This window comes from Xiphophorus hellerii, chromosome 10, assembly GCF_003331165.1.
Source record: "Xiphophorus hellerii strain 12219 chromosome 10, Xiphophorus_hellerii-4.1, whole genome shotgun sequence".
In the NCBI taxonomy this organism is placed as follows: Eukaryota; Metazoa; Chordata; class Actinopteri; order Cyprinodontiformes; family Poeciliidae; genus Xiphophorus; species Xiphophorus hellerii.
The window spans coordinates 1,345,870-1,485,544 of NC_045681.1; the positions used below are offsets into that span (position 1 = coordinate 1,345,870).

At 38.7% G+C, this 139,675-nt stretch overlaps 15 protein-coding genes across 22 annotated transcripts in view; 8 read left to right on the forward strand and 7 right to left on the reverse strand.

Moving 5' to 3' along the window:
• Positions 1–1,892: 1,892 nt before the first annotated feature.
• pdpk1b (3-phosphoinositide dependent protein kinase 1b) lies at positions 1,893–21,362 on the reverse strand. The gene is made up of 14 exons (XM_032574181.1): positions 21,225–21,362; positions 18,115–18,405; positions 17,145–17,187; positions 16,916–17,053; positions 15,552–15,696; positions 15,378–15,475; positions 9,801–9,876; positions 9,640–9,708; positions 8,544–8,640; positions 8,263–8,436; positions 6,702–6,919; positions 6,538–6,595; positions 5,225–5,377; positions 1,893–4,974 (listed from the first exon to the last, which is right to left on the reverse strand). The coding sequence occupies exons 1-14, from the start codon at positions 21,246–21,248 to the stop codon at positions 4,861–4,863; spliced, it is 1,698 nt and encodes a 565-aa protein (XP_032430072.1). The 5' UTR covers positions 21,249–21,362; the 3' UTR covers positions 1,893–4,860.
• Positions 21,363–22,298: 936 nt separating this feature from the next.
• On the reverse strand, positions 22,299–26,843 carry tsr3 (TSR3 ribosome maturation factor). Its single transcript, XM_032573610.1, has 6 exons — positions 26,508–26,843; positions 25,597–25,807; positions 24,645–24,838; positions 23,860–24,027; positions 23,079–23,133; positions 22,299–22,540 (listed from the first exon to the last, which is right to left on the reverse strand). The coding sequence occupies exons 1-6, from the start codon at positions 26,626–26,628 to the stop codon at positions 22,423–22,425; spliced, it is 867 nt and encodes a 288-aa protein (XP_032429501.1). The 5' UTR covers positions 26,629–26,843; the 3' UTR covers positions 22,299–22,422.
• An 8-nt stretch (positions 26,844–26,851) lies between these two features.
• Positions 26,852–31,197, forward strand: gnptg (N-acetylglucosamine-1-phosphate transferase subunit gamma). Its single transcript, XM_032573607.1, has 11 exons — positions 26,852–27,024; positions 27,106–27,160; positions 27,236–27,303; positions 27,661–27,715; positions 27,822–27,905; positions 27,999–28,092; positions 28,922–29,036; positions 29,110–29,192; positions 29,300–29,428; positions 30,760–30,841; positions 30,923–31,197. Exons 1-11 carry the CDS (start codon positions 26,958–26,960, stop codon positions 31,000–31,002), a joined length of 912 nt encoding a protein of 303 aa, XP_032429498.1. The 5' UTR covers positions 26,852–26,957; the 3' UTR covers positions 31,003–31,197.
• A 985-nt stretch (positions 31,198–32,182) lies between these two features.
• Positions 32,183–47,395, reverse strand: chlsn (cholesin). 2 transcript variants are annotated; one of them, XM_032573611.1, is made up of 6 exons: positions 47,276–47,395; positions 47,035–47,157; positions 46,621–46,722; positions 35,945–36,132; positions 35,252–35,333; positions 32,183–34,079 (listed from the first exon to the last, which is right to left on the reverse strand). In XM_032573611.1, the coding sequence occupies exons 2-6, from the start codon at positions 47,152–47,154 to the stop codon at positions 33,900–33,902; spliced, it is 672 nt and encodes a 223-aa protein (XP_032429502.1). In that variant the 5' UTR covers positions 47,155–47,157; positions 47,276–47,395; the 3' UTR covers positions 32,183–33,899. The 2 variants fall into 2 exon arrangements, with proteins under 2 accessions (XP_032429502.1, XP_032429503.1); XM_032573612.1 differs by having other exon boundaries at positions 47,257–47,354.
• On the forward strand, positions 37,882–41,217 carry LOC116726750 (uncharacterized). The gene is made up of 2 exons (XM_032573606.1): positions 37,882–38,419; positions 39,582–41,217. The coding sequence occupies exons 1-2, from the start codon at positions 38,402–38,404 to the stop codon at positions 40,626–40,628; spliced, it is 1,065 nt and encodes a 354-aa protein (XP_032429497.1). The 5' UTR covers positions 37,882–38,401; the 3' UTR covers positions 40,629–41,217.
• On the forward strand, positions 41,261–46,071 carry LOC116726749 (G-protein coupled estrogen receptor 1-like). Its single transcript, XM_032573605.1, has one exon. It carries the CDS (start codon positions 44,921–44,923, stop codon positions 46,043–46,045), a length of 1,125 nt encoding a protein of 374 aa, XP_032429496.1. The 5' UTR covers positions 41,261–44,920; the 3' UTR covers positions 46,046–46,071.
• Positions 47,396–48,200: 805 nt separating the features above from the next.
• On the forward strand, positions 48,201–50,240 carry uqcc4 (ubiquinol-cytochrome c reductase complex assembly factor 4). The gene is made up of 2 exons (XM_032573614.1): positions 48,201–48,390; positions 49,623–50,240. Exons 1-2 carry the CDS (start codon positions 48,299–48,301, stop codon positions 49,936–49,938), a joined length of 408 nt encoding a protein of 135 aa, XP_032429505.1. The 5' UTR covers positions 48,201–48,298; the 3' UTR covers positions 49,939–50,240.
• Positions 50,241–50,869: 629 nt separating this feature from the next.
• On the reverse strand, positions 50,870–53,451 carry h3f3d (H3 histone, family 3D). Its single transcript, XM_032573613.1, has 4 exons — positions 53,310–53,451; positions 52,445–52,582; positions 51,294–51,447; positions 50,870–51,219 (listed from the first exon to the last, which is right to left on the reverse strand). Exons 2-4 carry the CDS (start codon positions 52,570–52,572, stop codon positions 51,091–51,093), a joined length of 411 nt encoding a protein of 136 aa, XP_032429504.1. The 5' UTR covers positions 52,573–52,582; positions 53,310–53,451; the 3' UTR covers positions 50,870–51,090.
• Positions 53,452–54,238: 787 nt separating this feature from the next.
• On the forward strand, positions 54,239–58,811 carry c10h8orf33 (chromosome 10 C8orf33 homolog). The gene is made up of 5 exons (XM_032573609.1): positions 54,239–54,489; positions 54,948–55,372; positions 56,617–56,707; positions 57,924–58,070; positions 58,146–58,811. The coding sequence occupies exons 1-5, from the start codon at positions 54,462–54,464 to the stop codon at positions 58,352–58,354; spliced, it is 900 nt and encodes a 299-aa protein (XP_032429500.1). The 5' UTR covers positions 54,239–54,461; the 3' UTR covers positions 58,355–58,811.
• Positions 58,812–59,449: 638 nt separating this feature from the next.
• On the forward strand, positions 59,450–66,455 carry anks3 (ankyrin repeat and sterile alpha motif domain containing 3). 2 transcript variants are annotated; one of them, XM_032573603.1, is made up of 16 exons: positions 59,450–59,582; positions 59,775–59,949; positions 60,548–60,746; positions 61,150–61,271; positions 61,345–61,426; positions 61,503–61,620; positions 62,143–62,292; positions 63,212–63,328; positions 63,399–63,514; positions 63,583–63,744; positions 63,814–63,938; positions 64,320–64,461; positions 65,190–65,427; positions 65,508–65,573; positions 65,642–65,737; positions 66,082–66,455. In XM_032573603.1, the coding sequence occupies exons 2-15, from the start codon at positions 59,783–59,785 to the stop codon at positions 65,722–65,724; spliced, it is 1,887 nt and encodes a 628-aa protein (XP_032429494.1). In that variant the 5' UTR covers positions 59,450–59,582; positions 59,775–59,782; the 3' UTR covers positions 65,725–65,737; positions 66,082–66,455. The 2 variants fall into 2 exon arrangements, with proteins under 2 accessions (XP_032429494.1, XP_032429495.1); XM_032573604.1 differs by lacking the exon at positions 59,450–59,582 and having other exon boundaries at positions 59,847–59,949; positions 60,535–60,746.
• Positions 66,456–67,989: 1,534 nt separating this feature from the next.
• wdr24 (WD repeat domain 24) lies at positions 67,990–75,552 on the reverse strand. 2 transcript variants are annotated; one of them, XM_032574415.1, is made up of 11 exons: positions 75,439–75,552; positions 74,643–74,707; positions 73,329–73,816; positions 72,712–72,889; positions 71,741–72,413; positions 70,148–70,248; positions 69,966–70,081; positions 69,786–69,890; positions 69,201–69,544; positions 68,938–69,122; positions 67,990–68,594 (listed from the first exon to the last, which is right to left on the reverse strand). In XM_032574415.1, the coding sequence occupies exons 3-11, from the start codon at positions 73,807–73,809 to the stop codon at positions 68,426–68,428; spliced, it is 2,352 nt and encodes a 783-aa protein (XP_032430306.1). In that variant the 5' UTR covers positions 73,810–73,816; positions 74,643–74,707; positions 75,439–75,552; the 3' UTR covers positions 67,990–68,425. The 2 variants fall into 2 exon arrangements, with proteins under 2 accessions (XP_032430306.1, XP_032430305.1); XM_032574414.1 differs by lacking the exon at positions 74,643–74,707 and having other exon boundaries at positions 68,426–68,594.
• On the forward strand, positions 75,460–80,033 carry LOC116727176 (uncharacterized). 4 transcript variants are annotated; one of them, XM_032574419.1, is made up of 6 exons: positions 75,460–75,563; positions 76,823–76,966; positions 77,837–77,954; positions 78,487–78,646; positions 79,587–79,739; positions 79,814–80,033. In XM_032574419.1, exons 2-6 carry the CDS (start codon positions 76,845–76,847, stop codon positions 79,975–79,977), a joined length of 717 nt encoding a protein of 238 aa, XP_032430310.1. In that variant the 5' UTR covers positions 75,460–75,563; positions 76,823–76,844; the 3' UTR covers positions 79,978–80,033. The 4 variants fall into 4 exon arrangements, with proteins under 4 accessions (XP_032430310.1, XP_032430307.1, XP_032430311.1 ...); XM_032574416.1 differs by having other exon boundaries at positions 75,496–75,627; XM_032574420.1 differs by having other exon boundaries at positions 75,496–75,627; positions 77,861–77,954.
• Positions 80,034–86,489: 6,456 nt separating this feature from the next.
• Positions 86,490–120,002, reverse strand: rhbdl1 (rhomboid, veinlet-like 1 (Drosophila)). Its single transcript, XM_032575299.1, has 8 exons — positions 119,566–120,002; positions 108,441–108,599; positions 101,531–101,755; positions 99,538–99,686; positions 99,331–99,443; positions 89,880–89,980; positions 88,896–88,956; positions 86,490–86,984 (listed from the first exon to the last, which is right to left on the reverse strand). Exons 1-8 carry the CDS (start codon positions 119,602–119,604, stop codon positions 86,713–86,715), a joined length of 1,119 nt encoding a protein of 372 aa, XP_032431190.1. The 5' UTR covers positions 119,605–120,002; the 3' UTR covers positions 86,490–86,712.
• Positions 120,003–133,920: 13,918 nt separating this feature from the next.
• h1-0 (H1.0 linker histone) lies at positions 133,921–135,096 on the forward strand. Its single transcript, XM_032574741.1, has one exon. It carries the CDS (start codon positions 134,162–134,164, stop codon positions 134,747–134,749), a length of 588 nt encoding a protein of 195 aa, XP_032430632.1. The 5' UTR covers positions 133,921–134,161; the 3' UTR covers positions 134,750–135,096.
• A 3,735-nt stretch (positions 135,097–138,831) lies between these two features.
• Positions 138,832–139,675, reverse strand: part of rhot2 (ras homolog family member T2) — a 14,054-nt gene continuing 13,210 nt past the window's right edge. For both annotated transcript variants that reach the window (XM_032574955.1, XM_032574954.1), the window contains exon 19: positions 138,832–139,675. This exon is cut by the window's right edge and continues 124 nt beyond it. The gene's annotated coding sequence lies outside the window, so the exon portion shown is untranslated.

The following is a 139,675-nucleotide window of genomic DNA, read 5'->3' on the forward strand; positions in this document are numbered from 1 at the left end:
ACTATTTTTCAAAACCTAAAAGACATTTCTGAGATTAAATTTCTCTTTTGTATACAAAGATTAAAACAAATTCTGACATGTGGAATGACAAAGATGCCACAAACCAACAAATAAATAAAAAATATGTACATGTAACAATTAAAAGTAACTTTTGTTATCCAAAATGTATTAAATACATTACTAAATAACTCAATATGAAATACACTAATAGTGGGGAAATTCAGGCAACAGTATGTTTTACCTTCCACAAAACTGTAAGAAAGATTAAAAACAAAAAAGAGACAACATAAGAAAACAATGCTGTACAGTTATTAAAAATAATCTGTATAAAAGAAATGTCCAACTGAGTGGGGTCATTAAAAATGTACTGCATGTGTGTGAATAAAAACAACACATTATTCACAATAAATTAAAAAAAGTGCAAATATCACTGATGGCTTCAATATTTAACTTTAATAAGTGAATCCAAGTTTTGGGAGAAACAAAACTGAGAACACTTTAAAATTATAAACCAACTTTTTTTTTCCAGTTGAGTCTTGTCTCATTCTTTTGTCTCAGCTCCAACCCTCTCCTTTGTCCGGGTTGGACCGGAATCGTGACCCAGTTTTGCATATTAACAAATATTGTTTTAAATAAAGAAATCAGAATTTGAATAAGTGAGTCACTAACTCAGATTCAGAGAATCGAAAGCAGGGATTTATTTAAGCCACGATAAATTTGAAATTTGTGTGCATCCTCCCTTGATTTGCATCGCGGGAATAATAACGATGCTAAAACACAAGAAAAACCCGACTTCCAACTCAAACTCAGCTTGAGAGTTTGAGTTGGATTTTCAGTAAATATGGTGACTGCGACACGGCTTGATGTCAATATTTAATTTGGATAAATAGAATTAGGTTGTAGGAGTAACAAAGGGACTAAATTTAAAAATTTACAAAATTTCTGAGGGTAAACTGATGTTCTGTCTAGAAGGATTTAAAAAAAACTAAACAGGTTGCACTGTACAGGATGCCAAAAGTGCCACAATCGCACAAATTAATAAAAGCATTTCAGATTAATCTCCACTTTTCTGATGTATTTTGTAGCAAATTATCAACTTTTCAAATTAGTATCCAAGCTTTTTGTCTAGAAAGTTTCTGAGATTAATCTAAAAATTTCTCCTTTTTTTTGGCGGAGGTTTCTTCTTTTTGTCCATCTACAAAGCCTCTAATTCAGTCATGGAATTCAGACTAATTTTTGAAAATCAAAGAAATTTCTCAGATCAAATTCTGTATACAAGGATTTGCAAATACCCAAACAAATTCCACTCTATGGAATGCCAGAGGTGCCACAATCCAAGAAACGAATAAAAAAAAGAAATTCAGAGTTTTGTAGAAAATTTCTGACATCAGTCTCAAAATTTAAGGTTTTTTTTCTAATAAGTTTCCAACTTATCACAGCTTTTTATGTTGAAATTCAGCCTTTAAATTTTTTTTTTCAGTTAAATTATTGTTTTAATTTTATCTTTGTGTTACACTTAAAAAAAACAAAAAAAAAAACTTTATGGAGTATCTTTGGGCAACAAGAGCCTATAAATTATCAAAAATCTACTTCAGTATGATTTTAACTGTCTAAACTTTTTAACTGTCAGTTTTTTTTATTTATTTATTTTTTTAACCCCTCCAGGGGGTCTTTTTGTGGGCTCTAGAGTCCCTTTTCATGAAGTAGGCTGACAGGAAAGGGGGAAGGAGAGGGGGGAAGACATGCGGTAAACGTCGCCGGGTCCGGGAATCGAACCCGCGACAGCCGCGTCGAGGACTTGAGGCCTCCAAATGTGGGCCGTGCCAACCCCTACGCCACCACGGCACGCCCAAACTGTCAGTTTTACAAAGATTTTCACACCAAAGCAGAGATAATGGGTCGGTACTTTATTTACATGCTGCAGAAACGTGAGATGTCGTCTCCGCCGGACGCAGTTCAGTGTCGTGGCGAAGGTTGTTAAACAGAAGACAAGACACATGGCCTTCATTTGAATGCCTAAATCCCTACATGCTTTAATCACTGGACTACCAAGCATTAAGTGGAAAATTCATCATTCAACATCTACTGACCTAGCGCACAAATAATCAGAGAGAGAATGAACAGAATCATTAAATTATCAGAATATGATTAAGTCACTGAGCAAATAGAAAATGTATGATATAGTAAGAAAAAAGCTGTAAAATATTATAGTTTACAATAATTATTCACATTCAAAGGCTTTACATCTCAATACATACACAACATGGCCCCTGAACATGACTTCAATCCAAATATGATTCATATATTAGAATTTAAATAACACAGAATGAACTATAGGCTAAAACAATAGCCATCAATAACCTTATACAAGAATAAAAATACAAAAACTGTATCCTAATATCATTGCATTACTCGCTTCAGATTTAATAATACATCATCTGTACATCACAGTTCTTATCAGTTACAAGCCAGGTAGAGCATTTCATACACGATGTAACCGACCGCCATCGACTTGATTCAGAATAGATTCGGGGTTTTTTTTAGATCAAGAAAGAAAAAAAAAACACTCTTCTGGCGTTCCCTCGATTTTACAGACAGATACAGCAATTTTATTGGTTTATTTGGATCAGATGGATTTCCTTAAACTGACATCCAACCACTCACTGCACACACTCAGCTGAAGGAAGAGCGGCCTCCGCAAACGGTCAAAAATAAAAGCCTTATGATAACACTTACTGCTAAAAAATTAAAAACAAGAACAAATTAAATCATTCGCTTTAATTTCTATTGGGCCAAAAACAAGAGTCAAATAAAAACAAATCAAAGATAATAATAATAATAATAAAAAGAAGGGCAGAAAGCCCGTTGAGGCAGCCATCTTGTCCGTTGACAACAGCTTTTTCTGATTGCTTGTGAGAGTGATAGTAGGTGAATGTGTCTCTGTTCAGCATGGGGAGGTCAGCACAAGATTTTGTTTCCAGTAAAGATGAGCCGTTCTATTTCAACTAAAATTTAAATTAAAAACTGGAATTTATGCCACGAACACCAGTAAAATGTTACAAAAAGTTCAAGTTTCAAAACATCCAATTTTTTTAAGGGTTGCTAATGCTGTCAAAAATATGGTCAGCATATCAAATGTTATGTTCAGCAAAGATGAGCCGTTCTATTCCAACAAAAAATAAAATATAAGCAGAAATTTTCACCATGAAAACCAGTAAAATGGGACACAAATTAAAGGTTGACAATGCAGTCAAAATAACCCCACTTGGTTTTTTTTATTTTTTATTAATCTAAGTGTCTGTGGTCGGCACGAGAATTTATTTTCAGTAAAGATGAGTCATTCTATTTCATCAGAAACCCCCCGAGGAATTTAGAGGAACTAACTCAACAAAATCCAGCAAAATTCAAAACATCCAATTATTGTAACGGTTGCCAATGCTGTCAAAAATATAAATATATATTTTAAATTTAATCTACATTTCTGGTGCCCAAACTGTAGGAAAAAGCTGCTTATGCACTGAATATGTATGAGGTCAGCACATAAGATTTTATTTTCAGTAAAGATGAAAAATTGTCATCGATTAAAAACAAAAAAATAAATTTAGAATTCACACCTTGAATGCAAGTTAAATGGTACAAAAACTAATCTAAAACATCCCATTTTTGTAAGGGTTGCCAATACCATTAATTTTTTTACTTAAGCTACATCTCCAGTGCGCAAACTGTGGGGAAAAACCTGTCCATGCATTGAATATCTATGTGTTCAGCAAACGAGATTTTATTTTCAGTATGACAAAACCAAGATGAGCCGTTCTATTCCATCAAAAAAACAAAAACACAGGAACTTAGGGGAACTAACAGAACGAAAGCAAGTAAAATGGTACAAAAACTAATTCAAAACATCCAATTTTGTATGGGTTGCCAATGCTGTCAAAAATACCCTTAAAAAAAAGAAACAGGACTTTACTTGAATTCATGCTATGAAAACCACTAAAAATGGTAAAAAAACAAATTATAGGTTGCCAATGCTGTCAAAAATACCCATTTTCTTTTTGACTTAAATTACATCTCCAGTGCCCAAAAGAAAGAAGTCATAGGAACAAAACTGGCCATGCAGAAAAGAGAAGCAAGTGATGAAGAAGTAGAAGCTAGTGGCATGTTTACCCGCCCCGACAGAAAAAACCCAAAAACAACCTTAGTAACAGCTATGAAGGCTCACTCAGACCCACGTCTCACTGCAGACCAGCACTCTCCGCTTTAATTGGACTGCAAGTACCAAGAGACTGAAAAACAACTCCAACACCATGGGAATAAACGGAGGAAATAAAAAATAAAGAGGACCTGTGGAATTAAGTGAGACTGAATCAGTTTACAGTATCCGTCACAGCTAGAGAGGAAATGCACTGAAAGTCGGGCTTTTACGACAACTCGCACATATAACGTATGATTAGGATATGGTTTTAATTAAAGATATCTTGACAGGCTCTGGTTCATAAAAGCTAGATTCTGTGTTATCGTTGAAGCAGGAAACCAGTCCGTGCGTTCAGGATAGTCCTAGCAGTACCCAAACTCGCTCCATCCCCCCCAACCCCAAACTCACCCCCACCTGAAGCAGAATGTACAAAATGGTGGAAGTCTCATCATCCATACATGGAAAAAATGCAACAGAAGCCTCACAGAGAGCACAAAGAACAAGCAAAGCAACCCTGAATCCAAAGTTGTATTTTCCCCCCATGGATCTACTCAGGAAAACAAACGAGGTCTAGATGCCAGCGTCTCTAAGAGTTTGTTTACGTTGCGGTGATGAAGGGCGCTAAAGAGGGCGTTATTCTGCTCAGTGATTGGCCTCAGATTGTGCTCCTATAGGCCTGGGTTTTGGTGCCTCTGGTAGATCTTTCTCCACACTTCCTGGATCTTCTTGCACCACCGGTCGGCGTTTCCGCTGGGGTCCATCAGGTAGTACGTCCGGTTCGGCTGCAGCGACAAGAAAAAAAAACGGCAACGATTTTAAAGATTCGTTAGAGAGAAAAAAAAACAGAGCGTCTTCAGTCAGAAGCTTCTCCAAATTCGCTGGAATACAGACTGCTACAGGAGATTCTTTTTCTATCAACACCATTTACAATAACTCACTGAAAATTTTTAATTAATATAAGTTGCAATAACATTAAATCTGAAGGAGCAGTGGGCCAGGATCCCAGAAGGAACAGAAATAAATGGTGGTTACCGTGTGAACGAAGAAGGTTTTGAAGTTTTTGGCCTCGGGGCGCAGCTCGGAGGACCAGGGGATCTCCCCCTTCAGGACCCGGTTGACGGGATCCACGTAGTACAGGTGTGGCCCTTCGGTCAGCAGCAGCTGCCTCCGGCGGGCGAACAGGCCCTGCAGGGAGCCCAAACATTTCAGCAACAAAACTTCCTCACTGCCACCAACCAGCAGCCACTTCCCTACCACCATGTCAACGTTTCACATCAGTCAATATCGGTAATTATTGGTCAATTTTTTGTTTACAAGCCTTAATTACAGCCAAACTGGAGGTGTAACATTTCCTGTTTATCCAGCTTTCCCTCCATGTTTTTTTATTTTTAAGCAGTTGAGAGCCAAAATGGGGAAACTTTAAACTGCTGCCAGTTACCAGCAGGTTGTTGCTAGGCAACCAATGTTTGGGGAAACTTTAAACTGCTTCTTATGGCAGGTCGTTGCTAGGCAACCAGAAAGGATGAGTTGATTCCACCAACCTGGAATATTCTATCAGATGTGTTACTATATGTATTGATATTGATTACATGTTTATTGCAATATACACAATTATCGATTTATTGTCCAGCTCTGGTTTTAATCAGAAGGTTTTGATGCTTTCAGCTTCCAATCGTCCATCTACAAAAACTCTGAACCTGAATTAATGAGATGTAACATTAACATTTCCACTGGGATCAATAAAGTGTTTTCAAATTGAATTTGAATTGGAGGAGGAAACGAGCTCCAGTGGAAAATAAAGACGCACCAATCCAAATTTACAAAATTACAGGTTTTTTTCTAGCAAGTTTTAGACTTTTTTTCTAGAAAATGTATAAGACAGTATCAAAATTTTGGCAAAAATATTTGTAGTTTGAAAAGTGGCAAAATAAAAAAAAATTGAGATTAATCTCAGAAATTTTGTAGACAAAAATAAATAAATCTTTTGTCTAGAAATTTCAGAATTTTTACTAGCAAATTTTCTCCTTTTCAAAGTTTCAGGCGTTACTATTTATTTTACAATATATGTAGAATTCCTGAATGAACTGAACCGTTGACAGAATATTTGCTGTAGTTTGTTTTTACGTAGTCAAACTGTTGTTTCAGTTTAAACATTTTAAATTAGAGGTTTTACTGCTTATTGCGCTGACTGAACAGATTAAAGTTGTTTTTAGATGTTTGACTCAACATGTGGAGCAGTTTGTGTATTTCAGTGTGCTGTACTGCTGCAGAGTTATTAAATAAATGTGCAATTCAGTTAATTTATGTCAGACATTTGCTGAATCTGCAGTGGGATTCACACACACCTTGCGTTTATCCACTGGTCCCATCTTCAGGATCAGATTATTCTCCACAAACTGATGCCTGCAGAATCCAAAAAAGATGGAAAATCTCTCAGCTCACAGAGACGGTAACTAATCAACTGAGCTGTTTCCTTTCAAAATAAAAGCCTCTAACACAGTGAACTTACCAAGGGTTCCCATTGGTCTGTTTGTCCAGCAATAATTTCTTTTCTTCCTCAGTGAACAGCAGGTCCAGCTCAAACGAGTTGTTGTCCAGGTCGTGGATGTACTGCTCGATGTTGCTGCTGGATCGCTGCGGCGGCGCCGAATCGTGCGGCGACAGGGAATGCGACGAGCTTGACGGCGCCACCTGCATGTTGCTGAACTGGCTCAGGAGGTCGTCGTACTGAAATTCACACAGTTAAAGAAAAAAAATCTAACTTCAGCAGCTGGTGAGTTATCCAAAGGCTTCAGTATGTTTTCTAACAGGGCTGCTAGAGCAGGGGTTCTCAAAGTGGGGGTCAGGACCCCAAAGGTGCCCGCAAGACACCAAATGGACAGTCGAAAGATGAGTTTCAGATTCATCATAATGTGAGGACATATTGAGGACCAAAACAGGAAAAAAAAAAATCAATAACTGTCGTAAAGAAAATGTGAATGTAATAAACGTCCCATTAAATAAACCTTTTAAAAAATCAACCTAAACAATAATTTTTTATTTTTTGAAAAAAATAAGTTCTTTTAAAAAAGCACAAGATTTTGTCACTATATTTACAAATAGAATGCAATAACATGTACTTTATACAGGGTTTCTGCTGGTTTCACCAACTCAAATTTAAGATTTCTAAAGACAATCATGAATGAAATTTCAGATCTGCATCACAACAGAAATTTTAAAAAACGTCATACTTTGCGATGCTCTCCACAATCTTAACCCCCACAGAGCCAAACGTTTTGAACAGAATGTGTCATAAAAGACGAACGTCGTCCAGGAAACAGCAGAGAAATTTAAACTTACTCCAAAAAAGCTAGCTAGCTAGTTAGCAAGGGTATATGAGCAGCTAGTTAGCGGTAGCCTCAAGCCAAAGGAAGCAGTTAAAATGTCAGTGTGACTCAAACTGAACTGAAGAAAATAAATTTAACTACATATAACATATGAGATTAAATAGTCGTGCCAGGAAGAAATTTAAGAGCTGACTTAACATATTTAAAGCCAACTTACAATTTCTTAAATGAATTTAAAACCTTTTAAAGTTGCAGTATGTAACTTAATTTTTTTTTTTAACTTAGACTTTCACCATATCCTGACAATATTAGACAAGATAATCCGTGAAAAAAAAAAGATCGCTCTCCTCCACCCCCTCCCTGGGCTTCACTGCTCTCTTAAGAAATGCACCAAAAACAACCAATCAGAGCCAGGAGGAGGGGCTTAGAGTTGACAATCAACCTAGCATGTTAAACTACTAAACATGCTAGGCGCAGAGAAACAACTTACCGTTATAGAAAAACTGTTCATCTGTCTTTATTGGTGGCTATGCTAACTAGCCTAGCACCCATGAAAGGCTTTGCTTACAGGAAGAAGTTGTAGTAGGTGCTAAGACCTGCCTCCTGGCTCTGATTGGTTGTTTCTAGTTAGCACTGGGAGGAGGTAGAGAAGCTACTTTTTTTTTTCACAGATTATCTCAAACTTTAACAACATTGTGACTGTTTGAACAAAAATGTAAACAAAACGCTTTTTGGGCAACTCACATTCCCGTAGCAGTCCTCATCGTCTTCAGACATCGCTGGCAGGTAAGGTGTGAGCTTTGGGGGCGTCTGCAAGTGTAAGTCACTCCAGGAAATGGTGTCGAAGAAGGGATGCTGCCTCAGCGGGTCGTACCCTCCCATCTCTTCACATCCGAGCCGCTTGGATGGGTCCAGTGACTGAAGGGAGGCCACAGAGAATACTAAATAAACCATCCTACAAACACGAATCCTGCAACCATGGATTTGAATTTCACTCAAAGTTGCTGCTCGGATTGACGACTCACCAGAAGTTGCTCAACTAGATCCTTGGCTTTGGGGAAGAATTTTTCTGGGAACTCGTACTCCAGCTTTATTATTTTCTGGAATATTAGGTACTCGTTTCTGTGACAGAGAAGTAAAAACAAAAACAAAAAAAAGTTTCCTTTCTTAGCTCTTGTTTTACCACTACTACACTTATATAATAAAAATACATAATCTTTCAAATCAGATAAATTTGTCTATTTTTTTAAGTGCGACACATTCGTAGCAGAGACCCTACACTGTAAAAACACAAAATCTCACCAAGTGTTTTTATTCCAGTTTCTAGTGCAAATATCTTTGTACGCATTAAATAAGACAAAACTAATTCAAAAGTAACTTTTCAGCAAGTTAGAGGAGCTAATTTTAAATCAATAATTGCAAATATTAATAAAAAATTACAAGTTCCACCGGCAGATTATTTTACTTACACATTTTTCCCATATTATAAGTTAAATAATCTGCCAGTTGAACTAATAGTTTTTATTAATATTAAAGAATTATTGACTAAAAACAAGCTCCTACTTTTAAATTCGTTTCCTTATTTCAAGTGTACGAAGATATTTTGAACTAAAAACTAGACCAAAAGTGCTTGGTATAACTGTGTTTTTGCAGTGTAAATTCCCTGTAAGTCAGGGGTCTCAAACTCCAGTCCTGGGGGCCCGCTGCCCTGAAACGTTTAGATGAGCCTCTGCTGCAGCACCTGAACAGAATAATTAGGTCATTAAGGCTCTGGAGAACTGAGCTACACAAGGAGGAGGTAATGAAGCCGTTTCATTCCAGTGTTTTGTACCTGTGGCTCATCTAAAACCCGCAGGACAGCGACTGGAGGCCTGGAGTTTGACACCTGTGCTCTAAGTCAACTGGTATGTTCACCAAACGGTTGTAGTCCAACTGGAAACCAATCTGGATCAACTGGTTTGTGTATCAAGAGTAACTGGTCATATCAATCCACTTTTCAGACAAAATAAAAAAATGTATTGGTATCGGCAAGCGATGCATCCTTTCCAACAGCAGGTTGCATTTTATAAAGTAACAAAATGAATATCTAAAATAAAAATTAAACATCCAAAGCGTTCTTACCCAGCTCTGAATGGTGGTAAACCAGCTACCAGCTGATAGATAATACACCCCAAAGCCCACAGATCAGAGCTGCACATAAAACAGAAAAACAACAAAAAAATATATTTAAGTAAGAAAGTCTTAAAATCTGAAAAGAATCAAATTATATTTTTGAAAAGCACCTCTTGCAGGCTGATTTTTCTGTTAGCAGCTCTGGAGACACGTACTGCGCTGTCCCAACAAAGGAGTTTGCTCTTGCTGCAAAAAAACAAATACATTTTTATGAACAACAGAGCGTGCATAGCCTGTCTCTAGACATCCTGAACCTTATTTTTTTCCTTTTTAAATCAGTTTTAGTTTCCTGAAAGCTTTCTCCCCAGCAACAGTCCTAGCCAATGTGTGACTAAAGCGAGGTGAACTTCTCCAAAAACGCTTCGTAATCACATTTAGAGAAAGGTTGGAAGTGGCAGCATACGTCGTGTTTAGGTGTCTTATCACATTTTTCCTCAGATGTAAAATTTCTGGTGTATTTCTTAATACATAGTTGGCACACAAACAGGATTCTCCTCACTAATAGACCCAAACTTTAAAATAACAGAGTTCCTCAGGGGTGTTGAACCTAGTGTCCAGATCAGTGATATTTCATATGAAAAACCTAATCGAAAGGATCAAACTGGATTATTTTAATACTGTCTGTAACTTGCATGGAGGCTAAGGTGGGATACTCACCGTTTCCAAACCTCCAGTCCAGACAGAAACTTAACTGGCTGCTCAATAACTCCTGGCTGGCTCGCCACATTTAGAGGTAGCCAGGCGCTATCGAGTAGCCTTCACTCTTTTAGTATTATATTATTGATCTTTTGCAACTGCTGCAACATTCTTCAAGAAGTGGCTCACTCCGCCACGATGTCTCGTCAAAACATCCTATTTGTTTCTGTGAACCTCGTCAGAAAACATCTAGTTGCTTAACGTCGTTTTTATTTAGTAGATTTCAGAGTAAAACTGGTCGGAAGTTTCTCCACAAACAGGGAGTTTGTAATTTTATGGTAAACCTGATGAGGAGAGGAGACTTAGATGAATAGCATTATGGAGAAGGTACCCAGCTAATCATTAGAAACCATGGGGGAAAAAAATATGCTCCATTATGTAGCCTAGCATGAACAAAACTCATTAGTTTTGTTCATGCTAGACTTTTGTACATCTAGACTTTTGTACGCGTTTAAGTCTGCTGCGGTGTCATGGAAAACGCAGTTTCTCACACAGTGAGATAAATCATGGTGTGTGAATTCAGGCAGATTTCACGTAAGGAGATGGTCTAAGTCAGTTCCTAAGCTACCTAATACCGCTAATTATGAACTAGGTGCTACTTCCAGACAGAATAACTCGGCTTGAACAAGAAGCTATGGCTTTATTAGCAAAAACAACTTGGGAACAACCAGAGTCGCTCCGTTCAATACTCTGTCGTGTGGTTAAGTTACGTCGATGCAAAGGGATAAGAGAGACAGAAGCTGAGTTTCCATTAACCACAGAACTGCACAAATTGAAATTACAAGAATAAATACAGCAATTCTGAAAGAACGTTTGATAGGAAGTTTCTGCGTTTGGATGAGTTGATTTTTCAGCGATATCGAAATGGATGCATGTCGCAAAAATGCAATGAAAACATTTTCACAAACGCGTCACATGATCAACATTCGGGTGTTACTACTGGCAAAAACAACGAAGACAACGACAGGAAGTGGTAGGAGGATGATGGTTTGTTTTTGGTGTTTTTGTGCACATTTGTAAATGAAACTCCCAGCACTGACGCTGTCACTAGCAGATCTGTTCACCTCTTTCACTGGAACAGGGAGGAGGAGTTAAGCTGGTATGGGGAGTTGGGGCTGCTGCTATCTGACTCATCTGGTGTTAAATGCGATGAAAGGTATCGGAACAAATTACACATTAATATCCTGCTGAACATTTTCCTTCACTTATTAAATGCTGGTCTGTAACTAAGCTTGAATTGTGACATGAAAAGTATCTCCTAAAGCCATTCAGAGGAAAGTTAGAGCAATAAATAAAATAAATGGATAAGGACATGGATGCTAGCGCTTTGTTTTGCATATTTTAGACCAGGTGTGGCCAACCAGTCGATCGCAGGAAAGTTTAAAGCTGATCTCAGCTGCAACGTCATCAGGAGAAAAACTGATGTTTCTCTTGTTTGTCGCACAAATCAAAACATTCACTGAGACCAACTCTCTGACAGGTCACTGGCTACCAGGTGTTATTGGCTAATCAGCCACCTGACTACTTAATAATCACAAAATAACAGCAAGCCTGAAAACATGATATCATAATGAACTGAATGTTTAATGTAATCTCTGCTCTGTCGGCTTGAGGGGCTCTCAGTCGGTTGCCACGGCAACGGGAGTGCTGCGATGTAGTGACCCGCTCCGCCACGATGGACGTCAAAACAACCAGCGCGCTCCTTTAAAGCCCGTCAAAAACCAGACATCTGGTAGAATAATGTCGATCTAGTTAGTTGATTTCACCTGAAAAATGGCCAGAGGATGCTTTGTACGTAAATCATGTGGTGTGACTTAGTAACGCACCACATAGTAACGCGTTACTGACATCGGGCCACTTTTTTCAGTAAAGAGTAATCTAACGCGTTGCTATTTCAAATCCAGTATTCAGACTACAGTTACTTATCGAAATCACTTTGCGTTACTATTTTCTTCTGTAATTTTATTTTATTTCCTCTACGCATCTTTGGGAGTGACCCCCGTTTCTACACGACAGTGTCAACAGCGACAGAAATGTAAACAATGGAGGAAGATACGCATTTTGTTGCTGAAAAGGAACTATTTTGAGATTCGGTCACCAATTCCATTTATTACAAGCGGCTTTGGGCTTGTTTTGTTCTTTCTAAAGTTGCTTGCAAATTTAGTGAGTCGCAGGACGCGCTTTTTGGGCTTGGAAATAAGCAGACATAAACCTCAGAATCTGTCTGACATCCAGTTAGTTTCAGTCCATCATTTCCCAGATGATCCGTCCCGCTGTGTCTTAGTTAATGTCAAGTCAATATATTACCTGTGAACGACGTCGAGCTTTACGTTGCGCTCCAGAAAACTGCAAACATCGAGACTAATATGAACAGCGCAATAGATGTGAAAACAGCCATGAATGAACGAGTCCGTAAAGTTGTGCAACTAAATGCAATTATAATCAGTAATATTTAGAAAACTGTCACAAATCTGTGCAGCGGGACATCTGAGTTGTGGAGCAGCAGGAGGAGCTCTGTGCGCTGCGCTGACAGCAGCGAGGGGGAGGGGCATAAAATCCTATTTATAGTTTTCCAGACAACACTGGAACACACAAAAACATGCACAAATTACTAAAGTTTTTTTTGTACTGTTGTAACCATTAAACAATCTCCCTTTCAGGTTAACCTTATAAGTGGATATATAATATATTGTTGATGTTACAATTAGAAAATAACTTGCAATTAAGTATTGGCAAAGATCAATGTAATTTTCACAAGTGGCGGAGCGTTGTTGGTTAGCATCTGCTGAAAGTAACTAAAAAAGTTAATTTTAATGCAACTTGGTTACTTTCCAAATCAAGTAATCTGACTAAAGTTACTTTTTTAAAGTAACTATGCCATCACTGTTGATCAACACGCATCAGAAGGCAGGAGGTACGGGTCGGTTTCTAAACAGCACTGATGCTGTCACTGGCAGATCTGCTCACCTCTTTCACTGGAGCAGGGAGGAGGAGTTACGCTGTATGGGGAGTTGGGGCTGCTGCTATCTGACTCATCTGGTGTTAAATGCGATGAAAGGTATAGGAACAAATTACATATTAATATCCTGATATTAATATTCCTTCACTGACTATATCCTAGTCTGTAATTAAGCTTGAAGGGGAAAAAAACTGTTCTGACTGAAAAACACCGATATATGGTATTGATGGGATTCCTATAATAACATCAAAAACAACTAAGTTAATAAAACCATCGACTGTTGCCAGTTAGCTTAAGCAAATAATCAGATTTTACAGTCATATATCTTTCTCTTACATGTAAATTTACAGTCCATGTTAACGTAACATTTCTGGTAACGAACTGGACTTTTATTCTGAAAATCCAAATGGGTTACTTCCGGTGCCGAATCAGTGCCAAAAATTTAACTTGAAAAACAAACGACTTGTACAGCATTACGGTGCAGCAGTAACGGTCTCTGTGCTGAACCCGAAACCAGCAGTAAACATACAAGAACGCAACAAGACGAGACGCATTTAACCCAATAGCAGGAGCATGTTAGCCAGGTGGCTAATCTGCAGGCGTGCGCCCAGAACGGCATTAAGCTCAGAAATATCATCCACAACAACACACATATATTAAACACAGTCATGATAACACATGACTAACACTAAAACCATCATACTCGTTATTTACACACATGATTTAAGCAAAGAAAAGCAGTTAGCCGCTCAAACTCACATTGCAAGCTAAGCTAGGTTGGTTTAATCAACTCACTCTGGTTGCCTGGCAACAACCTCCTGGGTAACTCAAACTGCAATTTAACGTTTTGAGATTTTAAACTGCAGTTTTACGGCTTTCTCAAAAAAACACAATGTGAAGAAAAAATTAAATAAAACAGGAAAAGTCACAATACCAGTTTGGCAGTTTTTCGGATATTTAAAACAAAAAAAAACCAACAACCGTTAAAAACTGATTTTGAAGCCTTTTCTATGACGCTAGCCAAGCCATCAGGTTGATAATCACACTCTACTCCACCCAAAACAAATCAGCATCGTTTTCATCTTTTGCTTTTTCCTTTTCTGAAAACCTGATTTTATTATCTTTCAAGGCAGCATGGTTATTATTACTGTCATTCTTCTTTTAAATGCACTAATGCAAGAAACTACTTCATGCAGATACAACATGTAGATGTTTGGTCATTGAATGGTAACATTTAATTTTTTACTGTCAAAAACAAGTCAAAACAAAGATAACATTGTTTTGATTATTGTTAAAAACAATAAAATGAATGTCCAGGAGACAAAATCCAAAACCAGTCAGGAATCAGTTTATTGTGAGAATGGATTACTGGAGCCAAGAGGGAATATTTACTGTAACACAGATTATGACCATGAAACAGCAGAGATGGAGCTGAATTGATCTGTTTGGCTTCATGTTATAAAAACTAATTTTTCTTTTTCTTTGCCTGCTAATTCAAAGATTTTCACATGAAGAGAAGTTCTACATTTACTGGATGGTAAGCTGTCCCAGTAATTATTGCAATTAACTATTATATTGTTGTTTGAGACCATTTTCCAATAATATAATGATAATAGCATAAAAATTTAGGCTTTCCCTCTAAAAGTCCAATAAATGTAGAAGTGGAAGACTTTTCAAATATCCAAAATGAAACAACAACCAAAAGAAATGAATAAAACAGAAATAAATAAATGAAAACACACAACCAAACCCAGAAATAAAATGGATTATGATGTTCCTGTAATTGCTCATTTGACAGGCGTAACTGAGAAAAGTTTGGCCTTTATTTTGAAAGGTTTGTGTTTAGCATCTAGCTATGTTTTATTTCCATTTAGCTTGTCAGAGTTTAAACTGGGTCTTGTTGATTTTTAAAATATTTAAACACACCTTTTGATGGATATGCAGTATGAATATGTTGGTTAATGTATAAAATGTGTTTTGATTCATTTTGCAGGATGTGGGAGTTGAAACAAACTCAGCAGTTTGGTTTTACCTTGTTTACTGTCAGACGATAACTGTTTCGCTGTTCCAAAATCTGTTATCTGGATGTGCATCTCCTCGTTCAAAAGAATATTTTCTGGTTTCAAATCTCTGAAATAAAAAAATATTAATTAAAAAAAATGTACAGACTCAAATACCAGCAGAGAGCACAGGAGCAGATCCTTACCTGTGAATTATCCCCTTTTTGTGTAAATATTCTAGAGCACAAACTATTTCGGCCGAGTAGAACCGTGTACAGGTCTCATCAAACGAACCAATTTTGCGAATGTATTTTAGCAGTTCCCCGTTCTTAGCGTAGCTAAGACCAAAATCTATAAAAACGTCTGTTAAGGAAAACTTTAAAACAATGTCATCTGAGCAGGTGAAGCAAAACAGCTGAAAATCCAGAGAAATCAGATGCTAATGGAATAAAAAACAACTTTCTGATCAACAAAACTAAGAGCCACCATGTCGTACCAATAACAACTCTCTTCAGTACGGATGTATTTACTGAGAAAGATGACTTGTTTAAAATGTACTAACTTTAAGTTTGTAAATTTTCTCAAAGTTTAAATGGTGGCGCTCTTATTGGTATGCTACCAAGTCGTACCAATAACAACCACCTTCAGTACGGATGTTCTTACTGAAGAAAGAGGACTTAAAGTTAGTACATTTTAAGAAATTGGTTCCGATTTCCAAATCTGCAGCTAATGATTATTTTAATATCAGATTATTATTAGTCGGATAAAAAAAAGGGCACATTTTGCAGATTTATCATTTAAACCCTTAAGCTTAATTTGTACATGTGAAATGCATAAAAAATGCAAATAAATAATTGAACTTTTAAAAAAATAATAAAATAAACATTTTATTGTCTAAAATGCTGAAATGTTTAATCATTTGTAGCAAAGGATGCATCTGCAACTAAAAAAAAAAACTAACTTATAACATCAAAATGTCAAAATCTCAGTCCTTTCTTCTCGACTCAACTGCAATACGGCTAATCTGGGGATTATTTTTTAGATTAAACTACGCTACTTTCTAGCCAGAGCATATTTACAAACTTTAATTTTGAATGCAAAGTGTACATATTCTTTGTGCAGTTTTGGCTTACTTGAAATATTGTCCAGGAAATGATTAATCAATTACTAAATTCAGGGTCAGTGAGATGTTTAAGAAGGAAGTTGGATAAAGAACAAAGAGTGCTTTAAAAATGACTTCAGCAGATAACAGGAAGGCTGAATGTTGCCGTTTTATTCTTCTAGGAACCCCAGAGTTCGGTTACCAAGGGAGCAAATACACAATAACTAAAACTAACCACACTCACTGTTACTATAAGCTCCAGAACCAGTCATTTTATAATTATAAAAAGTCAGTTTTACAGTGACTCATTTCTCAGACAGTGTGACATCACCTCTGTTCCCAACATAAATAATTATTAACTGACCGTTGCAGAAAAACAAGAGAAGAATATCCAGAATGCTTTTAAAGCAGCATCAGAATGAGCGAGGTGCGTCTCTGAAAACGATCCGGCAGCCAATGAAAGGATACACAACTTCTCATCGTCTTGAAATGTGAAGTAGAGCTTTACAAAGAACGGGTGTTCAAGATTTGACATCAAATCTCGTTCTCTTTTCACGTACTGGACTTTGTTCTCCTTCATAATGTGGCGCTTCTCTAAAATCTTAACTGATGGAAAGACAAAAAGTAGCAATATTTAAGACATTATCCATTTTTATTAGAAGATTAACATTCAGTTAATGGTTGTGTTATTACTAACTTGCATATTCTTTCGCTGTGGCCAACTCTCTTGCAAGAACAACCTGAGGAACAAAGACAGGAAAAACATTAAAAAACATCAAAGTTGCAGTTTGTAACTTTTATAAACTATATATGTATATTTTAAGTATTTGTTGAAAATGTCACAGTTTGGTACGAGACTCCTCTGCCTTCTCCCAATGCTGACTGCAAACAACCAATCAGAGCCAGGAGGCGGGTCTTAGTGATATCAATCAACCTCATGTACTCCTAAAAACAGTGAAACTGTTTATCCACTGTCATGCTAACCAGCCTTAGCATTCATGACATTCTCTGCTATACTGTGCTGCGGCACAGCAAAAAATGCTAACATTTGGTTAATAATTGGCTATAGCCGTTAGCATTCTAGCAACCAGTAGGCCTGTCAAATTTTGCTGGACGATAAATTCTACCAGAAACTATTGCGATCAATTATAATATTGCTATGCTGTCGCTGAATCATAGCAAATTATTAACCGAAGGCTAGCATTCTATGCTAGCTGAGGAACAGCAGATAATTTTGTTAATGTTAAAGACAGCTAGCATGGCAGTTGACTGCGGATAAACGGTTTTCCGCCGTTTCCATTAGCATATTTAGTACATGAGGTTGATTGATAACGCTAAGCCCCGCCTCCTGGCTCTGATTGGTTGTTTTTGATGCATTTGTTCAGACAGCAATAGTAGCTCAGACAGGAGGAGGAGATTGATCTTTTCACAGATTATTTGTTTCATAACAAACTGTAACATCATGACAGTTTTAACAAATATATAAAAACATATTTTCAACAAGTCACACTCTGCAGCTTTAACAGCTGCACCAACCAAAGTAAAGAGTTAAAAAAAACTTTTTTGCATTCACCTCATATGAACTGAGGATGACTCATTAATCAAAAGAATGCTAGCATGTAGCAACATCTACCCTAAAAACAGAAGCAGGAATTCAGCCGCCGTACCGTTGAGAAGGAGCCCTCTCCCAGAATCTTGCCAAACTTGAAGTCCTCGGGCTTCTTCTTGCGTGGTTGCAGTGTCTGGGCGGCCGGCTGCACGTGGCCGTCGGCGCTCTGGGAGCCACTGGGCGCTCCTACGGCGCAGGGCTGCGGGGATGAGCCCTCCATGTTGGGGCAGTGACTGCTGCTTGTGCTCGGGATGGCGAGTGGCGAACAGGAGTCAGGGTGGTTTCTGGCCATTGATGGATGTGAGCAGGAACAGATGGCAACGTTGGGCTGAATGGGCACAACATCATACTGGAACAACAGAAAACATCCAATCAGCTGGACGTCTGCATCTTCTACTGTAAAACTTCTTGGGTTTCATCATTTATTCACTTCAAAACAAAAGCCTGTCATCATGACAATTTTCCTGAAAGAAACTGTCTCAGAATTTATTGCGATAAGTGATAATATTGAGTTTTGAGACAATTTTCCAGTAATATAACAGTAATTAATAACGGCATAATAATGCAAGAACACATTCTCAGAGATCAATAAACTTTAAATGTTAATGAACATTTAACACTGGAAGACATTTCAATATCAAAAATAAAATAAAACAATTATGAAGTTTCTGTAAACAAAGTTGTCCTTAACAAAAAGGTTTAATTGAGACCAAAACACCAGACTTAAACCTTTTATCATTCAGTTTACGGTAGAAAAAGACAAATAATAAATCATGCAAATGTAAATTATTGAGCCAATTTTAATTTATTATGCAATTAATGTATTCTTTGCAACATAACTAGTAATCTGTTTTTCAATGTAAAAACTTAATTTAAAAAACTTTCACAGTTCTGCATACATCTTATCAAAATGTGTACCAAGTTTGGTTAAAAAAAAAAAGTTTGGATGAAACATTTCTTAACGTGTCTCAAGAAATCAAACCTTATTTTGATTATTTAAAATGTCTTCCAGTTCTGCACAAAATCAGTCTACTGGAGGGTGAATTTATCAATAAATTACTTCAAAATGACAATATTTTCATTTATCCCAATAATTACTGGAACAATTTATTGTTCAGTAAAATTTGCCAGGTTTCCTCTCAATCTAAAGTTTTCCTGATTTCTTGAAGTCAAAGTAAATATAAAGTAAATAAAAATTGAATTTCAATAAAAGCTTCTGAAGATTGATTCATTTCAATAATCTGACTTCAGATTAATAAGTTAACAAACCAGATATCAGCTCTGACCAATGATTAACAACTAAGAAAGTATTTTTTTCTTCTTTACATAAACGCATCAAAGTTAGGCATTCCAACATAAATGGTTGTATGGATAAATGCAGATATTTATGTAATGTTTTCATTTTCTATTGTACCCTAAACTACTCAATAGCTGAACCTACTGCTCATTTTTTATGTTTCAGACCTACAGAAGTGTGATCCAGACTCAATCTGGTAACATTTTAGGAACTTGATGGTTTTTACATGCAACCAAAATACATAAAATTCAACACTGAAAGGCATTAAAGTTTTAAACTAAAACTTACAAACTGGAATACCTCAATTTATGAAGTTGGGCTTCAAATACAATATAGTTATTAATCAAACAGGAGTTTAAAATCAATGACATTCAGAAACCCATGAATAGGAGAACTGAGTCAGCTCAGTATTTAAAAAAATATTGCATTGAAAAAAAAAAAAAGAACTGTTCACATTCTGGGTATAATATTACAAACTAAGACGTCACCCTGGTATATTAGGGACAAAGTCTGGTGTTGATAAACAAATGACTACCAAGGAGCTGCTTCCTGGCTTGGTGGTCCCACCCGACGTCAAGGTCTCTCTTCATAGAACAGCAGCAGCTTACAACACACCAAGATTTTATATTTTAACTAAAACAATGAAACAAAAAGTGAAACCCACCAACTGACATGAACCCAACAGTCACCTATAGCGCTTTCTATCCTCTACATTTGCTGTTTATTTCAGCGGCAGTTATTCGGAACATGCGAACCAAATGCAACTATTAGTGTTTTTTTTAGCTTTTAGCTCGGTTAGCTTCTCTTCATTTAAAAGCAAGGTGTGGCCTTTAGCTGCCCATTCCGGACTTGACTCTATTATTGCCAACTGTCCGTGAAATAACCTACAGACTCTGTTACTGAGTCAGTCAACATAATAGCTGGCATACAGCCGTGAACCAACATTTTCCTAACCATGTGTACTTTGGTAACGACTAGCCTGTGCGAACTTTCCATGATAACCAAGCCCTGTTAGCAGGCTAGCATTAGCATTTGCTTATCTTATCAAATAAAGCCGATGTTCTTTGGAAAACAGCAGTAGTTCTATAGAAAAGCGCCCCTTACGTGTCATAAAAATGACTCTGCGTGCACGTGAAGCAGTAAATAATAGTAGAGGATAGTTTTCCTAATGTATACGAACATAAACAATTCAAACTGACATGTCTAACTTTATCCAACTTGTGATTCTAGCTGCATTTAAAGGCTATTCCCATCACGGTGTTACTTTGAACGACTGGGGCGCTTTTTTTCGGCAAAGCACCGGTCATCACTGACAGCAAGTTACAAACTTGATGCTAACAGTTAACTAGCTTAGCAACCAACTTGAAACCCATCTGCTGTGTTCAGATACTGATTCTCAACGCGCTTTATGTTACTTATGTAGCTTGTTCTGTTGAACCTTTAAAACTGTAAATCAAAAACCATGAAATTGACACAAAAATAGTCCCTTTTAGAGAAAGGTTGAACGTACTTAAGCTAACTTTAGCTTGCTAGCAAGTGGAGTATCGGTCGAAAGCGCGAACCAACGCTAACACTAGCCGTCCATTCCCGAACAGGGGGGAATAGTCCCATACAGTTTCAAAACACACTATTATACATTCTTGAGTTATTATCTGCTTCAGAGGTAGTTAAAAAGCAGGTCGTCATGGACTAATCCAAAAGCCGGAAAGCCTATGATAGCTTAAACCCTGCGATGCTAACGATGCTAGTGAGTCACAGCAATGTTTTATAGGCGAAGGCCGCAGATAACTACTTCTTCTGATCCAGCTTCTACACGCCACAATCCCCGCACCGGCTTCGAAGACCCACTCTCGGGAAGTTTCAACACTTACCATCTGACTTGTAGCTCTTGCCATGTGAGTTTTCCGTGAGTATTTATTTGGAATAAAATAATTAGAGAAGCTCCAGTAATGGCTGCCTCCGTGCCTTCATTTTCGAGGTGTGACGTCGTTCCACAACAATGTTACCGCAGGACAGCAGAGGAGAGTCCTGCCGTGTCAGTGTCCGCCCCCACCGCCACGAACAACCCGCTGAACTTCACAGCGCAAGGCTCGATCATATTCACACACAACATGTGGCCTGCAAACTGCTTGGACCACACACTGGAACTGGGTTTTATTTATTCTGCTATCAGTATGCAACAACCTAGTCATGATTTGAAGACTTTAAGTGATGTAGTTCCTGAGTTGGACCAGTTCTAGTGTGATCCAAACACATATTAAAAATGCAATTTATTTAAAATTCACAAATCAAATAATTGTTTTTTAATATTTTACTATTAAAATATTAGAAAAATCAAGCCAAGTTTTTAAAGAGTGTAAGTGTTGTGGACCAGTTCTAGATGCATTAAAAGCTTTAAAAAGTATGATGTACTATACTTTATTAAACTTTTACAAATCAAATAAAGGCTAAACAAACCAAAAGGCTATTAGTGTACAACAATCTAGTCCAGATTTGAAGAGTCTAAATAATGTAGTTCCTAAGTTGGACCACTCCTAGTGTGATCCAGATGCATAAAAAACTTTAAAATTGCCCTTTATTTAACTCTTACAAATCAAATAAAACTTAAATCAAAAAATTGGTTTTAAATATTCTATTATTATGCAGATGACATTCAGCTTTTTTACCCCAAAGAATCTGGAATAGTTAGCTTTATACACACACAAGAAAGTTGATTTTAGTTGATACAACTTGCTATAAATTGTTTGTGTTTTTAATAAGTCAAGGAATTTTGGTGAATTTATGTATTCACTGCTGCTATTAACAGAACTGGGTGGATTGATTAACATGGTGGATTTGATGGTTTTTTTCTTAATAATTCACTTTTACAGTCTCATGTAGTTTACGTCTACGTGGTTTCTACATGCTACAAAAAAACCCACATTTTCCATTTTTAACACAATAGCTTCATGGTTTGAAAATCATTGTATCTTTAATTTATTTACAGTATTTCAACTTTTAATTGTGCTGTTACTGAAATGTACTATAATAATCAAAATTAGGGGATTTTCTAGTCTTTTCTGGAAAACATTATTGGTCTTCATCTTGATGCTGTGAAAGTGTCGACTCGTTGATTTCTGTGTTTTCAGGCTCTTCGTTATCTTCTGATGCGTCGCTGTCTTCACTGGAATCATCATCTTCAGCGACACTAAACAGAAATCACAATTTAATGTCAGGACTAAGACTGGATTTTTAATCTAACTAAAAATACAGTTATTTTCAACTTAAATTGACTTACACTTAAATTTCATAACAAAAACAGAAAAGAACAGTTATATTACACAAGAAAATTAAATGACCCAGCATCGTTTATATCTATATAAAATATCAGATCACTAATCGCCAAAAACACATTTACAGGAGAACTTTCTAAAGTTTTCAGTTTATGCATCTCAATTTTCAGTTACCCCAAAATGTTATAGATCAAAACAAGGAGGCAGGTCTTTATCCCCCTGTACATCATCACTATCAGGTTTTATTGCATCGTTTTGGTGTGGAGTGCTTCAGGTAGCAGCTTAATGAAACGTTATTCTGCTGTGGCACCAAATAAAAACCAATAATAGTAGCAGGTCAGGATATCAAGCTCCAAGCATCACACAACTTTCTCCACTGCTTAACACATTTTATCTGAACTTTAACATGTTTGTGGCTAAATCTGAATTTATTTAACGCTATGAAGCGTTTACCTCAGAGGTCTGTTGAGATTTCTACACTCCACTCCAGAGTTAACATCAAATGGGTCTGTAACAAAAACAAAACAATTAAACAACTTTCTGCTAAAAATTATAAACCTCTCTCTAGTAACTCACATTTCCCAGGCACACAGCGCCATTTTATAGCACAACCAAATGATATGCGTATATATCAAATATGATTTTAAAAAATTGACTTTGTAATTCAACGCCTTGAAATTGAGCCAAGAAGCTTTCTGACAAATAAGGCCAAGAAAACTTTCTGAAGCTCCACCTCCAGGAAGTCATGGCAACATGGATCCTCCATTAACCCTCTAATGTTTGCACCAGCATTGCTCTGAGCAGCAGCTCCTATAATGAGCTCAGCAGTTCCACAAGCTGTTTGCTAATTGCTGCTGGCTAGTCTGAAGGAGCTGAAAGGGGGAGGAGCTGCGCCTCAAAGGCGGGGCTAGGTCCATCCAGGCGTTTTAACAGTTAAATGGTTGCCATGAAGATTAAAGGATTTCTGAACCATCCATGAAAGAATCAAAGCAATGATCCAGGTTTGTTTTTGATGAAGGAAAAACACTGAAACATGATGGGAAGATAAAAAGCAGATTTGCCCCTTTAATACTTTTACTCCATGAATAAAGTGAAATCTTAAAATCTTATTTTAAACAGAAAACAACAATATTACTTTAGTTCTTCAGAAAACTCAGACTTTTCAAGAAATAGGAAATATTTAAAGTCATAGAAACAGTAATAAGGCTGAGATAAATAATTTCCCGTTTTTTACCAAAATCATCTTCTTCCGGTTTGGACGTGAGAAACTCCTTCTCCACAGACAGCAGCTCTTCCTCAGAGCGACACGCAGCGTAGCGGTCAAGAAGAACTCTGTTGAGTTCAAGAAACACCGTCCCCCACTTGAATTTCTTCAGCAGGAGAACCGCCAGTTCCTCAAACCCTGCAGCAAACCACAAACACCTGCAGCGTAATGATGGAGAGCTAAAACCTTTCCAGTGTTGCAACACAGTCACTTCTCTGTTGATCAAGGCTGCAGCTAATGATCAGTCTATTGATTATTCTATTGATTAATCGGCTAAAAAATGGGCACATTCTGCAGATTTCTAATTTAACTTACTAGGTACATTAAAAGATGCAAACAAACAAACAATTGAATTATTTTTTTAAATAAGAGAAAAAACATTTTATTTGCAGCATTCCTTTGGTGAAGCTAAAACTGCCACTTGGCTAAAACAGATTTAGATAAAGGTGTTTTTATCATAAGCGCAAAATGTACTTAGATTTTTTATACAGTTTTGCCTTATTTTTTGGAATATGTTGTTTTTGAGTCTGTGTACTCCAGTGATGATTAATTGATGAGTAGATTAATTAAGAATTATTTCAATAATCAATTAATTCTGATTAATCTGATTAATTGTGACTGATCATGATTAATAATGTTAGTTGCAGCCCTATTAGTTGACGATTATTTCAATAATCTGATTAATCACAACTGATCTGATTAATCTGATTAATTGTTTCAGCCCTCCTGTCGGTCACTGCAGTCTAAACTCTTACCGACGATGGCGAATGTGGCGGCGAACGCCTCGACACAGGACAGTTTGCAGGGCTTGCCGTAGTTGACCGGGTTTGCGGCGACGAGGTACGGCAGCAGCCTGGGGTGGCTGCCCACCATCTTACTGAACGGCGTCTCGTCCAGTTTGGCCCATGAACAGTCGATCACAGCCAGGCCATGCTGAGCCACAATCTCTCTGTAATAGAATAGAATATACTTTATTGATCCCCAAGGGAAAATTCCTTATTTGTTGAACGCTACTCCATCTTAGGTAATGAATACAAAGTTTGTAAAATATATATATATACCTAAGAGTGTTAATTTCAAAATGACTAAATATAAACAAATAAATAAATAACAAGTGCAGAAAAAAAATGCAATCAATTAGCACAGACTTGGGCATTGTAAAGCCTGATGGCAACAGGCAGAAATGACTTTCTGTGGCAAAAGGAGTCTCTGGCTGAAGGCGCTCCGGTATCCGGCCAGCGGAGCGGATGAGACTCGTCGTCCTACATCTTGGACAGGATTCTTCTTTCTGACACCGTCAGAGTCCAGCTCCACTCCAACAAAGTTACTGGCCTTCCGGATCAGTTTGTTCATATATTTGTATTTATTAATCAATTTGATATTTGTACCAATCAGTACTAATATCAGAGAGATGAACGTTATTAGAAACAGATCATCAACGGAGATTGAGGAAGTAGGGCTGGACATGGCTGAAAATCTTATAAGGATTTCATATCAGTTGATATTAATAATTATTGATTAGTTTTTAAATATCTGAAATACAACCAAACTGGTGGTGTGACCGTTCCTGTTTCTCTCTCTACGTCGTTCTTACTTTTTAGCAGTTATGAAGCACAGTGTCAAAACCTTAAACTAAATTTTATTTGAATTATGTATTAATATTGATCATGTGTCTATCACGGTATAGATCATTATTGATTTGCATACCTGTCTGCTGGCGTCACATACTTGGTTCCCATGGGACTCAGGATGAGTCCGCTGAACCTCTGGTTGAGGCGCAGGTTGCGTACGAAGCCTTTCCGTACCAGCTTTCTGCCGGTGCAACGTTTGGGATCGCAGTGACCCAACTCCCACATGGCGAGGGGACATGGCAGCGTCACCTGCGGAGCGTCCGCTCCCTCCTCTGGGTGGAGGCTGGCTGGAAGGACGGAACAAAACCAGGAGAGTCCGCAGGGAACGCTTCACTTCACCAGAAATAACATCTAGATTACAGTATGACTGGGAAACGTAATTCATATTCTAAATGGTGTAATCTAAAAAAAAAGAATAGTCATAACATTTACAGAGCTAATAGTATCTTGTTAAACTGTTTGCCGCTAAAAGCACAAATTTAATTTGTTTTAATGATATTTTTGACAAACCAACTTCAATTAACATATATTTGTCAAGTGGAAGGAAAATAACACATAATTATAATTTTTTTTTTCAAACAAAACCTCCAACATTGCAAAATTTTACCAAGTATTTTTGGTCTTTTTAGTGCAAATATTTTAGCACACTTGAAATAAGACAAAACTAAATTACAAGTAACTTTTAAGCAAGATATAGGAGCTTGCTTTAAGTTAATACTTCCTTAATATTTATAAATAAGTACTAGCTTCAATGGGTGATTATTTCGCTTATAATAAGAACTTTTTCACCAGTACTGTTTATTTATTTCATTTATTTTACAGTTTAAAATAAACATGTCACATGTATTAAGAAATTAACTTATAATAAGCTCATTTACTAGATACAAATTGCAACAATCTGGTAAGTGAGTTTTCAAAAACAGAAATAATCTGAAGAAAAGATGATTATGATACGAGTACGTAGACATGAAAGGCATTTTTTGTTACCTTCCAAAGCAGAGTGCATTTCTTCAGTAAACGTCTCCAATGATTTTCCCTTCATTTTATGCCGTTTATCTTTGCCCTTGCTGTCTGGTCGCACAAACTTGCCTTGTTTCTTTCGCCCCATGTTGCAGCCTGGGATCTATTTTCAGACGCTGTCCGCTAAAATATCAACACTAAGCAGCTTCTTGGCGAGCCGCGGACTCTAAATTTCCTTTCCTGAAAAGGTTTTCAGTTCCATCTGCTCATAAAACTCCCAGAAATTAAAACATCTCCTCTCAATTTTAAGTTTTTAATCCTCCTTTTCTCTTTACATGGTGGAAAACACGCCACACTGTAGCCTGGGAGCACTGCGCATGCGCTCAGGGGTTGTTTTTTTTTTGTCACGTGACCGACCACTTGACACAACAGACGAAGAAACCGGAAATGTAGCGATTATTCATCCAAAAATCCATCATGTGGAGTTTAAATAGCACAATATATGTTTTATTGAGGACATGGCTTGTTTGTGTTTCGCTTTTCTGTAAGTTTTTCATTCTTAATTTTTAGTAAACAAATAACTGGACTTTTATTTGATAATCGATTTGGGTTTTTTTCCATTTAGTCAGCCTCGGACTGGCTGGGAAAATGAAGATTGTGGAGGAGCCAAACACGTTCGGGTTGGTGAATTAATGTCTGATATGTCTCAGGTTTTCTGCTGCTGATTTGTCTTCACTGGTTCTCTGTGTTTTCAGCCTGAACAACCCGTTCATGGCGCAGGGAAATAGGCTGCAGCCCAAAGTCTCTCCAGCGCCCGTGTCTGGTAAAGTGAAATGATCTCATTTAAAGCCTGAGACATTCTGAAGGTCTTAAAGCCTGGTCACTTTGGAAACAGCTGCCATAAACTCAAAGTCAAATTTTATGTTTAACCTCTAAAAATTCACCATAAAATAATGAAATTTAATTCTGGAAAACCTTCGGCTCCCTGGACTTCCCCAATGGCGGTTACCTCGTCCTTTCTGGTGTTCCTCAGGGATGTGTGCTGAGTCCCCTGCTGTAAATCCTGTTCATAAACTGAAATGGGATATTTACTTCCAGTAACCATGTACCATTGCTTATTGATTTGAAATCTGAAATGTATCTGTGTCTCATCAGTAACTGTTGTAATATCCTCTTAAAGGCCCGGCGCATCTACATCATCTTGCAGGAAAGTGCTTCAGTCTCATAGAATCGATGTGAGTGAAACACCCTGACCTGAAGAAGCAGCATGCATGTGTTTGATCCATTCACATCTGATTGCATGTAGAACCAACAACACACCTGTAACCGGTTCTTCTGCAGGTATAAATACGAGTTCTGTCCCTTCCACAACGTGACTCAGCACGAGCAGTCATTCAGGTGGAACGCCTACAGCGGCATATTGGGGTAAGACGACACCAAAACAGATGCTTTCATTAGAGGTTTTAATTTGTGAATTATTATTTTTAAGTGTTTCTGTGGGTCTTTGTTTTCTGGTAGGATCTGGCAGGAGTGGGAAATGACCAACAATACTTTTACAGGCATGTGGATGAGAGACGGCGACACATGTGGAACCAGAAACAGAGAAACAAAGGTGCTTAAAATACAGTTGTTCTTCTGCTTCAACCAAAGAATAACCAGTTTCTTCCTCTGACCAACCAGGTGACTTGTCAGTACTAACCCTGGTTCCTTAAAGCTGCAGTATGTAACTTTTACAAAAAAGGTTTGATAAAACTGTCACCATGTTGTGACAGTGTAATATGAGACAGATAATCTGTGAAAAGGTTGATCTCCTCACTGAGCTACTATTGCCGTCTGAAGAAATGCACTAAAAACAACCAATCAGAGCCAGGAGGAGGGTCTTAACACTGTTAATCATCCTCATAAATCCGCTGCTAAGTGCTAATGGTGAAGAATCATCTTACAGTTACAGGAAAATCATTTATCCTCTATCCCAGGTGGCTATTCTAACTAGCCTTGGTGTTTGTTGCAGAATAAGCAAAGAGCAAACTGGAGAGGGCGAGCATGAGAGTAATTGACAGCGATAAGACCCTCCTCCTGGCTCTGATTGATTGTTTCTGGTTTAGTGGTGTATTTGAATTAAATTTAATTGAATATTTTATTAATCCCAGAGGTAAATTCACAATTAGCACTCTTAGTCTACTTTTACAAAATCTCATTTAAAAGAGAATATATTTCGGTTCTAATGAGGCATAAATGTCATCCTAACGTTTTTTTTTTTGTTTTTTTTTTTAATTGCTAGAAATTATAAAACATTTGGTGTTGACATGTTGGTATGGAGTTCCAAATGAACACTTGCTCGGGGCCCCAAAAAGGCTTGGGCCGGCCCTGGGGAAGTGGCATAGCTGGATTTTAGGTAAAGGAATGAACCCTTGATTAAAGATGGGGTCGTGTTTGTTTAGGTGGTTCTGGTTTGCAGCAACAGCAGCAAACTGGTCCAGGTGTCGGAGCCCAGCACCTGCGTTTACTCGCTGACCTTTGAGACACCGCTCGTCTGCCATCCACACTCGCTGCTGGGTACGTCTGGGGAAATTCGCCTTCCATACTGCTGTGCACGTCAGCACTCATGGCGACTGTGTTTGGTCTGCAGTGTACCCCACCCTGAATGAGAAGCTGCAGAAGGAATGGGACGAGGTGGAGCAGGCTCGCTACGACGGCCTTATTACTGAGCAGGTAGGAAGCAGCAGATTAAAAACATAACATTTCTGACCCGCCTGAACATTAAAACTCCAGATTAAACCCACCAGACTGAGTGCTGCTCATGTCTCTGTTTGTCGCAGGGATACAACAACCTTCTGAAAGACGTTTTTGAGGATGCTGGACTCCTGAAGAGCAACAAAGTGATGGAGACTGTTGCAGAGGCTGAAACACGTTCAGAAAAACACAACTCCTTACAGAAATGCCAAGAAGTATGCTGATTAGGAATGCAAACATTTTACGGTTAATTGTTTATTAGGTTAAAATTGTCTTCAATCAAGGTTATTATAGTTAACTAAAACAAACAAGCTAACAAAAACTGAAATTGAGAACATTTTTGTCAACTGAAATAATTAAAAATGGTAATCATTTTTAATTATTACAGTACAGTAGCTGGAACTGTACTGTGCGTTTATAAAACTAACTAAAGCATACTAAAAATAGATTAATAAACACTTTTTGTGTTTATTAATCTATTTATTAGCTTGTCAAACTGATTCCTCCAAAAGAAAACCACTTTACATCAGCTACTGGCAAATTACAGCACTCCGTAGTGGCAGCGCTACTTTCATCCGCAAAATGCCGACGGCAAAAGTAGTTTGTTGTTCAACAATAATTGGATAAATCTTTTGAAATATATATCTTCTTATTACCCAACCTTAGTATATATAATCACAATACAATAATTATAGAAATTAACCAAAGTACTGCTACAATATTTTTTTTAAGAAAACTGGCAACCCCACTCTTAAACTAATTAAAACTAACTTAATTAGACGAGCGAAAAGTCACAACGAAATAAAACTAAACTATAATGAAAAATCCAGGACTATTATAACACTGGTTCCAATCGATTAACTAATCACATCCGCTTAATTCAGGGGTCTCAAACTCCAGTCCTTGAGGGCCGCAGTCCTGCAACTTTTAGATGAGCCTCTGCTGCACCACCTGAATAGAATAATTAGGTCATTAGCAAGACTCGGAGAACTGATCTACACAAGCAGGAGGTAATTAAGCCATTTCATTCCAGTGTTTGTACCTGTGGCACATCTAAAACCTGCAGGACAGCGACTGGAGGACTGGAGTTTGACAACCCTGGCGTAATAGTTTTTATTGTTGTAGTTTCGTCGCCTTTCAGCAGAGGGCGCGTCTGGTCTAGCAGACCCAGTTGATACAAGATGGCGGAGGCCACAGAGAAGCGGTCCGAACAGGGTCGGGTGTAGGATTCAAAATGCACAGAAAACAGAATACGGTTCTGTTTTAAATTATAAACACCCGACAAGCTCCTTTAAGGTGTTAAATTACTTAATAGCGCTCATTCAGCCGAGGTGCTGCATGACGGAGCAGCGTTAGCATTTTATGAAACATTTAGCTCTTTATGCTACGGAAAGATTACAAGATAAAACTTAAAATGGCGGCATATCAGTCAAGTTTGTCGAACAATAAGATCAATTAACTTTAGATTAGTTCATTAATCGCATTGCTAATACTGGTCATCTAAATATATGGGTGATATTTATTTGTATATATTTTTGTTTGACAGGATTATCAAAAGCAGAATGAAGAGATAGCGAGGCTGCGGGCTCTCCTGACCCTGAATAATATTCCCTTTGAGTCACAGCAAAGTACGTTAGCTCAACAACTCCAGTCTGTTTATAATGTCTTAATTTCCTCGGTTTTACTGAAGCATGTTTTCTGTGTGGTAGATGAGGAGAAAGGTGCAACGACAGCGCTGGCTACAGATCAACACCTGAGAGGAGACACCGGCCTTTTTGACCAGCTGTGAAGATCTCCAATACAGACAGGATGTTCAGGGTTTTTCTGTTTGTTTTTAAGATTTTCTGCTCAGTTTCAGTCTCTGAGGTCCACAGGAAAACAGTTCCTCATGTTTGGATGTTTTATATGTAGTTTGGACTTTAACCTGTGTATTTATGTTATGTGCAACGTCGTTGGAATTAAAAAAAGACACAAAAAAATGCAATATGTCCTTTTTTTAATTACAAGAATAAAGTCATAATATTATGATAAAAATTGAGCAACAAAGTCGTAATACAACAAAACCTAACTGATAAAGTTATACTGTATGACTTTATTTTGGTATCATTACAAGTTTATTTGCTTAGTACGACTTAATTCCAGTAATGACTTTTTTCTGTTATTACACCTTTAATCTTGTAAAAACCGTAAAACTTTATTCTGATATTTCAATTTTATGCTTGCTGAGACTTTATTGCATTTTTTATGACTATTCTGATTTTCCTAACTTTAGTCGCTCATTGTGATTATTTTTACAACTCAACTTTTCTTGTGTTATTCTAACTTTATTCTTGTATTTTTATGACTTAAGTTGTTCCTTATTATGACTTTTCTCGTGTTAATCCGACTTTGTTCTTGTATTGTAAAACAATTATTTAGGTAATGATTGTATTAAAGGGATACATTCCCTTTAATACGTAGCTTAATCTGCCTCCCGCACTTGAACTATCTGAAAGCACAAATCCACATTTTTCGCATCTCTTCGGTTTCAGCACACATGATCTTTAAATCCTTAACTTGGCCTTTGACTCTTGGTGGGCTTGATGCAGAAGTTGAATTCAGTAGGAGCTCCATATCGTTTGCAGCCGTCAACCCCTCTGTACATGTTTGAAACATTTAGATTAGCGAATTCTTTTTAGATCCCGATAACCTGTTTACTTGGTGGATATGTAAAGACCAGACCGTTGGAGGGTGAAGAACATCTTCTTCCAAGACGTCTTCAAGTATCTCTTCTAAGTAGAAAAATCCCTTGATCTGAGGAGATTTCCCATTCCAGGTCAGCTCCCGATGAACACTGTCCACGTCGTCTTCCTCATGGCATCCTCGCTGTCTGAGATCATTGCATTTACAAAGAAGCGCCACTGTATATGGAAGAACTCATACTTGTCGGGTTTTTTTGGAGAACATGAATCTATCTGAATAAAGCAGACTTGCATTAAGTTTTTTTATTAGAAAAAAACTCAGCCTTATTGAAACTATAAAGATTCTGCTTAAACCCAGAAATCAGTCGTAATCAAATACATTTACTTGAGTAACAGTTTGAAAAGAAATACCCTATTAAAAGTATTTTATTGCACAAAACCTTTTACTTTTCCTTGATTTGTGAACTAATACTTGTACGTTTACTTCCCTACATTAAGAAATACTTTAGTTACTTTAATGAGGATATAAATTAAAAAAAATATTATTAGTGATGCAGCAGGTTGGCTCCAGACCGAAAGGTTCCTGGTCCAAATCCTGAGTAACACTACTGATACTTTAGTATGCTTTTAGGCCTTCTACACACATCTACGGAAAGCCATAAGTGCCACAAACAGCCATTTTTACTACACGTCTGGTTAAGAAGTCACACAAAATCACACTCTGGCTTATGACCGAAAAAACCATAAAATACGGCAAAAGTGTCATTTTTTTATGCCGTTATGTCACATAATTATGCGTCACTAAGCACTAACATGCGACATTCAATAACCTCAATAAATGCCGTAATTCTTGGAGTTCGGAAGGCAGTCTTAAAACGTCATAAATAGCATTTTGACAGGATTTTTTCTGTATTTTACACCATCTTAAGTCATAAAAAGGTGTTTTTTGTGTAGCTTTTTAACATGAAACTTGGTAAAAGTGGTGATTTGTGGCACTTCTAGCTTTCCATACACCTCTGACTAATACCACACAACACTAAAAACTACAAAAAATTAACAACTTCAAGTATCAGGAGTGGTATTAATGTACACTTAAATATATAACGTATATTTCTGATCCTGTGTGAATGAAAGAACATTTACAATAAATTTACTCTTGATTTTTCATAAAGAAACAAAGTAAAGCAGTAAAATTATTTACTCTAAAATCAGTTTATAGGGAAAAAAAATTTATTATAAGAATCATCAAATAAATATGCCATTTATAACTGCTAAGTATGTAAATCTGTGTTCAAAACAGATAAATCATATTTGGTAAATTAGAATATGTATAAAAGTAGTGATTTGAGGCACTTCTGGCTTTCCATACCCCACTGCCTAATAACATGCTACACTAAAGAGTATTATATTTCTGATCCTACATGGACGAAAAAAACATTTTCAACATTTTGATTTTTCAAAAAAGAATCAAAATAAAGCAGTGAAGTTGTTTACTCTTCTTTATGGGGAAAATAGAAATGTTTAAGAAAATTAAAAAAGATTACAATAATGTGGCATTCTTTCCTGTTGTGAGTGGGTTTTTTCTCTTTTTTTCCTGTTATCAGTGTATGTAAATTTCTGATCAGAACAGATGACATGTCGTATATAAAAAGGCTGTTGAAGCAGCTTGTTATAGTTCAGATGAGTTAAAATAACGCAGTGAGTTTTACAGCGTCGCGTCAGTCGGACTTGTTTACAGGTCCGACGTGTCCCAACGCGTCCCAACCATAAATATTCCCGATTTTCCAGCTTTTCATCGTCCGCCTCATTGTGAAAACAACGTCCAGAAGACTCAAATCATCTTTTTGGAAAATAGTTTGAGATTCAAAATGTTGCAAACATGAGGAAGAGTTTCTGTTTTTAGGTTTTAGTAGCACAGAAAATCATGTTGGATGTTATTTACAGGGAGCTGCGCGCCTTGGTCCTGCCTCTTCCTGGCTCATTTCAGTGCAGGAGTCCCTCAGGGTCAGGAGAGGAGCTGGATGACTTCTCTGGCCCGCTGCGCCCTCTGCTGGACAGACGCGTCCTGCGGCGCCTTCCCGGATTCCTCCACCAGCGCCAAGGCCTTCTGGACCGTCGTTTCCTTCGCTCGTCCAAACATTCCCTCCAGATACTGAAGCAGAACCACAAATGTATCGTCTGGAACCTGAAGGAAGGGAATTAGTTTATCTTTCAGATTTGATTAAGTCAGAAATATTTTACAGCTTTTTATTTAAAAAAATAATAAAATCTAACTGTTAAATAAGGCTGGACAAATTGGCTGAAAAGCTTATCACAGTTTAAGCTTTTCATATCAGTCGATATTGATAATTGTTCGCCACAATAAATAACTCAATTAATCACAAGCTTAATTTAAAAAAATCTCAATAATTTCCATTTACATGACTTATCGTTTCCCTCTTTCTATCAAAAGCTGGATGATAAAAGTTTCAGTCTGGTGTTTTGGTCTCAACCAAATGTTGTTTTTATTTAGGGATAATTTAGTTTTTTTTATTTTACAGTTACTAAATGTTTACATTTGAGAATGTGTTGCATTATTATGCAGTTATTATTTTAATGGAAAATGGTCTCAAAACGAAAAAATTATAATTTATTGCAAAAACATCTGGGACAATTTACTATCCAGAAAAATCTGTTATTGTGACGGGTCTAATGATTCATTTTTGGTTTTAAACAAAATTATTTTTGGACAAAAAAAAAATCCCTTTTGGCCATAAAATGACTCAGGTCGTTATTTAAGGAAGTTAACGTTATCAAATGTGACTTTAAAAGAATTACTGTCATTTAATGTCTTAAAATTGGGCCTCTGTCACTTTAAAAACTCCTGCTCTCTCTGAAGCTCCGCCTCCAGGAAGTCGTCCCAACATGGCTCCTCTATTAAACCTTTAAGGTTTTTACCAGCGTTGCTCTGAGCAGCAGCTCCTATAATGAGCTCAGCAGCTGTTTGCTAATTGCTGCTGGCTAGTCTGAAGGAGCTGAGCAGGGGAGGAGCTGCGCCCCGGGGGCGGGGCTAGGTCCACCCAGGCTCTTTGGACAGCTGAATGGTTGCCATGGAGATTAAAGGATTTCTCAAACATGCATGAAAGAATCAAAGTCCCACTCCAGGTTTGTTTGTGATGAAGGAAAAACATTAAAAAATAACAGAAAGATCAAAATAGTTGATTTTGAATGACAGCGCCCCTGTAAAAAACTAATTTAACTTATAAAATATTTAGACCTTTTCAGGGGAAGTTCTAGAAATGAGCTCATTTCCTGAAGCAAACAGGAAGTTGAGTTTAACGCCTGCGTAGGTCCGGAGTGCAGACGATTTTTAGTTACCTTCTCGGAGTCGTACATGTGCTGCAGTAACCAGGTCTGTCGGATCTTCTGAAACTTCCAGGCTGAACGGCTTTCCGCCCAGCTGCAGGTCACAAACAAAAACACCCACAAATCAACACAAATCATTCAGAAACATATCTGCTCTTTTACTTTAATTTCTATAAACTGCATTTTAATTTGGCTAACTTGTATAACTCCACTTGACAGCAAATAATTGGAATAAAATAGAAACACCTTTTTAAAAAGACGTTTACAGGACAAACAGATCTGATATCTATACAGAATGGAGTCTAACAGAACAAACATCTCCAGGTTTTTGTTTTGTTTTGACTGAAAAAAAAAGAAAAATGAATAAAAACTCAAAAGCGTAAAAGCTCCATTTCGTTCTGGTTTCCCTGTTTTAAGTGTCCCTACAGAAAGTTTTTTATATCAGTCAATATCAATAATTATTGATTCGTTTTTCATTTAAATATCTGAAATACAGCCAAAATGTTTGCCTCTGTTTAAAACAGTTTTCTCTCCATTTTGTGTTTAATTTTCTAGCAGTTGTGAGGCAAAGAGGGGAAACTTGAAACTGCTTCTTACCCAGCAGGTTGCTAGGCAACCACAGAGGGAGTGAGTTAGTTGATTCCAACCTGGAATATTTTTTATATTGAAACAATCACAACCCGGTTTACTTCAGCTCCTCGTTACCATGTGAGGTAGTCCAAGGCCTGCTTGGATGCGCTCGGTCCGGGTTCTGCGGTTTTTGGGTCGGCCGGTCCGGATTCCTTCAGCTTCTTCTTCTCCTCCTTTTTCCGGATCTTCTTCAGCTTCCTTTCCAGAACCCGTTTCTCTTCAGGGGTCAAAGGTCCTTCGGGATCCCCGTCTTCCTCAGGAAGCTGCCATGGAGGTCAGAACGGTTAATTTGATTTCACTTGTTTCATTTTTAAACCATTCAGACTCAGACTGGTGTTGATCCAATTGATCAGCCATCGATCGGTAACGGCCGATTTCCATGAAGAAGTGATCGGTGTTCTACGATTCATCCTTTGGAAAAGCACCGTTTGAAAATAACCTTTTTTTCATTTCCCTTTGGGATGAAGAAAGTATTTTTGAATTTGAAGCAGGTATTAAACATACTTTGTGTTAATCCCACATTTCTGTTTTAATTGGGTTTTTATTGATTTAATGTAATTTAATATTTTTAATTGTCATGTTTTTATTATCTGTAAGTGTAAAATCACAATCATAGCAGAAATAAAGCCGTTAAAACATCCATCTGTGTGCAATTAATATATAATGTGTATTTAACTTAGTGCTAAAGTTTCTGAAACAAACGTTCAGTAATATTATAATTCATTAAATGGGTTTGTAAAAAATGTCAAAATTAATTAAATTCATCTTAAGAAATAAAATAAATAAAAGTCATTTAAATGTAATATAAAGTGTATAAAACATTTGTATTTAATCAAATATATCCTTATTTATGCTTTTTTTTTACATTGAAAATATCCTTTAAAATGTTTTGCTTCCAAGTAAGATACTGACTACACACAAGGTTAAAGAAAAAGTATTTTAAATCACATGAGCTCTAAACAGCAGGACAGGCTCTGAAAACTGAGAAGATTGAAAATAGATGGAGCCATTTTGTGGCTCCACAGCAGAAGGACAACAAACACTTTCTAAGTCTGAATCACTTCCTGTTGCGCTGCAGCTCAGAGGGCCGTTTCCTGCCGCTGCTCCACTGCAGCGCGCCAGCTCTGCTTTCACCAACCACTTTGGGTTTGTTTCCTCAAAAAGTCGCTTGGAAATTTAATGAGTTGTTTTTTGGGCTTTTTTTTTGACATGAAGTTGCTGATTTGAATTTAACCTTCTTTCTGAACAAAACAAAAACAAATATTATCTCTCAGCTCCCCACAATAAATTTAACTACAACCATCAAACCAATCTGGGCTGCGTGATAAACGTGAAAACAGACATGAACGAACGAGTCCAGAAAGACGCACGACTACATGCCATTGTAATCTTTAAGATAAAAAATAAAACGTCAAAGATCTGAAAGCCATTGGAGCCGAATGCAGGGCCGTAACAAAACCTGGAGGTTTCTGTCTGACTTACAAATGGTGCCCATGTACAAAAAAAGTAATTAAAAACCTGAGAAAAGTTGGGGTTTTTCTACACTAATCATTAAAGGGGCAGTGTAATGTATTTTTCAACTAAATAGTGACATTTGACATTATAATCAAGTAACTATGTTAACTTCAGTTGTTATAAAAATTCTACATATGTCAAATATGACTTAAAAGAAATGCTACTTCCTGATTTAACACCTTGAAATTGGGCCTCTGTTTCTTTAAAACTCCAGCTCTATCTGAAGCTCCGCCTCCAGGAAGTCGTCCCAACATGGCTCCTCTCTTAACCCCTTTAACATTTTTACCAGCGTTGTTCTGAGCAGCAGCTCCTATAATGAGCTCAGCAGCTGTTTGCTAATTGCTGCTGGCTAGTCTGAAGGATCTGAGAGGGGGAGGAGCTGCACCCCGGGGGCGGGGCTAGGTCCACCCAGGCGTTTTAACAAGCTGAATGGTTGCCATGGAGATTAGAGAATTTCTCAAACCTGCATGAAAAAATAAAAACAATACTCCAGGTTTGTTTTCAATGAGGGAAAAACATTAAAACATGATGGAGAGATAAAAACTAGATTTTGCCGCTTCAAACCATTCTGATCTCCCGATTAGTGGATAAATGGTCGATATTTGGCTATTTAACTTCAGTTATATCCTCTCTTACATTAAATGTGTAAATGCATGCTGTCTACAAGCAGTTGAGCTTCTGTTCAGAGCTGGTTGCTTGTTTCTCAACATCTGGCAGAAACGCTTGGTCGGCTAAAAATACCCTCAACTTTTTGTCACGTGTGGACCGAGTTTCCTGAGTCTCTGCAGCAGACTCTCTGAAAGCAAAGCCTGCTCTCGTGTCTGGACAGGGCAGGCTGTGCGTTTCTGATTTCACAGACCTCAGCTGTGATGATGGGAAACCAAAGGGAGGAGAAGTTTAGATCACATGGTGCCGAAGTCATTCTGAAAGTATGCTAGCGGGGGAACTGCCCACAGACGGTGCCATGCCACCAGCATCATCTGAAGAGCTAAACACAGTTTTCTAGCAGGCGACAAGATGAGGAGCGAAAACATGGTGAGTGGAAACCGGTTCCTGATCAGAGTCCGTTTAGTTTTCAACCGATTCAGGAAGAGAAGGAAAAAGAGAGAAGGAGAGATTTCTCTCTTTCCTTCTCTGTTTGTGTTTTTCTCCTTCGCACCGGAAGAGGAAGCTCCTGTCAACTCATGCTAACACCTAAAGCCGCAGCTAGCGATTACTTCAGAAATCAGTTATTCTGATGATTAATCTATTATCTTGATGATTAATTGATCAGACTGTTCGATTATTCTATCAGTTATTCTTACATTTAATTGTCAAAATATCGATTGTTATATTGATTATTCTGATTACTAATCAATTGTCAGAATAACTGACTATTCTATTAATTATTCTGCTGATTAATCTATTATTGTGACGATTAATCAAATATAAGAAATTGGCACATTTTTCAGATTTTCAGTTAACTACTTAAACTTTTTTAAGCAATAAAAATAAAAAACATTAAAAACTTTTAACTGATTACTAAATTAGTTGATTATTTCAATCACCACAAATAATCCAATAATGGTTGAAACTAACGATTATTTTAGTAATTGATTATTCTATTAATTGGATATCAGAAATTTGTAGATTTTTTGATTAACCACCAAACCCTCCTTTATGTAATCAAACAAAAAGAAAAAGAAAGAAAATTTTCCTCTGTTTACACCAGTTAATTAATCCACAAATCTGGAACAAACTTCCATAAAACTGCAAAGCAGCTGAAACACTGAGTTCCTTTAAATCCAGACTAAAACCCAGCCTGCTTTTGAACAATAATAAATGAAACATTGACCAACATATTTGACGTGTTTTGATGATTTTGATGATGGAACTCGTCTAAATATAATATTTGTTACTGGTTTCTTAGATGTTGACTGTTTTCATGTGTTTTTACATTTTGTGTTTTTATGATGTAAAGCAGTTTGAACAGCCTTGTGCTGGTCCTATACAAATAAACCTGAGTGATCATTACTAAATTAGTTAACAATTATTTAAATAATTTATTCATCAATTAAGTTTATTTGTATAGTTTCAGTTCAAAGCTTCATCATAAAAACACGCAGTTAACAGAGAAAACCAGGAAACATTTTGCCATCATGATGAATAATCACGATTAATCGTTTCAGCGCTATCGTCTGATTTTGTTTCCTTCCAGTCTGACCCGACCACCGACTCCTACCCGACCAGCTCCACCTTCAGCTCCACCTTCAGCTCCACCGCCGCCCTCGCCTCCAGCTCAGGAACCACCAACACCTACGTCCATGACATCACGGCCGCCGACGGCCTGACCTCCAGAACCAACCAGGTCTACAGCGCCGTGGCCCTGCTGGGTTTCTGCGCCGGCTGCTTCGTCGTCTTCAGCTTCGTCCAGACCTTCCGGGCCCAGCGGCGGCTGGCCTGGCTCGACTGCCTCCTCTGGGTCTTCTGCGGCCTCCAGCTGCTGCTGCTGCTCCTGTCGCTCCACATCGTGGCGCACCGACCCAAATACATGCCGAACTCACCGCTGGGCTGCGCCGCGCTCTCCTTCGCCGTCAACGCCGCGTCTCTCTGCGGCATTTTGGTCTTGGTGCTGATGGCGTTCGTCCTCACCCTGGACCCGCCGTTCAACGCGCCGCTGCGGAAGCCGACGGTCTGCGCGGCGCTGGTGCTGCTGGCCTCGGCGGCGGTGAGCCTGCTGCTGGCAGGGCTTCGGGGCCTGCCGCCGGGGCAGGACTGCGTCATGGATCCGGCCCCGGCTGGGGTCGCATACGCAGCGGCGAAGTTTTCTCTGGCGGTTCTGGTTCCCTACTCCCTGCAGGTTGGACTTCTGGTCAGCGGCTGCGTCCGCCAGTGGCGATCCAAAGGCCGCTTCCTGTCGGGCTCGGAGGAGGGTCCGGTCTTTCTGACCGTCACGTTGCTGGTGTTCCTCTGCCAGCTGTTCCACTGCGCGGCGCTGCTGCGGGCGGCCGGGCTGGTCCAGAACGGCCAGGAGAGCCGCCTGGAGCGGGCCTTTCTGACCGTGGCGGAGTGCGTCCTGTTCTCCGGCAGCAGCGGCAGCATGGTGCTGGTGCTGCTGCTGCACCGGCCCAGCCGGGAGAGCCTGCAGGGGGCGCTGCGGCAGCTGCGGGACTGCTGCCGGAGGCCCGGCCGCGCTCAGCCCAACAGGAACATCATAGCGCCGCACATCGAGATCACAGACACGCTGCAGGACTTGGAGTCATAGGCTGCCATCTTTTAAATCTGTTAAATCTGCAAACCGCAAGCGCAGAAGAAGAACGCTGACGTCACAGCGGCGCTCTGTTTACGGAAGTAATAAAACCGCCGCCGCCGCTCTATCAATGGATTTTAAAGGGAACTATGATGCAAACTTCATGTTTTCCATGTTTTTATGCTTCCATTACAAGGCCGGTCTTGACAGATTTTACTGTAAATTTCTACCCCCAACAAACAGTCATAGTTTTTCACATTTTTAGCAAAAAGTAAGTGTATGCTTGTGAAATTAAAGGGAGTGGTGGTCTTAACGGTGGCATTTCAGTGCAAAATACCACAGAACAATTCAACTTAGGCCTGTCCGTAATACATTTTGCTGGGTGATAAATAGGCCCAGAAGTTATTGTGATAAATGATAATATTGTTGTTTTGAGACCATTTGAGTCCCAGAGCGAAATTCAGTGAAAGATTTGTACGGAGCCTGGTGCCGGAAGTCCATTAAAATGCTGTTTACATCGTTTTAAACTGTGTGATTGTGAGTGGGAATAAAAATAGCAACAGGTATTTTGTTCCATATAACACAGTAGGAGTGTAACAGGTAAACCTTCTATGGATGCAAACTCCACTAAAAACCCACCTGTTTAGGATTGTATTGAAACGTAATCAATTACAAATTTATTGATGGAACCTGATTTAATGTCGTGTTTTGAAACTAGACCAAAGATACTTTATTTGTGTTTTTGGAGTGAAGATTTAAAATCCACTTAAATATAAGCCAAAGGGATCAAAGTTAAACATGAGGAAGTAAAAGACAGATTGTGTTGGTGACCTTTGCTGCTGTGTGAACGAAGCTTTAGATGAAAACATCTTTGGTTTAGAAAAAACAGGCACCGGGTTCCTCTTTTTAAACAAGCTAACTTTAGCCGTTTGGTTAGTTTATTGCTATTTACTCCGGCAGCAACAGGAGGGGGAGGGGCTTGTTAAAGGTGTAAGCTGTAGGCAAGCTGTTACCTTGATTCTGCAAACTGACCCAAGCAGAATCAGAACCGAGATCCAAAAGATTAAACACTGTGGACGTTTCCTTTGACTTGCTATGCGTGCATTTTTATTTTAATTTCATGAAAGATTGAAAAATCTCAAATCAAAGATGTTTTCTACTGTTTAAAAGTTTATTAAAATAAATAAATGATGAACATTTGCAGAATTTGTTGCTGCGATTATTTTTTTATGTAAACAGATCTTTATTAGAGCCTAATGAAGATCCGTCTCCGGTCCACTTGGCGTTCATATATGCATTCGAACCGAACCAGAGTTCACTTCAACCAAACCCAGACCGAGGTCTGGAGGACCAGAGTTAGCTTAGCGTTCACAGCTCACCAAAATGAACCGGACCTTCTGGGCAAATGGACCGGCGCTGAGTTAAAGCAGGTGGGAATCCATGGTTGGTTAAGTTAACTGGTTTCTCTGACAGATGTGATTTCGAAACAAAGACTCCCGGCCAGGTCTCGAAGCCCGACAACAGAACCGACCTTTCAGAACCGTTTGGTTCTTGGAAACTGAACACAAAAGGCCCATTTAGAGAAACGGCAGGAAAAATCTGTGCAGCTTGGAAACATTTGGTCACGGTGAGTTCAGCTCTGTCCTGAAACCGGTTTGTTTCCAGAAGCCGGGCCGGTTCCAGGAACAGAGCTGACCCGTTACACAAGCTGGACCCAGAACCGGGTCTCATTTATGCTCCAACATCCTGGTTTATCATAGTTTAACTTTTTCATTAGAGTTCAGTTTTATTTTGTCTAATTAGCTTTAGTTTTTAAAATGTGTTTTCCAGTTTTCATTAGTTATTATTAACTAAATCTTTAGTTTAGTTTTATTTTTTTCATACTTTGGTTCATTTTAGATGCATAATTCAAAAAGTTTAAAGTATTATGATTATGTAAACATTGATTGGGTAAAGAGAAAATACCATTAAAAATGCATTTAATTATTGTTAAACCACATGGAAACACTGATCATGTGAATCTATAGAATGTTTTTATTTTTAAGGTATTGTTTGTATTGTGGTGAACGGCTTTATATTCTAATTTTAGATTAAGAAAATGCTTTTTTATTTATCATTAATCTCTTTTTTTGGGAAGAGAATAATATATTGTATTTATGCTGATTGTTTATGGATAACTGGGGAATTAATGTGATGAATTTCAGTCTTGATGTAACATGAAACTGGAAGAAGCGGCTGGAAGTTTCTAAAAGATGGGATGAAATTATCCTGAGCCGTCCTCCATCTTGTTGCCTGTAAACACGCAGCCTGTATTTACATCTCCTTCAACGTTTAAAGGAAGTTTCACCAGAGGAGAGGTTAAAAGTCCCAACTGGACCCGAACCAGCGGAAAGTTCTGCTGGATCTGGCCGGCGCCGCCCACAGTGGTGTTGCTAATAAACACCGAAACGCTTTAGTGTCATGTCGCCTATGATCACCTGCAGTCACTTCTCTGGGTTCACCGTCACGTCCAGAACCGACCCAAAGGTAGGCCTGACCCGGTTCTTTATCGGTATTTGCTTTGTGAAGCAAGTTTGAGCCAAAAAAATAAAATTTAACTGAATAACTCAGTAAATTAGCTTCCAATTAGATTGATTATTGATGTGAGAACCTGGGAGAAAATCAGGTCCGGTAATCTGGAGTTCTGATCCGATCCGTGAAGTTCTGGACCATCAGATTCAGGTTTTTCTTGTTTTTTCTTCATTTTGAAGCAGAAAGAAAAGAAGAATGGCGTCCGTTTTGATTCTTCGTTTCTCTGCAGCTGCAGATAAAAGTTCCCGTCCTTCTGACAAAATGATTAATTGTCCAACGATCTACACAGAGTTTAGGCCTGAACTTGGACTAGGCCATTCTAGAACATGAATCTGCTGTGATCTAAAGGATCTGCATCATTTACAATCCAAACAGACATTTTTTTACTCCAGTCTCACCAAATAAAACCGGCTTAGAGCTGCTAATGTTGCCCAACCTTAAGAAAAAGGAAAACTTAAACATCTAATATCAGGCTGGACGATATCGCTGTCAAAAGTATCACAATACAAGCGTTTCATATCAGTCGATATTGATAATTATTGATTAGTGTTTTGTTTAAAATATCTGAAAAACAACCAAACTGTTTTATCCAGTTTTCTATCCTTGCTGTTGTTTTTTATTTTTTTAGCAGTTTTGAGGCAAAGAGGAAAAACTTGAAACTGCTGCCGCGCAAGTTACTTAACAGACTGTTGCTAAGCAACCAGTTTGGTGGAACTTGAAACTGCTTGTTATCCAGCAGGTTGTTGCTAGGCAACCAAAGAGCGAGTGAGTCAGTTGCTTCCACCAATCCAGCTTTGCTAGCAATGAGAGGTTGGTCAGCTAAAGTCTTTCCTACATCTCCCAGAATGCTGTGCGGTTCTGGATCAGAGTTCAGTCAATATTCTAAATATGGAATATTCTATCAATCGCATCAACTATACATAGTTCTCATGTGACGTTAACTTTGTATCCGACAGCAATCTTGGTAGGTATCTGTAAGTAACTGACATGATAGTTGCTATGACGACAACAAACAAGTCACAAGATTTGAACTAGCTCTCGAGCATTACAGCTATTACTAAGTTTTGAGTACTATTCCCATCTTTGTAATACTAAGATAAATATCAGATATTTACTGTAGTACTTACTGCAGAACTAGCTAAATTAGCTTAGCTAGCATAGCTTTAGCCTACGTGTTTCTTACTGCATGCACTTACTCTGCTAGTCACCAGAACCTTGATATTCATGTGAAGAGTTCGTACGTTTTTTACAAATCCGTTTCAACATTGATTGTATGGATTTCAGTTGAAGCTCCTCCATGTTGTTCGCACTCTTCCTGTTCACTAGGTAGCTAACGTTATTGTAGCATGAGATCGGAGGCAGCTCGTTCACATCTTCTGACATGTTTTTCTTCTCCGTCTCATTTGGGTCGATCCCAACGGCAGCCATTTTGTTCATGTATCTTTCTCACATTGGTCAACATATTTCCTTTGTGTTGGTCTCAACGCCACGCTTCGTTTATGATTTGTGCTGCCGTTGCCTACCAAGATGGCGTGGGTCACTTCCAGTTCAGACTTGTGGGAACGATATATTGATTTTGATCAGGTGTCTATCATGATTTATAGTGTTATTGATTATTGTCCAGATCTAAATGCGCTGTATGAATCTTTAAAAATTTCTCCTGTTCTGTCCCACAGCCGACTCCATCTTCAGAGCTCAACAGGAAGTGAAGGTCATGCAGAGGTTGCAGGAAGGCTATGAAGCCTGATATGGACATAAACATGTTCACAGATCCCAGAGCTGGGGAGAACCTCACGGTGCCGCCGAACCTGCCCCAGCAGGCCTCGGAGAACATTGAGCATTACCTCATCAACCTCTTCCTGTCTGGGTTTTACACCCTGATTCTGTTTCCTGTCGGCCTGGTGGGGAACTTCCTGATCCTGGTGGTCAACCTGGCCCACTGGGGCCGGCTGTCGGCGCCAGACCTGTACTTCGCCAACCTGGCTGCGGCCGACCTGATCCTGGTGGCCGACTCGCTGATCGAGGTGTTCAACCTGAAGAAGGGCTACTATGACAACGCCGGCCTCTGCACCTTCATGAACCTCTTCCAGCAGGTCAACCTGTACAGCAGCGTCTTCTTCCTCACCTGGATGAGCATCGACCGCTTCCTGGCGCTGACCCGAATAGCCGCCGGCGGGTGCACCGCACACGCCTGCCGCAGCTGCTGCCTCATCTGGGCGTTCGCGGTGCTGCTCACCTTGCTGCCGTTCGCCGTCGCCCAGGTGCAGCACTACAGCGAACTCAACTTCTGCTTCGCCAACGTCAGCCAGGTGCAGTGGCTGGAGGTGACGCTGGGCTTCCTGCTGCCGCTCTGCATCCTGGCCGTGTGCTACTGGAGGATCGCGCAGGTGCTGCAGCGCAGCCAGAGGCAGCGGTGCTACCTGCAGCAGCAGCCCCACCGGCAGCGAGCGCTGCGCATGATCGCCGCCGCCGTGCTGGTCTTCTTCATCTGCTGGCTGCCAGTGAACGTCTTCATCAGCGTTCACCTCCTGAGCGGCGCCGACGCAGTGGGCGCTAACACGGCGGGCGCTAACACGCTGTGGGAGCTTTACCCGCTGACGGGCCATGCCGTCCGGCTCGCAGCCTTCTCCAACAGCTGCCTCAACCCACTAATCTACGGCTTCCTGGGTGAAACGTTTCGGAAGAAGCTGAGGCTGTTTCTCCAGGAGAAAAGCCGCAGCGCCAAGCTGCAACGGTTCGCTTCGGAAAAACACATTTATGCTCCAGTTGCACCGACATGTCACTGTCAGCATAAGACATGCGACACATCGAGTCCCTCCACTAAGTCCAGCTCTAACAGAGGCAAAAGCCTTGTGATGTAAAGGCACTTTAAGGGACGAAATGGAAGAAAGGACTTTAACTGATGTAAAAACTGAGAACTATTTCTTTATTTTTAAATAAAACTCAAAGTTTCCAGAGCAATGCTTCATAAAAAAATCCAACAGTTGATGGCATCTCAATGTGTGCTGAAAGTAAAACCTGTGCTGGGCACATTTAAGCTAATGTGCTAATCTTTCCTTTAGCGACTTTAACAAAAAGGACAAACATTGCATTTTGATGAGCACCAGAATCAAAACTATCAACACAAATCAAATGTGTTGGTCAATGTTTGATTTATTATGGTTCCAAAACAACTAAAAACTTTTAGTCTTGATTTAAAGGAACTGTATTTCAGCAGTTTTGCAGTTTTCTGGATGTCTGTTGCAGATTTGTGGTGCATAGAAGCTGCGTGTTGCTTTTCCATGTTTGGTTCTTTAGCTAACTTTGACAATGTTTAGCACACTTATGTTAATGACTAGTGGATAAGGACTAAGGTTAGCAAAGCTAACTTTTCAGTTAGCGGTAGCCACCACTGAGCTAAACACACCAGAACTGTTTGATGGGTTTAGCTCCTCACCTCAACTCGATCCAAGTCAGCTTCTCTTGTTGCCTTCTTCTTCTTCTTGTGATTTTTGTCCTTTTTGCTCGTTTTCTCATCTGGAATCTGAACTGGAGAGTCCTGAACAAAAATCAACAAATAGAAGAGTTTATATAGAGTTTATATTGTTTGCCAAAGTGTTCACATCCCTTTTCACATTTCATCATGTTGAAACCGTCCAGAACATGTAATTTGTGTCATGCTTCCTGTGCTGAGCTGAGATTGTCACACAGTTTGTCAGAGGCTTTGGCTGAATCATTGCAACATTGACTGCTACTGGAGACATGCGGTATGAGTTATGACAACATTTAATTTTCCTTTGGGATAAATAAAGTACTTATAAAACTCCAATAAAACACATAAAAGTCAGAGAGTGTAAAGGCTTCTACCCACCTCTACTTCCACGTGTTTTCTCTTCTTCTTGGTTTGAGTTTCCATGGCTTCTTCTCCCTCATTAAAGCTGGATTTCTTTCCCTTGGGGGGATTTTTTTTCAAAGACTTGTCCTTTGCCATCAGCTGATTCATGCAAACCAAAATGTTACAAAACCGATAATGGATTAAAATCTCAGCGAAAGGAAATTTACGAAACAGTAAAAGTAAAAACGACATTTTAACCTGTTAATGTTGAATTTACCTCGTTGTTTCTGGAGGAGAATCAAAAAGTGGCGAGTAGAAAACGTGCACTTCGAATCCAGGAAGCGAAGCTAGAGCAGCTTGAACGTGATTGGACAGACGTCTCTACGTGCATTCTGATTGGTTGAGGATTGCAACGCGTCAACCGAAAACGTGTGGAGGATTTTTAATAAACCATTTTACATTTAAATGTGAAATTCTTTACAACTAAAAGATTATTCATTTATTTATTTTAGTTTGAAAAGTACTATCCTGAAATAAAAGACCCGGATTTGTCTTGGTACTTTTATATCGCTTGATAATTAACTAATTATTAATGAGTGGTCAAGTCATAAAAAGTTAAAGTAAAAAAAGAAAGAAAGAAAAAGAAAAAAGAATCACACACATTGTTTCAGGTAACTAGTTGTTGCATTTAGGTGCTGTCGTAAAATTCTTAAACAAGTTTACCAGTTTTGGCAAGTTTCTCTCGAACCACAGTTTGCAAAACTATATACTACAAAAACAAAAATTTAGTGGTATAGTGAAAGAAGAAAAATAAAAAGGAGTGAGATTCTCTCTTTGAATCAGAGTGACACAAATCTTCAAATATTTCGATTGGTTCCAGATAAGTTTGCTTATTTAAAGTTCTTCAGCATTGGATTATATTGTTGTTATTTAGATAACAAAATCACATTACTATGATTATTACTATTATTGTTGTTGTTGTTGTTACTATTGTACATGTCTTTCACCTAAAGGTTGTCACGTAAATCATAAAAATGTCATGATTTTGTTGCATAATAAATAAATTTTAAAAAAACGCAGTTAAGTCAATACACCTCAGAAAATCTTCAAAGAAATCACGACAAATTATCCAAAGCTAAAACAGAAAGAAAGAAAATAGAAGAGATGGAGTGTCTCGGAACGATTCGAAGCAGGAGTCACGGTGCTGACCCGGAAGCGTTTCAGCGTTGCACAATGCAGTATTACATGACCTAACGTGGGTTGCCGGAGAAGCGGGTTGTGTGATGTCCATTAGTCCGACATGTCTCCATCAGCAGGACGAGCTCTCAGTGGTTTCACCTCTAGGATCCTTGGCAGAGGAATGCGGATTAAAAACGCGTCGGCTTCCGTAGGGTGAGTGAAAATCTGTGACCGGGGCTCAGCGCCTCCTCAATGACCCTCACACTACTGAGGTTTAACCTGAAGGAAAAATATCAAGTATATTGAATAAAATAAGGGTTTTGTTACCAAAGTTCGAGCAAATTCTTGTTTTAATCGACTTTAATATTCGGATCAGTCTCTCTGCTTTGAATGAATCAAAGCGTTATGAATGATTCACGTTTCATTTGCGACAAAATGTAGAGAAATACGTTTCCTCTGCTTTATTTCTTATTGCTCTAAGTTTCTTGGCAGTCAAGCCTGTTTATTATCCCTTAAATTGTATCTCTGATGCTTAACCACTGCAACAAGAGCAGCTGGTTAGCATCTCAAAAGTTCAAATAATACCTGAACTTTGACCCCAAATCCCAGTGGAGTTGAAACTGGAGGAAGTTGAAGCCATCTCTTCCCCAACTCCAACCTCACTTTGCCCATCTTTATAACCATACAGCCAGGCAGATGTCTAAAGCTTATCGGCAAAAGCAGAGGAGGTGGATCAGCAGAGCTAGCTAACAAGTGATCCAGGACGTGTTTCTATGGAATATTGTCTCCTGCTCAGAAAATTAGCTGCTAGCATGTCATAATAACCATGAAACCCTCATAAATCTACAGTCATGGTTTGAAAAAGTCAGAGGCTTTTTCAAACCATTGCGAGACTGACTGCTTCTGAAGATCCTTCCTGCCCAGAACATTATAAACCAGATACTTGGATGACATAACTTTTCTGCCACAATTCTTCCTTCCACTCAACTTTCCATCATTATGTCTGGAAACAGTAGTCTGTTAACATTCCTCTGAGGTATTACTGAGATTTTGCAGCTTACACTCCGTCAGTAACTGTCAGGCATGGACCAGAACATGGCATCCTTTAAATAAAAACAGGAAATAAACACTAATGGAATCTTGGTTTTGTTTCCAGTTATAGTTGCTTTGATTCTTTAATGCATGTTTGAGAAATCCTTTAATCTCCATGGCAACCATTCAGCGCCTGAGTGGACCTCCCCCCCCCCCCCCCCCCCCCCCCCTCCAGCGGTGCAGCTCCTCCCCCACTCAGCTCCTTCAGACTAGCCAGCAGCAATTAGCAAACACCTGTTGGAGTTTCAGAAAGAGCAGGAGTTTTTAAAGGGACAGAGACCCAATTTTAACCAACTGGTGCTAACGAGCAGCATTAGCATGTTGCTAACGAGATGCCTTCTCCCCCTGAACAGTTTGAGGTCGCTATCGCTGACCTCCCCGGCGCCGGCCCGGTCCAAACCGTCGTCAGACGACGAAGCGGTTAGCAGCGAACCCATCAAGTTCTCCACCAGCAAGGCCAGCCACCGGACCTGGAGGGTGGACCAGTCCCTGGGCAGCCAGCACGAGCGGCCCTGGTGGAAGGTGGTGCCCGTCAGCCTGGCCATCACTGCCTTCCTGCTGTGGTGCGTCATGAGGCCGGAGACGGACGTCGACACTCAGCTGGAGAAGCAGCTGTACGAACGTTTACCCGGCCTGACGTCGGACCAGGAGGAGGGCGGGAAGGAGTGATGTTTAGCTCTGGGTGGATATTTATTTGTTAAAATTATGTGGACTGATTTAAAGTTTAATGAACCCGTCCCTTTACTTTATGATGAATGTTGGGTCATGGATCGTTTTATTAACTTGAATTAAAATAATTGTTTCTGTTAGAAATGCAGCCTCTTTGCTTCAGCATTCAGATTAACGTTGGACAATATGACTGAAAAACGAATAACGTTTCATATCAGTCAGTCTAGCCAATTATTGATTAGTTTAGATTTTAGATAAATGAAATATTTCCAAAGTGTTGTGTGACCTAAACTGTTTAACCCGATTCTCACTTCAAGTTTTTATATTTTAGCAGTTTTGAGGCAAAGCGGAAAAACTTGAAACTGCTGCCAGTTACCCAGCAGATCGTTGCTAGTAAATAACTTTATTATCTACCAATATTCACTTTGTTTATTTGGGCCGACCCTGTTTAACACCTTCATGCTTAGGAGTAAAATTAGTTTTCAGTGGAGTCTGGGAAGGAAATCTGATTATGCCAAACTCAAAAAGCACCAAGGAAAATGTTAAAGTATAATTTTATATCTAAAATTTGTACTAAAACTCAACTTTGTGGCAAAAAAAATTAGCCTTTAATAAACTTGGTTAAATATAGCAAACATTTTGAAAGAAATCCAGTTCTTATGACTGAATAAAATTTGTACGAGTTCAAAAGAATTTGCAAAATCTTTCTAAAGTTTTTCATCTATGATGAATAAAATCCTTTCCTACAAAAACAACTAAATTTGACATGATTTTATTTTCTTGTCCCTCCAGATCCATTAGACTAATTCATGAAATGTCAGTCAACTGTTATCAGAACCGTCTCTGTTGTGAAATTTACACATTTCATGATTTAATATAAATATGATAAACTTCAGCTAAAAATGGACTGGAAATAAAAATGCGGTCAAAGTGAGGTAGCAGAAAGTTTATTTACAGCACAAGAAAATCCCATCGCATGCAGACAGGATAGCAAAGGTTCAGACTAACACGTTAGCAAACATTGAGTGTTGAACAGACGTCGGTGGAGTACAAAAACACGCCTCAAACTACAAATAAAAACCACACATGCTGTTAAATTTAAATTTACAAAACGTCGCCCCCCCGCCCAGTAAAAAGGTTCGACCGGCTCGTCTACGCGCGCTCGCCTCTGATTCGCCGGGCCAGCTGGATGTCTTTGGGCATGATGGTGACTCTCTTGGCGTGGATGGCGCACAGGTTGGTGTCTTCAAACAGGCCGACCAGGTAAGCCTCGCTGGCCTCCTGCGGAGGGAAACGGGCCGTTCAGCAACAAACAAACCCCGATTTATTAACGAGACAAGAATAAAATATCCGACCTGCAGTGCTCCGATAGCGGCGCTCTGGAAACGCAGGTCAGTCTTGAAGTCCTGAGCGATTTCCCTGACGAGGCGTTGGAACGGCAGCTTCCTGATGAGAAGCTCAGTGGACTTCTGGTACCGACGGATCTCACGCAGAGCAACGGTACCGGGCCTGGAAACACACACTTCCTGAATGAAAACCTTCAAATCAAACGCAATATTTAAAGTTTGGATATGATAAACCCGGCTACACATAGTGAACAGTATGCCATTATGTAAATAATGATAAATTTTACCCTAAAAGTATTACTTCTGTGAAACAGGAAGTAAAATCTTCTATGTCAATACAATAAAGTGATCTATCAGTACTCCTGTATTTGAAACACTGCAGGATGAACGATTGTTAAAAAAATAAATAATTTGGTAAACTGATTATATATTGAAAAAAATGGATTAGGAGCTCATGAAGCTGTTCAGCAAAAATAATTTTATAGTTGTTAGGCATATCTTTAATCCAAAAACATTTTGATTTAATATGAAAAACAGCATCAATAAAATAAACATACAGAAATTAAAAAGTTTGTTTCATTCTTTAAGCTTAGTGAATTTAATAACCAAACCTAAACTTACAGTAAAGGTGGATGCAAATTAATCATTTCAAATTTATCAAACATCTGATCGACGGCAAAAACACAAGTTTTTTATACAATTTGAGATAAATCCAGACACTGACAGGTTACTTTCATGTGTGGGTTTTATCTTGAAGACTTTATTTAAAAAAGGGAATCAAATAAACTGATCGGTGCATCGCAGCAGCAGTTATATGCATAATTACAAAGGTGTAATTCAGAAAGTCAAAAAATTTTCAGAGAAGTTTTGATTGTATTTTCTAGAAAATTTCCTATATGAACTTAAACATATAAATGTCAACTTCCCATAAAAAACTTAAGATTAATCTCAAAATAAAAATCCTCTCTAGAAAAATTTGACTTTACAATTCAGAAGTTTTTTCCCCCCAGCAAATATTCAACTTTTCAAACTCATGAATTTCCTAGAGTTTGAGGCAAAAATAGACTCCTTCCGTCCATCTCCAATGACCCTAACGCGCCGCCGTACGTTACAGCCAATAGCATTTATCTGTATTCCAGTGCGGGACAAAGCGAGTGTACCTGTATCTGTGCGGTTTCTTGACACCGCCGGTAGAGGGCGCACTCTTCCTGGCTGCTTTGGTCGCCAGCTGCTTTCTGGGAGCTTTTCCTCCGGTGGATTTACGAGCGGTCTGCTTGGTACGAGCCATTTCTTACAAACTACACGTCAGAAATGTGGGAGAGAAGAAGACAAATGTTGATAAAACTTTACTTTAATTATCCTTATGTACAAATCGTCCGAATAAAACTCAAGATAGGCGACATTAATGACACATTACGGTTGACCTCAGAGGGGAGGTGATAACATCTGGTCGCATACATTGGGGGGAAGGAGCTCTAGAATATAAACAATAAACGCTACTGAAGTAGTAATGTCTACAAGAAGCGGGAAAAATGGCGCCTAGTGTTTAAAAGACCACATTATGTGTATTCAGAGTTAAAGCCTCCTCAGTGGAGCCACCATTAAGCTACAGAGGACACACACGTTTCTTTGCTCGCCTACAGTCCAGTTTAGAAGCTGGCAAAGACGGTTATAAAATGGCGCCAGCTTGCTACCAAAGAAGCTAGTAAGATATATGTAATATATAAACACCGATATAGATATATATAAACACCGCCAACACCAAAAACACTTAAGTATGGTATATCATTGAAAATTACAAATTCATATTTATAGAGTATTACACCACGTAGCGTGATTTAACAGGATTTTACTGGCACCACAATAGAGTTAACTGAGCATGGCGCGCGTTGGTTTATTGTTAACGGTTTCAACGTTTATCAACTGGCCGGAAGCCGCATTAAAGGTAACTTACATCACACAATCGATTAATGTTGATATTAAAAAGTGAAAAAACTAAAAAGAAAGGTAATTTAAAGGACTTACCGTTCTGGTTTGTTCTCACGTCGCTGTTGAAGTTCTTGCTCTCACGTCGTCCGTCTTCAATGCTGGTGGGGGCGGCGAGACGCGGATTTTATAAGCTAACAGGAGCCAACGTCTAAGCCCCGCCCTTTGTTCAACGCGATTGGTCGAAACTGCCCTGATGACGAAACGTGACCAATAAAGGAGCCAATGAGGATCCTCGTCTACTCCCATGAAACACAGAAGGTATGAATGGAGTCTTTCAAGCATCCGAAGAGGGATTTTTGATCAATTCAGGCAAATAAAACTATTTCCACTGCTATCTGTTGTTCGTACTTCATTCACAGGATTACGTTTTCTTTCGAGGGCTATATTGTTTTATTGCATAAAACTGGTTTATTGCATAAAACAATAAAGATTTCTTACAAACAATATTCCATTTTTATAACTGAAACATTAAATGTTTCTTAACAGGAAAAGTTAAAAAGCAGTATTTGTGTTCAGTCAGACTCTGTTTTTTGTGAAAGTGGTTGTAAAGATCAACAGGAGACGGAATGTTAACTCTAAACTCCGGACAGATCTTCCTCTGAATCCTTTGTGGTTGTTGAAACAGGAGGGAAATGGATGGAGAGTAGCCCGCCACTTTTTCAAATCCCCTCACTGTCACTGTCTTATCCGCACGGAGACGACTCCTTCCGCGTGTTTTTATCTTAAAAAACCCCAACATAATGTTGAACATTTGCATAGATTAATCTAATGAAGCTATATCTTTGATCGGAACAGGACGATCATGTGAAATGTCACACAAAAACAGTTACTGAGGGACTTTTTTACTTTTCTAAATATGATTTTACTCCGTTGGTACAAAAATAACAGTTAAAGAGCATTGTGTGTTATTTTAACACAGATTAAAATAAGTAGATGGCGTGAAAACTGGAAACGGAACTACTTGACTTTCGGGAAAGCGTGAAAGACGGGCATAATACAGAGTGACACTCGCAGTAAGTTTGTATGCAACATTTTTTAACATTTTGATGGGTTAATCAGTATAAATATCTGTATTAGAGTTTTAGTAAACACGTATTTCGCCGCTGGTGTTTGACACTCGTCGGTTTTGAGTGAAATAAAACAGAAAGATAATTTTAAGCTGAAAACCAGCGAGGTTTGGAGGAGAGCATGACCGAGGAAACGCTGCTGTTCTTAGGTACGCATCATTCTGCTTGATTTATTTATATCCACACGTGTTCATTTATTTCACTTTCTGTCACTTTATAAGCTCAAACTTGCATTTATTAATTTGGGATTTTACTTGACGAACTTAAATCACCGCATAATTGTGTAATAAAAGTGAAAAGATAACGATGCTTTTGTTGATTTTTATTTTACAAATAAAAATCTGAAAAGTTTAGAAGCATTTAGTTGCTGCATTTCTGTCAAACGTGATGAGGAGCATCAATAAATATCAGTTTTTAACTCTTTAATTCAGGTCTGGGCTTTGACTAGGCCACTCTAACCCATGATTCTGCTCTGATCTAAACCATCCCAGTTTTAAGCTTGTTTAGTAGTGAGGATTGTGTATTCAGTGTTATGTTAAGTACTTGTTCTTTTCCACATGAAGCCAAAATCGTTTCAGCCATATCGTCCAACATTTTCCTTCGACAGATATTCGAGACTCGAAGATCTCCCCGGCATCTGAAGCTGAGACCAGTGGGTCGCTCTGGACCTCCAGCGATAATTCCTTCAGATTTAACTTCGCCACGGACAACGGCACAGCCGCGCCGCTGCCGCCGCAGGAGGAAGCGCCTGCAGCCGCATCACTGTCCTTCTCAGGGCAGAGCTCAGCTTTTGCTTTCAACTTTCAAATCCCTCCTGCAGAAGACATGGACACGACAGAGGCTGCAAAACCCGCCTCATTGCTAGGCAACCAACAGAAAGGGCCTTCTCGTCCACAGGGGGGCGCCACTGCATGTGACGTGTCAGATCAGACCCAAACAAAGAAGAAGAAGAAGAAATCTGGGAAGAAGAAGTCATCTGACTCTGAGACTCAGCAGAAACCGACAGAAGAGAATCAGAAAGAGGAAGAGCTGGTCAGAAGTTTACATACACCCCCACGAGATTATATCCACTATGAGTTCAGAAGTATCAAAGATTTGCCGTCGCTTCCACTGATATGAAAAAAATGCTGATAGCAACACAAAGAGCTGGACAATAAATCAATAGCAATACGTATCGCGATACATATTGCAGATTAATATCAATAGATAAAACAACTGATGGAATTCTGAATGTTCAATATACAGAATATTCCAGGTTGGTGGAATCAACTAACTCACTCTATGGTTGCCTAGCAACAAGCTGCTGAGCAACTGGAGCAGTTTCCCCACTTTGCCTCATATCTGCTAAAAAATAAAAAACAAAATGGAGGGAAAACCGGATAAAACGGGAAAATTTGGAAGTATTTCAGATATTTAAAGCAAAAATAATAATCAGTAATTTTTGCCATCCACTGATGTAAAACGCTGATATCATGAGTTTTTCATCCACATCGTTCAGCACTAATCTCGCCGTTAGTGGAGGTTTAACCAAGGCTGAAATAATTAATTGTGATGAATCAATTATTAAAATTATTGTAAACTACTTTAGTAATCAGTCGTTAACTGGAGTTTACAAACTAAAAAAAAAACAACATTTGCCTAAAAAACACATTCAGAGCAGCAATGAAGAATCCAAAACTGTACAATCAGGAAATGGGCAAATAAATATTGTCTGTAAATATACAGTATTTACACTGAACTCTTAAAGTGTCAGTTTTAGCCTCACCTGGTTCCGATAAAGTAAAAAAATCCCTTTAGATCTTCAGTTATTAATTTAAATAATAACCACCAGATCAGTCCAGCAGAACGAGACAAACGTTTTAGCTGCAGATGCATCATCAAGTGTTCACTAAAGGAATGCTCTTATTGTGTTTTAGGCAATAAAACGTTGATTTTATTATTTATATTTATTTGCATATTTTAATGCAAATTTTAATTATATAAAATGTTTGAATGAAAAATCTGCAGAATGTGGCCATTTTTAAAGTCTTCTTCATTATAATAACCGTCTAGTAAAATAATTCTTAGTTGCAGCTCTACTTTTAATAAAATTCTGTAAAATAATTCTAAACATCAGTAAAACAAACCCTCAGCAAACCGCTACCTCCACCATGCTCATTTATTGTGCATTGTTCTGAAAAACCTGAGATTTCTGTAGCATTTCTGACCAAAACGTGCAACAGGAACTGTGAGGAATGATCCTCATTTCTTCATGTCTAACTGTGTCTTTGTTTCAGAGCCCAGAAGAGCAGCTGAACAGGGAGCTGAACTGGTGCATCGAGCAGCTGGAGCTGGGAATAAAGTCCCAGAAGGGAACGCCAAAACAGAGTTAGTGTTATTATTTCACCTACACATCATGCAGAGTCACAGGGCGTCACGTTTTCACCCCAGAAAGGTTTTCACCTGTTCTAGATGCAAATTAATTTACTCCATTTACTCCTTTAGTGGCAAAGTCAGGTGGAACAGCAAAGAGATGTTATATTTTAAACAAGAAGACAAACAAAATGACTGCAGCTGTGATGTAGGCATGAGCTTAAAGAGAGATGAGAAGTGACAAAAACAGGAAACATGTTGCCCCAAATAAAAAGCTGCAAAACAACCGAAATGAGACAAAAAATGTCCCTGGAGAAACAGAATGACTGCAAAATAATAATAAACCTCCAACTGACACCAGAGGAAGCAGCAAAAATATTCAAAAAGAAACCAGTTTAAAACTGTGGGGAAGACGGATTAAACACCCGTTTTCTCAGTTTGCCTCATAGGGGGCGATAGAGTGCAGAGTTCTAAACCGTCCACAGAAGAAGAAAAGAATATATGTTGCAGCGCTTAATACCATGTTTGTGTAGCGCTTTAGCATCAGCTTCTGCTAAATACAATGTTAGTATATTGATTTAGCTCCTACTAAACACGATCTTGGTTTAGGGGTTTACCATTAGTTTACGCTAACTATCATGTTGGTGTAATACAGGAAATCCTTCCTGCCACAGGCCATCTCACTGTACAATAAAAGCTAAATCATTGTTCTGCACTAATCAGTCCGATTTTGCACAACTGCACTGTGGCACACTTGCTGTACATATATTTACATATACATATCTGCATTTTTTGAATCCTTGCAAGGACTGCTCTAAGTTGCTTTTCATATTAACAACATTTCATATTTTTACAATTTATAGCATTTTATATTTTATTTTATTTTTTTAATTATATCTACAACTACTACTCAGTGGTAGTTGTTATTGTGTCTTGTCTCTATGCTGTAACTGCGAAGTAATTTCCCTGCTGGGATGAATAAAGTACTTCTATTCTATTCTATATAATGTTTTAGCATTAGGTTCTATTAAATACCATGTTGGTATAGCATTTAGCATTAGTTTACGCTAAATACCATGTTAGCATTAGCACCTTAGAATTAGTTTCTGCTAAATATCATGTTGTTGTAGGACTTTAGCATTAGCAGAACTAATGTTCATGATTAGTGCTTTAGGTTTGCATCATCACATCATTAGTCATATTGAGTTTCTAGATGTTTTCTTCCCCGTAGAGGAGGAGGCCTCCCGCGCCCTGAAGACGCTGCGCAGCTCCAAAGCTCCTCTGGTCAAGAAGCGGCAGCTGATGAGAGCCTTGACTGGGGATTACAGGAAGAAGATGGAGGAGGAGAAGAACAAGCAGTTCCAGCTCATTCAGAGCGGTGAGTGAACCGTTTCAGTGAATGCTGTTTGTTTCTGAAGCCATTTTGATCAACGCGTTCCTCTGGTCTCGATAGAAACTGCATCGGCTCAGGTCAAAGTGGTGTCGGATTCCCCGAAGAAGTTCGTTTTCCACCGCAGAGCTGAGGCAAGTACCGGTCCAGGAGCCTCACAGGCCCAGCAGCAGCAGACCGAAACCGAACCGCGCGGCGCTGCGACTCAGGAAGAGACGCCGGCCTTCAGCTTCGTTCCATCCCAGGAGGAATTTCACTTCAATTTCTTCTGATGTTTCTGGGCTGAAAGAAAGATGGAGTTCCTCCATGAACTGAAATGAGCAACGCTTACTCAAAATACTCAAAAGAGAAGATTTGGTGTGGAAATTGTCCAAATCCAAAAGGCTTTCATTGGTCTGTTTGTTTACATCAATTTTAATTAAAATCAGATTTTCTTCACAATTTCAACATCGTGTCTTTAATTTTGTTGTATTTTTCGTACATTATTCTTTTATTTCGAGTACTGTATTATTACCACTTAGTTCTCGTATTATCCTGATTGTTTATGTATTATCGCAACTCTGTTCACTTGTAATCGCGACTTTCTTTTTGTATAATAGCTGCTCTGTTTATACAAATTGTGACTGTTTATATATAATTGCGACTGCTTTCCTGTTATTGCAACTATATTCTCTTGTAATTGGTAACGTCAAAAATATCATTTTTGGGGAATTAAATTTTGTTGTTTGATGGAAGCTTTTTTTAATATCAATTAAATAAAAATGCACAAAAAAGGATGAGACATGCAGAGGGGTGAAAAAGTATTCCAGGTTATATTATTTTTACTTCAGGGTTCAATATTTAGGCTGATATACAGAAATAAGATGCAAGAGATAACATTTAGTAGATTTTTATTTGTTTGACAAAATGTTGAAAAGTTGAATTACTAGTATATATAATAATAATAATAATACATCCAATTTTTATAGTTCTTTTTCGGACACTCAAAGACACTTCACAAGAGAAGAATAAAATATACTATACACACACACATATAATTTATTTGTATAACTTTCGTTTTATTTGTATTTTTTACCTCCCTAAAATGTGTTACTGTCCTGTCTACCCATCCATATGAGCATTTTCCCATGTGAACATTTTCCGGAGAGGCGCCACTGGCAGAATATATAAGATATCAGAGAGAAAAACAAGAAGTAATTTTCATTAGAAAAGTGGCTTAATTAAGTTTAATTACTTCATTTAAATTTCGACCACATTTTAAATGGGGCGTCTTTTTCAATTTATTCTAAGATCTTACCTTTTTAACCGCGTTCACACTCTAATTCAGAAGGTGGCGGTAATGCACACTCAAAGCTCTGAGTGCAATCCACGAAGAAGAAAAGAACCGGAAGGGGCGGTTTGTGTTTCTACACGAGCACAATTGAGTGTGGCAAAGAAAGGGAAAAGTTTTTTAAATTTGGAAAAGTTTGCTGTGTTGCTTAAAGAATTTTCTAGTTTGCTGTAAGTTTTAACCTTTGACCTTTAGACGCCGTTAAAGGCCTGACTCCGGTGTCTCCAGGTTACGAAGCTTTATCGGGCGGAGATAACGGTTTTCTCCGCTAAGCTAGCCTCGCTAATAATATTCGATTTCTGGCACCGGACCGGTTCTGAGTCCAGGGTTCTGTCGTTTCAAGCCGGTTTGTTTGGTTTCAGGAGGGGAAATGTCCGAGTTAAGTGACGAGGCCAGCGAGTCGGAGCAGCTGGGGGCCAGCCTCTCCCTCTGGCTGGGAGACTCCCTGCTGCGCCCGGAGGAGCTGGACGTCCCGCTGGACCTGCACACCGCCTGCTCCATCGGCCAGTACGACGTGGTGGCGGAGTGCATCAAAAAGTGAGCATCTGCACCAACTATCCCTTAAAACTATCTATCTACATTACACGAATTACTGAAATTATCACAAGAGGCAACAAGAGCTGGGTAGTAATTTACTTGTGTAACTTTTTTGAAAAAAATTTACTTTTAAGAGTATTTTTCCTACGCTGTACTTTTTACTTTTACTTGAGTAATTTTATTATGACCTATCGCTACTAGTAAAATTTCTAGATTCTCTACCTACTGAATGAAAAAAAGTGTTTTAATCAAAAATTCACCAGACACAGCGATATGAGAACAAAATCCAGAACAAAGTTGTGATAATATGATAAGTAATAACGATACGAGAACGAAGTCGCGATGATACGACAATAAAGTTGTAATGATAAAAGAACTGTTGAAATAATAAGAAAACAAAGTAGTATGACACAAAAGTTGTAATACTACCACAATAGTCGTAGTAATACAATATAATCGCAGTAGTGTAATATTACAAGAATAACTGAAAATACGACAAAAATCGAATCACGACCCTAAAAATCGAATAAACACCGAGATATTTTCATCTCTGTGACTCGTCGGCTTCCTCCTAGCTGAGTTCAGTGTCTGTGTTCAGGCGGGAGGTGGACCTGGACAGGAAGAACCTGGGCGGATGGACGCCGCTCATGTACGCCGCCTACATCGGCCATGACAACATCGCCAACCTGCTGCTGGAGGCCGGAGTGAACGTGAACGCCGCCACGCCGAAAGGCCTCACGCCTCTGATGCTAGCAGCTAGCTGCGGAAACGAAAGCATAGCCTACTTCCTGCTGCAGGTACAGCATCCGCCTGCTACAAATAATAATAATTAATCCAGATTATATTCAGTTTAATTTAATTTATTTGTTAGGGACAACGCACATTAATTAACTTTTTTAATGTTAATTTCCTTTTCACCCTATTTTCTTTCTTTTTTCTATTTCTTCCTTTTTTCCTTCCTCTACCTGTTTCTTTTCTTTTCTCTTTCCTTTTTCTGTATCTTAAAGCAGCTGGAGTCTTTAGTAAAGCGTCTTTACGATGGTTCTGATTAACTGTAAAGAATCGGTCCAGTGTCTGACGGTGGTTCTGATTGTACCGGTCCAGTGTCTGACGGTGGTTCTGATTGTACCGGTCCAGTGTCTGACGGTGGTTCTGATTGTACCGGTCCAGTGTGTGATGGTTTGTCGTCTCTTCCTGTAGCAGGGGGCGGAGCTGGAGCTGAGGGACGCCAGAGGCTGGACGGCTCTGCTTCACTGCACCAGCACCGGCCACCAGCAGATGGTCAAGTTCCTGCTGGACAACAACGCCGACGCCAACGTCAGGTCGGTGTTCAGAACCAGAACCGGAGCGGATCTGACCCAGATGTTTCTAAACCGTTTTCCCCTCGTCTGGCAGGGAACCAGGGTCAGAGTTCACTCCTCTGATGGAGGCCACTGCGTCTGGACACGAAATCATCGTTCAATACCTGCTGGATCACGTGAGTGGCCATGATAACGCCCCCTGCTGGTGGCTGAAGGGATTTAACTCTATAAACTTTTCTCCTTTTGCTTCAGAAAGTAAAAGTGGGCGATCGAAACGCCAAAGGAGAGACGGCGCGTGCCCTCGCCATGATGTACGGCTACACCAAGATCGTCGGCCTCATCGACTCTCGATCTCCAAGAATTAAACCAGGTTTCTGTTTATTTTTTAAAAACTAAAATCAGGGCTGGACAATACATCAATAACGACCTATTTCGCAATAGACACCTGATCAATATCAACAAATAATACGTTTGATAGAATATTCAGTTGAATCAACTAACTCTCTCATTCTCTGGTTGCCTAGCAACAACCTGCTGAGTTACTGGCAGGAACAGTTTCAAGTTTCCTCATAACTACTAAAATATAAAAAACGACGTAGAGAGAAAACTGATAGAACATGAAAAGTCACACCATCAGTTTGGTTGTATTTCAGATATTTAAAACAAAAAACTAATCAATAATTATCTGTATCAACTGATACAAAACACAAGTTTTTCAGCCATATCGTCCTGCTCTAATCATATAGTTATTGGAGGTTTTAACCAGGGTTGAAACGGTTAATCGATTATTAAGATAATCGTCAACTAACTGTTAACTGGAGCGTACAGACTGTTCAAAATTGGAAAAATAAAAACATAAAAGTCATTTTTCTGCTGTTTTTAAACTCGTCAGGACACTTTGGAGACCTGAGCTCCTCGGAGGACTCGGACGGCTCGCCGCCCAGGACTCGGTCCGGCCGCAGCCGGGTCAAAGGCGTCAGCATCCACGACGGGCCGCAGGCCATCGCCAAGTTCAGAGTGGGAGGGAAGAGCAAACCAAGCGGTGGGTCACGTTAAATATGGCCGAAGTATTCACACCCCTAACCTGAACTGATCACAGAAATTATACTGAAGTATTTGGTATAAAAAGCAACTCGCGTATTGAGTAACTGATCAAAACCTCAATTATTGAATATTTAAAAGCTACGTTATAAGATGAACCAAAATTAAAACAATGCATGTAAAAAATAACAGTTACAAAATAAACTCGGGCAAAAGAAACATTTTTTTTTCCAATTCAGTTTCTTTCAAAATAAAATTTATGAAACAAGAACTGCAGGCGTGTTTCTGTCTGGTTGATTTCTAGTTAAAACATGTTTGTTCTCCGATCAGTGAAGATAAAACAGAACAGACATGCAGAAACATTTGTTCTGTTCATATTAAATGCAAAATGTTTATTTTTTTCAGTTTTCATCTTAATTACTGTTCAGTCTGTTGTTCTTTCAGCAAATGGTCTTTACTACTAAAGTTAACAATTAATCGATTACTATATTAGCTCATAGTTATTGATCACAATTAATTGTTTTCAATTATTGGTTAATCAGATTAATCCTTTATTTCAATATCATTAATCATGATTGATCATTTCAAGAATCAATAAATCAGAATTAATCTTGTTTACCAAGATTCTTAATTAATCTGATTAATCTCAATTGGGTTTTTTTCAAAATCAATGAATCATGATTAATTGTTCAGTAATCGATAATTCAGATTAATTAGCTATTTGAATAATTATTGACCACCATCGTTTTCAATAATTGATTAATTGTGGTTAATTATTTATTTCAATATTTGATTGTTCTGATTAATCAAAATTAATTGTTTATTTAAAGATCGATTAATCGTGATTAATCGTTTCAGCCCTAATCTCTGAAGATGTGATTTCTGTTTGTTTTTTTACCGGATGTCCTCCCGTCCTCCAGAACCGCCCGCTGCGCTGCCCGGCTTCACGCCGTACGGCGAGCAGAGCGAGAGCATCTGCTACCGGGACGTGACGTCACCGATCAACGAGCTGGACGGTCAGAGCCACAGCAGCAGAGGTCAGAGGTCAGACCCAGGAGGTAAGCCGGTGTTTGATCGGTGTTGGTGAAGAGCTGGATGTCTCTGCAGACGACAGCCCGTTCTTTGAGAGCGACATGCCCACCATGAGGAGCAGCAGCAGCAGCAGCGACGGCCTGCCTCACGCGGTCGGACTCAGCTGGGAAGGATCCGTGGAGAGCAACGAGGTGAGTTCGCCTCGCCACCGCTTACTCTGACTTCCTGTTAGCTGCTGAAGCTCATGTTCCTCCACCAGGACTCGGATCAGAGCCGGAGGAGCAGCTCCCGCCGGACAAATAAGAGTCACTCCAAAGGAAAGACGCGGCACGCCAACAGTGACGTGGCTCTGTCCGGCGGGACGGGAAACGGCAGCAAACACGCACAGGGCGGGCCGCGGCCATCTTACTCCGGTCCGAAGGTCAGGCTGCTTCCGGGTTACGCTTCGATTTAGCGTTAGTTTGGTTTTTCACTTCCTGTTTCCCTGCAGGATCTGGCAGAGTTCCTGGAGCAAATCGGCTTCTCCAAATATCTCCCACTACTGGAAGAACAGGACATCGACCTGCGGATATTTCTCACGCTGACGGAGAACGATCTGAAGGAAATCGGGATTACGTGAGAATTTCTTTTGCATTTCTACTACGGAGAACTAGGGCCAGGCTAAGAGATTTTTAGTTTCTAGAATAAAGTCATAATACGAGAATAAAGTCGCGATACTATAAAAATAAATGTGTGATCATCTTTAGCTTTTTCAGCCAAAGCAATACAACAAAGTTGTAATACAAGAATAACATAGTAACTGACAGTCAAGATCACACGAGAATAAAGTTGTAATAATACAACAAACGACTTTATTCTGGTTATGCTGCATTTTATTCTGCTAATATTTTGACTTTATCTTGTAATAATAATTTTAGAAGTTCTTGGTGTGTCTGTCGTCCATTTAAACTCCAGTCTCTGCTTTGTGGCGGTTCTGAACGGCTCTGTGTTTTTCAGGCTGTTCGGTCCCAAACGGAAGATGACGTCGGCCATCGCGCGGTGGCACAGCAGCGCGCCGCCGCCCAGCGACGCCCTGGAGCAAGCATACGCCGACCAGCTGGAAGCAGAGATGCAGGAAATGGCCATCCAGCTCCACAAGGTGACCGAAGCGGATCAGAGCTTTACACACATTAAATCACTTCTGGGCCTCTAGAGACGCTTTTTAACCATTTGGGTTTATAACGCTGCACCAAGCAGAAGCTTCTATATTTGAATGTGTGAAAAGAAAATCCAGAATCAGTGTTGGCCACGGCTAACGAATCCTAAAACATTCAACAAACATCAGGTTTTGTCCCTGTATGTTTCTTGTTTTAATTAAGTCATTGGGAGGAAAGAGAGGAAATGGAACTGCTACGCAGTCTTCCTGCACTTCAAAATAAAAGCAGTAGTATAAAAGTAAATACTTGAATTCTTAAGTCAATAACAAAAAGTTAAATTCAGATGTTGAACTTCATTGAACTAAAAGTTTACAAAATAGGAAAGTAAATTAGTGCTTTAGGAACTATCCAGAAAAAAATATTTAGGGAAAGCTAATATCACTAAACATTTTCAAAATTAGCAAAAATGTTTATGTGCTGAATGAAAAATTAGCTTTGCTATTAGCAGAAGTTAGCCCACCACTACAGCCAAGTAAATTAGAGCTTTAGACTTGATCTGGAAATAGCACTAAACATTTTCAAAATTAGCAAAAATACCAAAGCACTAAATAAAACAAGCTCTGCTATTAGTGGAAGTTTGCTCACCCAGTCCAGAATAAATCCAGATTGAAGTTGTGTAGTTATAGTTCCCATAAAACGAGCTTCTTCTTGTCCACCTGAACGCCGGCAGCGATGTGAGGAAATCGAGAGCCTGGAGAGCCAGGTGTCTCAGGAGAAGGAGCTGCGGACGGTGATGGAGGGCTGCCTGATGGAGGACAAAAAGGCCTGGAAGAAGGTCCAGTCTGAGCTGGTGGAGAACCACCAGCTGGCTCAGGACATGAGCTCCACGCTGACCAAGGCCAGGGCCTGCCGGGCCGAGCTGCTGGCCTGCTTCACGCCCGACCGGAGCAGCGGTTCCGACCCGGCAGGTACAGCAGTTCTGATGTTAAATCTCACATTTATTTTTAGCAAAACTTAGTGACTCTTTATTTTTTTCTTGTACTTGTAGAGAGGCTGAGATGTTCCAATATGGCGGAGCTCATGAAGAAGCTGGAGTCCTTTCAGGACAAAATGGGTACACTGAGTTCAGTGCTTCAGATTAAAATGGTGAAGATTTAACTCTGACGTTTGATGTGATTACAGCAGGGACTGTGGAAACCCTGCAGCAGAGCCTGAGGCGGCTGAGCGCCCCGGAGAAGGTCTCAGACAGCTGGGATCGCCCCTAACCTGCTTCATAAGGTCAGAACCGCAGTCAGTCCACGCAGTCAGTCCACGCAGCTTTACAAAGACTCAAAGGGAAGTTATTATGCCAAATTCACACTTTGCACATTTTAGTACTTTCCTTTGGGTTTCCAAAAACAACCCAAGCGCTTAAAAAAACTGTTTTTTAAGTTTCAAGACATCGTCATTGCGTTCTGTGATTTGAGGCTACCGCTAATTAGCTGCTAGCTGTTGCTAGTCAGCTCCTAGCATTCCTGCGTCTCTTCTGGCTGGATGACGTATTATCTTCTTTTTTTTTTTGACGGATTATCGTTTTCATCTCAAATTAACTGAAACCAGCTTCTGTCCGCTGCTTTGTAAAGGTTTACTGTGAATATTTGACGGAGGGTGAGCCAACCACCCAGAACCGCCTGGAGGACAGTCACAGTCACAGCGCCGCAGCGAGTCGAGCAGCACCAGCTGCCTCTGATTGGCTACCTGTTGCCCGCCTCTGATTGGCTGAAGGACCTGCGCTTGCCCAGTTGAGGGCGGGAGCAACTCAGCTGCTGCAGGGAAAAGACAAGCAGGCAGGAAGAGGTCATGACCCTCACCGCCTGTGCTGGTGTGTTGCACTCAGCGTGCAAAGGCACAGAGAGGAAGAAAAGGAGGAAGAAATGATGGAAAATTAAATGTAATCTGTTTGTTCTAGTTTTAGTGAAAGTCCTGCTGATTTTGAATGAAATTATTTGTTTTCTTATACAGTGATCCCTCGTTTTTCTTGGCGTTGCGTTCCAAAAAGAACCCGTGATAAGCGAAACCCGCGAAGTAGGAACCTTTATTTTTTAACAATTATTATGCAATGAAATACTCCATAATACATTTAAAACAAAGAACAAAACCTTTTTTACAGGGCTAAGCATTTTTTAACAAATAAAAGTACTGTATAAACGTTTTTCTTTTTTTTACAAATAACTACTATACTGAAAAATAATAATTTTAATCACCAATACGAAGTGAAGGCTTCAAATTGCGGAGATCAGCACCGCCCCACCGCGACCCAGTCATTGGATTAGAACGGGGAAAAATGATTATGAAAAACAAAACAAAGTACAGTAGCACAAATAGTGACTGGTGTATTTCACTGCTCTTCTGACTGAGCCGCTGCATCCTGACTCCGCTCTGTAGGGTTTTTCTTCTAAAGCCCGCGGTGCAGGTGTGTTTTTTCGAGAGAAGAACATAGTTATCGGTAGCTGCTGTTGCTCTTTTTTCTTCTGGGCAAAAAGATTCTTATAAACCGACATGCCACCATCGATTATGTTAAATCTGGCAAGATGTTTTACATACGTGTACATATTATACCGCAACGTTGTTGACACACAGGTAGAGAAGAAGCAGAGACTGTTTAGCGAGACCGCAAAATAGCGAGGGTTCACTGTATCTGAAATCTGTTCCCAGTGGCGCCCTCTTGTGGTTAACATGAACTGTTTTCATGGCAAAAAGTAAATTTCACAAATTTTGAGATTAATCTCAGAAATAGTTTTTTTACTTGGAAATGTACTTTTTTTGTTGCATGACGGCCCATAGACTAAATTGTATTAAGGCCAGAATAAGATTTTTTTTTTAGCAGAATAGACGCAATATTACTTAGTATTACACTGCAAAAACACAAAATTTTACCAAGCATTTTGCCTGTTTTTTAGTGCAAATGTCTTATTACACTTGAAATAAGACAAAACAAGTACAATTTTAGTAAGATATGAGCTTGTTTTATGTCAATTCCTTAATATTGATTTTAGAAAAGTACTAATTCCACTGGCAGATTATTTCAATTGTAACAAGACATTTAATAAGTCTTAAGATTAGTGAAATCTGCCAATTGTTTCACTTTTTAAAACAAGCCGTTATACATGTTGTTAAAAATGTACTTATAAGATAGTTTTCTTATTTCATTTGTAAAAATATATTTGCACAAGAAACTAAACCAAAAATACTTGGTAAAATTTTGTGTTTTTGCAGTGTATGACAGTAGAGTCAAAATAATACCAGAATAAAGTAAAAAACTGTATTTGCTCACATTAAATCTTTAACTCTAGAAGCTTTTTTTCTGGTAGAATTGCATCTTTATTTTGCTAATATTTTATTCTCATAATTAAACAAAAATTCTCATAACTTGGCCTCAATACTCCAAACTTACAGGATAAAAATGTTTTCTGTAATTTGTTTTTGTTTTTTTTTTTTTTTTAGAAAAAAGGAGAATTAAGGTTCAGAAATGATTAAAATTGCATCTGATATGAAAAAAAAAATCCAAATTAAAGTTTATTTTTGTTGTGACAGAATATAAATAAATTAAAGGGAAATTAACTTTTTAAAATTCTGTCTTTCTGATCTATTTGATGTAAATAATGTGAAGACAAACGGGCTTCTGGAGCAGAACTTAACATCTCAAGTGTTTTAATGTTTCGCTCAAAGCCATTTTCCTTGTTATAAATTAATGTTACATTATTTACAGTTGCTCAAAATAAGTGTTAATATGTAAAACAGTAACTCAGATCTGAAAACTGTAAAATGTTGAACATTTCAATCGCTGGTTTTACATTCTGCTGATGAGAAATCACCGGAGCCACGCGGGGGTCCGATTCACCTGTTGGTGTGATTTCACATGAAGGCCACAGGGGGCAGCAGAGCGCTCCGAGGCGTGAAAACGTTCCTCAGGTGTGCGATCGGGTCTCAGGTGTATTCACACAGGTGGCCGCATCCTGCAGGGCAGTGAGAGTTGTTCTTCAGCCAGTTCATGATGTGCTCCAGGTGTCCGCCGTGGCTGCAGCCCTGGCACCAGACGAACAGTCCCTTCACCACATGGTGGCACACCGCGCACGCACTGGCACACTGGCGACACCTGCAGGACAGACGCACACACGCTTACTTATACTTTGGTTTTTAAATAAGGTGCACAAAATAAACATTTTCAGTTAGCAAAAATACTAAAGAGGTAAACAAATAATTAGCTCTGCAATTAGCGCATTAGCAGAAAATCAATCTTTATAGGAAGTAACTAAAAAGTTAGATGTACAGTACAGACCAAAAGTTTGGACCAAACTTGAATTCAATGAGAAGGTGTGTCCAAACTTCTGGTCTGTACTCTACGCAATGTAAAATTTATCTGAAATATCTAGAAAGTGAAGAGTTTAGAAAAAGCAAACACCTGAAGAGGGCAGAAATTTAATCTTTGATGTTTGTACCTGTCACAGATCCATCCCTTGTTGCTCATTGGCCGCTTGCAGTTGCTGCAGTTGATGTGCAGAGTGGTGGAGGTCTGGTTGAGGCAGGTGATGGCGCTGCAGGTACTCAGCTTGATGACCTCGTTGGAAACGTTCCACAGTTCGAACCGCTGCAGCAGGTCTATGTAGGACATGTACCAGTGCTCCTATGGGGGCAAAGAGGTCCAAAATCTGTCCAATCACTTAACAAAACGCCAATCATCGCTGCTGCTGCGTCTCCTGACCTGAGTGAGGTCGTCGATCTCCTTGCGAATCTTCTCCCCCAAGACGATGAGCACGGACACGGCCATCTGCACGTCGCCGCGCTCGGCGTAGTGGCTCAGCATCTCGCGCACGATGGGGCAGAAGAAGCTGGCGTGTAAGTGCGGGCTGTACAGCGGCTGGGAAATGGAGATGAGCGAGAACGACTCGATGGGCGTCAGGCAGGCGACTTCCGCCTCGTTGCCGCTGACGTGCGGCGAGTCGGCCTTGTCCTGCTGCAGGTGCTCCGGCACCGACGGGTTGTCGATGATCTCGTGGCGCAGCTGGAAGGCCTCTGGAGGCAGCGTGTACACCGGCTCCTCCGCCACTGCAGAGGAAGCAGGATTAAAAACTAACTTCAGGCTAATACGCTACCAGAGGAGCTAATTTTCGGTTAGTGCTTCAGCATTAGCTTCCGCTTAATATGATGTTGGAACAAAGCCATTGGGTTAGCAGAACTAATGTTTAGGATTATTGCTTTAGGGTTAGCGCAGCTAGCCGTTTAGCTATCGGTGCCCAGTGCAAACTGCTGGGATGAGTTGCTGGTTACTGATGGGATCTGGGCTGACCCGTTTGGTTGTCGTGCTCCAGGGGGTAAAGGTCGTCGTCATCCAGCTCTGCGTCTCCAAACATGTACTCTGTGGGGCCGTCGCTGCCCTCCGTCTCCTCGTTCTCTGGAAATGAAGTCAGATTGATTCACAGGACGACGGTTTGAATCCCCGGCTTTGGGAGCGAAGCGGCAACTTTACCTTCGTTGTTGTTGCTGATGTGCGAGTTGCCCAGCTCCAGGTGGATGTTATCCTGCCGGCTTTCGCCTTTGCAGCGCTCCAGTCTGCTCTCCGGACCCATTTCTTTCATGCTGAAACTGGAAGCAGAAACATTCAGGTTTGCTGTTCCAGAAATCCGGATTATAATCTGTGAATCAGATTACCTGTTCATTAGTGGTAAACCGCCCAGTTTACTGAGGCTGTGGTTTGGACCGGGTGCCGGGTCAGAAAACATGATTCTCAGCATCGTCCATGTTGTTGAAACCTTTGGATTAAATAAAGGTTTGTTATTTTGGTCAACAAACAGCTGAACTTTTCCACATTTTAAACAGGAACTTCACATATTTTAATAGGATTTTATGTAAAATACCAACAGACATCTGATGTCAAAACTTTCTTTCTCTTTTAAAGATATTATTTCCGTTGTTTTCTAATATTTTGACTTTTATTTTCTAAAATTTTTATTTTGTTCCCATCATTTCAACATTATTCTTGAAATTTAAATTTTATATTTTATTCACAATATTGCAACCTTATCTTTCAATGGAAAAAACAAAATAATCATTTTTTTCCTCAAAATGACAAACATTTTATTTAAGGCACTAAAGGAAAATGGAAACTAGTGGTGAGCTGATCCATTGGCCGACTTTGCATTTTTTTTACATTTTTTGGCAACTTTTTAAATTTCGCTCAAAGAACAAAGACAAGTGGATGGAAACAGTAACTGTGCTCAAATAGACATTTTTAAATGGGCATTTTAAATTAAAGAAAATTTTATATTTTTGCAAAAATTTGGTTCACAATTTTTTTTTCTAAAAAATTTCCCCACAATTTTTTTCTTTTTTTCACAAAAAAAAAAAAAATCAGCAAAGAAAAGTTTTTGTCCGGTTGAGATGGGTTTTTATGTTTCTTAATTAATGTGCTAACAGGAAATGAGAAGCAGTGGTTTTCCAATTGATTCACAGTTTTTTCTATTTTTGCCACATTTTAACATTTGTTCATAATTTGCATGACAGTTGACTGGAAACGTGGCCATTTACTGTGTTTCTGTCAGCATTTCTTTTTCAGTGGGCATTTTGAAATATTGCATTAGAAAATCTTTATGGACCTTTTAAATAACTTAATAAAAAAAAAACACCTGCTGACTTCAGGTGGTTTTGTTTTTAGTTGATCCACCAACGAGGAGATGAAAACCTGTGGTGACCCAATTAGATGTTTTTTTGTGACAGTTAGTCAATACCAATAATTATTGATTAGGTTTTTTGTTTTAAATATCTGAAATACTGTCAAGCTGATTCTGTGAGTGTTTCTGTTTTATTCAGTTTTCTCTCCGTTTTGTTTTTAATTTTTTAAGTAAGTGGGGAAACTTGAAACTGCTGCCATTTATGCAGCAGGCTGTTGCTAGGCAACCAAGGTTTGGGGGAACTTGAAACTGCTTCTTACCCAGCAGGTTGTTGCTAGGCAACCTGAGAGCAGTGAGTTAGTTTGTGCCACTAACTTTGCTCCGTCTATTGTGATATATATTGCTATGAATTTATTGGCTTTAGTTGCTGGTTGCAGCAAAAGAAAACGAGGAAATTTAAAGAACATAAATTAAATGAATATAAAGTAATATTCACCTGCGTGAATATTAACATTAAATTAACTTTAACTGGATAAAACTAGAGTCCCTCTCCGTATTGAAGCGGTTCAAATTCAAATAAAAAGAATACTTTAGTGGTTCCAAAAAGACCTGCTTTTGTTCTGACCTGTCTTACCTGCGGTCGTTTGAGCTCCCGGGCCACCGTAGCGTTATGGTCACACAGCTCCGTAAACGGCTTCCCACTGAGGAGGTAAAGTTGTGCCGTCTTTACGAACCAGTCCATGCGGCTGCTGTCCAAGTCCGTCTCAAAGACGCTCAGAGCGCTGGACACGTGGGCGAACTGTTCCATCGGGTTGGGCTTCTTGAAGGAAAAGAACGGGTAGCGGCGGTCGCCTCCAGGGTAAGGCTTCCTGCCGCCGTCGCTGCTGACCAGACTCTCGTTGACGGCGAAGGCCAGGTCGCCCATGAGGCCGAAGCACAGGCCCTCGGGGTTGGCCTTGTCCACGGGCCGCGTGGCGTCCTTGAACATGTGCTGGTAGAGCGTGCTGTCCTTGGAGCCGGACAGCAGGTAGTGGGGGTCGTGCTGGTGGCGCCACACGATCCCAGTGGTCACGTCTTTATGCTCCTCGAAGGTGGCGAAGGGGATGAAAGGTCTGCGGATGTCCCACACGTAGATGTTGTGGTCCACCATCATGGAGCAGGTGGCCAGGTGGAACTTCTTTTCCGGGCGCCATTTGACGCGAGCCACCGACGCGATGGTCTGGACGCAGTAGATCTCCTTGGCGCGGTTGGTGGTCATGTCCCAAACCTTCACCATCTTGTCTCTGCCGCCGGTGGCCAGCCAACCCCTGAGACACAAACAAGGAGAGCGGAAAGCAGATGGTTTCTAAAACAAAACTCTGACTTGAACCGTTAGAGTCACATAAAGACGGTTACAAAATCAGTCTTCTATCAGCTGTAGAACATTTCCGGGATTAAAGAAGTAATGTAACAGAAAGGTCGAGAGAAAATCCTTAGTCACATTGATTGCAAAAGTGTCTTCAGAGGTCTGTATAAATGAATCAGACACTAAAACCAGGAAGTTAGTTTATAAATCACCGAACGGCTGAAAGATCTGCTGCTGTTGCATCAACCTCGTAGTTGTACCTGTCATCGGGATGCCAGTCGCAGCAGAACACGGGGCCGGTGTGAGCCGTGAACATCCGCTCGTAGCGATCCGGCCGCCTGATGTCCCACAGCTGGACGTTCCCGTTTTCAAAGGAAGCAGCGAAGGTGAAATAGTCCTTCATGCTGAACTGGACGTCCCTCACGCTCTCCGACTGACCTGCACCGAAACGCCAGCCAGAAAAAACACCAACAGGTTTTCTTACCACTAAAATTTTACTTTTCAAAGTTTAGTAAGTTGCAGTGGAGCATCCGTTCATCAGACGCTCAAACAACAGAAATTCTTCAGTCAGAGGCTTTTGAACACTGACTGCTACAGGAGATCCTTCCTTCCATTTTTTCAACATTTTTATATTCTTTTATACAAATTTTATTTACTGTCACATTTTTACTTCATCTTTAGTTAATATTGTTTATGGTTATTTGTAAAATCTTTATTAGTATTAAAGCAATTCAGTTTAAAGCTGCTGAGAAACTTTTTGCTCTTCTGCTATTTTGATGTTTTATGATCGGAACGTCTCTAATATCACTGTTAAATGTCTTTTAATCATGTTTCCCGTTGATCTAGATTCTGTATTCTATAGTTGAGCTGGGATTACCTGAGAAGGTGCTGACTGACTCCTTCTTGCGCAGATCGAAGCATTTCATGAAGCCGTCCTGCGAGCCGCTCAGCAGCATGTAGGCCTCCGTCGGGTGGAAGCACACCTTGTTGACGGTGCGTTTGTGCTCCGTGAACAGCTGGTCCTGCTTGTTGCGTGACGGCTTGCCCAGGTTCCAGGTGACCACGGCGCCGTTGGTGGCGGCCGTGGCTAGCAGGTTCTCCTCCATCTGGTGCCACATGACGTCGGCGCAGCTGAAGTTCAGCGACGGTTTGCGGCCGACGCGCAGGTTCAGCTTCTCCACAAACTGCTCCTCCTCCAGGGCGTAGATCTTGAAGATGTTGCGTCCGGCGACGACCACCTGGGCGGCGTCCCGGCACACGCTGATGGCGTTGGCCGGAGCGTCCAGGTGGCAGAACATGGTTCGGCCGGTGATGCTGCTGCTGCCGAGGGCCGTCGTGACCCGAGACATTTTCTCCATCTTCCTGCTGCAGAAAAAACGGTAAAGAAGAGTTAAAAAGAAATTATTTAAAGAAAAAACTATCTGTGAAATACATTAAATTTATAAAAAATTTAATTAAACCAACAAATAAGAATTTAAATATAAATGAAGAAATTAATAAAATACGTAAAAAAAAATCTAATATAAATTTCAAAAATTCTATAAATTGAAACATTTAAATAAACCAACAAATAAAAAATAAATTAAATATGTAAAAAAACAACAACAATAATATAAATTTTAAAAATTAAAGCAACACATCCATAAATAAAGAAAATACATAAAATAATAAATAAAAAAGAGTAGAAGTGCAAAAAATACATTTAAAATAATAATAATTTCTAGTTCTGGGAATTCTTAATCTGTTCAAAATTCTCAAAAATGGATTTAAAAATTAAGTTGTACGTCTTCCCTTCTCCTGTTACTGAGTTTTACACATCCACTTGCTCACTGTATGTATTTTGAATAATAATAATAATTTTTTTTGTTTAAGAAAAAGCAAGGCAGCTCAGCTAACCTCATACTGGTCATTTAACTTGATTTTATCACCAGTATTGTTTATATAAACTGATGGAATTTGATTCAGTATAAAACCTTACAGAATAGTTTTAAATAATATCTAAGAAAAATAAGTAAAATGATAGAAATGTTAAAAAATTAACTTAATATTTTTTTAAATAAAAAAAGTGACATATTCTACCAACATTTGGCATTCACAATAAGTACACAACATTAGAGCCTTAGTTTGTAGCAGAAACAATAAATAAATAAACTCTAGACATATTAATAATTATATCAGCTGCAGTACTGACTTTGTGAAGAACTGATGGCTTCATCAATCTCTGCAGCTGGACAGTTTCCTCCCATGAGAGGCAGCCTGTGAGTGAGAAACATCTGGGTCAGCGTTTCACAGGATGACTCCCAAAAAAAATTTATTTAAATCTTCTCTAACTACAAAGCATCATGAGAAACTGTACAATTAAAAGGTTATGTTCTCTTATTAAATAAAAACTGCCAAACAATGCTAATGAGTGAAAAAATATTCAAGACTACAATTATACTACAATCTATTCGGACATAATTGTCCGAATAGATTAAGTTTGATTAGGATATTTAATTATGAAAATTTCTGCTTAATGTTAATATGTTGTAAAAGATTCACGATTAGACTGGTGAGTAAAAATGATCCATTGCATTGAAAATATGACCTTTGGCTTTCTGGGGGCTTTGATACCATAGAAACGTAACCAATCATTGATTGATTGCTCAACTTTGTATATTAAGAATAATCAGTGTTTTGACACTGAACCACCAGATACTCAAACGTCTTTTAAATGATCTTTAGAAAAGTTTGGGAAACTATTGCAACTTTTTCCGGAGCACAGTAGTTAACAGTAATGTTTATTAACCATGTAGAGTGGAATTAAATGTTATATTCATCAATTTCAGAGAAATAATTTTACTGTAATTTATGTTAAAAATATTAAAAACGTTTTGCTTTTGCATTTATTGTGATGCCCGTTTGTATAGCTGTATGTTTGTTGCTGTTTTTAGTGTTAACATAGTTGGAAATTAAATAAAGATTTAAAAACAGCATATTCTTATCACCTGATTGATAAGGAGCCTCTCGGTGCTCACGTGAAGATCATCCCCGGAGCAACATGTGCTAGCAGAGCCACAGCCAGGCTGCCCGCTTCCTAACGAGCTTCTACCGACTCGCCGCTCCGCTGCAGGTTCATTTCTGTTAAATCTGTTTATCCAAAACAGCCCGCTTTCTTCGTGCTCCTCGCTCTGCTGGTGAGTTAGACAGAAAACAGCTAAGCTCGCAGGAGGCTCCGCTTACTTCCACCATAAACAAGACCGCAGTATGATGCTAACATTAGCCGGTCCACCAGAACCTACAGTCAGAAAGCGCGACAGGCGGGAAAACGTTTTAGATATAAAATTGTGAACAACTGCGATACAAAAAGTTTATAAAGTTTAGCAATATAGTAAAATAAAGCGGTGTTAAGCTACAAACCTTATGTTCTGAAGCTGTTGCTAACTGCTTGCAACATCGGAAATACTATTTCACTATAATCTCGCGAGAATTACGCAAAGCGGCCCCGTTCACCTTCCGAAGGAGGAGATGACAGTTTTTCTCAACTGGAACTGGAAGAAAATCTGGTATCTAAATATTTTGGTTATTAATAATATTAAAGAAGTTTTATCAATTGTTTTAATCCCTGCAAATTGTAACTGAGTAAAACAGAGGTTAAAGTAATTATTAAAGATGACATCAATACAATTTGGCAGGAAAAATGATGTACACAGAATAAAGAAGGCATCTATATATAAAAAAAGGATAATTAATAGGAGAGGAGGGGTGGATAACATGATGGAGGTTCTAAGTAGTGATTTACATATCACGGGCAAACATTCATCAGAGTGAAATGTAGAAAATTCACAAGAGAATATCTATCAATCAATGAAGTTTATTTATTTGAATAGCATGTTTCAGCATCAAGGCAGTTAAAGTGCTTTACATCATGAAAGCATAAAAATATTATAAACACATCTTACAGTCAACAACTATGAAAACCAGTAACAGACAATGTATTTTATCAAATTAAAATGATCAATACACATAAAATATGTTGGTAAATGTTCAATTTATATAGAATAAGACTTTCAATAACTGTAATCAATATATTAAGTACATCTAAATAATTTTCAACAGGACTAATAAAGTGCTGAAAGGACACAAAATTAATTGAGATAATATATTATGTTTTATTTTTGTAAGTATTAAAATGAAAATTTTCTATTTAGTGGATTACGCCCTCTGTCCAGCAGATGGCGGTAAAACACTGCGATTGTAAACTGCCAACAAAACATACAGAAGAACAAGAATCTAATCGAGATGATTTCAATTGAAATACTTTTATTAATATGTCTTTATTGTGTTTTATGTTGAAAGTTTAAGCAAACATCCTTCTGCTGTGATTTTTAGTTGAAGCCGTGACCTCTCCAATATGGCCGCCCTGTTCGGCTGCGGGGAAGCGGAAGTATGGAGGAGAGTTTACGAGAAGTACTGGGACGTGGTAGAGGCGACGGCCAAAGCCAAGAAGCCGAAACTACTGCAGCTTGACAAATGGTAGTTTCTGTTTTCTGTTTTTGAGCCCTGAACGTAACACAAAACCATATCAGCGCCATTAAAGAAGGGAAAAAAGGAGTAAATTTCATTTTTAGATTAATCTCAGAAATGTTGTAGAAAAAACATGACATTGCTGAATTTAAAAAGTGGAAATTTTTCTAGAAATTTTTTTAAGATAAATCTTAGAAATTTTCAAGAGAAAAAAAGAATTTCTGAGTTTCAAAAGTCAAATATTTGGTAGAAAAAATATGAATACATTTAGAATTAATCTTAGAAAATTTCTATAAAAAACAAGAATCTTGAGTTTGAAAAGTCAAAATTTTGCTACAAAAGAAAATTGAAATTTTGAGATTAATCTCAGAAATTCGCTAGAAAAATCAGGGAATTTTTGAATTTAAAAAGTCTAATATTTAGTCGACTAATTTTGAGATTACTCTTAGAATAAAAAAAAATAATTTTGTGACTTTGAAAAGTAAAATATTTTCTAGAAAAATTAAAAAAGGTTTTGAGATTATTTATTATTATTTTGAGATCTTAGAGACAAAATAGGAAATTTACAAAGTTGAAAGGCTGAAAATTTGCAAGATTAAACTCAGAAGTTTGGGATTAGGCTAAAAATATTTTCTAGAAAAAGCTCAGGAAATTTTGAGTTTTAAAAGTCTAAATTTTTCCACTTGAAACTCAGATATTTCCATGTTTTTCTAGAAAATTTCTGAAATTAATCTCAAAGTGTCTCGGGTTTTTTCTATCCAACTTTTGACTTTTCAAGCTGCTAAATTATCTGTCTCATATCAAACTGTCACCACATGGTGACAGTTTCAACAGATATGATAAAGAAAAAGCATTTTTTTTAAAAGTTACATTCTGCAGCTTTAAGGCTAGCTGTCTGATCAGGTACCAGGAGGAATTGCCGGCGCTGATTTTGAGTCGACCCGACAAACACATCACTCTGTCAGAGCTGAAGATGCTAATGGAGTGGAAGCTAACGGTAAGTGCTAACCCCGCTAGCTGTTTCCATTACAAATGTCCACAGAACTTTTTCTGCTGATGTTGGAAAATACAATTTCACCACTGCTGTGTTTCCACTAAATAAGAAATGAAATTAAAATCATGCGAATTTGTTTTTTCACGTGATAAGTCACTAGAAAACATCTTCATCCTTACACTTCCCGTCATCTTCTTTGTAGTTTCCTGCAGTAGTAACATCCTGTTGTTTCCATTGTAGTTCTGTGAAATAAACCAATTTCAATGTGGCCCAAAAACCAACGTCATCCTCATGCAGAAAACTTTCCATCAAAAATGTGAGTTTTTGCGAAATTTGTGCCTTAATTTCCATAATCTCAATTAGAAATGCAGCAACTCTCTTCTGCAACAAACTCCTGCAATAATCACAGCAGCTGCGTTTCCATTGACCATAGAATTGCCCAACTTTACATTTTGGCATTTGCTAGTGTAATACAGACGACGTTTTGCTGACATTCGTAATGTAAAGGCAGCGTGTGTCTCGTGTGTCTGTCCAGAGGGGGAAGTTCAGGCCGAGGCTGCAGCAGCTGGCAGCCTCCAACGGCGAGGACGCCGTCCAGAAACGCTCCAGAACGGCGCTGGGCCTCCTGCCCGATGTTCCGGCGGCCGTCGCTGAGCTCAGCAGCCTGAAAGGCGTCGGCCCCGCCACAGCCTCAGGTTGCCGTCTTCTCACTCCCCTCTGCATGAATACAGCAGTGGTAAATCACAGCAGACAGCTCAATATTTCACAGCGATGGCTGGTAGTCTGGGTGATTGATTTCCCAATAAGTTCAGAGTCTTACTCAACCGTCAGACGGAGGATCTGATCTTAATGCCTCCACACGGCTCAGTCTGCAAGCAAGGAAGTAAAACTGTTCAACATCTTTCAAAGATGAAATCATAAAACACAAACATCAAACTAAATCCTTCCACACACAGAGATGCTTAACAGCGTATGAGGGCTGATGTAGATATTAAAACAGCAATAAAAGGAGTTAATTTCCACGGGAAAATTCTAAATATTTTGTAGAAAAAAACAAGGAAATTTCTGAATTTGAAAAGTTCAATGTTTGCTTGAAAAATCTCAAATTTTCTATAAAAAACAAAATTTCTGAGTTTTAAAAGTTGAACGTTTCTTAGAAAAATCTCAGAAATTTGATAAGAAACATCTTTAAAAAAACATTTTCTAGAAAAAATCAGAAATAATTAAGTTTAAAAAGTAAAAGAAATACTAGAAAAATCTCAAATGTTCTGTAAAAATAAGAAAATTCCTGAATCTTAAATTAAAAATTTATTTTAAAAAAAATCTCTTAAACTTTCTATAAAAGATAAGAACATTTGAATTTGAAAAGTCTAAAAATTTGCCAGAAAAATCTCAGAAATCTGTTTTTGAATCTTGAAAATTTGTGAGAAAAAAACAAACTAAAATTTTCCATAAAAAACGGAAATTCCTGAATTTGAAGCCACAGATTTTCTAGAGAAAAAAACAAGAAAATTTCAGTTTGAAAGTCCAAAATTTGCTAGAAAAAAACTCTGAAATTTTGAAATTAATTTCAGAATGTTGCAGAAAAGCCCGTATTTTTCTGCGTATAGAGTGACGTTGAGTGTTTTGCTGCAGCGGTGTTGGCAGCAGCGGCTCCGGCTCTGACTGCGTTCATGTCTGATGAAGCAGCAGAGAGCGTTCCTGGGCTGCAGCCCGTCCAGTACACCGCCAAGCACTACGCCCTCTACCTGGACAAAATGGCCGCCCAGGCTGCCAAACTAAACCGAGGTGAGGCGACGCCCAGCTGCTGAGGGTTTGTTGAAGAGCAGATGGAGATTTGCGGCTTTGCTTTCTGCTCTCAGTGGATCCGCAGCAGGACTGGACGCCTCACAGGCTGGAGTTGTGTTTGTGGGCGACGGCGACGGCGACCAAGCTGCAGCTTCCTGTGCTGGAGGACCTGAAGGGCGGCGACACGCAGACCTCAGACTGCGACCAGAGGCCAACCAAGAAGCTTAAAACTGCTTAAAAACACGGCGACGTTTGTGAAGTTAGTCAGTAAATTACAATTTGGGTTATTTAGCCTGATACAAGAGGATTCATTTTACAAAATACATATTTTCACAATGTTATTCACTTATAAAAGTCACAGTTTCTAACTGAATACTTCATTTACACTCTAAATATTTAGGTGACAAACTAAATATTTAGTTAGCAAACTAAATATTTATTGTGGAGCCAAATCTTTCTTACTAAATATTTTGCTCCAAACAAAATATTTTATCAAACTGAAGTTAGTTAGCTAAATATTTATCTTGCTGACTGTATGTTTAGTTTGTAAACTAGTTAGTTAGCTAAATAAATGTTTCATTAAATATTTACCTTGCTCAAGTTAGCTAAGTATTTAGCTTGCTCACTATTTAGTTAAATTGTTAGCTAGCTAAGTATTTATACAATTTAGTTTGCGAAGAAAATATTTAGTTTGAAGCTAAATATTTAGCTAATTACTTTGCTTTAAGCTAAACTAAAAATATAATTATTTAGTTTGAAGCTAAATATTTAGCTTGCTAACTAAATGTTTTATTTGCAGCTATGTATTTAGTTTGAAACTGACATTTATAAATGAATTAATTACATGGTGAAAATATGAGTGGAAAATGAACTCTGATTTTTTCTTTTTTAAAAAGCTAAATAACCCAAATTATTTAATTTCTGACTAACTTTACAAACCACACTTACAAATCTCCAAACTGTAAAGGATGTCTAAAGGTTTTTAATTTGTATCCTTTATATTTGCAGAAAGAATAAAGTTTTCTTTATGGAAGAAAGTATGCATCCGCAAACAATTTTGATTTCAGTTTTAACTTTCTTATTGTAATATTTAAAATTAGATACAGAAAAATACAATTTGTTTTAAGATGTTACATTGTCATTTTGTGTTGCAGTTAAAAAATCATTTTTACTTTTAGTGATCAACAAGTGGTAGAAAAAATGGAGGTTATTGATATCAGTATCACAATCTTCATCAATAGTATTGTTGTTAAATAGTTTCCTGACATCAAGCAGCAATAATTCAAATTTATTCTACCAGCTTTGCAAGTAAAACTGGTTTAATATCCAAACCAAAGCTTCTTTATACCTAAAAGGTTTGTAAACATCCAACCAGACATTAGTGAGTATATTTATATAGAGAGCCTGAGAATTTTGATTAAATATAATAATAATGCATTCAGTTCTTATTTTTATAAATCATTTTGTTCTTTGTTATATTATCAATTCACACGGAGAAAAGAACAGTTAAAACTAGAAAATGTCAGCTTATCAAGCCAGGAGATCTGCTGCAGAAAATTAGCAACAATGCTAAAGTTAGCTAAAATGTATTCAATATTATGTGCGGCACAGACATAAATATACATATGTATATGATGTGCATGTTGACCAAAATAAATCTACCGTATTCGGCAAACTAAACGTCGCCAAAATGAGCTAAAATGCTTACTTTAGCCGTATTGCTATGTTAGCGTTAGCACGAGAGCTAGCAATAAACAATAGTAGCAGGATCGGGATATATATTGTACTTATACGCACATGTAAAATATGTTTTTCATTTGTTATATTGTGGACGCTGCGGTTCGAGACGCAGTGACGAAAGGAAAGTAAATAATTAAATTAACGTTAATTAGGCTCGACGCTCCCTTCGCATTTATACGGCAGATGCCAATAAATTATTAAAACCCCAAATTTAATTAAAGTTAATGTCAATGAGGAGAGTTTATGTTACCGACAGGAAGTAAAGTGTTTAAGATTCACTTAGTAAAAATGAGAAAATGAAAAATCAGCATCACCATGTGGCCACAGTATTATTCTTTATTTATATTGTTTCTAAATTAAAGCAAAGTACAATGAACAGTACAAAGTAAAACAAAATATATTCATATATATACAATATAAAATGGTTCCATTCAGAACATTTAAAAAGTACAATAGTTTGTGAAGTAATTCATGAGGATTTGGATATAAATTATCCACTCGTAAATTTAGTTTTCTTTTAGTTTTGACCCAGAGAAAAATAGCTTTTTTTTTGTAAACGCTGTTTTGGCACGACCTCTTCTCTGGTGTGAGAGATTGAGCCTCGTAAGCTTGGCACCATTTTATCGATACAAGAAAGCAGCTCATGAAAAACTACCACAGCAGCGCAGGCATGACGTTTGTCTGGCTAATCTCAATCTCAGAATCACCTGTAAAGTTTCTTTTTTTATTTTGCATGGCCAATAGTTGCTCAGTTGTTGTGAACGTGTGAATAATCCGCAGCAAAACCAAGAAACTGGAAAAGAAAGATGAAAAAAGCAGAAAACGAGTTGCTTTGTTTACATTGATGCCAATTTTGTGATTCAAAATGCATCTAAATGAGACCTGATGGTGGATATTTTGGTGGGAAATGAAGCACTTAGTTGAAAACCTTAAAGAAGCTGTTTGGCAGATTTTAAATGTTTCCTGTCTATGAATACATTTGATTTCAGGAGCTGCAGAAGCCTGAATAATTGTCCTGCACTGAGAGCTACCTAAGTCTAAGAACTAACCGCTAAGAAAAGGCAACCTGGCGCGGCTTGTTGGCACAGAGCAGCTACAGATGTTAGTGCTACGGCTAACAACTGCTACGGCTAACTTCTCTGACAGATTCAGAACAGGATTATGGAGGACCACGGCATAGTAGGGACATTGTACATAAAACAAGTACATTTCCGGGAAAATAACCCTCCAAAATTCCGAGATTAATCTCAAAATTTCTGAGTTTTTCTTGCAAATGTTCAACTTCTCAAACTGAGAAATTTCCACATTTTTTTTCCTAGAAATTTCTGAGATAGATTTTGAAATTTCTGAATTTTTTCTTGCAAATTTTTTACTTTTCAAACTGAGAAAGTTAAAAAAAATTCTAGAACATTTTTGATATTAATTTCAGACCTTCTGAGTTTTTGTCAGAAATTTTTGACTTTTTAAAATGAGAACATTTTGAGCTTTTTCATGAAAATTTCAGAGATTAATCTCAAAATGTCAGTTTTTTTTCAATATTTTTATTTTTACATTTTTTTTATTTGAAATGGCCCTAATTCGCTGTCACATACGGAGAACGAATCAGTCGCAAAATCACAAATCAAACTTTGCCTCTGTCTCTTTCTGGGTTTTCTATAAGATGGCATGAGACGCACTGGGACAGTGGTTTGGCGTCTGGATATTAAATACAGATTCTAGAACAGCTTTTTTGGAAATAGCAACAGAAAATTCAGATTAATCTGAAGATATTTTGATTTTAGGCTCGGTTTTTGTGAGTGTTAACCGTGAGATTTTATCTGCTAACAAAAAGCTACAGGCGGCGTTGAGTTCACAGTTAGTGTGCAGATCCACTGATTAGCCCTTTTTTCCTTCTGATTTCCTTTGAATCTTAGACTAAAGAGGCACATTAACCTCATTACAGGCTAACAGGCCTTCAGTGAAACACTTCCTGATAAGTTTCAGTCAAAGATCGATCACAGCCAAACATTGGCAGCTCTCTTCCTGTTGAAGTTGATCTGAAAATGGCTTATTGAAGCTGCTTCGAACTCGTCCGCCTCTTTAATGAGATGCTTCCTGTACCTGCTGACAGTTTCATGACTTTCAAACTCAAAAACATAAATTAAATCCCTTTAGAGAACTTTTGGACTAAATTATCCAGAAGCATTCAGTAAATGTTACCACCATCAGAAACTTGAATATTTCCAGTTTGTTGTTGGCGAAGCTGCATTCAGGCGGAGCGTAGGGGCAACTTGGAGGTGTGGGCGCTTGCTAAGTAATGCTGCTACTCTATGAACAGGAAGTAAACAAAACAACATGAGTTCAGCTACATGAAAGCATCTCAGAGGTTTGAACAAATCAGAACAATTTCACATAATTTCAAACATCCACGCAGTCACACATTTCTACAAAGTTTCAAACCAACAAGCGTTTCGTCCTCATCGGCCGTATGACGGGTAAAAAAGCCCCACAATCACTTAAATATGTAAGATAATTTAGATTATTATTCATCTGTCTGCACTAAAAAAAACTGGAAATAAATATATTAAATAAACAAATCAATTCATTATTATTTAAGTGAGTTAAAAGGGAATTTTATATTTTAATGTGGGAAGAAATAATTGAAACAAATTGTTTTGGTATCTAAAAAAATGACATATTTAAATAAATGAATAAATCAATTTATTTCTAATAATTCTCAACTGTTAGTGTCTTTTCCATCATATAAATGATGAGGAATAGATTTATCTATTTAAAATGTTTATTTCCAACTTCATTCAGCATCTGAAATAAATAATTATTTAATAATTTAAATAAAAAATTGTGGCCCTTTTGACCCTCCATACTGTTTCCTATGGCTTAATATATAAAGCACTGACTAAAGATTTATAAAATCTGGTTGGTGGTTGTCTGACAAACCGGACCGAAGCCGATCGGGATTCATCAGGACAACCAGACCAAATATTTTTGCACCATTTGAAATTTTTCCTCCTTTTCCCTTCAAAGCGGGAAAATCCCAATAAATATGGTTTGGAACAAACAGGAACACATCGAAGGAGAAAACGGGGACAACAGGTTAACACTTCGTCTTTTTTTGTTTTTACAGTTACATTCCTTTACAAATGTTTACAGTCCCTAAGAAGAATGAGAAACTGAGGTATTAACTAGGCCTGACGCAGGTCAAAGGTCAGGCGGGCGTCGCCTCTGAGTTCAGCTTTCGATCCGAGGCACGTCGACGTCGGTTCGCTCACGTTGACAGAATCAGGCAGCGGTTACTCTCAAAGAAACCGGAGAGCATCGAGTGTGTGTGTGAGTTAGTGTGTGAGTGTTGTCGTGGAAACCACAGAGCATGACATGGCATATTTTACACGTCAGTACAAACATGGCAGCTGCGCAAAGGAGAGGCGCCCGATCGCTGGATTACAGTCACTTTTCTTTTTCTGACTTTGTCGCTTTGCGTTGTGTGTGGGGGTGTGTGTGTGTGTGTGTGTGTGTGTGAACTATTTTCTGTATCCACAGTGTAGGTGTCATGACAAACCAAAGAAATGCAGAAAAATGTTGTTGGATGAGCTGATGCTAAAGGATGCTAACTGGAGATGCACCGATTGATGTTTCCTGCTGCTGCCGATTTCCAATGTTTTTCATTTTTACATTTTTTTTTGGCAGATTTTAAATCTGATCAATTATTTTTATTTTCTAAGAATTATAAAGTATAAAAAATGAGAAAAAAATTTGCCGCAGGTTCTTTAATAAAAGAAGCAGAAATAAAAACTTGATTTTTAAATATTATGTATTTTCCAGGAACATGGAAGCCATTTTATAGCAAAATCAAGTAACTATGTTAATAACTTCAGTTATAAAAATGCTAGATATGTCAAATGTGACTTAAAAGAAATTTAACTTCCTGATTTAACTCTTTGAAATTGGGTCTCTGTCTCTTTAAGAACTCCTGCTCTTTCTGAAGCTCCGCCTCCAGGAAGTCGTCCCAACATGGCTCCTCTATTAACCCTTTAACGTTTTTACCAGCGTTGCTCTGAGCAGCAGCTCCTATAAGGAGCTCAGCAGCTGTTTGCTAATTGCTGCTGGCTAGTCTGAAGGAGCTGAGAGGGGGAGGAGCTGCGCCCCGGGGGCGGGGCTAGGTCCACCCAGGCATTTTAACAGCTGAATGGTTGCCATGGTGATTAGAGGACTAATCAAACATGCATTAAAGACAGAAAGCAACACTCCGAGTTTGATTTAAACAAAAAAAACCATAAAAACACGGAAAGATCAAAATTAATTTTTCTTTTATTGGGGCGGTGTCGTGTAAAAATTATCACATGAATAGTGAAATTTTATGCCGTTTGGAAGCTTTATTTTTTAAATTTAGGTGACTTTGTGCTGACAAGCTGCTCAATCAGAGCAAATCAATGGAAAATCGTCCCGACTCCAATCTGATCGGTGCATCTCCAATCTATTTTAAATAAATGAACGTTTCACTTTCTGGATGTTTGTCGTGTTTTTCAGTTTGGCAACTTGAACTAAGAGCTACAGCAGGAAAACCTGCCAACTTTTACACATCACTGATGCCTTTTAGTCCAGAAACTTTTTCCTTCCAGAGGCACATATGATGATGTCAGCATCTTCTAGTTTGAGGTCTTTGCATGAATGAAGCAAATGGAAAACAAACAGCAGGTTGATGCGCATGAGGTTTTCTACATATTCATATAAAAACGACAGGAAGCTCAGAGGAGCTTCCAGCTGTTGCTACTGTAATCCCTCTTTAATAAAAGAGAAACATTTCTTTGATTCGCAAAGTTTCTGTAAAAAAGGATTCGGTAACGCTTCATCTGACGGGCCGAGCGCAGCTGTGAGGAAATGCCGTCATAAACACGATAAACAACAGTAGCATGAAGGAGTCTGCAGAAATGTTTACGGCTGTTAATAAATGTCATTCAGTTAATAATGACACTTTTAATGGACTTTTAATTCAACTTTTGGTGCAACTTTGACTAAAAGTGTCGTTATTTACAGAATAATGCAAAGTTTACACTTTAAATGAACTTTTAGTGCAACTTTAACAGTGTCATAATTTTCTGAATGACAAACATAAAGACTCGTTCATGTTAATGTCGGCTGTTTTGTCTCTTGCTCGCCCTGCAGTTAAAGAGTTACCGATTATTCTGGTTGGATTGTTTTTTAGTTTGGTGGAATGGGGAGCAAAGCGGAGCTGCCATCATGGCGGCGGCGGGATCTGAACGCCCAGCAGCTCGTAGGCGAAGATGTTCCAGAAGATGGCGAAGAGGAGGAAGGTGATGAAGGAGAAGACGATGACCCACCAGGAGCATTGCTTCTGCAGGCTCTCCTCGTAGCTGCGCAGGATGAGCAGCCCCATGCTGATGCCCACCACCGCGCCCGACAGGTGGGCCATGAAGCTGGGCTGCGGCCCCGACGACGGCACCGGCGGCGAGAAGCGCAGCCAGACGGCGCGGCCCACCTCCGAACTCACTGCAGGCGAAACCCAGAGATTAGTGGTGCTGCGGGCCAGACACTGCAAAACACTAAATATCAACAAGTAGTTTAATCTGGTTTACAGAGGAAACGTCTCAGCAAACTGGAAACAAGAAAAACTTATTTAAAATTGATAAGAAAAATATCCTAGTTTAATTATACGTGAAATAATCTGCCAGATTATTTCTATCAAAGTTAAAGAAACACTGAAACAAGCTCATATAAGTAACAATACAAGAATAAAATTATAATATTACAAAAAATAAAGTCGGAATATTACAAGATAAAATCATAACAGAATAAAGATGAAAGTTGTAAATTGAATAGAAAAGTAATTTTAATAAGAAAAAGTTTCAATAGTTATGAAGCTCTGCAGTTTCAACTCGGCTAACTTTCCCTGCTTCTTATTAAAATCAACTTTCTAGTTTAAATGTCACTACAAAACGCTGCTACTGATAATAATGAGAGATTTAGATGAATTAGATGGTGAAAAGATGAATTATTTCATTATTTGCAGAACTGAAACCAAAGCAGGACTGCAAAATACATTCTCAACTTTCCTCGTTTTATTTTTAGAAATTATTTTCATAAAATTACAAATTAATTCTGCTGATATACGTCATAATATGACCCTTATTCTGGTCATATTCTGGTATTATCACGACTTTATTGTGGTAAAATAACAACTTTATTATTTTTTTATTACAACTGTGAAAAACGAACCATGAAAAAATTTTCTTGGAATTTTACAACGTTCTACTACTTTTATTACATCTTTGTTCTGCTGATATTTTGTCTTTATTCTCATAATTTCATATTTTTTCCTGGATCAAAGACATTTCTGAGGAGATCAAAGGATTTCAAGTGTTTATTTGAACAGATTTTCTTCTTTTATTCCAGGTTTTTAAGTACTGAAAACCATGTTTTACAGTGAATTTAACGCGTTACAGTTCAGATGTTTCTTTTTCCAGCTGAAGACGGATTTAAAAGCGTCTTTCTTCAGTTTGATGCTCCGGTTTCACCAGACGTCTCTCTGGCTCAACACAGCAAACGGAGCCATGATTCAGTTTCAGCGTCAGACTTTGTTTTGGATCCGTCGGCTGTTTGTTCCAGCCGGGCTCGGGGGCGGCCGGACAGATGGAGGGAACATATTGCTGCGCAGCGCTAGTCGCTAGCCGCCATCATTACCACATTCCTTCACATCAATGCTGCCTCATACTTTCTGGTTCCAGTGAGTTTTCAAGGTTTATTGCAGGAATGTTTTCCACCTGTGGGCGTCTGGACGGTCAGAGACTTTACATTTAGCACTGCTAGCTATGCTAGCTATGCTAGCTAAGCTACGTTAGCTAAGCTACGCTAGCTAAGCTAGCTGGAGGAGCAAAGCAGCTTCATCACTTTGAATGGCGGCCAATCAGAAAGAGGAGAAATGAAAAGTTGCAAATTTGCTAGAAAACTATTTTCTAGAAATATTTTCAAAAGTCAAAAAGTTTTGATTTTGCAAGCTGAGAATTTTCCATGTTTTTCTTTTGAAAATTTCCAAGATTAATCTTAAAATTTCTCAGTTTTTCTAGAAGTTTTAAGAGATTAATCTCAGAATCTCCTCTTTCTTTTCAGAAAATTTGCATATCAACATTCGTCAGTTTTACTAGCCCATTTTTGACTTTTCAAACTCAAAATTTTATGTTTTTCTCTTAAATATTTCTGAGTTGTTTCTAGAAAATTGGCAACTTTTAAATGTCCTTGTTTTTTTCTAGAAAACTGACTTAGTTTCCCATAATTATTATTTTCAGTTAAATTCTGAAGTACTAATTTACTTTGTAAACTTCCAGCGGAATAAAGTTCAACATCTGTTTTGAAGTTTTGGTTATCGACTGTTCGGTGTTTTTATCGTGAGTGTAGGAAACGTACTGCAGACCAGCGCCAGGATCATGCGGAGCAGTTTGTACGGACAGCGCATCCCGGCCCAGTTCTGCAACACAAAGCAGAAAAAAAACAAGTCAGTGCAGAAATATGACAAAAAACTAACATCAGACATATTAGAGCGTAAACATCTGAGAGAGAGGAGGAAGCAGTGAAAGCAGCGATTACTGGTTCCAGTCATTAGGACTGTGACCATTGAGAGGAAAACGCCAGATAAATAACGGCTGCGGCGTCAGAGGAGCCAGCCGTTTTAAAACCGTTATGTCAGAGGGTGAATAACTGCAGCGACTCTTCCTGAAGTCCAACGCAGAGCGACTGCGACCGGCCGCCGGCGTTTCTACGCTCTCACACCGCGGCTGGAAGACAAAGACGGCCAGGCACATGGGGGGCAGAGGGGGCCCGAGCCCCTGGCCCTGCAAAGGTCTCTGCACGGCCCTGAAGACGTCCTCATGCAAAACGTAAAGACAAACGTTTGATTTAAGCCGCAGATGAACCTGAACTGATTTATTGTCCAGTCTCTAAATAATAATATCTTCATTTATCGCAATAATTTTTGCGACAGTTTATCGTCCAGTAAAATTTGTAATTGTGACACGAACAGACGGATTGACGGCTCTAAGAAAAGTTTATTTAATCAGAGTCGTCGTTTCGTACGAACGTTTTCTGGCCTGGAGGCTCGTTTACAAACTCAGTCTTGGTTGGACTTAAAAACTAAAGACGCTCCTTTCACCTGAAATTATGAACAGATAACAACGGCAATGCCAAGATGTTTTTCTCTATTATCTGACGACCTTCTCACACCAAACCCTGGCGATGACCTCACCGACATCACTGCGATCTGATTGGCTGAAAAAACTGCAGAAACACGATGTGGGTCGGTCGGTCGGTCGGCGTTTCTGCTCTGAAAAGTCGCTTTTCAGACCTAACAAAGCTGCTGCTGCTGGTGATGATGATGGTGATGATGGCTGTTACCATGACGACGTTGGCCAGATGCGCGGAGCAGAGAGCGTAGACGCCCCCGGATCCCCCGACCACCGGAGCACGCATGTCTGTGATGGACACCGTCAGCGAGCCTGAAGGACGGAGAGCAGAGGGAGAAACGAGGGAATCAGAAAACGACAAGAGAGAGAGAGAGAGGAGGGGAAGAGACAGAGAGAGAGAGAGAGAGAGAGGAGGGGAAGAGAGAGAGAGAGAGAGAGAGGAGGGGAAGAGAGAGAAAGGAGGGGAAGAGAGAGAGAGAGAGAGAGAGAGAGAGAGAGAGAGAAGGGGAAGAGATAGAGAAAGGAGGGGAAGAGCTGCATTTTTCTGCGGTGAGGGACAAAAACAATGGCAGTCAGATAACGAGTCGAGTCACCTTCCTCCAAGTGCTTTCACTCTGAGTTTTCACTACATCAGCTGATCTTCACATGCAGTTATAAAGACACACACACACACACACCCCCACACACACACACACACACACACACACACACACACACACACACACACACACACACACACACAGAGTAGATAATCTGAGGAAAACAGAAGCTAAATGAAGAATATTTCCTGCCAAACCAGAGGAAGTGATGAGATTAAAATCCACTCGGTTGGACGGAAAACGTTTTGTTCAGCTAATTTAGGAAACGCAGATACGGAAGTACGAGCAGCTCAAATGTTTACTGATGATGAGCAACACGATGAAGATTATTACACACTTTTATTTAAATATTTGTTTCTTCTACTTTCATTCAAAACTTTTCTTACGACAACATGTAACACATTCACTGTAAATAAACAAACTAAATCCTGGATAGGAGAGACTGATCAGTGTGAAAAGATGTTCAATTATTTATTATTTAACCTTAAGAAGAATTTACTGAATGCAGATAAAACTATTTATTGAAATTTTTTCTGTTGATGGGATTTTATCAACACTTTCTGGCATGAGCGGCTCAAATTCGTACTTTTTTAATACAGATCCTCAAATTTTCTTAATAGCTTCTAAAACCTGCAAACCGAATCTACACTGCAAAAACACAAAATCTTACCTAGTATTTTGGTTTAGTTTCTAGTGAAAATATCTTATTACACTTGAAATAAGACAATACTAACTTTTCAGTAGGATATAGATTTTAAATAAATAACTCCTTAATATTGATGAAAAATACTAGATCCAATGCAGATTATTTCACTTAGAAATTAGGAAAAATGTCTTGTTATAAGTGAAATAATCCGCCAGTAGAACTAGAACTGGGTTGCTAGGCAACGGGCTGGCGTGGCCAGGTTGCTAGGCGACAGGCTGGGCGTGGCCGGGTTGCTAGGCGACAGGCTGGGCGTGGCCGGGTTGCTAGGCGATGGGCTGGGCTTGACAGATAACGTGTCAGTGGAACTAAAACTATTTCATCAATATTAAGGAGTTATTGAGCTCCAATTTCCTGCTGAAATGTTATTTGTAAGTCAGTTGGTCTGATTTCAAGTATTCTAAGGTATTTGTACTAAAAACTAGAGAATAATACTTGCTAAGACTTTGTGTTTTTGCAGTATACTCCTGTATCCCAGACCGCCTTGAGGCTACAAGGCAGCTTCATGTTTTCTCTTCAGCGCGACAGCATGCAGGATCTGCAGCCCTGCTTGACGGCTGAAGGGATGACCACCAGTCAGTGGTCATAATCTTACGCCTGATTGTTTTCTTTGATTGTCATTATTCTGTAATTCCTGGTGGGAGAGATTAATATTAATAGGTTCGTTTCTCAGAGGCCCAGCCAATACGTCATTCAGGACAGTATGTGTTTATTTATTCAGGTGCAAACAGAAACAACCCCAAACATCGAGACTTATTTTAGAAAAAAATCTAATTACTGCCATAAGGAAAACAGATAATTTGCCTCGACTCTTATTCCATGAGGAGAAGAAACCTGCAGCTCAACCACTGAGGATGTTTCCCTCCGAGGTTTAGCTTCCTGTTCGCTCCAGCGTTGCATTAAATCAAGCGGCCCTGCGCTGGAGATGCGCTGCCGTCAGCATTCTGCAGTCACAGCGCCGTCTCCGCTGACTAATAAACCGAGGAAACGCCGGACCAGATTTATTTACTAAGCACAAATTAGCAGAGGAGGAAACTGTTAGAGTGAGCTTATGAGGATTTGTGGCACTAACGCCATCAGATCCTGCAGCTAACGCAGACAGAGACGCTTTCTGCATCACCATACTTTACAAAACCACTGCAAAGATCTTTTATTTAAGTAATTTTATTCAAAAAGTCAAACTAATGCAGATTAATTACACAGTGATTGTTTATGTGGTTTAATGATTATTGCTTACTTCTTTTTTGATATATTTATTAATATTTAACACTTTGGATGGAGTAGCTTGTGAATAAATAAGCAATTTCAACCTGGGGATGCAGTTAATTTCTTACAGTGTAACTTCACAAACAGCGCTCTATATGAACAAACGTTTGTTTTTCCTCAACACAACTGCCGACCTAGAAAAGCTCGTTTTCTAGTGATGACTACAAATTACGTTAAAACCACGACAAAAATGAGAAATCAGGGCAGGCATTCTGGGAATGGAGGTAAAACCGACTCTGTTAGACATCACTGCCAAACTGAGGGATAAAATAATCATTTTCCACAAACAAAATCCTCAGAAAAACAGTTTATATTTTAACTGTCTCATGATGACAAAGCAGATTTACGATGTTGAGGAAATCACATCAAAACAAGCAACTAAAACTAGTGAAGAAATATAAACATTTAGCATTTATAGCCACTTTTCATTCTACATATTTAGAAATTTGTGTTTTAATGTGAATGTTGTCATGAGTTTGACCTGCTGTAGCGTTGAGCCAGTGAATCAGAAATTATTTATCTGGTTGGACATTACAGAAGAGCCATAGCTTGTGTGTCTGAGCTAAACATTAGCAAACAAAACACAGCAAAGCCATTTTCTCACCAACAGCAGATAAAATCAATTGACCTCCACTCAACATGCACTCTGACCATTTATCAAACCATCTCCATTCATGTAGCAGCAACATGAACACAGGAGAAGAAATCTGAAGAGCTATTTAGACCCATAGAGGACAAAATGAAGATACTTCAGTTCATCTAGAACAAATCAATAAACTAAATAAAACCTGGAGATGTAGGTATTATTGCATAAGCAACACAGCAAAGGGAAAAATAACGCAGAAAAACTGTAGAAGAATAACTCAAAACTACTAGTTACTCTTTTTTCTCGCTCTCTGTGTTGGCTACGCTACACTCAGACCCGTTGCCATGGAAACTGGCTGACAACAGCTCCACTAGTGTATCAGGATTCAACACCAAAAACACACAACCGTTTCCCACGCAGAGAACAGAACATTCAGTCCGTTACAGTTTTATGTTTTCAGGCTTGATGTTTATGTTGTGGTTATTAATAAGTGATCGTGGTGGTACATTAGCCTCGCTGCTAATAGCTAAGCTAACACAGAGGTGGTAGATTAGCTACTTTAACCACCTGCTGTTCTGATGAGTGTTGGTGTTTAAGTCGCCTTTTTTTTCTTAACAAAACCAGAGTTCAGCAGCACATCTATATGTTAAGGTTGTCATAGTCAAGTTAGCATAACTAAGCTACTTCCAATGTAGCTGTTATAGTGTTGACAATTAGTAGCAAAGCTCTGCGTCCATTTTTCTTTTATAGCTCACGTATACATTTAAGAGTTGATTAAACAAATAAAAAAAACTGCCACACTGCAGAGATTTTATTATTTTCTTTTTTATATGATAAAATAAATGACTTGAAACATGCAAATAAATGAGTATGTTCTTTTTAAAAATAAAAAAATAACATTTTATTGCCTATGTATTAAAGTAAGGTATATTTTTGAAATTTTAAACGCAAAATGTTTATATTTTTTTGTATAGTTTTGGTTTATGGTTTTGAATGTGTTATTTTTTGAGTCTGTGTTCTCCAGTTATTGATTAATCGATTACTAAATTTGTTTCTGATTATGTAAATAATCAAATAATCACGACTGAAAGGACTAATAATTTCAGCCTAGTAAAAATAGACGCATTTATATAATTTTTTCTGCTTTCCTGAGTTTATATCATTACCACACACATTTTCTTAAAGACCATTTATAGATATCTATATTACAATACATATAATCCTTATTAAAAAGGCTGCAGAACTTTGGCAACAGGAAACTAAAATAAAGCACTGAGCGTCAACCGGAAAGCAGAGATTTGACGTTCAATAACTCCTCTAATTTGTTGCTAAGGGGCCTTCACGCTTGATTACAGACCTTTCCTTCCGACTCATTGTGAAGTCATGAGCTCTTGTTGAGACGACAACGCTTCCTCTTTCAAGTATAAACTGGGTGACAAACATCAGATAATTCAAAGCGAAAGTTTTACCCCAGATCTAAGCCGTGTCACATTAAAGACGGTGGAACAGAAACTGACAGGCAGGAGGGGAAAGACGAGCAGAAAAAGCCCAGATATCACATCCAGGATATTTCCAGAAGCTTCTTTTGCTCTTCAGAATGATTCGGTTTGTCAAAAGCGTGAAAAAAGGCAGACGCCCTGCGGCTGTCGCTGGGTTACGAGGAAAAACATCATGTTTTAGCACCTGTTTGATGTCCTGAGACAGACAAACGCTGAAGGAGTTTACGACCACAAGGCTCTGCCTGTCACCATCACAAATGCTGCTGGACGATAAATTGGCCCTGAAGTTATAGCAATAAACGATAATATTGTTGTTTTGAGACCATTTTGCTATGATATAACAACAATAATGGTATAGTAATAAAGCAAGAACACATTCTCAAAGATCAATAAATGTTAGATTATATTTAACTCATATTAAATATCCAAAATAAATAAACAAAAACAAGAAGAGCAATAAGTGAAAAGCCTAGTTGAGACCAAAACACCAGACTGAAAACTTTTATCATCCAGGGAGAAAAAAAAACGCTAAATCATACAAATGAAAATTATTGAGCTTGTTTTAATTTATCATGCGATTAATTGATTTATTACTTACTGTGACTGGCCTAGCTGAAAAACGTAAGATGGTAAAAGCGCTTTATGTCAGTCGATATTAGTAACTGATTAATTTTTTGTGTTAAATATCATAAATTCTGACAAACTGATAGCCTGACCTGTTTTATCCAGTTTTCTCTCCTCGCGGTTGTTTTTCATTTTTTAGCAGCTGTAAACCTTACGGTGCGTTCGATGTATGCTTGTCAGAAAAAGGAGAAAGGAACGAAGTGCTTTGCTACTAATAGTCAACACTACGACATCCACATAACAAGGTGAGGAAAAAGTTTTATTTTAAAAAACAGCGAGGAAGTAGGTCAGCTATGCTAGCTTGACTATGACAACCTAAACATGGGGATGTGCTGTGGAATTCAGTGTTTTGGTTCAGTTAATAAAAAAGGCGACCTAAACAGCAACTCTGACAGATCATCAATAGAGCAGGTGTTTAAATGAGCTAATCAACCACCGCTGTGTTAGCTTAGCTAATAGCAGCGAGGCTAATCTGCCACAGTGATCACTTATTAATAATCGCAACATAAACATCAAGCCTGGAAACATAAAACTGTAACGGACTGCATGTTCTGTTCTTTGTGTGGGAAATGTTTGTGTGTTTTTTGGTGCTGAATCCTGAAACATTTGTGAGGCTGTTACAGCCGGTTGCTATGGCAACGAGTCTGCATGTAGCGTAGCCGACACAGAGAGCGAGAAAAAAGAATACCTGTGGTCCCGAGTCGTTCTATAAGGGTTTTTCTGCATTATTGATTTTTTCCCTTTGCTGTGGCGCACTGCACTAAATAATAACAGCTGCATCTCCAGGTTTTATTTTGTTAACGTTCTTGTTCTACCGCGGCGACGCAGCTACGGATGGAGAGGAAATCTGATGATGCCAGGAGGATTCTTCATTAGGTCAAGAAAACTAAGAACAAACCTGACCATCCTCTTCATGAGACCAAGTGTCTTCAGTCAGAGGCTTCTTCAAATTCACTGTAATACAGACTGCTACAAGAAAACCTTTCTGCCCTTTCCTGTCTACAATAACTTAGAAGATTTTGAATTAATAAGTTAAAGCAGCATTTCATTTCCCTTTGGGATCAATAAAATATTTTTGAATTTGAAAATAATCGTCTTTTTGCCCGTTGTGCGCAGGAGCAAGATTTTGATGTAAACAATAACATGCAGAGGATCTATAACACCGTCTAGTAAAACAGGCTTTTTAAGAACAACCAGAATTTGGATCATTGTAAATAAACATAAAGGATGTTATTAAGCCTTTAGGGATGAAATCATAACAGATAAAGACAAATAAACAACCTTCTGTTTCGTCTTTCATGTGCTGCTGCAGAAAGGTGGAAAACTAAACAATCGAGATTCATTTTCGCCCACAAGGAGAGAAACTCTGAGTCGAATTGTTCCCTGAACACAAGCCGCGCTCCTCATCCTCGCTGCGCTGCAGAGCTATGAAGGACCGCTGAGTGGATGCCAAATGATCAAGGACAAGGAGCGCGCTCTACAGCGGCGACGCTGAAAACTAATTACACAACCGTTCCTTCTGTCAGCACAGAGTCAAGGACGCAGCGGCCAGACTCGCTCCGCGTCCTCAGCTAACGCACAGAGAGAAACGGCTTCAGGCTCGTCTTTTTCCACACAGACATTCACCTTCATCCTCATGAATACAAACTTTTCACGTTATTTAAGGAATCTTAATAAAAAAAAGTACATTCTCTTGGCTTTAAAGCACTTCCTGCTGGAGGGAGCTTCAGGAAAAGTTACAGCAATAACTTGAAAGCCATGTTGACCTACAAAAATAACAAGCAACGTGCCGACGTGAAAGTCTTCATGAATAAAAACATGAGCGAGTCACGCCCGATTTAAGAAGGGAGGAAGGAAAAATCAAACGTAATCCAAAGTGATGGGTAATTTATAACGTCCATTAGCAGAGAGGAGGTTGGATTTGGAAAACAAAGCAAAGCTGCAGATGCAGCATATGTTCAGAAAATCCAACTTTTGTTTTTAGTCATTCATGCTACTAATGAAATTAAATGCAACTGTAATCAGACTTTTTTTTTTTTAAATAAATTGTTCTACTTTTATTCACCAATTAGTGTATATAAAACAGGCATTAACGACTTACAAAACTAGGTTTCGGTCTACAAAATAAATAAATAGAGAAGAGAATAAATAACATCAACCAAAATAAAGTAAACAAAACACAAAATAAGGAAGTTTATATTAAAATGGATACGCTCAGGACAAAAAACAATGAAATTATTTAACAAATATGACAAATAAGCGCAAATAAGACCTTTATTATAATTTACTTGTTCTCTAATATTCCATAATTAAATGAAGGTCGCAGATAATTTGGGAAAAAGTGGAAAAGAAAAGAAACGTATAAGTATGTGGCCCCTCGACTGAATTTGTGCGGCCCCCAAACTGTAATTTTCCCTGAAATGCTTTCAGGGAAAATTACAGCATTTCAACATAAACTGAACTGAGTCGAGGAGAACTCTGCCGTTACCTAGCAACCCCAGTCAAGCCTAACCCGTCACCTAGCAACCCCAGTCAAGCCCTACTCGTCACCTAGCAACCCCAGTCAAGCCTAACCCGTCACCTAGCAACACATTTGGAGCAAAATAAAGGAGTCAATTTCTGCCAAAAAAAATGTAAATGTTGAGATTAATTTCAGAGATTTTCAGGAGAAAAGTTGAAAAAAATCTAGAAAAAAAAACTTGAAACTTTCTCAGTTTGACAGTCAAAAAATTTGCTAGAAAAGAAAAGAAATTTGAGGTTAATATAAGAAATTTTCTAGAAAAACTTAAAAATTTAAAAGTTTCACAATTTGAACATTTTCAACTTTTCAAAATTGAGTTTCAAAAGTCAAAAATTTCTAATATTTTCTAGAAAATCTCTGAGATTAATCTCCAAACCTCTGAGTTTTCTGGCAGAAAGTTGGTCCTTTTTGTCCATCTACAATAGTTGTAGTGTTCAGCCATTTTCATGTGCAAGTCTAAACGTTGAGTTGGGGGCGTGGCCAACAGTAGCTTATTTAAAGTGACAGACGCCCTAAAAAAGCTCACTCTGAAAGGAGCTCAGAATAAACCAACATCTTATTATGTGAGAATAATTTTGTATAAAAAATGTAATGAACATGTTTGCATAGGCAGTGTAGTTTAGTAGGTCCCCTTTAAGCAGCAAAAAGCAGTTTGATCGTCTAAAAATGTAAGCGGTTCTTTTGTTTTATTTTTACCAGTAATCCAATCCCAACGAAACCAGTAAACATCAGTGGAGCACGGAGGAAGAGACAAGAGTGTAAACAATAATAACCACAAAAAAAAGTAGGTCACTACAGATACCCTGCAGTCTGGTTTCACCCACACAAACAGAGCCGAGGAAAACAAGCAGCCGTTTGTGTTCAGCTTCCTGAGGAGAGAAAATACATAATCCACTGCAAAATATTACAATATGTCTGTTTTCACTGTTCGTCTGACAAACCTGGCAGGGAAAAACAAATGCAGTAGCATGATTAGAGAGTGAACATGTAGAATAATGCAGCCTCTGTTGCGGCCAGCATCACGAGTCACATGATCAACAGCTGGATGTTACTACTGCTGGAAACAACAAAGAAGACAACAGGAAGTGGTAAGAGGATGATGTTTTTTAATTATTTATTGCGTGAAAGAAAATTATTCACGTCTGATTTTAACTGCATTTCTTATTGAATAGAAACACTTTAAGTGTGAGATTGTTTTTCTGACATCAGCAGAATATTGACAAAGTTTTGCACACATTTGTGACAAAAACACATCGACTGATGCATTCTGGGAATGTTGACTCACCAAACGAAAACAGGCTGAACACAAAAACAGCAAACAAAGTCACTTAAATTAAAAAAATAAAGCTTTCAAACACTACAATGTTTCATTAATCATGAGATCATTTCTCTCTTAAAGGGGCAGTATTTGGTAAAATTTACTTTTTTTTTATCTTTCCATCGAGATAAAATATTTTTCCCTCATCAAAAACAAACTTCATTCTTTCATGTTTGAGAAATCTTTCAATCTCCATGGCAACCATTTAGCCGTTAAAACATCTGGATGGACCTAGCCCCGCCTTCTCCTCCCCCACTCAGCTCCTTCAGACTAGCCAGCAGCAATTAGCAAACAGCTGCTGAGCTCATTATAGGAGCTGCTGCTCAGAGCTCTTAAAGAACTCCTGCTCTCAATTTCATGGATTAAATCAGGAAGTAAAATTTCTTTTAAGTCATATTTGATAAATATATCATTTTTATAACAGCTGAAGGTAACAGTTGCTTTCTTGTGCTATAAAATGGCTCTATGTGCCCGGTAAACACAGTACCGCCCCTTTAATTGGACCATCGAAGCTCGTTGATGTCAGTATGCCAGAATGAAACTCACCGGCCAGAACTCCTGCCATGTAGAGCAAACTTATCCGTAAGATCCCGTGAACCATCTCTAAGGGAACGCCGATCATCAGCTGCAGCAGAGCATTAAATCCCAGCTGCTCCAAACTGAGGAGAGGAAAAGTTTCATTTGGTCTCATCAGCAGCAGCCACAGCCAAAAACAGACGGTCAGCAGGACGAAGGAGGAGCAGCTCAACATACCCAACATGCATGAACATGTAGCTGAAGAAGCGCCAGACTTGTGCGCGGTGGCCGGGATGGTAGACCAGCGGACTCTTCATGAAGTCCAGCTGGTACGTCTGCAGGACCCACTTATTGAGCATGATGCCGTAGCACATGAACACGATTATCTGCAACACAACACACACCATCAACACGATTATCTGCAACACAACACACACCATGACCACGATAGAAAGACGATCAGGCGTCCTGCCAAATGAAAACTCATTGTACTTTCTGAGACGTTTTGGTCTTTTTCTGTATTCCTTAGCTAGAATTGAGACAATTACTGCCTGCAGGAAAAAAAAGATACATCTGGTTCAGCTCCATTAATTTCTTTTCATAGGATAATGGCTTATTGTCTCCGTGAATTAAAATGGATGTGAGCAGTTATTATCAGACTCTCGCTGTCATTACAGCCATTCAGAGGGGACTGAAGACGACTCGGCTTTCTGATGAGTTCAGGGAAACCAGGAAGTTTTGTTGGTTATTTTCCCTGGAAAACTATTCAGACGGTGCAACAGAGGACTGAACCAGGCTAAGAAAAAAACTAAATCATGATAGTAGAGTCATATTATTATGAGAAAAAAAATATTACAAGAGAAAAGTCGAAATAATACAAGAAACTCACAGTACAAGAATGAACTAAAAGTCATGACATTATGAGACGCGATAAGAAAAAAGTCAATAATACAAATAATAATACAAACGTATGATAAAAAATAATATGAGAATAAAGTCGCAATAATACAAGAATAAAATTGTACGACAAAAGAATGAGAACCAAGTCGTACGACAAAAGTTTATATAAGAATAAAATCGCAATAATACGAGATAAAAAGACGAAACGTTACGAGAATAAAGTTGTGCGACAAATAGTCCTAATATGAGAATAAAGTTTTAAAAGATTTTATGGGAAATTAAACAAAAAGACCCTAAAAATTAAACTAAGGATTGTTGAGCCTCTTGTGAAATTTCACTTTGGAAGTGAAATTATTATCTTTAGCAGGACTTTGAAACGACTGAAGAAAATCTGACTTTACTTTGAAGAAAGAAACTAGACGAGCTGCTTTACTCTCATTAAAACTATTATTCTCTGGTAATATTGTGTCTTTATTGTCATAATATTATGACTTTATTCTTGTAATGTAAAAAAAATAACTGGCTCTAATGCGCCGTCATAATGCGACAGATTCCAAGTATTTTTTATTTCCCCAAACGAATCCATCCTTTGGTGACGATCCGACATCAGAGGCTGAATTTCCTGCATGAGTTTTTCCTGAGGAGGATTTCAGCTTAAAGCAGCAGCGGCTCAAAGTGAGCGCCATCAAAGGCAGGAAATCTCCTCAAACAGGCGTCCTGGGAGCAGCTCAGAAAAACAGGATTATTGTTTTAGAAAACGTGTCAAACTCAAGGTCCGCGGTCCAAAACCAGCCCGCAGTAGAGTTCTGTGTGGCCCAAAGAACCTTGAAAATAACCACTGTATGCTTAAATAATATTTTATCAATCAAATGAAAGCAGTTTTCAACAGAAGAGCATTAGGGGCACAGAAAGAAAATCTTATTTTTTTTTAGAAATGTGACTTTTTCCCCAGAATTCCAATATTTTCCTCAAAATTCAGATTTTTTTTTCTCTGGATTTTGAGTTTTTCTTTGAATTCTGACATTTGATCTCAGCAGATTAAAGCCAGAATCTTCTTTTCCCCCCAGAATATATATGAAAACTTCTTCCGTAGTATTCGTATGTATTTTGCCAAATTTCAGGTGAAATGAGGTTCAGTATCATTTAGCTTTAAGAAGTATTCACCAAGTGCAGAGTTTAAAACTGTTTATTCAAGTTTTAGAGGTTTGTTTTTGGGTTTTATCAAGACATTCTACCACAACCGGCCCTTTAAGGACGCCTCGACACGCCCCAAAGTAAAAATGAGTTTGACTTCCTGGTTTATTCGTAGCGCTGACAGAGGGAGTCTCACCTGGACGATGGTGACGACGGCAATGAAGACGGGCGGAGGACAGAGGCGGTTTTGGTGGAAGTACCAGCGCCGGTCCGTCTCACATGGCAGGATCTCATAGGCCACATAGCGGACGAAGCGTTTGTACAGTCCGAGGCCCGTCTCGTCCAGCAGGATTTCCCTCTGCAGGGTGCGGCGGCCGTTAGCGATGGCGCGCCGGAAACTGCTGGAGCGCTTGCTGCTCATCTGAGGGACAGAAGAAAAACAGTTACCTGTTTATAACGCACATGACCCGACATGATTCTGGCCCAACTCTTTCAATTAAAAATGGAAACCATCAGTCCACTTTACTGGAACTCCGGTTCGGTTGGTGAGGTGTGAACGCTAATCAAACTCTGGTCCTCCAGACCTCGGTCTGCGTTCGGTTGAAGTGAACTCTGGATCGGTTTGAATGTGAACGCCAAGCGGACCGGAGACCGCTCCAAAAGCAGGAAGTGGACTACAGCGCAGGGCATTCTGGGTAAATACAACCAGAACTAACATGCTAGCCCAGCGCTAGCAGAAGAACTGGCTTGTGGATTTTAGATAAAGACAAAAGGTAAAAAGGTTTTCATGTCGTTTTCTTCACTAGTTGTGATTCCATTGAGCTTATAACTCCACAAATTGGTCAATATTTGATCCAAATGAAATGATTTATATAAGGGCTGGACAATAAATCAATAATATATATCGCTGTAGACAAGATCAATATCAGAAGATAAAACATCTGAGAGACTATTGAATATATGGAATAACCCAGGTTGGTGGAATCAACCAACTCTCACTACTCGGTTGCCTAGCAACGACCTGCTGAGTAACTGGAGCAGCAGCAGTTTCAAGTTTCCCCACTTTGTCTCATAACTGCTAAAAAAATGAAAAACAACATGGAGAGAAAACAGGAAGTGACACGCCACCAGTTTGGTTGTATTTCAGATATTTAAAACAAAAACTAATCAATGATTATTGATCAACTCATATGAAACCGCTTTTTTCCTGATACGTTTTTTAGCCATATGGTTAGCCCGAATTTACACAAAACTAAATCACTAAGGAAATTATTCAGAAAGATTAACCAGAAAGTTAAAAAATATATAGAATAGAATAGAATAGAATTCAACTTTATTGTCATTGCACTGTCACAAGTACAAGCAAAGAGATGTAGTTTACATTTATCCAGAAGTGCTCTACGAGATATAGATATTTATTTACAGATGTACAAGACTATGTATGTATGGACTATAAGGGGTTAAAAAAAGAGATAGATATTGTGTATAAATATAAATATGGGAGCTGTATGCACAGATTATACAGATTATACAAGAATGTTAGGAAAGGGATTATATATGTATATAATATAATACAAGATAAATAATGGCAGATAAAATTTACAGATTGTATGTGTGTGTGAAGAAAACAGTCACACACACATTCTGTCAGCTCTAGTTTCTGATAATAAAAAAAAGAAAGAAATGCTGACCGAGCAGATTTACAAAAACAAAACAAAACAAAACAAAAAAAAACTTTTATATCAACATTTTATTAATTCTGGAGCAAAAACCTTGAGGGTCAAACAGAAACTTTTATAAATTTTCTGTTTATTAAACCAAGGAAGGAAATAAGTTCAGCTTTTTCCTCATATTTCCGCGTCAAATGAAATATTAATACCAAAGTTATGTTACTGATTTAATTTAGCTGCAAGAAACTCGACAAAACTGCTGCTGAATATTCATAAGAGAAATGGATTAAAAATACATAAGTGTCTTTTGATTGAGATGAAATGAATGAAGCTGGCAGCCAGCAGCTCTGAGTCACTGGAAACGGCTGCTAAAGGCTTTTTACGCCACTGAAAGGTGCTTTTAGTTTACAGGAACGATTTCCAAGGTTTGGGATAAAGTGTGAGAGCTTTTATGTTCACAGAGTGCAGGTCTGCTGTAGAGCACATGTACCAAACTCAAGGCCCACGGGCCAAATCTGGCCCACCATAAAGACTTAATGTGGCCCATAAAAAAAAAAAAAGGACCTTGACAATAACTGTTGTATGCTTAAATAATATTTTATCAATCAAATGAAAGCAGTTTTCAACAGAAGAGGATTGGGACCACAGAAGAAAAAGAAGCAGGTTTTTCTTTCAGAATTTAGCAGAATTATTCTGACTCCAATCTTCTGCAATCAAAACTCAGAATTCTGGGGGGCGGGGGGGGGATATCAATTCTAAGAAAAAATTAAGAATTTGAGAAAAGTCAGAATTCTGAGAAAAAAGTCAAAATTCTGAGAAAAAAATTCAGAATTCTAAAAAAACAGAATTCTGACTAAAAATTTTCAGAAATTAGATTTTTCACCTATTAAATATACTATCAAAACCAGAATTTTCTTTTACATGGCAGTAATCTCCTTCCATAGTTTTCATATGCTAACTGCTAAATTACATCAATGTAAAATGATGTTCAGTATTATTTAAATTTAAGAAGTACTCATCAAGTAATTTTAATTTTATTGGCTTGTTGTTGGGTTTTATCAACATTTTACCACAACCGGCCCTTTAAGGACTTTCATAATCTCGATACGGCCCAAATTAAGAATGACTGACACGCGAGCTATAGAGGCTTAGGATGAAAACCGTCCTAACGCCGCGGTGGATTCACACACTGACATTTCCTTTCAGCCGAGTTACAAAATGAAGGTTCTGTCAGCACAGCGGGGATCCTTTCAACGGCTGACAACTTCAGCTGAACAATGCGGCTCACAGGAAGCTGACGAAGCAGCCACCTTTACGTCTCACTGAGAAAAACTGACGAGTTGGGAGAAAGGAGGCAGGAGGAAAAGTGGAACAACAACCTGGAGAGGAACGGCGGGTCAGAATCGGTAACGATAACGAGGCACCGGAGGACAGAAACGTGGAATGAATGAGCAAAAACTCAACAGCGTAGAAGATAAACGTTACAGCAGAACTGGAAAGTATTCACAAGGCTTCCTTCTCCCACATTCCATATTTCAGCAAGAGTCGGGACTTAGAGTTCATTTCAGTTAATTAGTTAGATAAATATTAACATTTAAAAACTGAACCCTGTTTTTCCACACAAAGGTTCCAACTAAAATTTTAGTTGTGAGCTATAATATTTACACGGAAGCTAACTACTTAATTTCAAACTAAATATTTATCTAGCTCTCAGCTAAACATTTAACTTGAAGCTTGCTCACTAAATTTTTAGTTTGTAAAACAAATATATATTTTTAAGCTAAATATTTATTTCCAAACAAAATATTTAGTTTGGAATTAAACATTTAGTTTATAATCTAAATATTTACCTTGCTAACTAAATATTGAGCTTCAAACTACATATTTAGCTAGATCAGAGTAACATTTTTATTTTGAAACTTGCTCAGTAAACATTTGTTTTCTAAACAAAATATTGAGTTCCAAATGAAATATTTAGCTTGCTAATTGATATATTCAGGTTCAAACTGTGAAATATATATATAAATTTATAATATGATGAAAATATGACTTTTTTCTGTTATGACAGGATAAATATCCCAAATTATTGCCATTAATTTTTCACTCTGTGATGCATCAACCCTTTTCTCCTTTAGCTTAAAATCTTGAAGCAGGAAGTGTTTGTTTTGCTGCGCCTCCTGTCTGCTCTGCGTTTATTCGCCGTAGGTTTGGCTGGGTGACAGCAACCTGCTGCTCCCTCCCATTCATGTTGCCTCTGTGAAGATTTGTTCCCTGCAGACACGGCTTAGCATAGCTGTCACTCCGCCTCGCCGTGTTCGACGTGCGCCGCCGCCGCCTCTAAAGCAAGCATTAGCGGCCTTTTGAAGTGACGACAGGAGAGAGACGGCGAACAGAACGCGAGGCGGCCCCGAACCTCCGGCGGCTTCAGCGCACAAACATCTGCACTGAGAATAAACACGCAGCCTCAGAAAAACGCTGCTGGAGAAATACTGGAGGTTCCCTGATGAGGAATAATTAATGTTGAGGCTATAAACACGATGTCTAAAGGGGCAGCGTTCTGTAAAATCTGTTTGTTTTTTTTGGTCTTTCCATCATGTTTCATGTGTTACTTTGATTCTTTCATGCATGTTTGAGAAATCCTTTAATCTCCATGGCAACCATTCAGCTGTTAAAACGCCTGGTTGGACCTAGCCCCGCCTTCATGGCGCAGCTCCTCCCCCACTCAGCTCCTTCAGACTAGTCAGCAACAATTAGCAACCAGCTGGTGAAACTGCTGGTGATATAATGAGCTGCTGAGCTCATTATAGGAGCTGCTGCTCAGAGCAAAGCTGGTAAAAACGTTAAAAGGTTAATAGAGGAGCCATGTTGGGACCACTTCCTGGAGGCGGAGCTTCAGAAAGAGCAGGAGATTTAAAGAGACAGAGGCCCAATTTCACGGCATTAAATGGGAAAGTAAGATTTTTATTAAGTCATATTTCATATATACAACATTTTTATAACAACCGAAGTTATCAGTTGCTTGATTGTGCTAGAAAATTGCACTATGTGCCTGGAAAACACAAAACACCGCCCCGTTAAAACTGCTGCTGCCGTTGGAGCTGCTGTCTCCTGCAGCTTTGCTACCAACTGAACTTTTGGCTCAATCGTCTCTATGTAGATTTTCTCTGTCAGAATGAAGGTTGAACATCTGTGGACATCAATGTTAAAGTTTTTGCAGAGTTTTTCAATTAAATTTGACTCCAGAGGTTTGACTTGGCCATCCTAAGACATGAATACATTCAATCTAAACCGGTGGGGTCCAATATCTGCCAAATGGGCCAAACATTTTGAAGCTAAAAGCTTAAATGTAAAGGAAAGAGCTGCAGAGTTTCAAACAGATTCAAAACAACCCGACTAAAAGTGTCGCCGTTCCCGATTATATTCATGAGTCATGTGTCGGCCCAAACCTCCATCTGATGCATTCAGAACCTTAAATCAGTGGATCTGACCCAGATACAGGTCATTTCTCACATCCTTTTAAAATGAGACTCTGCTCCATTCTGTTTTTCCCCTTAGCAGTTTGTGACCAAACCGTTGCTTCATGGTTTAATCATGGCTCAGAAAAGAAACCTTCGCTCTCAGACACTTAGGCAAAGTGCATCGAAGTCGCTGTTTGAAACACGGAAACGTCGGCTGGAGGTTGGAGTGGAGGCTGAGATGCTGACAGGTAACAAACTGCACTTTGGGCTCTAAATAGCGACTTTTAGAGGAAACATAAAGTTTCTGCTGTGAAGAAAATATGAATATGTGGAGCTCTGAAGTAGATCACTGAGAACATTCATGTTTTTAAAAAACACATTAAAGCCAGAATAACATCCGGTTCAAAAGTTAAAACAAGCTGCAGTCCAGTCAGCGATTTTTTAGGTCTCCCACTGGGACACGTAACGCTTTGGTTAATGTCGTAACACTTTGGTTAATGTCGTAGCGCTTTGGTTAATGTCGTAGCGCTTTGGTTAATGTCGTAACGCTTTGGTTAATGTCGTAGCGCTTTGGTTAATGTCGTAGCGCTTTGGTTAATGTCGTAGCACTTTGGTTAATGTCGTAACACTTTGGTTAATGTCGTAGCGCTTTGGTTAATGTCGTAGCGCTTTGGTTAATGTCGTAGCACTTTGGTTAATGTCGTAGCGCTTTGGTTAATGTCGTAGCGCTTTGGTTAATGTCGTAGCGCTTTGGTTAATGTCGTAGCACTTTGGTTAATGTCGTAACACTTTGGTTAATGTCGTAGCGCTTTGGTTAATGTCGTAGCGCTTTGGTTAATGTCGTAGCACTTTGGTTAATGTCGTAACGCTTTGGTTAATGTCGTAACGCTTTGGTTAATGTCGTAACGCTTTGGTTAATGTCGTAACACTTTGGTTAATGTCGTAACGCTTTGGTTAATGTCGTAGCACTTTGGTTAATGTCGTAACACTTTGGTTAATGTCGTAACACTTTGGTTAATGTCGTAGCGCTTTGGTTAATGTCGTAACGCTTTGGTTAATGTCGTAGCGCTTTGGTTAATGTCGTAACACTTTGGTTAATGTCGTAACGCTTTGGTTAATGTCGTAGCACTTTGGTTAATGTCGTAACACTTTGGTTAATGTCGTAACACTTTGGTTAATGTCGTAACGCTTTGGTTAATGTCGTAACGCTTTGGTTAATGTCGTAGCGCTTTGGTTAATGTCGTAACGCTTTGGTTAATGTCGTAGCGCTTTGGTTAATGTCGTAACACTTTGGTTAATGTCGTAACACTTTGGTTAATGTCGTAACACTTTGGTTAATGTCGTAACACTTTGGTTAATGTCGTAGCGCTTTTGTAATTTGTAATTGTGCTTTTAATTTGCTGAAGTGGTTTGCACCTCAGGGCCACCGTACATTCCTGTATTTCCAATGTTCTGAAAGAAAGTAACCCAAACTCCGTTCATACACGAAGAATGTATTTGTTGAATCGAGCCAAAAGTAGTGAAACCTAAATGCTAAACAGTTCTTCAGTTTACTGTATTGATAGAAAAGAACATGATCAAATCAGTTTTATTTTGTAAAAACCAAGCAGAGATAAAACCAATAGTTATTGACATTAGTATCATTCAAAATGCTTTTTTAATTTTATCATCTACAAATATTAACATCCAAAGATGTTTTAGCTGTTAGCTTTAGCCGCAGTTTGAAGCTAACACTCCAAACAGGCTGGATTCCTGTAAATCAAACCCCCGGTTTGAATTCAGCTCCCGTCCGGCTGCCGGGCCGTTTAGCAGCTCTCGCTGCTCCTCTGCCTGTGAGTTTAAGCGTCTGGATTTATCGACGCCTTACAGACTGAGATTGATCCTCCTTCGCAGGACGGCCGCCTAAACGATCCAGAAGCTTTCCAACTCAATCGATGCAGTAACCTTCCCTGAAGTCAAATCGTTGTGTTGGACTCACCAGCTCGATGAGCTCCTGGTAGCACACCTGGCCCTCCTCATTGCTCTGGACGAGCGCTAACAGCATGTCCAGCTTGGACGGGTCCAGCTGCAGCTCATGGTGCTCCACCAAGCTGGTGAAGTTCTCCACTGGGATGAAACCGGTGTTCTCTGGGTCCAACTGCAAGGAAAAACACATCAACTTAATGTTAACCTGCAGTGTCGCATCTTTCTGTAAAAAAATGAATCAGTGTTTCTCAAAATGTGGGGCGCGGGCCACTGGGGTGCGCTGGGAGGGAGAGTTGAAGAGAAAAAAGGTCAGAAAAAAAAGAAAAAAATTGAATCCAAGATTTTTAAAATGATAAATCATAAAATCTACTCTGTTTTTCATGACAGATTATTAGGGACAGGATAAATATTTTGAGATTAAAGTCTTAATATTGAAAAAAAAAAAACAATATTGCAAGGAAAAGTCGTACGAGAATTAAGTCATAATAAGCATTAAAAAAAAAGTTGTGTGACAGTAAATCGGAATAATAACAGAATACAGTCAAAATTATACAAGAAAAATAAGAACATTTGGATCTAATAGTTTTTAAATTATAAATCATAAAACAATTTGTTTTTTATGACAGGTTACAGGGTCAAAATAAGAAAATAAATAAGAGAATAAAGTCATAATACTGTTTTTAAAAAAAAGGAAACAAAAAACATTAATGACGAAACTGAGATTATTTCGACTTTATGAGACAAAGTCGAAATAATCTCAGAATAACTAATAGTATGAGAGAAAAAGCTGTGTGACAGTAAATCAGAATAATATGAGAAAAATAGAAAAATCTAATCTAAATGAATTTTTTCACATAAAACTGGTTATAATTTTTTAATCATAAAATCAAATTTATTTTTTTGCAGTGGAAAATTTGGGCCACAATAAAAAAAATACATTTTTAGAATAAAGTCAGAATAAAAGAATTGACATTGTGAGAAATATTTGTACATGTACTTGATATACATAATATTGATTTATCATCCAGGACCTGCAGCAGCAGATTATTAATTTTTCTGTTTTTCTGTCCTAACTCCACTCAGCTGCTCCTCGGCGGACACTTAATTTCTCCTGCCAGCTCTGCTTAGTGCAGCTTTAGCTAAAAACTGCCGGAGGACAAACTGAGGAGGCAACAGAGATGCTGGGTGAGGAGCCGCCGTCGCCGCTTCTCATTTCAGCAATTCCTGAAAGCAATCGCCTCGTTGGGCAGCATTGCTCCAGACGGAGAATCCAGTCACGTAGGATCCCTGTTGCTCATTTCCAGGAGAGGAATCTCATCTGGGCGGCATGAGAATAGGGGCGTTAAGCTGCAGAGCGTGAAGCTCTGAGCTCACAGAGGGAGAACCGACCAATCAGGACCCACTCTGCTTCCTTTCACTTATGTGGGAAACATTTATTTCCCACATAAATGTTTCTAGAAATTTTTGTGGGAAATTTCTAGAAACATCAGTGAAAAAAAGAAAATTTCAGGGTTTGACTGCAACTAGCAGATTAACATGATTCTTACAATTGCAGAAAAAATTCACTGCAGATGAATTAGTTGCTATGAAAACAAAATTCTTTGGTTCGCTGGTTGCTGCTGGCTAGTCTGAAGGAGTTGAGTGGGGGAGGAGCTTCGCCTAGAAGGCGGGGCTAGGGCCACCCAGGCATTTTGCTCAGCTGAATGGTTGCCATGGTGATTAAAGGATTTCTCAAACATGAAAGAATCAAAGTAACACTCCAGGTTTGTTTCTGATGAGGAAAAAACATTCAAACATGAAGGAAAGTAAAAAAAAGTACATTTTACATGATGTTGCCTCTTTAACTAGAAATCAGTGGAAGACACTGCTAGCTAAAACGTTAGATGCTAGCTAAAACGTTAGATGCGCTAACTGTGAAGCACTAATCGTAAACATTAGTTCTGCTACATGACGTTATGCTTTTAAGAAACATGATGAGCATCAGAACCACCCACACATGTGACTCCTGTAAAGTTAAAAAAGAAACCTAAGAAAGTTTTTACCTTGATTTTGCTCAAAAAATAGTCATAGAAACTTATTTTTGTGTTGAAATTACGTCCTGGACGTTGTTTTGTGAGCAGTATCATTTTCTTTCAGCTTATGTTAGCGCCCTAAAGCAGGAAGTGGACTACAGCGCAGAGCATTCTGGGTAAAAAGAGCCAAAACAAACGTGTTAACCTAGCGCTAGCGGGAGAAATGGCTTGTTGGATTCAGCCAAAGACTAAAAAGAAATCCTCCAACTGCAAAATCTGATGCCTCCATTTTGTTTCCATTTTGTGAAGAAGGAAGTTGCTGTCAGTGTCTTCAGAGATTGTTGTGTTGTTTCCTTAATGGTTCTTAGTGCAGCGCCCCCACAGGCCAGGAGGGGAACATGTTGTTCAAAGGGTTTGGTTGCCATTTGGGTCCCAAATCAAACAGAATCTACCGGTTTATCAGATGTGAAAACTTTTCTCACCAGAGTCAAACCCGCTGTATATTCCTGACAATAATCAGTGATTTGTGATCCTAAAACGCACATGAAGCCAAAGCGGAGGGTGAAAACGAACTGAGGTGGCAGAAAGCCCAGGCCTATTTTTAGATAATCCCCCTTTTACTCTGAGGTCTGTGGGTATTTGCTGAAAGGCGGCCATGTTTTCCCCTGAGGGGAGCCTAGCAGCGCGGTGCAGATATCTGCAGCGTCGGTAACGCACGGCGTAGCAGGACAAGGGGGCAGGAAGCAGAAAAAAGGGAAAAATGGGTGTGGGAAGTTGATGAAAAGAATGAGAAACGACGGCGTTAAGGAGGACGTCGGCCTGCAGCGAGGTGTGCCACACTCAGCGGTCCGCCTGCACTTCCCAGAGACCAGACAGAGATCAGCTGATCACTGCCGGAGGGCCGACCCCGAGCCGCCGCCACGCCGACCCCGAACCAAAAACTTTTTAAACAAGAATTAATTTTCTGTTTGTTAATGGGTTGACAGTCACACTTTTGCTCTTTAAAGTTGTTCTTAAATCCATTGCATGTGCTGGAAGTGAATAAATGAGAATTTTTTGCAGATTTTTAAACCAAAGTCTCCAAATTCACAGAATTAGTGTTGTAGTTTCCGTGTTGTGGATTCTGACAACTTTGGACAGCTGAGAGAAATAAAAATGGGATTTTGACTCATTGTAATTACGAGATATCTTGAATTGTAACTTTTCACACTGTGAAGTTATTTTAGATATCTTGAAAGGCAGTTTGACTCAACAAAATTGGAGCGATATTGAGTTCTGAGAATGTGAATGCAGAAATATTAAATAAACATTCAGGATTGTCGAAATGCTTTCTCAGATTTCTGGAACATGAATCACTGATAGTCAGACGAAACCGATTTTATGCTAAAACTGCCTGCCATAGAAACCAGAGAAAGCACAGAGAGAGGGAAGCAGTTATTGAAGCAATCCAACACTAGTGAAGGCAACACTTTAGGCAAGCCGCATACGTTGCTATGGTTACCGGCTGCATTTCCCCCAACCAATGATCTCCCTCCAACATATTGGCTTCCCAGAGGCGGAAGCAAAGAAACCAAAGACTTTCCGCTTTCAGAAGATTGAAGGAAGGAGAAAAAGGAGTGGATGGATCTTAAGAGAGACGCCGTTTTGGGGGGTTTAGCTGTAAACTGCGGTGGGAGATCATTAGTAGGAGGGCGGGGCAGCGGGTAGATGAGGAGAGCGAGGAAGGAGATGGACGGCGACGTGTTCGTGAGTCGGAGGAGAGCAGAGACCTGCTGAGTGAGGCGGAAACGTTCCCTCAGCGTCAACATTACGTCAGAAACAAACGTTTCACAGCAGACCTGAAACCTGAGGCCGTTGGAAAACATTCAGCAGGCGGGTCAAAGGTCACAACACCTGGAGGAAACTCTGCATGAAGAAATCACACAGACTGAATCTAAAACTACTAACTTGGAAACTCAGATTCTGAATGAAACTGAACATCTTGGTGCAGAAACTAGTTATATTTACTCTGTTACATTTAATGAGTAACTCTTTTGAAAAGATTTACTTTTACTGTTTACTTCTACTTTAGTAATTTTATTATGAATTATTACATGAATAACATTTCTGGATTTTTATTGAAAAACTGATTTGAAAACATTTATTTTGTCTGATTTTGTTATTTTTTGATACTTATATGAATTATTGTCATTTTGGTTCTTTAAATACCAAAATTTCCACTTAACTTAATATTTTGGTCCATCTGATGATGTAATTTTTAAATATTAAATGACGAACAGAAAAGAGTTGGAGGAAGAAAGAAAAGGTTATCCTTCGAGGTCAGACCAAGGTCACAGCGTTCCAGTAAGAAGTTTGGATTTCAACATGGCGACGTCCGTAAACCTGGTTTCACGTCTTACTTTTCATACAAACACCACTTTTAATTTGAGTTCATGTAACACGGATTTTAGATTCCACTACAGCTTTCAACTGTTTATGTGAGGAGCGGCCATTTTGAAACGCAATGTCAGCCTTAAAAATTGTGACTGGGCGTAGTCGCAGTTTTTCCCAGTTTCCAGTGGATAAATCCGATTTTTTCAACTGGGAAGTCAGAATTTTCCAGTTCCGAGTAGAACTGGAATGCAGCATTTGTGTCTTCTTCAGTAGCATATTTATGTCGGTAATATTACTTCCTCCAGGCTCCACCTAGTGGCCTGGAGGACTTCCGTTTGGTGGAGTGAGTTTGCAGTGTTTTATATTTGCTGTTTGAGATATTTTTGCATTTTTTCTTGTGGCTGCAGCATTTCAGAATAGCATAAAACGGAGAATAGTCTTCATTGTTATAATACAATTTTGTCTTGGATTTTGTCTTCGTTGCAGCATTTTTTGTTTGCAATGTTTTTTTTTATTGTCAGTTTTTGCTTCTGTTTTCTGTGATTGTTTTCAGTGTTTTTTCTGTTTGTGTGTAAATGTTTGCTTTCGGCCACCATAACCTAGTCATACACAAAATACTTCAGCCAGTTAGCTCTTAGGCTAAGTAAAGAAGTCAACAGGTTACTACGTTCAATGGGCAGACTTACTGGGAGGACTTGGAACCCATTGATAACTGCTTGCCGTTCTAGTTTTCATTTATTATTTTGGGGGAAAATTATAATTATATTGTTGTGTTGCAAAGTAAAAGCAACATCTGACTGATTTCTGACAGGTTTCTAAATCTGAACTAGGCAACAACGTCTCACTGTCGGCCTCAGCGGCAGAACTGCAGAGTATTTTGGTCTCAGTGAACTGAAGCTTGAATGATGCTGTGTGTGGAGCAGGCTGTGGTATTTACAGGGTTCACCTTGTTTATACTGGAACAGAAAAACCCTGAGCGCTGTCTCTGCAGGCCTCAGCTCTCGCCAACAACAGGGTCAGTGACTGTAATAATCACAGAGCAGGTTCTGCATGTGTCTGTGCAACAGGAGGGGCCAAAGATCCAAACAACTCCCTCACCTCATGTGAGACGACTGAACAAACTCCTACTTATAGTTTCCACAACCCAAACAATCACAGGGCAACACGTTTTCTCTAAACAGGACAGAGACAGGCAGGAGGATTAAAGACAGGAGAGCTCTCACTGCTCAACATGAACATGTCAAAAACACCCTGAAAACCCCAAGATGGGACAGAAATAACCCTGATAAGAACCAAACCAGACATAAGGAGATAGAGATAGTCCCACATCTATTTATGGCAAACTTTAGACGTTTGTCATGTTATCAGCAGTGCTGCAAAGTAAAGAGCAAAATGTGTGAGCTGACAAAGGCCAGAAATACCCTGAGCTCAGCACAGGAACCTCACAGAGAGAGAGAGAACAAACTCCGTCATGTGGCGCTTTCAGTCTGCCTCTCTGCTTTCAGCACCACAATGTGCTTCACAGCAATCGTCCTCCTCTAGACCTGCAGCTCTGGTCTAAAGGACATGTTTCAGAAAGGCTTGCACTCCAGGTTGCTACCTTTAACACATAAAATAAGGGTAGACATAAAAACTATCAAGATAAGAACCAATAAGTCCGTCTGCTTCCTGGTTTAGGGCAGTGTTTCTCAAACCTTTTCAGGCAGGCGACCTCTGACCCCATTAACATACACTCACAGACCACCTAACTAGAAATTTACCCACACAATTATACAACCTGAAATGAAAACATTAGTGTCTTTACTCATTGTCTTTGTTTGTCCTAATGTAAAGGGTTGCGCTGTTTTGGCCACAATGAAACCATGAACACGTTTTGTGATATTTAGATTCAGAAAGTTTTGATTCTAAGCTTTCCAATGACAGAAAACACATGGAAATGAAAAAAGTAGCAATGTTTTAGGGCTATTGATGTGTGTGTGTGTGTGTGTGTGTGTGTGGGTGTGTGTGTGTGTGTGTGTTTGTTAGGCATCATCTGAACCCTCAGAAGACCAATGAATCCTATTGGGACCAAATCCCTGTCCTGATATGGTGTGCCCCCTTGTTTAGGGTTAAAGGTTATGTTTAGGAATAGCCTGGTAGAAACCAGGCCCGTGTCTACACCATTTGCTTCGTCCAGAGGGAATGGACCTTTGGACCCACGGCTATTGAGAAGCGATTGGTTGCTTGGATTCTGTGGAGGTTTTAAATGTTACCCAATCACTAACGTTCAATCACTTCATAGCGCCATTTTGACGCTATGAAGCTTACCGGATATCACCTGCATTGTAAACAACCATCCTCCACTGCGATGAGAGAGGTGCTGAGCCAAACAAGATGGCTGCTAATATTTGGAATCGTGACCAAAGAGGTCTGGACGGCTTTGGTCACTTCCTCTGCTGCCACTGCTAAAACTACAGGCAGACTACGACACTAAAACAGCGAAGAAAATTAACGTTGTTGTTCACTACTTCTTTTTCTGTTCACTGATCTACAGGAGAAATCCAACTCAAAGGGAGAAATCCCAGATGAAGCACTGAAGGTAGATGTGAATTGAGTGGAACTATGTAGGAAGGTAAAGGGTTAGGAGTATAACAGTGATGGTTATGATTGGGGAAAATGTCTGGGTTAGGCATAAAGGCAGTAACTAAAGTGCATGGAAGTCAATACAACGCCATAATAAAGGTAGAAATATAAATGTGTGTGTGTGCAGTGTTGTATAAAGTACTGAAATCTCAGAGTCAAGTAAAAGTACAAGTACCTCTCCAAAATATGACTTTGGTAAAAGTCGAAGTCACTGACTGAAATGTTACTTGAGTAAAAGTCTTAAAGTATTTGAAACTTCTTGTACTTAAGTATGGAAATTACTGTAAAAATGGATGTACTCAAGTAATGTAATGAAAAGTACAAGTAAAAAGTAAAACAAAGCAAATGCAGTTTGAATGACATTTTTTATATTTTGGTAAACTTGTCAAATACACTTAAAATAATGTACCCAACCAAGTGCAGGCAAAATGAAACCTGCTAATAGATATACCTGCAGGCATCATTTAGTTAAGAATATTAGGTGCTTTACCTATAGCACAAGGTTAACTTAACCTGCTTTACAACTGAACCAGCTTCTTAGTAAACCCTCCAGGACAGAAAATACAAAGTTTTTGTAAGCCTTAAGTTTTCCCTTCAAGTAAGGTCAGTGCTGAAAATGAGAAAAATAAATAGTACAGAAAATGCGGCCAACATGAAGAAAAAGAGCTGTTACGATTACTCTACTTCACAAATCAGTGAATCAGTCAATGCTACAGTCAGTAGGTGGTGCACACAACTGGTCATTATGCAAAAGAAAAAAAGAATTGGGAGGGAAATGCAGCTTATTGGCATCTGTAAACCTGGTTTTGAACTTGCATGCCTTTCCTATATTCGTTAAATTTAGTCTAAATTGCTATCGCTATGGCTTCTGTCCCCCCTTGAACAGAGGAGTCTAGGTAGCCTGCTACAGTCAACATTAGGCCTAAGCTAAATACACCACGTGTGGAACTGAAACAATGCCAAACAAAGTTCATTTATGGTCAAGATTTCACAATACAGTAGTGCCTAGTGACCAAGCTATAGTTACTGAAACAGGAGGATTATAACCATTTCATAAGACGTTACCTCGATGTGTTTCTTCAAGTTGAACGGGGAGTTTTTGTAAGATAGAATTTCCATGTGACTGCTACTGATTGCGAGACTTGCTTTGTGTTTAATGGGAGAAGCGAAACAGGTGTATCCTAATTAAAAGTAAAGAAATCAAGAAATGGCAAAAAATGTGGAATGAAGATAAGAAAGGAAGAAGATTATATGAAGTACAAAAGTCAGTTTGAATTCGAAGCATTAATGAACGAAACAGAAGAGAAGACATAATAATTAGTAGATTAAGAGTAGGTCATACCTACTTAAATGACATGCTTTATAAAATAGGGAGGAAAAATAATGATAAATGTGAGAGATGTGGAGAGAAAGAAAATGTAGAACATATTGATGAACTGTAAGTCAAATGAACTCGAAAGGGAAGAATTAAAGAGAATAGTTAGAAATATGGGGCATGAATGGAATCTTAAAGGTATATTAGGAAATGAAGGAAACATAACAGATATTCACAAATTAAGGAAAGCATTGTTTATTTATCTTAAGAATACAAAATTAAAAAGTAGAATTTAATAGATATGAAGTAATGCTTCTACACACTCATGTACAGTAGGTGGCGGTATGCACCTTAAAGTTGCTTGTGATCCGCCATAATAGAAAAGAAGAAGAAGAAGAAGTATCCTATTGGTGGTGATGAACAAGCCCAGGCAAGTAGGCTACGGACTTTGTTCGGTAGCCTACTTGCTACTTGCTAATCAGTAGGTGGGTCAAAACACTTGCGTTTCTCTCTCTCGCTTTTTTGTAACGAGTAACTAAACCACACATTGAAAATGTATCGGAGTAAAAGTACGCAATTAAGTTCGGAAATATAGTGAAGTAAAAGTGAAAGTCATCAAAAATTTTCATACTCCAGGAAAGTATGAAGTACTCCAAAATATACTTAAGTAAAGTAATGAAGTATTTTTACTTCGTTACTATACAACACTGTGTGTGTGTGTGTGCGTGTGTGTGTGTGGGCGTGTGTGTGTGTGTGTTGTGGTATGCTTCCAGTAAAAGTGAAAGAATAGAAATGTGAAGGGTAGAGCTGCAACAACAAAGCTTTGATCTGGAAAATGTTTTCCTGGGAAAAGGATGAGGAAAAGTGTCCAAGGTTCGGCCAGGCAGCAGATTGTTGGCACATTTTATTTCCTTTTGGTCCAATTAAGCAGACCTTTCTGCAAATCAAAGGCCGCCACATGGAGTCCCATAAATAGACGGAAAAATCCGCCATCGCCCTGAGAGATTGATTAGGTTTGGACCTGAGCTTAATAGGACTGCGGTCCGCTCAGCTGTGGCTTTAACAAACTGTCTGTACGAACATAAGCAAAATAAAGCCTGCTGATCAATAAAACAAGTAGCAGTTTACAACCTGGAAATAACAGCTTCATGTCTCAGAGTCTCTGCCTCACATCACAACTGATCCTGACACAGATGAGTCAGACTCACTCACGCAGGGCGAAGGGATCCGGATCTGCTCAGCGTCTGGAGCATCACCAGACAGAATCCTCTCAACCCGAGCCAACCCTTATTTCACGAACACAGAAGAAACGATGCTGGTGTGTGCACACACTCACAGAGTCGCCCCGTGTGTCATGAACACACACACAGCCTGAAATAACGCTGGTGTGTCTGCAATCACATAGAGCCGCAGTCCCTCGGGTCTGTTCAGCATGCTGCTGACGGGTCACTCAGAACCTCTGAACCTCCTGCAGCCGCCCCAATCAATGTCTCCCTCCACGCCAAAATGACTGACCCAATAAATCTGCCAATCAGCCCAAACCCCAACAGGCCCGTTCATTATCCAAACCAAGAGCAGCACGGCTAAAATCAGAAACATCAAACCCTGCAGAGCTGCAAAAATTCATAAATGTCCCGTTACTGTTTTCCAGAGTCTCTAGCTAAAAATAAACTCGCTTTGGGTCGGGTCGTCCCCACAAGTCCGTCTGGGTTTGTTAATTCTGGACGTGGAAGACCGAAACTAAATCTGACTGCGAGGTTAAAAAGGCAGTTTTGGACGGAAGTTTCCAGAAAACCAGAAAACTACAGAACCAGAAAACTACAAAACCAGAAAACTAGAGAACCAGAAAACTAGAGAACCAGAAAACTAGAGAACCAGATGTAGAGAGGAACGTCTTCAGAAGCTTGCATGTGGTGGAACGACACCAGTAGATCCCCAGCAGATGTGACACCAAACAAAAGTTTTTTTAACCTTAAATTTAAAATACATATATTTTTGTAAACTTGTGTTTTGTATTAATTGCTGCTCTGAGTTTGTTGGGTTTTTTGAGTCTGAAACTCCAGTTAATGATTAATCAGTTACTAAATTAGTTGATAATATATGCATGTGTGTATTGGGGCACAGACTCTCCATCAAACTGAAACGGTTCAGACCTCGGCAGTGAATAATTTATAATAATTCAGAGAAACTTCTTGCAATAAATCAATTAATCTCATGATAAATCAAAACATGCGCAATAATTTCCATTTGAGTGATTTATTGTTTTTCTCTTTTTACCAAAAGGATGATAAAGTTTTCAGTTTTTGTTTTGGCCTCAATCAGCAGAGACTTCATCATCATTTTATTTGTCGCTTTATTTATTTGGCATATTTAAAATGTCTTCCAGTTCCAGTGTTAGATGCTTATTAGAATTGAAAGTTTATTGATTTTGAGAATGTGTTTTTGTATTATTATGCCATTACAGTATATTATAGTAAAATGGAGTCAAAGCAACAACATTATGGTTTAACTTCCTGGCGCCAGGCCTGGCCAACGTTAACATCCATCAGCCGCCTCATGCTTCCCTTTCATCATCAGTTGAACAGAACCAGCCATGCTGCCCCTCCCACCCCTGCTGCTGGGTCTGACCTTCTGTTCTCCAGGCCATTATGGCTCCACCATCTCACCTCCATCTCATCCAGCTTCGGCTGCCATCAGCCCTCACCACGTCCTCCACGTCTCCGTCCGCGGGTGAGACGGCGAGGCGGATGGCGAGGCGGATGGCGAGCCTGCGTAACCATAGAAACCTCTGCCACACGCCGCAGCATGCTGCTTACCTGCTCTTGTATGAGCTGAAACAGGGAGCTTCTATCCATATACTGGCCAGGGAGGTGAGAGGAGCCGCCGAGGACAAGGGCATAGGGAGCGGCGCGGCGAGGTGGAGGAAGGAGACGCGGTTTGGTAGCAGCTGGTGCCCGAACTGTGGCGTCAGGCCGCTCTGCTGCTGCTGCTGCTGCTGATGATGATGATGGAGGAGGAAGCCTGGTGGTGTCTGGGTTTTCCCAAACCAGCACCCACCACTCTCAGAAAGGTCCAAGGGTCTGCTCGGTGTCGGTGCGGTGCAACGCGGACCCAGCTTCAGGCAGACGACAGGCGAAGGCAAGGAAAGGCAGATCCAGGGTTCACTCTGCTCCTCCGCCTCCTCGCTCTCCTCTAGCCCATCGCACTGACTGCTACGTCTCTCGCTCGCCTCTCTCCTCATACACACACTGCGCCGCCTGCATGCCGATGAGGCGGGGGGAGGGAGGAGGTGGCCTCCTTCTTCCAATTGCAGGAGGCGAAGGAGTGGCGAGGGGCTGCGGCTCTTCTCACTACAAGCAAGGCGTCTCGGGGAGAGGATCCATTGCAGCTTTGCTTTTACTACTACAGACCACACGCACACAGACACACACACACGCACGCACACACACACACACGCGCACACACCCACACACGCACGCACACACACACACGCGCACACACACACATGCACACACACACACGCGCACACGATAAGTTGTATTTTCGTCACTTGTGGGGACTTCACATTGACTTCCATTCATTTCTACAGCTTAACCCCCACCATAACCCTAACTATCACAGACCTAACCACTAACCCAAAAACATTATCTGAACATTATTTATCTGAAATAATACCCTTGTATTACCAAGGTATTATCTGAAACTTTTAAGCGACAAAAGAGGAAAAACAAGAAATCTGTGAGGCGTTTTCATCAAAAACAGTTTTATCAACATCGTCTCTGTTATAATTAGAAGAACTGAACCGTTTGTATGCTGTGGGAAATTTCACACTGATCAAATATACTCTAAATTTCTACACCAAGCACATTAAATTAAATTAGGTACTTTGAATGGCTTCCTGATCCACTACTGAGCTCAAATTTTCCCCACAACAGCAATAAGACACGACCCGAATCCTTAATATAACAAGTAATACATGAATATAAGCTAAAAATAATGAGACCGCATGCAGGGAGCAGAGCAGGAAGATCACAGCACTTCAGTGACGGAGGAAGGAGAAGTTATCACTCTGCCTCTGTATTCTGGTTAAAACGGGATTTTTTCCTGCACACATCCGCAGTGACCTCCTTTCCCAGGGACAGTGAAGATACGAGCGAGGACGGGGAAACATAAACCTCAACTCATAAAAGAAACAAAAGTGTTAAAGTGCGACTGAATGTAGATGGAGACGTTGGCAGGCGGGGAAGCAGAAACGACTCCGGGTCAAAGAGGCTGAGAGGTTTCTGATTTATGAGCCGAGGAACCAAAACTCAACAGCAGCACTACTGCAACATACAGTATGTTTACTCCAGTAAGGGTAAAAAGTATTTGGTAAAAAGTTTACTGAAGTACTGAGTAACTGATCAAATTATCAATCATTTAATTTTTAAAAATCACATCATCAGACAAACCAAAATATAAACTTAAGTGGAAAGTTTGGTATTTTAAGAAACCAAAATGACAATAATTCATATAAGTAACAAAAAAATAACAAAATCAGGCAAAATAAAATGTTTCCAAATGAGTTTCTTTCAATAAAGATCTTCTGAACCTTTAACAAAAACTGCAGGCGTGTTTCTGTCTGGTGGTTAAAACATGTTTGTTTTTCATTCAGTGCAAAGAAAATCCAGAAATTTACTCAAGAGTAGAAATACTTCAGAATAGAATTACTCAGGTAAAAGTAGAAAGTACAGCGTAGTAAAAATACTCCCAAAAGTACATTTTTTCAAAAAAGTTACTCAAGTAAATGTAACTAGTTACTGCCTAGCTCTGTTTATTAGTGACCAATAAAGACAAAAAGCTGTTAAGCTCATGAATTAAAATGAGAATCTGATCATCTTCATCCTTTTGGAGGAAGAGAAAGTTTCACTGCTGTGTTTAGTCAGAAGTTTACATACACTCATCAATACTTGAAAACATATAATATATTTTCCATTTTATTTGCTAACATCTCTGCTTTCATTGGGTGCTAATTCAATAATGTAACTAATTATACTCCAAATAACTCTAAATATACTAATCATGTATTTTTTCACACCAATCACCACCTTTACTTTTTTTTTACTTTTCTCTCTTTCAACCAAAGGTTAGTAGAAACACTTCAGTCTGGTGTTTTGGTCTCAACTAGCCCTCTTTTATTCATTTAATATAAATATTTAAAATGTTCATTATAATTATTTATTGATCTTTGAGGATGTATTCCTGCATTATCTTGTCATTATTATGATTATATTACTTGAAACTTGAAAATGGTCTGAAAACAACAATTATTATAATTTATCTCAATAACTTCTGGGTTAAATTAAATGTGTTACAGGCCGAGTTGTAAATTGTTCTTCGCTTGTAGAGATGCCAAACTTTTATCCTCACTTAGAAAGAAAGTACAAATAAGGTGAGTGATGTTAGCAAAGCTAGATAAAGTTAGCAATCTGCCTCCAAATTCTTCACCCAGTCCTCATAAAGAGATTAAATCAGTATTATCTATAAATATTAAGTTAAATATTAATATTAAGTTATACTGTATGTACTGTTTGCAGTACAAACTGAATGTTAACATGCTAACATCACCTGATATCAGAATGTGTCTCTTGAAGCAAATCCAAATATTTGCTGTAATACCAGGCCTGTGGAAGGAAACCAACATATTTTAGGTTGAGTTAGAACAAAGACTGTGAGCCATCATCACTGTCTGACCTCATAAATACTTCCCTGTGAAAACGGTCAGAAATTCCCATAAACAATCAGAAACCGAGATGAAGCCACAGTAACACCTTAGTGTGGAAAATGGGATCTTATTAAAGTTCATGGAGGTAAAACCTTGTATTTGAACCTGTTTGCATAGAATTAGAAAAAATCAACTATAAATTTCAAATGTATTTTGAACAAGCTTGAGATTTTTAAAGACATAAATAAATCAGAAATGCATGTGACCAACCTGTCCAAGGTGAGTGGATGTAAAGGTTAAACTGGAGCCGTGTTGTAATGGATCGGGCTGAGGCCACCTTCAGCATGGCGGTGCTGCCAGACAGTTACTCTGTCACCTTCTGTTATGCAAATCTGCTGCAGTTTGGTTACAGCAGGAGAGTCCATGTTGGTCCTGGAGTCTACAGAGAAGACGGGACGACATCTTTAGGGGCGGAAGATTAAAACTGGTGAAAAGGGCCAAACTAGCTCTTTAACTGTGTGCTCTGAAATGTTTGGGATGCCATTTGTTAAGTTACAGTCAAAAAATGACTATAAATATATAGCCAGATAAATATTTAGTTTGCTAAATTAGTTTGGTTTAGTTTGTTTGCACGCTAAATTAGCTAGTTAGTATGGAGCTAAATGTTTAGTTGAGCTCCAAGATAAATAAACTAGTAAGATAAATATTTAGCCTGGAGCTCAGCTAAATATTAAGTTAGCTAAACATTTAGCTAGTGATGGTTGGAGCTAACTATTTAGCTCCAAACTGCAGATTAATTCACTTCACCTGCAGATTATTTCACTAGTGAATTAAGTGAAATAATCTGCCAGTAGAACTAGCAGCTTTTTCATCAATGTTAAGGAATTATTGACTTAAAACAATTTCCTGTATCTTGATGAAATTTTACTTGTAGGTTTTTAAAAAATATATGTTTAGTGTACTAATATATTTTCACTAGAAACTAAATCAAAAACACTTGGTAAGATTTTGTGGTTTTTGCAGTGCAAAATGATTACTAAGAGAAATAAACTGATAGTAGTAAACAAAACATTTTTTTCCTGGTATAAATAAAATGAGGACCGGAAATGGAAAATGAACTGTGAAGTTACCTTATTTCCGAAGGTAAAGCAGATCTGCTAGTCTGCAAAAGAAAAATAAATCTGTTAGAAAATCCTTCATGTTGACCAAACATTTCAGCAAATCTTTTAATAATGCAAGTTGAGAATTATAGAAGCGATTTTATTGAATTTGTGAAACATCCTATTTTGTCCAAATTATATAAAGTTGCTGGAGTTCTGTGAGCTTAAACTGCAGTGTGAAGACGCAGAAATCTTCCCTTCATGAAGGAGGAAAGTTCCTCCTTCACAAAAAGCAAAAACAGGAAAGGACTTTTCATTGGATTGTTTCTGGAGTCACATCGATAAACACCTGAGGACGTTTCTGGGTGGAACCACGGTCAGAGTGTGATCAGAAACAAGCAGAAACAAATTCACTATAAATTAGCTAAAAAGATGAAAGTTGGATTATGAAGGCTCTTCGGGGAGTTCCTGAACCATCACTCATTCACATTTAAACAGATTCTGCAGCAGTGATTGTGCAACACGGGGAATCACCGGAATCGGGTCACTGAGTGACACAGTTTTATCCCAAACCGGCCCACTTACAGCGTCTCCGGGGAAACAAAACAGGAAGGAGTTACAGCTAAACTTAGAAAGAGAAAAAATGAAAAATACATTAGTAATAAAGAAATCTGCTGATATTTTCTGTGGGCGATGCTGCCTCACTGCAGAGAAGGCACCATGTTTCTGAAGCTTCATTAAAGGTGACCTGTTATTACAGACAATGAGATTTTCTTTCAGAATGATCTGTTTCAGAGCCTCTTGTCACTTTAAATGTAAATGAGTTTCTGCTGGCCACGCCCCCAACACTTAGATTGGCACTTTAAAATGTATGCAAAGAGACACACAATTATACAACCTTACATCTTTGTTGGTTGAGCCTCCTGCACAACCATCAAGAAGCAGCAAGTGGGTTCTGGATGGTAAATCAACAATAAAACATTTGTCTTTTCCAGCAGCCATTGTACAGCGCATAAGTAATTAGTGTTGTGTTTGTAATTTTACTAAATTCCTGTAAAGTCTCCGTGTGTTTAGAAATGAGTTACACAAATGAAATGGATTACTATTATTATTATCACACATCACTATTTATCTAAAAGCATGAAAATGGCATAAGATAAACTGTCTCAAGGATCAATAAACTAATTTCTAAAGAACATTTAACACTGGAACTGGAAAACATTTTAAATATCCAGAATACATAAACAAACCATAACTTGACTGGATTATGAAGTCTCTAAACTTGCCCTTCAAACTACTATATTCATCACTGGACTCAAACAGGCTCCACTGACAGTTTGGACTCAGTGTCAAATATTTGCAGCATTTTTTCAAAGTATTAAATGGCATCACGTCTGTTGCAATTAAGCAAACTGTCTTAGTGCAAACTATCTCACACTCGCTTTTTGTATTTTGTTGATTAAACACTGCATGAAAATAACATTAAAACAACAAAGCTTGTGTAAAAGCAAGAGGTCTTACTTTGACATAAAGTGTTTGTTTGTATGATTTTTTGCTTGTGGAAATATTTCCTAGAAAAAATGAAGGAGTTTTAGCTACAAATGATGAGAAGACTTCATATAAGTGTCATTAAAGGTAATGTGTGAAGGTTTTGTTTTGAAAATAAAGTGTGAATGTAACAAGGCAGATTGGTTATTTGTCCTTCAGGCAGTGACTACTGCCCTCTGTTGGTGAAAAATCATATTTCAGGTTTTAATGTTTTCATTATTAAAACAAAATAATCAGAAAAGTTTCTAAAGTAAATCTTGAGACCACAGAAAACATTCAGAGGAAAGAAAATGTAAAGTCACTGATGTATTTTTAATATTCTTCACATTAGTCAATGCAGTTGCCAGGTGAAAACTTTCCTCAATTTTCAAAAATTAAATAAAGTTAAAGTTTTCCATTCTTTAAGTAAACGGTTTCTGTTTCTGCAGAACTTGGTGTTGGCCTAGCGGTTGCTAATTGCAACAGCTTGGACTCCATTAAATCTCTGCGTATTAAAGGGGCAAAGGTCAAAGTCGGGATTAGGGCTAAATGCAGCATTACTCAACAAGGTATTTAATAAGATTTACATATGTCCTTCAAAGGGTTCGACTTCATAAGGCTGTAACAGAATATCAAAATTCACAAAACTTCAGCACTAAACAACTTCTTCAAACTCTTCTAAAACTAAACTACAACATGGGAAGTAAAACAATAATTACTAAAGGCAATGAACTTGTGATGTATCTCGGTCTGTGTTAAGTAGCCATTAACAGGAAGAGGCCATGTTTGGTCTCCCATTGAATATTTCACAGAATTGGAAATACATGTAGGCTTGTTTGCTTATGTCTTAGTCGTTAGCTATATTAGCATAACAGAACCCTAGTCACTTCACATTAGTCAGGAAAGTTATGTTAGCTCGCTCTAATCACGCTGTTGCATTTGGCTGCAATGGTGACAATTTTATAGCTCATTAAAAAGGGATGAAAGATATGAAAATGTGGCCTGATGGGCAACATTAATACTGCTGTTCTGGCCGATAACCAATATCTATGAATATAATGCACATTTCCTTGCCCAAACAACACTATAGATGAGTTAACGTTAATCTGTGAATTCTGACTTTAATCTGCTGAGATGAAAAGTTTGAATTTTGAGATTAAAGTTAGAATTCTTAAATTAAAGTCAAAATTTAAAAAAAACCCCTCAAATTTTAGAATAAAGTCAGAATTTTTTAAAAAGTCAAAATTTTTAGATCAAAGTCAGAATTCTGAGATTAAAGTCAGAATTCAATTTCTTTTTTCAGTGGCACTAATTGTCTTCCATACAACACTGTAAACACACGGCTTTCATTCTGTGCTTCAGTTAAACACCAGAGCTGCATCACACTTCCACCTCTTTTAAATAAAATACATTTTCATTGTTCGTGCGCTGGCCAATTTCAATTTAAACGATGCGCGACGGTTGGTTGGAAAAGCAGGCAGGGAGCGCTGGCTGTTGATTCGTCATCTGTAGTTTTCCAATGGACAGTTGACCTAAATACTAACGACTCCAGACACAACAGCTACAACCAGTCCAGTGGGTTCGGCTGCCACATCCATCACTCACTGTTTTCACGCTCTGAAACATAAAACTGAGACTTTTGCAACATTTTGTTTGGGTTTGTTTAGGCTGTGGAACAAAGTGTTGCTCAATTTCTACATTTAAATAATTACATTATTGTATAACAGCTTTAGATGCAGTGCTGAATAAATGCTTGTTTTTGCTTCAGATAACGTAAATAAATACAAAATAAATGTTTCAAATGATGAACTACTTTATTAAAGAAACAAAAACCAAACTGTCCCAGTGGGAAAAAGTGATTAACTTATAAATGGTTGATCTACTATTGGCAGTCATTGTAGCTTCCACTGCTTATTTTAACTTGTAAATTTTGAATTAATTTTGCCATATTAAGTTTTTTTTCCAACATTAACCATCAAGAGGGCAGAATTTTATGACTCCATCAAGTCGTTCAAATCCTTAAACTGTAACTAATGCCCTGTAAAAGCAAAGCCCACCCCAGAAAAATGTAAAAAATAACTATAATTTCACAAAGTAGGCGGAGCCAATATGTATAAGGGGCGTGGCCAACGGTGGGGATGAGCAGAGGAGGTGGAGCGGCACTGTTGCTAGCTTGGTGACTTTGTTGCTTCATTTCGCAGATTTTCTGACATTATTACAAAAAAAAAATCTAGCAACTTTTTTTTTCCAAAAAAGTGAAAAGCTACAAATTTAGCAAATTTTGTTCCAAAACAGCAATTAGCTCCTGTTTTTTTTTTTTTTTCTCCAAAAAGTGACTAGCTACAAATCTAGCAACTTTTTTTGTTATTGGAGACTTTGTGGCAACATGTGAAAGCAACCAAGAGAGTAACAAGTGCATTCAGTAAAAACAGGGGAAACAGAACGTAGTTGGAAAAAAAATAAGGTGCTTTAAGATAAAAAAAAAAGAAGCAAAATTTGTCAAACAAATGAACTCATACACTGTAAAAACATAACATTTTACCAAAGATGTTTGGTCTACTGTAGTTTTGATTCACTGGGAGAATATATTTTCCAGTGGAACAATTTTTTTCCCATGTTATAAATTGTATTGTAAACCTCACTTATAGCTAGCACTTTCTCATAAATGTTAAGAAATTATTGACAAACAAGTTTATATTTCTTGCTGAAAAGTTACTTGTAAGTTAGTTTGTCTTATTTCAAGATATTAACACTAGAATCTAGACCATGTTTCTACATTTTCTGTGCAGGAACTGATTTAAACGTTAAGCTGCAGAAGGTTGTGAATAGTCAGCAGATCTGCGTTATGTTTAATATTTTTCAACAGTCGAGTCGTTTTTATTGAAAGCGTTTCCAGGGACGCAGCAGTCCGTGGTGTGTGCCGGTCCGACTGACAGCCTCCAGGTGCTGCCAGCGTCTGCCGGGGGAAGCCGGTCAGGTGACAGGGACTCCGACAGCTGACACGGTTTTATTCTGCCGAGTCGTTCTGACGTGTCCACAAAGAGCGCTGTGGTTTTGGACTGATGTCGGATCGGTTCTGGTGGAGTCCCATATTTCCACCTGCTCAGAAAACCAACTGTCCAAACCGGCAATCACAACTTCCCTACTGCCTGCATTCAGCTGCACGCTAAACACGACTGCAACTAACAATTACTGTAGTTATTGAGTAGATTAATGGATTATTCTGACGATTAATCTGATGACTAATTGATTATTCTGACGATTAATCAATTAATCAATTCATTAATTTCTTTTTAAAAATGTTCACAATCTACAGATTTTGCATTTAACCATTTAAGGCGTATTTACATAAAATTAAATACTTTAAAGATTCAAATAAACAAAATTATTTTTTCAAAATGAAATCTTTTTATTGCCTATAATTCAATAACAGAACTCCTGTTGTGAATTTGAACAGCTGCTAGAGTCGTTTCTAGGGCTGGACAATAAATCAATAACAATGTATATTGTGAGATATACATCATCAATATCAATAGATAATACATCTGATAAAATATGATTCAATATCTACAATATTGTAGGCTGGTGGAATCAACTCACTCATTCTTTGGTTGCCTAGCAACGACCTGCTGAGTGACTGGCGCAGAAGCAGTTTCAAGTTCCCCACAGTTCCTCAAAACTGTAAAAAAATAATAACTGTGGATAAAACTGAAACAACAACTGGAACGCAGAAATACTACTGTTGATGCACGGAGCGGCCATTTTGGAACAGGAAATAGAACTTCAGATGGTGTTCCCGTTGATTTTTTGGACTGGGAAGTCAGAATTCCCAAGTTTGGAGCAAAGTTACTACTAACGTACAACCACATTACTACTGTTGATGCAAGAAGCAGCCATTTTGAAACACCTGGTCCACAGTACAAGTTGCTCTCAGTTTCCCAGTCAGAAATCTGACTGCAGAGATCGCTCCAGTTGATTTTTTTGACATAACTGGAATGCAGCATTATAAATGTTGATGTACGGAGCGGCCATTTTGGGATGCAATGTCTGCCGTACAAGTTGGAACTGTTGCTCCCATTTTCCCAGTGGGAAATCTGACTTCAGAGGGCGTTCTATTATTTACAGTGAAAGTGACTCAACAGTTAGATTTTCTACTTTTTAAATTATATTTCATAAAATTTCAACAATAATCTTTTTGTTTTTATACTTTTAATCTAAAGTTCTGATAAAAAAAGACTTCAAACAGAACAGGTTAGCTAGTCCTCTCTTCCGTTCAGTTTTATCTTTGTCTCTTTTCTTTCCGCAGCTCGTTTGGCCGCCAAAGCAAACCCAGAACAAACTGATTTAATCCAACCTGATCATTTAAGGCTGGACGGCAGCGTGCACAGCGCAGCAGGAGCGCGTTCAGCGTAACGCATGAGATTATCGCAGGATGAGCCTGAACTCAGCACTGATGGAAGACAAACTGGATACTTTGGGAAAGACATTGGACTTCAGAGCGTTTTGGTCGGCTAAAATTACAAACCAGCTTTAGAGCCGCAGCGCTAAAATAAACCAGCCACGTAGATGGTGTAGCGTCGTCTTTAAATACACATGAAATATAATATAATATAACATTCTGCTGCGCCTGACTCCAGGTGAAATAAGCCATAAGTGGGTCAGGCGTTATGTAAGCTGCATATATGTTCTCCTCAGGCGTGATGCGAGAGCTCAAAGAGTCAGAGAGCGGAACAAGTGAATAACCATATATAGTTTAAACAAAGCAGCAGGGCAGAGACCACCGAGCCTCTTAAAATAAGCACAACCTAAACACATCTCTGCATTTCGTCAGGAGCTTTTCAGCTTCACTTTTAGGAGTTTATGACTAAGCTCAGGTCTACTATTCATACATAACTGGTCATCCTTTGAAATTAAAGGTGTAGTAGGTAAGTTTTATTTTAAAAAATGTTTTTACATATTTCTCCAGGTAGAAACAGTAATAGACTGAATCTGGGAAAAGAAATGCAATCACTCTCGACCAAAAACAACCAATCAAGAGTCAAAAGGCAGAACTTAGTGCTATCAATCATGATAATGTATGCGCTGGAACAGATTCCAGGAAAACCACTTACCAGCAGTAAAAGGTGGCCATGCTCCAGTGAAAAAAGAGAATGGAGCTCCACCTTAAAAAAATTTAGTTAATTTGTTACATGTAATCAAATTAAGTTTTCCACACTTAATTTATTTTCTTTTTTAACATGACAACTTAATAAATTCAGCATATTTACTTGGACAAACTTAATTTGATTACTTGTTAGAAATTAACTAAATTAATTTTTAAGTTGGTACACCTGTTTTCTTTTTCCAGTGTAGCTTTAGCATTCATGGCATTCTCTGCTATCTGGAAGAAGCTGCAGCGTAGCAGAGAGCAAGGAGGAGGCTGTGAGCAGCAAGTACAAGAGCTTGATTGACAACACTAAGGCCCTCCTCTTGGCTCTGATTGGTTGTTTCTTGTTAGCACTGGAAGAAGGCAGAGAAGCCTGATTTTTTCATTGATTATCTGTCTCATACTAAACTATCACAACACTCAGTTTCAACAGACTGAGAATTAAAAAAAATAAATTTGTTTTTAATAAAAATTACAAACTGTAGCCTTAATTAGGGCTTGAAATGAAAACCACATAACTGAATAAATAAATGAATAAAAAGTATTATTCAAATCTATAGGCGTTGCCGTTGCCACCCTGTCTATTGCACCTTTTGCATTATATACTTCTAACTTCATGGCATAGAGTATGTTTGTCTTTCAATGCGTGTTTATTGTATTCTAATTTGTTCCACATTTTTCAAACTAAAAAATTTTTTTTGAGTGTCTTCGTTGGCACAAGGTAATTTAGAGGGGGGATGGAGAGGATGTTCGCCCGCGGAACCAAAAAGGATAGGACCGCCCCTGCATATAGTGGTGGATTGAGTAATTCTTAAAAGTGATTATAAAATCTGCTAAAGAGATTTAACAACATCCCAATTCTTTTATCTTTAATTTACCTGGAAATCATTATACAGATTAAAAAACTGAAGAGGAAAACAGTCAAATTATATAATAAACAAAATGATGCAGTAACTCTTACAACATCCCCCCCCTGTACTGTCACCATGTCCTGATGGTGTAATTTCAGGCACATAATCTGAAAAAGATTGATTTCCTCTACTTCCTCCCTGAGCTCCTATTGTGTTCTGAAGAAATGTACCGCTACTGACCAAAATCAAATCACAGGCAGGAAACCGGCCTAGCAAAATGCGCTAAATACTAGCACATTTAGAAAATATTTAGCTAAATGTTGAGAAATGGAACTGAATGTTATTTAGCTAAATGTTGAGAAAAGTTATCTAAATGTGACATATATTAGCATATTTAATTAAATGTGCTAATATTTAGCAAGTTCGGTGGCTATGCTAACGAGCCTTAGCACATGCTAAAGTTGGCAGATCACCTAATATTTTCCTTTTAATAAAAAGGGACCTAGCCTGGTAAAAACCAGCCTGCGTCATCCAGAGGGTTTGGACTCTGGCTTTCTAAAAACGTTTGCTTCCTGGAGTCTTGGACTCTCCTGATGTTTTAAATTTTAACTAACCGCTCACGTTTTCCCACGTTTGAAGCTATGAAGCTTACCGGAAGTTGCCTGAGTTGTAAGAAATCATCTTTTACAGTTGTATAGAAGAGACGAGCAGACCAAGATGGCTGTTGTTGTTAATCCAATATTTGGAATCGTGGCCAACACGGACTGAACGGCTTAGTTCACTTCCATCGCTGCCGCCATTGCTAAAACTACAGACTGACCAGAAATGACGTAATCATTCACAACTTGTCCTTCTGTTCGCTGATTGGCTCGCTGGAAATTGTACGGGAGCGAATCAAAGTTCACGGTAGAAAGTCCAGAGGCTATAAGCTAAGTTTTTTATGCATTTATTTTTAAACCAGGAAGCCTTATAGCGATAAACGCTCTATTTTGGTGGAAAGAATAAATAATATTTCAAGCTGATAAACAGTCAACAAATTATGCAATAAAGTTATTAAAAGGAGATTTAAACCTATTTATTTCCAGCACAAAGGCATCAAAGCAGCACAGTCTAATGATGGCAGGTTAAGTATTACATAATATTTTCTGGTTAATAGTGTCGGGACCTGCAAGGCATCATATCCGAACAGAACCAGGTCCAGTTTCTAGGGAGGAGGTCCCTCTGTCGGTGGCCGCGAGCAGCAGTCCAAACCCGGACCGACGTCTGCCCTCACTCCCCTTCATTTACCATCTAATAAATAAATGAATGAATGAATAATAATGAAGATGGTAATCAATAAAAACCAGAGGATTTATTTCCCAGCAGATCTGAGTCGACCTGTTTCGCACAGCCAGAGTAATAAACAATGCGCCATGTTCTCCTCTTTCTTTTATTATTTATTTTTTTCTACATTTAAATGTTTCTATTCATAAAACCCGACTAAGCTTATTACTTCCTCACCAATAACTCGTCCATCCACCCATTTACTCCACCTTATTGTAAACAAACAGCCTCACGCATAAAATAACAACAAATGGTTGCAGGTGACATCAAGTAGAAGCTTAATTGAAATGAAATGGGATGTTTTTGATAAGTGCTTAAAGTGATCTGAATCCTGCATCAGTCTGGATTGTGGATGTGATGCGCAGGAAGGTGGAAACTGGGCCATCATCCAAAAAGCGGCTCCAATAACTTAATAATTACGGCAGAAAAGTCGGAGGAAATCAGTTCTTCTTGTGTCTGTGACTGAATCAAAATGGCGTTTCAGCGAGGGACATCAGCGCAAATATAAAAAATAAGAAATAAAGCTGCGCAAACAGAGGTCAAACTTTTATCATTAATTCAAATCGATGCGTTCGGGATCATAATAAAGAGAGAAACCAGCAAGAAGATGAAATGATTGGGTTCTGATGCGCCAGCGTCTAAACAAAAGACAGCCATCATCACTGCGCCCTGCACTGAAGGACTTTGGTTCCAGCTCCAGTCTGCAAACCCCCGCACCCTCCCCTCGCACGCAGCCGGTCCCGCACCTGAAGTGAAGCCCCCCCGCTGCCTCAGCTCGGATCCCCGTCAAAAACAAACGTGACAACCGGAACCAGCAGCCTTTAACTTCACCTGATGCTTGGAGGCACTGGCAACTTTCCTGACAATGGAGCACCAGAGGCGACTGTGATAGTTATAAGCAAATCTGGCGCAAAAGCGAGAAATAACGCAAACACAAAGGTTGCACTGCGCCCCGAATAAAGCCCCGATGAAGTCCCGGCTGTCACCTGCGGCTTCCAGGTCGTGACATTTGATTTATTGCGGGTTTAACAGCAAATAATCTCGAACACGTCATTCAAAGTCAATGGCCGGGCTGTGTTAGTTGGGAAAACGTATCGAAGTATTAAAAGGATAAACGGAAACCTGCGCAGTCGGAACTTCACGCATCCGATCAGTTAAAGATTCAATTTTAACGTGTGTTGCGTGTCATCCCGCAAGGTTCCGTCTGTTCGGGTCAATTTGACGGGAATTGGGCAAAATTGTTGGCGGCGCGCGTTACTTCCAGCGGGTTTTCCCGGAATAAAAGTTGTTCGCCGGTGGAAACGGAGGCGGTCGAGCTGGCGGACGGCGAGCCGGATGTCTCCACCACCGGGCCGGCGCGTCCGGCGGACCGCGGAGGATGCGTGGGTTTAATATTTGACCGCAGATGGAGGATGAAGAAACACAAACGGGACGGCGCCAGTTCCACGGAGTCCGCTAGATCAGCTGCTGGCAGTTGGTGTTCTCAATCACGTCCGCAGATAGGCTTCATAGGCTCAATGGAGCGCCTGTGGAATAAGACACTTAAAGTGAACCCGGACACTGAAGACGCACTTTTTAAAAACATTTTTGGACACTTAAGCCGAAACTGCTTTTTCTGGCGTTTTGCTTTCAGGATACACTGTTTCGCATTGTTTTTGTTTTTTTTTCCTACCGGTGAGGCGTTCAAAAGCGGCGGGGAAATTACACCTCCAAGAGTTTTTGATTAACTTTATTTTTAAAAGGAGAATTGAAGAAGACACAATGGCAGAGACGTCGGCCGCTCCAGCCAAAGCAAAACGGGCGTCGAAACCAAAGAAACCCACGTCGCATCCAAAGTACTCGGACATGATTAAAGCGGCTATTGTTCACGACTCGAGTCGGAACGGAGCGTCCCGTCAGTCCATCCAGAAGTACGTGAGGAAAAACTATAAAGTGGGCGACAACGCCGATGTCCAGATCAAGATGGCCCTGAAGAGGCTGGTGGCGTCCGGGATGCTGCGCCACACCAAAGGCATCGGCGCGTCCGGGTCCTTCCGGCTCACCAAGCCGGAGGACTCCAAAAAGCCCCCAGCCAAGGCGCCGACTGCGGCCAAGCCCAAAAAAGTGGCCAAACCCAAACCCAAGAAGGCGGCCAAGCCCAAGAAGGTGACCAAGACGCCCGAGAAACCCAAGAAGGCGGCCGTCAAGAAAGTGAAAAAGGTCGCGAAGAAGGCGACACCTGCGAAGACCAAGAAAGCGCCGGCGAAGAAGCCCAAAGCGGCCAAAGCCAAGGCGAAACCAGTGAAGAAGACGGCCAAGCCCAAAGCCAAGACACCCAAGAAGGCTGCGAAGACTTCCAAAAAGAAGTGAATGGACTCTTTCTGAAACTCACTGTAAATACTTGAGGATTTTTTTTCGTATATGTATTATTTTTGTAAGATTTCATGCAAAAAGTCTGTTTATACTTGTAGTTTTTTTTCCTCCATCCGTTGCAGCATCAATAGACTGTAAAACTAACTGTGGACATTTTCATTCTGTTGATATTCAAGTCTGAGGAAAATGTGTATATTTATACATATATATAAAATATACAGCTGAACTAATGAGTAGTTATTGTTGGTGCTCAACAATAACTATTCAAACATCCCAACGTGTTAAAAACTATTTGCAATGTATGTCAATAAAAACAACTTCAACTTGTCCTCATTTTACACAAATATTACAGAAAGATGCATTTATTTAAACATTTACGGCTTTAAAACTTAACATATTACCCTAACAGCACGCACTAGTGTCACATTACCAGAAAAATTAAAAGCTGTTAAAAACTTTATGAAAAATCTGCTTCCAGGGGCGCATCCAGAAAGTTTTCTAAGGGTGGCCAGATGGGGTGGGGTGAGAATAAGAGTAGCAAAAATCTAAATAAATAATGTTTTAAATTCAAGTTAATGGTGGACATTGAAATACATTTTAAATGAGGATAATTTCCACTCGTAAATACAGATTAAGACAGAAGTTTTATTAATACAGATTAATGTAGATTGATAGATAAATCTTTATTGTCATTGTCACAAAAACAACGACATTTAAAACTGCACATTAACTGCAGTTTGGTTTAGATACGTTGATTAAATTCAAATCAAAAATAGTTTATTGATCGCAAAGGAATCAATAAATATGAATTAAAATAATACTTTATTGATCCTAAATGAATAAATAAAAAATAGTTTAAAAAATGGATGGAATAAAAAATTTTTGCAGTTAAACATCTCACCGCTATGCAGAAATAATGATTAAATCCACCCAAATAAAGTAAATAAAATATATATTTTAATTAGAAAACAGGAGATACACTGAAAATCATCACAGAATAGTTTTATTCAAGTACATTTTTATGGTGAACCTTAAAATTTAGGTCTGTTATTTTCTGATTCTTTGTTCTGCAAATTTATATTTCAAGTATGAATTTTTTAACATATTGAATCACATTTTTAACTCAAGAAAATAAACATGACCTCCTAATATTTTAGACTAAAATATGTGATTCTGGATCAGGAGTGTGACAGGCCCTCAGAAAGAAACGCTATGAGGAACAAAAAAGAAAACATATTAACATAAACACAAAAAAACTCAAGTGGATTCATGTATATTGTTTAAAGCAATATTATGCATGAATCCTGTGGAGTAAATAAGACCTAGGAAGAGAAAAATCATTATGCAAGTTAGACTTTGACTCTACAAAAAGCCAATAATGCAGCGTCAGCTCATTTTAACTTTTCCCAGACACCAAAGGTGATTTTAGAAATTAAATTAATTAAAATAATGTCAAGGCTAAATAAAAGCAATAATTATATTTGAAAACGTCAGGTGCAGGAGAGCTCTTTTCCAACATCATTTCAGCTTCAGCAGATGATTGAAGGGAAATCTGTTTTTCTACACACCCATATTTAAATGTTCTGCTAAACACCTGATGAACAAATACTGCCACCTTGTGGTAGCGGAGGAAAATGGCGCCTTTTTTATTCCACAGCAGGAAAAACAATAAGAGGCACATAAATACAAGTCAGTGTTAAAAATACTATAGTTAGATGACCTAACTGTTAATGGATCCTAAAAAAATAAACAAAACCTGGAGAGAAATTTGATTAGAAAAATGTTAAATGTAACGACATTAATTATCAACACAAAATGTCCATGTTTAAGTCAATGAAAGCTCTTAAAACTAAACAATTTCACAAATAATTTCAAATGCACAAACAGAATCACCGTTCATTAATTAACTACACCTCGTTGGTGCAGTTTTCCTTCAAAACAACTTTAATATCTGAAGCTACCTGAAGAGAAATCCAAAATTCTGATTTTTTTAAATAGCAAATTTTTCACTTTAGAGCCCAGAGTGTTCCTTTTATGTCTTGAAATTTTGTTTTAGATTATTTTCGAAATTTTCTAGTAAAGACATGGACATTTCTGAGATTAAATCTCAAAATTTCTTTTGTTTCTGACGGAAATTGACATGTTTTTTCTATGTACAGTGACCCTAATATGTCATTGTACATAATATTATCAGAACAAAGTCATACAATAGAAAGTCAGAAATATAAGAAAATAAACTCATTATGAAAAATCAAGTTGCAATAATATGAGAAAAAATATGAGAATAAAGTCGTAACATAAGAAAATTTTATGACGGAAACTCATTAAAATATTCATGAAATAAAGGTAAAGATTGAACAAGAATAAATATCTGAAAAAGTCGCAACTTTAGTAGAATGAAGTAGTAATTTTGTAAGTCCCACATAAAAATTTAATGTTGAGCATCTTGTGAAATTTTAATTTGGTGTCGGTTTAACAAATAAGAGAATCTTAACAAATAACAGAAGGGCGGTCAGATCTACAGTACAGACCAAAACACACCTTCTAATTCAATGGGTTTTCTTTATTTTCATGACTATTTATAAGGCAAGAAATCCCACTTATTAACCTGACAGGGCAGGTTGACCTATGAAGTGAAAACCATTTCAGGTGACTACCTGTTGAAGCTCATCAAGAAAATGCAGAGTGTGCAAAGCAGTAATCACAGCAAAAGGTTGCTACTTTGAAGAAACTAGAATATAAGGGCTATTTTCAGTTGTTTTACACTTTTTTGTTTAGTGCATATTTCCACATGTTATTCATAGTTTTGATGCCTTCAGTGTGAATCTACAACCTCAATAGTCATAAAAATAAAGGAAACTATTGAATTAAAAGGTCTGTCCAAACTCTTGTTCTGTACATGACTAAGATTTTCTAGTAATTTTCTTCTGGTAATATTGTGTCTTTATTCCTGTAATATTATGACTTTAGTTCCGTAAAAAATATCTTAGTCTGGCCTTAATACTCCGTAATACATTTTTAATAAACACAAATTTAAACTTCTGACCAATCACACAACACTCTGAACAGCGTTCTGTACCGTTAGCTCCGATGTAGCTTAGCTTAGCGCATTTTCGGTGTTCCCGAAGTTCTCAATCTTCATTTCGCGAACTTTGCACATAGTGAAGTTTATGTCAAAGTCGGTCTTCCCGGAAAGTCGGTAAAAAACAAAATTAGTCCAAATGTTTGCCTTCAACGAAGGCGGGCCGGTTGAATCCCTTTTTTTTCTCTTTTGTGGTTTCCTGCTTGTTTTGGTGCTTTGCGCGCATGCGTACGTTCCGGTCCCGCCTGCGTGAGGACGTCAGGACGTCAGGACGTCCCGCCTAGTTACTAAATAGAGGCCAGCAGATTTGTTTCTATTTTGCTAGATTTTGGGACATTTAAAACAGTAGTAAAATGAGAATCGCGACTCGTTGCACCCTCTCCGGTCTGGTCTTTTATTAAGCATCTGGATCTTTTATTAAGCATCTGGATCTGTTCACTTTCAGTAAGAAAAAAGTTTTTGAAAAGTCACAAAAATGTTTCCTGCAGAACCATCCGCCTCTCAGATTAATCACAAACTGATTGGTGATGGGCAACAGGAACCAGCAGCAGGTTCTGTAACTGGGTCAGTCAGGCCCAGAGGAACAGAAAAACACAGGCCAGCTTCAGTCTGATTAAAACAACCTGGAGGTGAGGAGAGGAAACTGGAGGCAGATAATCCCAGCATGTTTTCCTTCAGTCATTCAGACACCAGGGCGTGTCAGGGACATTGTAGATGGAATACAAAAAATTAAGAAGCACATCTCTTAGAAAAGAAAATTGCAAAAAAAACCCACAGGAATGAGATTTGTCTCAAACTTTCCAGAAAAAACACCCAGATATTTTGGAAGTTTTCATGTTTCTTCTTGAAAATTTTGAAGTTTTTTTCTAGCAAATTTGCAAGTTTTAAACTAAAATTTCCTATTTTTTTCTATAAATTTTCTGAGATTGATCTCAAAATGTTTTAATTTTCTCCAGCAATTTTTCGCCTTTTCAAAATCCAAAATTTCCACTTTTTGTTTAGAGATTAATTTCTAAAAATATGAGTTTTTTCTGAGTTTGAAAACTCACATATTTGCTAGAAAACTCCAAAAGTTGAAAAATGTTGACTTTTGAAGCTAAAAAAATGGTTTTTCTAGAATATTTCTGAGATTAATTATAAAATTTCTGATTTTTTCTTGAAATTTTTACTTTTCAAACTGAGAATTTTACTTTACTTGCCTTTGACTAGGTAAAATCCCACTTAGATCTATATCTCATTTTCAAGAGGGACTTGTGCAGAAATTTTCTAGAAAAACTCAGATTTCTTTGGCTGAAATTTACAAATTTTTTCTATCTACCTCCCCAACACTTTGCTGCAAACACTGTTAAAATCAAAACAGTCCATTTCCTCAATAAAAGCAAATGTCTTCATGCAACAGAAGCAACCTCACCATCAGAGGATTTAAACCACGGTGAATGATTTGTGAAGCTAAATCTTCCTGTTTAGGGTAAAACCAGGTTCCACCAGTTATTTGGCAATCATATCAGGATTTCATGACGTTTTGTAGCAGCTGGCCTGAACGTCCAGCTCTGATTCGGAATAATTTGGCATCATGTTCATTTGCACGCGCTGCTTGCATGCAGAAGATGATCTGTAACTCCTGATGGGGCAGCAGGAGGCGGGACATCTTCCTGATGAAAGCACCTTGGTGTTCAGGAAGAGAAGCTGCTTTTCAGGCTAGCTCCAACGTAGCCTGGTGAAGCGTAAGGCAGCAGCAGCGGGGGGAATAACCTCCAGCAGAGGTCAGAGGTCAGACAGAGAGCAGGACAGATGGAAAACAGTTCGGCCTCTGGGTTTGGTCGTGACGGATGGAGATAATC

Coding starts and splice junctions, on each gene's coding strand:
- gnptg (XM_032573607.1), top strand. CDS start 26,958: ATGTGGAGTTTAAATAGCACAATATATGTTTTATTGAGGACATGGCTT. Junction 27,161..27,235: donor GAGGAGCCAAACACGTTCGG/GTTGGTGAATTA, acceptor CTGTGTTTTCAG/CCTGAACAACCCGTTCATGG. Junction 30,842..30,922: donor TCCCTTTGAGTCACAGCAAA/GTACGTTAGCTC, acceptor TCTGTGTGGTAG/ATGAGGAGAAAGGTGCAACG.
- h3f3d (XM_032573613.1), bottom strand. CDS start 52,572: ATGGCTCGTACCAAGCAGACCGCTCGTAAATCCACCGGAGGAAAAGCT. Junction 51,448..52,444: donor AAGAAACCGCACAGATACAG/GTACACTCGCTT, acceptor GTGTGTTTCCAG/GCCCGGTACCGTTGCTCTGC. Junction 51,220..51,293: donor CCGCTATCGGAGCACTGCAG/GTCGGATATTTT, acceptor TTCCCTCCGCAG/GAGGCCAGCGAGGCTTACCT.
- uqcc4 (XM_032573614.1), top strand. CDS start 48,299: ATGTCTCCATCAGCAGGACGAGCTCTCAGTGGTTTCACCTCTAGGATC. Junction 48,391..49,622: donor AACGCGTCGGCTTCCGTAGG/GTGAGTGAAAAT, acceptor CCCCCTGAACAG/TTTGAGGTCGCTATCGCTGA.
- LOC116726749 (XM_032573605.1), top strand. CDS start 44,921: ATGAAGCCTGATATGGACATAAACATGTTCACAGATCCCAGAGCTGGG.
- anks3 (XM_032573603.1), top strand. CDS start 59,783: ATGTCCGAGTTAAGTGACGAGGCCAGCGAGTCGGAGCAGCTGGGGGCC. Junction 61,621..62,142: donor ATCTCCAAGAATTAAACCAG/GTTTCTGTTTAT, acceptor TAAACTCGTCAG/GACACTTTGGAGACCTGAGC. Junction 63,745..63,813: donor CATCTTACTCCGGTCCGAAG/GTCAGGCTGCTT, acceptor GTTTCCCTGCAG/GATCTGGCAGAGTTCCTGGA.
- tsr3 (XM_032573610.1), bottom strand. CDS start 26,628: ATGGGGCGAAAGAAACAAGGCAAGTTTGTGCGACCAGACAGCAAGGGC. Junction 23,134..23,859: donor ACCGGAAGAAGATGATTTTG/GTAAAAAACGGG, acceptor TTTTTGTTACAG/ACCCATTTGATGTTAACTCT. Junction 22,541..23,078: donor AATCTCAACAGACCTCTGAG/GTAAACGCTTCA, acceptor ATTTCTGTTTAG/TGTCGCTGAAGATGATGATT.
- rhbdl1 (XM_032575299.1), bottom strand. CDS start 119,604: ATGGATAGAAGCTCCCTGTTTCAGCTCATACAAGAGCAG. Junction 101,756..108,440: donor ACCAGGAGCTCATCGAGCTG/GTGAGTCCAACA, acceptor TCTGTCCCTCAG/ATGAGCAGCAAGCGCTCCAG. Junction 89,981..99,330: donor CATGGCAGGAGTTCTGGCCG/GTGAGTTTCATT, acceptor TCCGTCCTTCAG/GCTCGCTGACGGTGTCCATC.
- LOC116727176 (XM_032574419.1), top strand. CDS start 76,845: ATGGCCGCCCTGTTCGGCTGCGGGGAAGCGGAAGTATGGAGGAGAGTT. Junction 76,967..77,836: donor CTACTGCAGCTTGACAAATG/GTAGTTTCTGTT, acceptor TACATTCTGCAG/CTTTAAGGCTAGCTGTCTGA. Junction 79,740..79,813: donor GGCTGCCAAACTAAACCGAG/GTGAGGCGACGC, acceptor TTCTGCTCTCAG/TGGATCCGCAGCAGGACTGG.
- pdpk1b (XM_032574181.1), bottom strand. CDS start 21,248: ATGGCAAGAGCTACAAGTCAGATG. Junction 18,406..21,224: donor CAAGAGCTACAAGTCAGATG/GTAAGTGTTGAA, acceptor CTGTTGTTCCAG/TATGATGTTGTGCCCATTCA. Junction 4,975..5,224: donor AAACCTTCTTCGTTCACACG/GTAACCACCATT, acceptor TTGTCGCTGCAG/CCGAACCGGACGTACTACCT.
- h1-0 (XM_032574741.1), top strand. CDS start 134,162: ATGGCAGAGACGTCGGCCGCTCCAGCCAAAGCAAAACGGGCGTCGAAA.
- chlsn (XM_032573611.1), bottom strand. CDS start 47,154: ATGGCAAAGGACAAGTCTTTGAAAAAAAATCCCCCCAAGGGAAAGAAA. Junction 46,723..47,034: donor GAAAACACGTGGAAGTAGAG/GTGGGTAGAAGC, acceptor ATTTTTGTTCAG/GACTCTCCAGTTCAGATTCC. Junction 35,334..35,944: donor GCCTTGGACTACCTCACATG/GTAACGAGGAGC, acceptor TGTGACCTGCAG/CTGGGCGGAAAGCCGTTCAG.
- c10h8orf33 (XM_032573609.1), top strand. CDS start 54,462: ATGACCGAGGAAACGCTGCTGTTCTTAG. Junction 55,373..56,616: donor ATCAGAAAGAGGAAGAGCTG/GTCAGAAGTTTA, acceptor TCTTTGTTTCAG/AGCCCAGAAGAGCAGCTGAA. Junction 58,071..58,145: donor GTTCCAGCTCATTCAGAGCG/GTGAGTGAACCG, acceptor TGGTCTCGATAG/AAACTGCATCGGCTCAGGTC.
- wdr24 (XM_032574415.1), bottom strand. CDS start 73,809: ATGGAGAAAATGTCTCGGGTCACGACGGCCCTCGGCAGCAGCAGCATC. Junction 72,890..73,328: donor GTCAGTCAGCACCTTCTCAG/GTAATCCCAGCT, acceptor GTTTCGGTGCAG/GTCAGTCGGAGAGCGTGAGG. Junction 69,123..69,200: donor AGATCGACGACCTCACTCAG/GTCAGGAGACGC, acceptor TTGCCCCCATAG/GAGCACTGGTACATGTCCTA.